We start from the raw sequence: 144,179 nt of genomic DNA, 5'->3' as shown, positions 1-144,179 counted from the left end.
AAAATGAATAACTTAGTGCCTAGATGGTAAGAGGTACCCTGCCTCCAAGTGCCCAACAACAGAGGTAGAAAGAGTCAATGTTTCAAACTCCTATATGGATTAAAAGTGGTAAAAGAGAAGAACAGCCTTTACCCAAAATACACAAGGAAATAAAAGCCAGTGCTAATGTAAAGAGAGTAATGGAGAGAGATTTGTCTCTCGTGAAAGGAGAAAAGGGAGCAAGTGTTGATCAGGACCTCATCATAGCTGAAGTGAAGGAAGGAATGCTAGAACTCAGATCTCTGGGAGTAGCACTATTGGCTGGTACTAGGGTGCACACCCTTGTATGAGTACAGAAGAGAAGAGAAGGCCTGGATGCAACACCTACAGATTAGAGCTATAATAACCAAAAGCAAAGGGAATCCGTAGTGATGATTAGGAAGAATAACAGAGCACTGCCTTCCAGGGAACAAAGACACCATGCCATGCTACATTTAGGACTGTCAAAGCAGCTGACTTAATGCACACCTACAAGGGGAGATAACAGGTTGCAAAACTGAACAAATTGTCATAAAAATGGCTTGGTGGTTAGGGCAATATAAATGCAAAATGGAAAAATAAATTTGCTTGGGCCTCTAAATAATCCTTGCACAGGAGCTGCAAAGATGGCACTAAGAAGTGTGACATTCACCTGCACAAACACTGTCTGGAAGGTACTAAATAATAATGTAGGAATTAGGATGAATGCATGAAAAAGGAGAGACAGAAGTGGAGAGCGATTGTGAGGAAGAGAGGTATCAAAATGAACAAGCATTTGCAATGCAATAGGTCTCGCATTTACGCGAGTTTGTGCTATTGACATTGCAAATGACAATGCCTTTTATTTTTTGTTTTTGTTTTTAAAACATAAATAAAAGGCAATGTCATTTACAATGCCAATAGCTTAAACTTGCGTAAATGCGAGACCTATTGCATTGCAAATGCTTGTTAATACTGCGACCACTGGGTGGAATAGATGTGAAATGGCCTAGTATGACCTAGTTCTCTTTTCAGCCAAGAGTACTTGAGGAGCACGTGCCTTGTGTCAAAAATTGCGCTGTTAAAAGCAAAGCGATCCTCATCATCATCAGGTTTGTATAATGCGCACTAGCCCAGCAGTCATTTAGCCCTACTCAGTGACCTTTTGGCGCCAACCGCAATTTCAGTCCTGATAATGACATGTGTGTATTGACCCTCACACCCGGATGTACTGTACTCAACCCTACGGGGCATAAATAAAAGTGAGAAAGACCGCTCGAGGTCTTCTTCACCCGCACAGAAATTTGTGGTGCTTGGTGTCTGTTATTGTTGTAGGGTCTGGTGGTATTCACGGGGCAGACTGCACAACATTTGGCGATGAAGGAGGGCCACCTCACGGTCCCCAACTTTCCCCTACAGCCCGGATCGGCAAGTCCCTGTAACAGTCCTAGCGAACCCCCACTAACGCAATTGTCGCTAGCCGCATCTGTGCTTCTGCCTCCACGCGTCAGCCAGCTTCAGCCTGCGTGGTGCCGACCACACCTTGCACTGAAGGACTTTGTGTGTGAGCTAAGGTACAGTGACCCAGAGTAAAGTGGGAAGGGGGATGTAGTGAGCCACCCGGCCACTACGTCATGACCCTGACACCCGGATGTACTGCACTCAACCCGCAGGGCCGGGCGCAGCCTAGGGTGTAAATAACAGGGAGTAAACATGCACGTAGTCTTCGCCCACACAACAGTCTGTGGTATTTGATGTCTGTTATTGTTGTGGGGTGTGGTGGTATTCACGGGGCAGCCTGCACAACAATGTGGTCTTAGTCCAAACGCCAGGAACGCCTGAAGGGTCACCTGTGCCCATTTTGTAATTTACCTGATGAAATAAATTTTGGATGAAAAAATCGTTCCAGTGCTGTTCTGTGATCATCCGTTGAGCATGTGGGGCGGTTCTAGTAGGTGACAAATTGTGTGCACAGCATTCCACCTTGCAGATGGGGTGGCTCACCAGTCGTTATTTAAAAAATGCTGCCAACCTTGAATATTGTCAAAGACTATTTTATGGTACGGCGGCTGATCAACCGGTATCAATTTGTCCCAATTCCTCATCCATTAGAGAGGGATGAAGACGATTAGGACTGAGTATAACAATGCCGATTGGCATGCACACTTTCGTAGATGCATGTATTCACAAATCCGCGTGACATTCCTACTTTAAACAAGGAGAGGCTTGTAGCAAGGGGAGTCCAGTCCAGGAGGAGGCGTGGTGCAAATGGGAGCACAGAGGAGGGAAGGCATGGTGCTAAGGGGCAAGCACGGAAATGGCATCTTTGGAGCTTTACTAACCTGCAGGCGGAGGGCGGAAATGGTGGTGCTTGAGTGTCACGCTGAGGTCTGTGGCATCGCCGGATATCTGAGAGGTACCCAGGGTCAGGCAGGCAAAAAAAAAAAATGATCGGTAATGTAAAATTAAAAAAAACACGCCCACGAGTGGTGCGGGTGCACACGCCACTGCGAGCCATATATCTTTTCAATTATTGCGCCCGTGTCTGGGCACGATAATTGAAAACATATGGGTTTTGGTGCGCGTAACAGACACCAATAGGCCATGGGCGGAGGAATGCGCCCGCCTTTGGCCTATTGCATGCTCTGTTTTAAAAAAACACGCACACAAAGCCCAATAGCGGAACCTAAAAGGAAAAGCACACGCACGAGCTTGTGCGATTCCAGGGTCCGTTTTCAAACCCCGGACAAAAGGGCTCTCGCCTGCGCGAGCACTGCTGCGCTGTGCAACGCAGGGCACGAGCCCTAAAAATGGAGAGGTTGGAAGCAAAGACCAGAGAAGTGTAGAGACAGCGAAGTAGACGATTGTGAGGAACATAAACTGCATAACCTTGACAAAAGCAATAGGTCTAACAGGAGTGACGGACAAAGCCATAAGGAAAAAACTAAACAGAGAGTGGTCACCCTTTCAATCAGCGAAGAATACAGGGAGGAGTTGGACTGACTCAGAGGGGCCAAGTAGAAAGACAAGTCCCAGGTTTCCTGGATGTGAGAAGCTGAGCATCAGAAAGAACCTGTGTAGATGTAATGCTTAAAAGAAAAAGGAGACTACAGTGAGCAGCTAGGGTGTGGACGACCATGCTAAAACAGTAGTAAAGCTCTGGAAGGGGCCTATGAGTACCAAAAGTCTTAATAGGGTTTGTGAGACAAGTGAAAGGAGAGCACCACTGAAGAGTAAGAGAAAAAGGGCACCAGTTGGGGGGTGACTGAGGGCAAAAGGGGTGTAAAAGGACAGGGTAAAAGTAAAATGAAAACAGCTAACAGTAGGCACTGCAAGCAACATTCAAGTAGCAAGATCTCTGATGACAGGTGCAACAAGCATTGGCATAGCCAATAGGTCTCGCTTTTGAGACCTTCTAAGTATTTAGCTATGCAGCACAATATCCTTGGTGCAACCACATCAACTGTTGCGTAGCTAAACACTTATAAGGTCCCAAAGACGAGACCTATTGGCTATGCCTATGCTTGGTGTGGTTGTGTGTGTGGTTGTGTGTGTGTATGGTTGCGTGTGTGTGTGCTTGTGTGTGTGCTTGTGTGTGAGGTTGTGTGTGTGGGTGCGGTTACGGGTGTGGTTGTGGGTGTGTGTGTGTGGTTGTGTGTGTGGTTGTGTGTGTGCGTGGTTGTGTGTGTGATTGTGTGTGTGTGGTTGTGTGTGGTTGTGTGGGTGGTTGTGTGGGTGGTTGTGTGTAGTTGTGTGTGGTTGTGTGGGTGGTTGTGTGTGTGGTTGTGTGTGTGGTTGTGTGTATGTGTGTGGTTGTGTGTGTGTGTGTGTGTGGTTGTGTGTGTGTGTGGTTGTGTGTGTGTGGTTGTGTGTGTGTGGTTGTATGTGTGTGGTTGTATGTGTGTGGTTGTATGTGTGGTTGTGTGTGGTTGTGGTTGTGTGTGTGGTTGTGTGCGTGTGGCTGTGTGTGTGCGTGTGTGTGTGTGTGGTTGTGTGTGTGGTTGTGGTTGTGTGTGTGGTTGTGTGTGTGGTTGTGTGTGTGGTTGTGTGTGTTGTGTGTGGTGTTGTGTGTGTGTGGTTGTGGTTGTGTGTGTGTGTGTGTGTGGTTGTGGGTCTGGTTGGGTGTGTGTGTGCTTGTGGGTGTGGGTGTGGTTGTGGTTGTGTGTGTGTGGTTGTGTGTGTGGTTGTGTGTGTGTGGTTGTGTGTGTTTGTGTGTGTGGTTGTGTGTGGTTGTGTGTGGTTGTGTGTGTGGTTGTGTGTGTATGGTTGTGTGTGTGGTTGTGGCTGTCACATAACAGTAATACTAAAAGCATCTCAAAATAAAGGAACACAAACATCGAGTTTGTGGAAAGAGAAAGCACACTGTAAGTCAAACGGGCGCAGCAAAGCATTAACACAACATGTTCTTTGATGTTTGATGTTCTTTGAACGAGAACATCAAAGGGACGCCACTAAAGGGATCGCGGGTGCTTAATGAGCATGACGAGGTTTGCCAGCCTCTGCTCCTAAGCACACGCCCGCGCACATGCACTGTAGCTCTAGGCTGGCCATGGTAGCATTGTTTGAGCCCTCACAAAAAGTCTCGCCAGGCGCTGGGTCAGGTGAGACCTAAAAAGGAGTGGATGTACAATAAAACCTGAGAAGATTACAGGTAAAGGAGGTGAATGAAAGCTAATAGAAATGATCGATCACATTGAAACTAACATAAAATAAGGGACTAGAGAGCAGAGAATTAAGAGATTCCTGTACATGAGAGGTATAAAATCATAATGAGCAGCTGACTATATGCCGATCTTTAAATAATTACAAATGGATGTTAGATGGAAAAGGCTTAAAAACAGAAGACCAAGGTGTAGCATGCAGGCTGTCAGTTTACAATAAAAACAGAATTGGACTATAGTATTCATAATATGTGCACGTTTCAGGGATTGGAATGACTATAATAGGTGAAGGAATTCAAAATCCGATTAAAAATATGATTCATCACTATGTGGGTGGTGATAGCGCAGTAAAAAGTTACAGTCAACTTAATCACAGTTTAGCAGGAAGGAAGAGGGTGAATAAAATGATTGTTGGAAAGAGTACTTAAACAGGTTATGATTAGCAAGTTAGTTCATAGTGGCAAACAAAGACAAAAGGGATAGAGACCTATTAATAATTTATCATGACATGAAGGTCGACCAGGAAATTAACTTCTTGATCAAGTTAACTGTACAATAACCTTGGCAGACACTCACGATGCAACAATATTAGTGAGAAAAGAAGAAGGGTGTGCCAGATGGTCAAGTATGACAGCAAGTCATCCTTTGTGCTTCTCCCACTTCATCCCGACGACTTCTGCTTGCTAAGCATCCAGTTCAGCAGATAGATTAATTTAGTTGTCAAGATTATGCTAATTTGCATGCCCAGACTTTGAAATGTGCAGAGCTCTTCCAGTTGGACTGGGTCTTCCAGTATTGGTAAGCCACCCTTAGCTGGGATACATCCATGTTTCAGTTCCTCTTTTCTGCCTTGGTCCAATGTCCTTTCCCTATCCTTCACTCTTCCTTATTCAGTCCCCCCGTTTGCCCACCCCATTGCCCAGTCCTTTTCTTCTTCATCTTTTCCTGTTCATTCACCTTAACATCTTACTTCCCTTGATTTTCCCACACTGTAAGCTCACAGTCTTGATTTAATCCATCTCTTTTGCTGCCTGCTTCACATATCTGTGTTCCTTTTTCCCCTGCCTCTGTTTCTTTTCTTTTTCTACCACCTGTTTCCAATTTCTCTGTCTCAAAATTATCATAAAGTCATCATACTTTGATAAAAGATATAACAACCCAGAAAATTGAAATAAAAACACAAAACTGGTTTGAGATTGCCTTGACAGTGTATTAATATTCCTCACAGCATTAGGAACACAGGTGTACTCCAAGAAACAGTGTGTCATTATTTGCAGTCAAATTAGTAATGTTCTTTGAGAAATAGCAAAATAGACTGTTCTTAAAATAATGTATGCAAATAAGTAACGCCTTGAATCACAGAGCCTTACTTATTCGAATCATGATCTGTGGATTTTGCAGGTATAGATGTCATATATTTATTTGTAAAAATCCACCAGTTGGCTTTTTTAACTTCAGCTGAAAGCGTCAATTGGGTTTTTAAAATAATCATGTTCCCTTGGGAGTGAAATGATGCATGGCATTGGCAATACAACAAACATCTAAACGGCCACTTTGTGAGACCAACAATGTGTCGTACTGCCTCTCAATTAAACGCCGTCACAGTATGCAGATGAAAGGAGCTTTATTCTCAGCAACCACAACCCCCGGCAGCATCAGGACAACTGTCCTCAATAGAACAGTGGAGCTTAAATACTCGAAACAATCTATGTTCCACATGCAAATGTGCCTGATGTTGAATGCATTGTTGACACCACCACAAAATCCCCCTTCTTCCTATTGACACCAACAAAGTATTTAAAAGGTAAATAACACAATGTAGGTTACGACAAAATGAAACCCCATAGTACATTTTCTCACCCCAGAAAAGCGTGAAACAACATAACTATTATGAAATTAAACATAACCAAAAGTTACAAAAATAATATGAACTAAATTGTCACATATCCATAGTATAAAATATAGAAAATTAAGAGCAATATACAAAGATAGCAAGAAACTACAATCCTATACCACTCTGGATTATACATCATAGAAACCCAAAGGTTTCTTGATGGACCTTCCGCTTTTGCGTCTAACAACATTTAATTTTTTAACAGGAGATTGAGAAATACTGCCAATTATGTATTGATCCATACTTGGCCACCAATAATGTGCCCTAATTTTCCTTTTAGTGATGGTCTGTCCTAAATGCCCCTCATGTGCACATAAAATAATGCTTTCTCTCAACTCAGAATGTGGTACCAATTTTTCTCCTTGCATTAACATGCCCTCATCCTCCAAAGAAAATTCTTCTCCCACCTTGAAAATTATTTATTCCTCATGGACAGAGACTTCTCTCTTGGCCATCCTTCTATGACATATTGAGTTACCTCTCTCTAAACTTCATGTTCAGAAAACGCCACACTCCAATCATCCTGTGTGAAACCACATTTGTTGCGCACATCAACAGTGGCTAGCAAACATTCTTCATCATCTTCAGGATCACCTATTGTATCATCATCATCCAATAAGGGAGATCGAGACAAATAGTCAGCTCTGATGTTCTTACTACTAGCCACATGTTCAACTTGAAGATATTATTGCAACAATTTTGAGCTCAGCCTTGCTATTCTGGGTGTATGATCTTTTATCAGAATTCTATTCAGAAAATTAACTAAAGGCTTGTGATCTGTTTTCAAAAGGAATTTTCTTCCTCGGATAAAACACTTAAAATGTTGGACAGCCCAAACAGAAAGCTAAAATTACTTTTTCAATCACAGAAAAAACGTTTTAATTCTCTCTCAATGTCCTAGATGCAAACCCTATTCTTTTTCCACACCATCTCCCTTTTGAGCAAAAGTGGCACCCAACCACCCATTGTTCACATTCACAGTAATGATGCATTCCTTGGTAGGGTCAAACAGTGCCAAAACTTTAGCAGAGACAATATCTTTCTGCAACAACAAAAATTCATTCTGATTTTTCTGGTCCCACAGGAAATTGTTACCTTTCTTCAATAGCTCACACAAATGGACAGCTTTAGCAGCAAAGTTCTTATTAAATTTGGCACAGAACTCACACGCTACCAGGAAAGAAGAAACCCGGTCCTTTTATTCTGAAGTAGAAACATTGTTTATAGCATCAACCAAACCTGGCTGTGGTTGAACCCCTTTTCTGAAATAACATGACCCAAATATTATATGCAGTCTTTCTGGAACACACATTTGTTCACAATCACTACCACACCTGCCTCCTCTAGCCTTTTCAGAACTGCACCCATGACTTTGTCATGTTCTTCCACATCCTTTCCAACAATCAAAATGCCATCTTGAAAGGTGATTACCCCACTTACACCTTCCAAAATTTTCTCAAGGATGCGCTGACACACTGATGCCGCAGATGCCAATCCAAACAGCATCCTCTTAAATGAGAAGGTGCCTATCTGTGAAAAAAATGTGGTAAGGTGTCTAGAAGAGGGATCTAACTCCACTTGGTGATATACAGATGTGAGATCAATCTCGTTAAACACCTTAGCACTCGCAAAAGTTGTGATTATATCATTGATTCTAGGTAAAGGATGGGAATCCACCCATATTACTTTATTAAAACTCCTGACCCTTAATTAGTCATTCTTCTTGAGGGCTATTGCCAACGGAGACAACCACAAGGAAGACTCGACTGGTTCAATCATTTCACCTTTTCACGTCTGCTTCAAAATGTTCATCAAATCCTCTCTTAAACTAAGCAGTACATTTTGTAACCTGTGCTCTACTGGGTTGACCCCCTCCGGACACAAATCTTATGCTTAAATCCCTTGATTCTGCCCAGTTTGCCACAGAAAACTGATCTGTAAGACTTAACTAAGACATTGTCGTTCTAAGATGGGAAAACAGAGTCGTCCACTTCAGCTACTACAGACACATGTACTTTACTGCCTGGCTGGAGTGTCATCTCAAACAGCCCTTGGTGATATCACCCGGGAATGATAAGACCTTTATTCGCTAACAACACAAATGACAAGGAGCATATAATTATATAATCAATGTTGCTCTATTAACAGCAGTCCATCAAGTTTGGAAAGAATAATCTATCAGTAAATGTTGAGGATTAAATATCCAATCATATTCATCAGAAATCTTGTGCGTGAGTTTTCATTTACATTAATTAAGCTTTATTCATTGTAACAATTACACTTTAGCCCAGCCAACGCGCCTTATTCCCTATATAGGAAGGTGAATCGAATGAACAAGGGGTACTACAATTCCTTACAACTCATTATTTTGAAACATTACAGGATATGGTACCTATCGGACGTTTCTTCATTTGGTGCTATATTAGGACTTCACTAACAAGCCAACACTGGTGAAGTCCGCAAGGATGAAACCCGTTGGCTGGGCTGAGATGTTATTGTTACAATGTATAAAACTTCAAAAAAGTGGATGAAAACTCACGCATAAGACTTCTGATGAATATGATTGGATATCTGATCCTCAACATTAAATGATAGAATATTTTTTCCAAACTTGATGTACTGCTGTTATTAGAGCATCATTGAATATATAATGATATGCTCCTTGTCATTTGTGTTGTTTTTGAATTTTCTGTGACCACAGAGCAGTTGAACTTAGGCAAAATTCATTATAACACTACAATACACTAGTGCTGCATTTGATGGCCTACACTGCTAGTCCTTCTCAACTATGCAACCTTTATTCGCTACATATATTCTCTCATTGATTCTTCTTCCCTTAAACTCCAGCATTGTCTCAAAATACCCTGCTTTTGATTTTCCTTCCATCATACCATCCCGGGTTCCTATCAGATGGACATAACTCCTTATCCGGACAAATTTCCTTATACAGCTCATTCGTAATCATAGTCATTTTTGCCCCAGAATCATTCCATCAACTATGATATTCTCATAAGGATTAAAACACTCATCACCCTCTGGCTCACCTCTCTTGACAACTAAAACAACATCCCTTCCAAACCTTTGCACCTCATCAAATTTTTCACTAACCACTCTCTCAGGAATGGCATTAATTCTATCTTTTCTGGATTGGCACGCTTTGGCAAAATGTCCCAATTTCACACACACTTCGCAATTAACATTTTTCAAAGGACAGGCATGTCCATTCGGGGTATGACTTGGGTAACCACAACGAAAACACATATTCTTCTGCTTAAAAATAGATTTTTCCCATCCTTTCTTTAAGAATTGTTCTTACTTTTAGTACCCTGTCTGTAACTGGAAGACTCTTTCATTAGAGCAATATCACATTGCTGTTTGCATGTCAATTCCTTGCATGACATTTTTGACAACTCAATGCTTTTTACAATATTGTTTCTGAAAGTGTGGGATGTTTTAATGTCGACAATTTTTACTGTACCTTCTTGTTCCAACACCTTACAACAATTTGATCCTGTATCATTTGCATAGTGAAATTTTCAAACTTGCAATCAGCCGCAAGTATGCCAAATGCTGCAAAATAACTATTAATAGATTCATCCTGACACTGCTCTCTCGTGATACATTGATTTTGATTGACTATCAAGCTAGGCTGTACATCAAAATGTATCTCTACCTTCATAACGGCTAATTGAAACTCATCAATGTCTTCTTGATCCTACTCTAACTCAAATGGTGGTAAGTGCTTGTAGATGGATTGACCTTCAAACCCCAGATTATGCTCTAGAAGAAATCTCTTTCTCTCCAGACAGTATCTAGTTCTACCTATGGCCCCAATGTATTTCCTGAAAGCCCTCAACAATGCCTTCCAAGGTATGGGTAGATCCCCAGGTGTTTGAAGAAAAGGAGGTGGATCATTAATGCATATCAAGATGATCAATAGTGAATGGAGAAATATGTGTCTATCACAGCAGAGACAATATACTATGCACAATATACTGTGCACAAAGGTGTACGCTCAAACACAAAATCCCTTTTTAACCAAACAGTAAACGTTCTCGTGGCACACAGTGAATTTGAATTTGCATGTTTCACAATAAATTATTTGATGTATATAAATTGTTAGTGCTTTCGCAGCAAAACCTCCACGCAAACGTTTTCCTAGATATTACATGCAGAATATGAGTGCATATCATAGTACTGATTACTCCAAAGTAATGCTGTAGAATGCGCCATGCAGTATATATGTGTGCGCATCACAGGCAGATACAGTTGTAAATAGTGTGAACGCTGCAATTGTGTGTGTATCACAGACAAACTCACTTGGAAGAAATGCTGTAGAATGCGACACGCAGAATATATGTGTACGTATCATAGGCAAATACTGTATGATAGGCAAATACAGGCAAATCCTTGAAAGAAATGCTGTAGAATGTGATGCGCAGAATTCTTCTTTTGAATCTAACAAACACTTTGTGTGAGTATCACATTAATGCCACTAAATCCAGCCAGCAAACCATTAAAAAAAACACACCCAGTTCCACAAGTTGTAATATATATGTGCACTCCTGTACACAAAGAATGCCCCACAGGTTGTGCACTTTGACTAGTGAATGCACACTTGCTTCCTTTATGATGCGATGCTTAGCAACTCCTAACGTGGCATTGGCTGCTGTTAAGCGTGTCTGCGGTATGAGTCGCGTTGCCCGGTAATCTGGCGTTTGCTCCCAGGAACGACGTCTGCATCACATACACTGCTCACGTCAGTATGACTGACATTGATTCGCCTTCCACCAGGCACAAGAGCTTTACACAGCTCATGCTCAATCTCCGCATGGCACTGAAATGACACCAAACTGGTTATGTGGACACTTGAGGACACCCAAAACACTTAAACCCCCACCAGATGGAGAGCCTGTCTTGCACACACTGGTCGTTGGCCTGAAAGTTGTCGCGCAAAGTTGTGGTTTGTTCCACAGCAATTCCGTCATTTTCTTCTTATGTGAAATGCATCAACACACCATTATGGGTTCGGGGTTGAGGTTACGTCACTCATCGCCAAATCTGTAGTACTGCCTCTCAATAAAACGACCTCACAGTATGCAGATGAAAGGAGCTTTATTGTCAGCAACCACAACCCCCGGAACCATCGACAACCGAACAGTGGGGATCAAACCCCCCCAAACATTCTATGTTCCACATGCAAATGTGCCTGACGTTGAAAGCATTGTTGACATCACCACACAATAGCAATGAGATTTTCCACTGTTGTTGCCTTTCTAAAGTTCCACCTACTTCAAGAAGGTATACGCTGTGCAATTTGTTTTAGAAAGGACAGCAAACACCACCTGTTTACAGGCGGTGCATGAGGAGGGATATATTTTTCCTTTTTTGTCACAAAAACAGAGAAAACAAACACAAAGTCTATAGGTCTGGTATTGTTGTATCTAAAAGTGCTTCTGCATTGAATGCCAAATGACCAATGTGTGTATGGGGTTATGTGGATCCGTGAATATGTTATTGGTAGAATGAGTCAATGTATAGATGAATGGTTGAATAAGTAAGTTCATGGATGGATGAAGGATTGCGTGACTTAGCACTGGATGAATGAATGGATGAGTAACTGGCAACTTTCATAGAAGAATGAGTGCATGGACACATAACTGAACAGTAGTCGTGGAACTGGAGAATAGTCTTTTTCCACAACCGAACACACCAGCATCACCAAACCGACAGCTATCCAGGCACCTAATCACCCATTGATCTATTGACACAGTCATCTATCATTTACACGCTTGACTCTTCATCCAAGCGCACGCGTCAATCCACACCCTCACCCGTTCATCCATCCATCCACTTAGTCACTAATCCATTCATTTTTCATTCATCAATACTTTCACAAACAGGTGCATTCTTTTGTCTCTAATGAACACACACGCATGAATCAAAGAAGCAGAAGGAAAAGAAGAAAGATTGGGTTTGTCAATGGTTGTTTACATTTGCGTTACATGAATAGTAACCCCTTCACACAATTCCATTTCAGCATGTTTATGAAAGTAAAAGTTTGTTCCTCAGCTATCTATCTATCTATCTATCTATCTATCTATCTATCTATCTATCTATCTATCTATCTATCTATCTATCTATCTATCTATCTATCTATCTATCTATCTATCTATCTATCTATCTATCTATCTATCTATCTATCTATCTATCTATCTATCTATCTATCTATCTATCTATCTATCTATCTATCTATATACACACACACGCACATACACGCACACACACACACACATATATATATTCAACTATGCAACAACAAGAATTGCCATTTTTAAAGGAATATGAAAACTGAAGTTAAAGAAATTCCACCTACTGAATAAAAAACCCAAACAAATGACGCACAAAGAGGATACAACCATCGGCCAATCAATCCCGCCTCCCTTCAATCTCACCGGAACTGACATCCCCATCTTAAGAGACCTGGAAGAACTGCTCCAAGAAAACTTGGAAAATGATACAGCTCCTACTTCTACAACAAACAAACAAGATACCAGACTTGACAACAAAGCAGACGAGAGCACACTATTTAAACCTAAATCAACATTTACCCCGATAGCAATTAGAGATTCGATTGACATCTTCCACGAACAGGTCACGGCTGGTATAAAATCACTCAACTACAAAGTAAGAAATACAGCCAAAAACGAAATCAATAAACAAGAAATACAGTACCATCAACTCATGGAGAAACTCAAGAAAAATCCACAGATAATCATAAGAAACGCTGACAAAGGGGGCAACCTCGTAATTTGGGAAAAGGCACAATATGTTGAAGAAGCCATGAAACAGTTATCAGATCACAACTGTTATGGCAGAAGTGACAACCTAACTTTAAAATCAACATATAATACATATTACAGTAAACTTTTGGCTTGGAAGAGTGCGGGTTTAATATCTATGGATGAATATAAATTCCTCAAAAATGATACTCCCACAACTCCAGTCATATATTTCATCCCCAAGTTGCACAAAGATCCCGTCAAACCCGCTGGCAGACCTATAATTTCTGCACGCAACAGTTTGACAGAAAGAACATCGCAATATATTGATTACTTCTTGCAGTAACATGTCCGAGGACTGCCTTCTTATCTTAAAGACACCAGTGATTTTCTTTTAAAAATCAAGGAATTTATCTGGCAAGAAGATTTTTTGTTAATGACAATGGATATCACATCATTGTATACAAGCATCAATCATAAAGATGGGACGAGGGCTATCCAACATTACCTCAACAGGAGACCCACAGCACAAGAACAACACAGTAAAATGTTATTAAATATGATTGAATACTGCTTGAATAACCTTTTTTTTAATTTCAAAGTACTCTGTTTAAACAACCACGCAGAGTAGCTATGGTGGCCAGCTTCTTCCCCAGCTATGCCTGCCTTCACATGGGCTGGTGGGTGGAGCTGGTCCTTCAAAAAGATCATGGAGACATTTTACAAAAAAATGTAAAACTTTGGTTGAGATACATTGACAACTTGTTCGTAATCTGGCATGGAACCGTGGATGAAGCAAAAGAATTTGTAAACAATCTCAATGTAAATTATCTTAATTTGAAGTTCACTGCACATATCAGTCCTGAAGAGTCATATTTTTAGATGTTAAGATATACATCAAAGATGGGGCAATAGAAACCAAAGCACACAGAAAGCCAACAGCGGGAAACTCAGTTTTACACGCTCCCAGAGCCCATCCTCAACACCTTATTCAAAGTATCCCTTATGGTGAAATGAGAAGGTTAAATAGGATTTGCAGTAACTCTCAAGATCTTCAAACAGCGTAGCAAGAAAGCAAAGAAAGGTTCTGACAGCGGGCTTACTCCAAAAAATGTATTTAATTCACCAGGGCAGAACTATTAACAGTTAAGCCTCTATCAGTTGTCACCTCAAATACCAATACAGAGATACTAAACATCAACAAACAAACAGACACTTTCAGGATAATTCTGGGTTACAGCAAACAGGAAAAAGAGATATATCAAATCATTAAAAGAAACTGGCCTATCCTTATTAATGATCCTGTGATAGGCCATCTGCTGCCCAGAAAACCAACTTTAACCTACAGCAGAGCACCTTCAATGAAGGATGAACTCGTGCAGAACAATCCAGTTGAGAAACCACAGGGTAATTGGCTTTCAAGCAAAAAGGGTTTTACAAAATGTAAAACATGTAAGGCATGTCAAGTCGGTATCAGTAAAACCTCGTACACCACTCCCTTCAGCACAGAAGAATCAAGCACTGATAAGACAGACCATGTTGTGTATGTTCTCAAGTGCCCCTGTGGTTTGAGATACGTGGGAAGTACCAAGCGGCAGGGGCACAAGAGAATATTACAACATATCCGGGCCATAAAAAACGCAGATCAAACATATCCAGTGGCCTGCCATTTCAGGGATAAACATCAATCCGATCCTAAACATCTAACATTTTATCTGATTGATGCAATACCCAATACTAAAAGAGGTGGCGACAGGGAGAAAGCTTTACGTAGGCTAGAAACCAAATATATCTTGGAGCTAGACTCCAAGCACCCTGGTGGGCTTAACATGACTGAAGATCTTCATACGTGCCTTTAATATAATAAGAAAAAACAATAATAATGAATCAGGCATCAAAGGGTATTTTACCATTAATGACATTTGAACATCTGCCACATTACTGAACACATAAGCAGCTTACTTTGAGATCACTAAAAAGAAAAACAATTAGGGTTGTTATCTACAATGACCACGTTTTTAATCCCCCTGTTTTTTAATATTTCCACTTACACCATAGGTATAATTTGGCACTTTTTTATTAATGTTGCACTTTGAGAAGAAAAGCCTTACATATTGCAATTGCTCTGATAATATAAGACCTATGTGATGTTCAAAATATGAACACCATATATTTTTCAACCAGCAACATAATGCTCATTTTACACATGTTTGATTATCAAATGTTGTTTTAAAGAAAATTCTGCATAATGAACATGTTTTGGCAATGTATTTATGGAAACCGATTTTTATGATGTTTTTAGAATCAGGTTTTTATCAGGTTCTTATGGGCATTTAAGCCAGGATAAACACTATTAAGTAGATATATTTGCCAATTTTGCACAGTACAATTTAAAGGTATTTATACCGATAAGTGAATTTTGCACTGTCTATTGCTATTTTGCACAGAGCTGGTTGGTCATGGAAATTCCAATCGTTTATGAATTATAAAAGAAACACAAATGGACAATAGTTGGTCAGAGCAACTGGACAGATTATTTATTCTGATCTATGGTTTTATGTTTGGGCATTCGAATGTATAAGCACTGTCACTTTAAATGCAAAAAGAAAAAAGAGAAAAATCCAATTTAAATATCATGTTGTCCACCACGAGCGCGGGGCTGAAACGCGTAATGGCTGCCGCACATTTTTGCTGAGAACAATAAAATTTGAAATCGCTGATTTAGTGGTCCGCACTCCATCTGTTTTAGAGACACAAGATGAATGTGGAGTTACAGTGATATATATATATATATATATATATATATATATATATATTACCTACTGGCGGTCGCCAGTAGGTAGTTATAGTTAGGACCCTGTTTCCATAGGAAATCCGCAACATTCTATTTGGAATAACTTTGGCGCCGGTCGACGAATCCTCGCGAAATTTTCAAAATAGGTGGGGCGCTACGCTCCGCTCCTACCCTGAAAGTCTCGGGGGGATTCGTCAAGCAGGGGCCGAGAAAAAAGGGGGGTCCCAAAACGCGTTTTTCCCATGCATTTTTCCATAGGACCTTTAGACACAGCTACAGCCCGAACGGCTGAACAGAATTACTTGAAATTTGGCAGAGAGGTAGCCATAAGGTCAAGGAAGTGCCTTTTGCAGGTCTGGTGTAAATCTGTTCAGTATTTCCTGAGAAAATAGCATTTAAAAGCATATATATATGTGGGCGGAGCCTAACCACACATCTCATCCTGAGATCTGATTGGCTGTCAGCACTTCATCCAAGAAGTGTTGGCAGCCATCTTGGGACCAATATACATGATAGCACCTCATTAAAAAGCATTGCAGTTAATAGAAGGTTTTAAGACTTTAGTTACATTATAAATCATTTGTTGATGGTACCATACTCATTTTAGGAATTGTGGTATGTTCTAAGGTGATTTCACCATGTGAAAAAGCCTTCTGCTGGGATATCATGATTGAGAGAAAAATATTTTCTCATGCTTTTACCACAGAGGTTTGGAAGGTGATCTATAGGCTAAACTGAGAGCTTATTTTCTGTAAATTCACATTATCTTTCTCAGTCATGTGAGAATGAAGTCTGACATTCTCAGTAAAACATGTACATCCAACAAGGGCAGAGACTGTCAGTTGATTCCTTTGTGTTCTACTGCAGCTTCCCAGAGTGTTCCAAAGAACTACTAGAGCGCTAACAGTCCTACTTATGATAAACGTATGGCACACCTGAAGCCATCTTGCTTGGATTAAAGTGGTAACTCTTAAAACATTTAATTTAAAAAGGAACAAAATGAGGGGGTTCATTTTTCCATAAAAAGTATGATTAGTGCTGCAGAAAGAAAAATTAGGGCACATTTTGAGTGACTTCTCAAATCCTCTTCTATTTCATTAAAAAATTCTGACATGCAGACTGAAACATGCACTTTCAATACCAGCAGCAGTTTTCCCTGGTGAGCAGTAGCTTTACTACAGTGATCTAATGAGCAAAAAGAGTGCTAACATTCTGAATTTATGGCAAATGTGTGACACATCTGAATGCCTTCTTGATGGAATCAAAGTAAAAAACTGAAAGTATTTCCTACTGAGGAGACTGCAGTAAATGAGGAAATTAGGAAACTTCATAACAAATAAGTCTCCCAAGATGGCCACCAGAGACAAAAGAGCCCAAATGTAGCCCAAATATCACCCAGATGTAGCCCAAGTATAGCCCAATGACAGAATGTCCCAGAATGTTCTTAAAAACAACTAGAGCGCTTACTGTCTTCATTATGACAAAAGTATGGCACACCTGAAGCCATCTTGATTGGAATAAACTGGTAACACTTAAAACATTTAATTTAAAAAGGAACACAATGAGGAGGTTCATTTTGCCATAGAAATTATGATTAATGCTGAAGAAAGAAAATGAGGGCACATTTTGAGTGACTTCTCAAATCCTCTTCTATTTCATTAAAAAATTCTGACATGCAGACTGAAACATGCACTTTTAATACCAGGAGCAGACTTCCATGGTGCAGTAGTTTTACTACAGTGATCTAATGAGCAACTAGAGTGCTAACATTCAGAATTTATGGCAAATGTGTGACATATCTGAATACCTTCATGATGGAATCAAAGTAAAAAACTAAAAGCATTTCCTACTGAGGAGACTGCAGTACATGAGGAAATTAGGAAACTTCATAACAAATAAATCTCCCAAGATGGCCACCGGAGACAAAAGAGCCCAAATGTAGCCCAAAATCACCCAGATGTAGCCCAAATATAGCCCAATGACAGAAGTGTGCAAAACACTTATTATTTTGTGTTTATGCAGTGTTATATAGTGCAGACTTGTCAGGTATTGGAGTGCTTTACATGAGCATTGGTTACATCACACAAGAACAAATTCATTTTGGTTGTAGACATGGGGAGACTAAGTGATTTGACCAGAATCACAGAATGTCGAGCTAAAGCAGAAACTTCAACCTGGTTCCCCAGTTGCAAAGTCTGCAGTTCTGGAAGTAACACCACATCCTCTCCCCTAAGTGCAACATTTAATCAAGTGGTCAACTGGATAAAAAAACATAAAGATAACAAATAATTTAAAAGTGCTTTGTCGCTATTTGAAAACTCAGAAAAGATGTCCTTATTTTAGTCTTTTAGAGCACTAACCATAATTTTGATGCCAATAAGACCCTCTCATATATGTAATTTCTAAAGGAAATGCTCTAGGTATTACAGTTTTGATTACATCAAGATGATGTCAGGCGTTCCACACTTTTGTAATAAATATAGAATGTTAGCAATCTAGTTGTTCATTAGGATACTGTTGAGAGGCAGAGGCCAGGGGCACGGACTCTGAAAATTGAAGGCAGGTAGGAGGGTGCAAAGGCAACAATTTAACCACACTGAGCAGGCAGGAAGGGCCGTGGAAGCACAACAGACTATGGAGAGCAGTGGAAAGGGGGGCAGGGGCAACAAACCAACAATACAGGACTTGCAAGAGAGGGAAGATCTATTACGGGTCAAGGAAGCTAGGGGCGGTCCCCAGATCCCCGGGAGCCACCACAGAACTGAGCAGGAGAGTGACTCAGGGACAAAAGGGGCACCTTAATTTGAGCCGGGGTGCCTAGGAACGCTTGCTCCAAAAATGAAGAAAACAGACATATGAGACATGGAATTGGAGGCAGAATACAATGGCAGTTTAATGAGAAGATGCAACTTCAAAGAAACCGCAGAATAGAGACATAAAGTACAAAATACAGAATCCAGATAATCATACAGCTGTCATAATATTCTCTGTATCTCAATTAATGTACTGACAGAGAGAGAGAGAAAACACATCTATAAATGCATCATGAGAAACAAGTTACACCAAGGAAAATGTTACCTAGGAACACTCACGTTTACTCTTAGAGCAAGCATTGCTGCAATTACAATACAAAATCTTTTAAATGCAAAAGTAAAGAGAACAATGGTTAAACATAACATGACATTTCATATAGGTAAAATAGAATAAGATACTTCAAGCAAAGCAGAGCAAGACATTTTAAGCAAAGGAAGACAAGAGCTCCCAGCTCTTGGGGAAAACCTGCACTGCCTGTTAACCTACATACAGACGGCGAGGTAGTCCGTCGATATCTGTGGGTGCTCCCTTTTTATATCATTTTGTGGGCTCCTTTGCACGCTACATCTACCTACGTATGCTACCCAAAAGCTTCGTCTGCAGATTTTACCAGACATTTCGTCATTTACCCACTTAATGCTGACAATGGACTGGGTGAAAAGGTCAGTCTCTCAGGCCAATCGCTTATCGTAAGTTCCATAGAGCAAGCAGAAAATAATGGGTATTGTACGGGAATTCAATATATTCATGTATAAAATCTCCTCAGTTCTCCTAACTTGACGCTCTGCGGTTGCCACTTCCTTAAAAGCGGGAAACCTGACCAGGAAGCAAGTACCAGTCCAGGATGCAGCCTACTGTATGTCGACAGCTTCAGGGGGATGTTGAACTTTGATACCGAGCACGGAGCACTCGGGTAGGGTGGGGGCTACTAGTTTGGATCAGAAGGCCTCGCAGACCTGCCTTCAGACTGCTATACACTGCTATACACTAAAATTGCAGAGCTATGGTCAATTTAACAAAGAGGCCTACATATTGAACAGAAGGGCCTACACAGGGGTTTTATGCTGGCTGAGTGGTAAGGATGTCTCAGGATAATTATATAGCAACACAGGACCCGCTGGTCAATTTAATACGGCCTACAAATGCAGCTGGCAGGGCAAGGACAAGGGTCTCATACTTCAGGTGTGGACAGAACGGGCCAGGGGCCCCCTGTGATACAAAATCTACCCTCCTTCAAGGCTGTGGCAATGTAATAGACCATTGTGGGCAGAAGGAAGAGGCAATGGTAGTACAACCATACATGCCAACAGACCCGATTCAGCCAGGAAACGTCCAATGTTTTTAAGCTCAAATGGGCTTTATTTGATCTGTCTCCTGTCTACAATATCCTCTTTTTCAATGTAACTCAAAGGGGAAAATCAATACCCCAGTTTCTTTTCAAAATCTCCCTCTTACCAAGTTCAAAATGTTCGCAAGTATGGTACATTGGATCATGGAAGGAAATGGGATAGGGACATGGACTTGGATAACAGAGGACAGGAGGGACATGGAGAGGTGCACCAAACTGACCCTGCAGGGCAGGCATCAGGGTTTGCAGCAGCACAATACACCACACAGGGCATGCAGGACGGGAGTGCAGCACAACAATCCATAGAAAGCAAGAGGGAGGGGACAGGACCATGCACATGGACAACAGAGAACAGAGGGGCAAGAGGCAATGGTAGCTAGCTGACCATAATGGACAGACAGGAGAGAAAGCTGCAGCATAACAGACCATAAAGGGCAGGAGGGACGGATCAGGGGCATTACAATGGAACAGACAAGCCAGGAGGGAGGGAGTAGGGCTGGGGGCAAGGGGGCAGGGCAGGAGCAGCAAGATAGCCATGGAGGTCAGGCAGGATGGGCACTAGAAGCAAGACACACCATGAAGAGCAACAGTGAGACTGTGATGGCATACACACAGACCATGGAGGGAAGGTGGGAGGGGGTCAGGGGCAGCTAACTGACCACACAGGGAAGGTGGGAGGGGCCATGGCAGCACAGAAGACCATGCATGGCAAGTGGGAGGGTTAGTGGCAGCACAATGGCTATGATGGGCAAGAAGGAGTGTGGAGGGGCATGCACAAAGGACGATGGAGGATAGAAGGGAGGGTCAGGACCTGTGCACAGACAAGAAAGTTCAGGGGAAGGGACCTCACAACAGACCACACGGGGCAGGCAGGAGGAGCAGTTGCAGCACAACAGACCAGGGAGGGCAGAAGGGTGTGGCAGTACAATGGACCATGTAGGACAGGAGGAAGAGGATAGGGGCATGGCATGTGGACAGGCAGGGTGGAGGTGACAGGGACAGGTTACAGTCATCTGACAATGCTAGGCAGGTGGGAGGGGAGTGGCAGCTCAACAGAACACTCAGAGTAGATAGGAGTGGCAGGTCCATGGGACATGGTGGGCAAAAAGGATGGAGCAGGGGCATGCACAAAGACATCGGAGGGCAGGGGGAAGGAGAATAGGGGCAGCAAGCTAAGCACAGAGTTTAAGCAGGAGGTCAATGATGGGGCATAGAATTGGGCAATGGAGGGCAGGAGGAGTGGACTGGTACATCATACTAAATTGAGGGCAGTGGCAGCACATCAGACCATGCATGGCAGGAGGGAGGAGGCTAGTCCATGGATTCACACAACAGAGGATAGGGAGGAAGGGGATGGGGCAGCAAGCTAACTGTTCAGAGAAGGCGGGTATTAGGAACTTTATTGTTTTTAAAACATTGTGTCTGTGCGAACTACTTAAAATATGAACAAGTATGCAGCATAATCTCACTTTTATTCAGGAAGAAGAGGACGTTTGTGACTGTGACTCCGGGCTCACTTGGCAGAAACACCCCCTGACCCTCCACCCCCTATCGCAAAATGTAATGCCCGTGAAAAGGGTAGGTGAACACAGTGTTATATAGAACATAGTCCTGAGAGCACGATTGAAAATGAAAACTAGATATAGTGTATGGTATAAACTATGCACCAAAAAGTGTGATATAAGATGAACCGGGCGTGAAATATAATATGCAATACATTGTGCGCAATGACAGATTCATTGGAGAGCGCGAGATAGCACAGGCACTAGCGCGTGCTATGCGATATGCGCCTTGGAGTGTAATATGCACAGGGCAGTGTTGTGTAACCTAACTAGTCTCTAAAGTTGTAATATAAAATATGTGCTGGGGAGTGTAACGTTGCATATGCACTGTGACAAAGATATGGATCCCAGATTGTAATATGTATGGCATAGCACTGTGCGTTATAACATAGGCATCGAGAAAGGCACGTTAGATGGGGCAATATAACCCGTGCGAAGACAAGTGTGGCATGACATATTCACGGGGTGGTGTTACAGTGCACATGGGCTAGAGAGTGTCATAGCATATGCACTAGCTAGTGGAATACAACACAGAGGTGTGTGGCACTCGGCAGGCAATGGTGGGTGTAACACAGCATTGGGCTCTGTCAGGAGCACGCTGTGACTCTCAAGTGATGTTCGTCCCCTTTCCAGAGAGTAAAATAAAAAGTATTACACATCCGGCAGTGGATGTGTGTTTTATTAACCGTGAGGGGGGTTTCTTGCATAGTTTTGGTCGAATTTTTGTCGAATCCCCTTTGAATGGCTTGGTGTGCATGTGTATTAAATGTGCCCGTCAATAGCTACCCATGTTTGTATAAATAAACGACAAGGGTGTCTACCAGGATTAGGCACGGTAGGGCATCAGACATGTCAGAGCTTCACTAGTGGTGTAAATACATTACACGTGGATTCATTGCATGCATAGTTGCCTTTTAATGAATATCACGCAAATCGTCATGGTGATAGGTACGTACGGTTTGTCCAGCATGTCCTAGGTGTGTCTATAAATATATATTTTTAAAAAATAATAAAAAACAGTGGCCGGCCCTGGGGATTGGGGTCAAAAAAATATAATTAGGAGACTGGCCCTGGGGGATGGGGTCATCAGGGCCAATAAATTAGAATAAGAAGGGGAACCAAACAGCCCCCCTTCTTAAAAAACTAAAATAAATAAAAGACTGGCATCGTGCCGGAGGCCATGCCCCCTCCGTGCAGCACTCTGCAAACGCGCCCCCAACAGGCATCTCCAGTATGCGCCAGGGAGCTGCGCTGCAGCCAGGTGTTCTGAGGCCAAGCCCCTTTTTACACCTCTCTGCAACGCAGCTCTGTGGCGCTTACTGGAGGTACCTAGTGGTCTAGTTTGACCCTAGGGACCCTTAGGATTCAGGGGGACTTAATCTCTCAACTTAGAACAGCCACAGGGCGCGTTTACACAGTGGTGAAGGGAGGGGACGGGGCCTGAGGTGACGTGTGCAAACACGCACTATGGCACGTTTTAAATTGGGGATATAATTTCCCTTCAATACTGAGGGCCCCTGGGGGCTAACTAGCCCACCAAGTGCTTCCAGTAAGCGCCACTGAGCTGCATTGCAGAGAGGTGGTCCAGGCCGTGCCACTTTTTACACCTCTCTGCAACGCAGCTCTGTGGCACTTACTGGAGGTACCTAGTGGGCTAGTTGGACCCTAGGGACCCTCAGGATTCAAATGAACTTAATCTCCCAACTAAAAATGGACACAGGGCGTGTTTACACAGTGGTGAAGGGAGGGGACGGGGCCTGAGTTAACGTGTGCAAAAACGCCCTGTGGCCTGTTTTAAGAGGTAGTTTTAATCCCCATGCCCTATTATACACTAGGGGCTTACAGAGGAGGTCATGCTAATCACAGGGGGACCCCTACGCATAATGTTCCCTAGTGTATGTAGGTGTTTTCACTGTATTCTAAGTGTCTTTTAACATAGCACTGGCTCTAGGACTGGTTAGTCCAGACTCAGTTACCACCAGTATCCGTCTGAAAAAGTTGAGGGTACAGGATGATTTTGCAACAAGGCTTCTTTCTGCTCTTCTTTTTGTTCTTTCTGCACGTTATCCTTCTTCCTGCACTTATCTTCGTATTTGAGGACTTCTGTTGCTTCTTTCTGCACTTCTTTTTTTTCTTTCTGTGCATTTTTTCTTCTTTCTTCACATGTCCTATCTCTGTAGGCATAGTTAGAAATTAGCATTTAAAAAACCTTTGAAATTCACAGAAAAAACCATAGGTTTCAGGCACGTTATAGTTAGGAATTAGCATTTAAAAAACCTCAGAAATTCACTGAAAAAAACATAGGTTTCAGGGGTGTTATAGTTAGCTGGACTTTTCACTTGTACAAAACCATTGAAATTCCCCCGTTATAGTTAGTTCAGCTAACTATAACTCGCGCGCCCGCAATGCACTGCTGATGACGTCACATATTACATCACTCATGACATGGTCAGTGACATCACTCATGACATCACTCATGACATCTCAAATGACATCACTGATGACATCACTGATGACATCATCCTTGTGATAGAGTGGCAGACCTCCTCTCACCCTAATATAACCTTTGATACACACATTCAAAAATAGAGACTAAAATTTTCAAAACAATGGACATACCAATACAAGTTACAACAACCTCTTCAGTAATTCTAAGATCCACATACACATCCACTCATTCACCAACAGTCTTATACAGTCACTCATACATGTACTCACGCATCATATGTACTCATACACCTATACATCCTGTTACACAATGCCACTCATCCATAGAGTTACTCACACACATAGTCACTCATGCTAATAAAGAATCAAACATACATTTACTTGCATATACAGTTATACACACACCACCATACTTACTTCTACGGAAACTTACACATACTTAGTCTTTTAAACAATCACTTATAGAAACACATACTTATTCATACAGGAACTCTTTCAATCTCTCACTCTCACATATACTCACATATATACACCAATAGTCACATATACTAGTTTAAAACATATGTAGTTACTCATAAAGACACTATTGAGACAGTCATTCACTCACTAACACACCCATACACACACTCATCCACCCATACAGTCCTGCACACATGCTGTGTTCAACACATACAAACAGTGAGTCACTCATTCATGCACCTATGCACTACGTAATACCCCCCACCGAACCATGCAGACACTCAGACTGATACTCAAAAAACCAACTAATAACCTATATAGACACCCATGTAGCTACTCACCAACCCATGCAGCCACTTATACACAAAGTGAGAGACTGATACAGATATTTACATATTTAAACATTACTCACTAAGCCATGTATTCACTATGATACACTTAATCAGTCAGTTACACAATCAATTTTTCAAAAACAAATCATCCATTTAGACACTTATATACCCATTTATTCTTCCATCGACCTTGAGATATACATATATAAAACATATTTAATTTTCAGAAAAACACACATTCGCTGGATGATGTCATCAGTGATGTCATCAGTGATGTCATTTGAGATGTCATCAGTGATGTCATGAGTGATGTCACTGACCATGTCATGAGTGATGTAATATGTGACGTCATCAGCAGTGCATTGCGGGCGCGCGAGTTATAGTTAGCTGAACTAACTATAACGGGGGAATTTCAATGGTTTTGTACAAGTGAAAAGTCCAGCTAACTATAACACCCCTGAAACCTATGTTTTTTTCAGTGAATTTCTGAGGTTTTTTAAATGCTAATTCCTAACTATAACGTGCCTGAAACCTATGGTTTTTTCTGTGAATATATATATATATATATATATATATATATATTCCAATCGCAAACGCTCACACGTGTGAAGACGCCACACCCAACGTCAAGTTTTAACCCTTTTTATTCAGTTGGCAGCAGCAAATCTGGAACCAGCTTACACAGTTGAAAAATAACGCCAATATCTGCCAAACGCGTTTCAGAAGAGTTCCTTGTTCACTGGCTTGGCGTATTCTGGAGGCAGGAACAAGGTGCAATGTTCGTTTCTTGATTTCAGGTGTTTCTAATCCCGCCCCACTGGGCGTGTACTTGCTATGCACGGTGGTACTCGTAGTTCGTGTTACGGTGATATTCAGGATCAGGTAGGTGTTCTTGATTCGAAATGCTGTTCCGCTCTGCCTTCCACTCAATAACATCCGTTGGGCCACTGTGGTCTGCGGGGTCAGATGGCTGCTTTATTTGCGCCTCGCTGAGTGGGTGCGTTGTTCCTTACGGTGCCTCTCCAACGAAGCACACGGACCTGCACTGCTGCAGGGGGGCATCTTCGTGGCCAGAGCGGGCCACATATATTCCAATCGCAAACGCTCACACGTGTGAAGACGCCACACCCAACGTCAAGTTTTAACCCTTTTTATTCAGTTGGCAGCAGCAAATCTGGAACCAGCTTACACAGTTGAAAAATAACGCCAATATCTGCCAAACGCGTTTCAGAAGAGTTCCTTGTTCACTGGCTTGGCGTATTCTGGAGGCAGGAACAAGGTGCAATGTTCGTTTCTTGATTTCAGGTGTTTCTAATCCCGCCCCACTGGGCGTGTACTTGCTATGCACGGTGGTACTCGTAGTTCGTGTTACGGTGATATTCAGGATCAGGTAGGTGTTCTTGATTCGAAATGCTGTTCCGCTCTGCCTTCCACTCAATAACATCCGTTGGGCCACTGTGGTCTGCGGGGTCAGATGGCTGCTTTATTTGCGCCTCGCTGAGTGGGTGCGTTGTTCCTTACGGTGCCTCTCCAACGAAGCACACGGACCTGCACTGCTGCAGGGGGGCATCTTCGTGGCCAGAGCGGGCCACATATATTCCAATCGCAAACGCTCACACGTGTGAAGACGCCACACCCAACGTCAAGTTTTAAGGGCCACGATGATGCCCCCCTGCAGCAGTGCAGGTCCGTGTGCTTCGTTGGAGAGGCACCGTAAGGAACAACGCACCCATTCAGCGAGGCGCAAATAAAGCAGCCATCTGACCCCGCAGACCACAGTGGCCCAACGGATGTTATTGAGTGGAAGGCAGAGCGGAACAGCATTTCGAATCAAGAACACCTACCTGATCCTGAATATCACCGTAACACGAACTACGAGTACCACCGTGCATAGCAAGTACACGCCCAGTGGGGCGGGATTAGAAACACCTGAAATCAAGAAACGAACATTGCACCTTGTTCCTGCCTCCAGAATACGCCAAGCCAGTGAACAAGGAACTCTTCTGAAACGCGTTTGGCAGATATTGGCGTTATTTTTCAACTGTGTAAGCTGGTTCCAGATTTGCTGCTGCCAACTGAATAAAAAGGGTTAAAACTTGACGTTGGGTGTGGCGTCTTCACACGTGTGAGCGTTTGCGATTGGAATATATGTGGCCCGCTCTGGCCACGAAGATGCCCCCCTGCAGCAGTGCAGGTCCGTGTGCTTCGTTGGAGAGGCACCGTAAGGAACAACGCACCCATTCAGCGAGGCGCAAATAAAGCAGCCATCTGACCCCGCAGACCACAGTGGCCCAACGGATGTTATTGAGTGGAAGGCAGAGCGGAACAGCATTTCGAATCAAGAACACCTACCTGATCCTGAATATCACCGTAACACGAACTACGAGTACCACCGTGCATAGCAAGTACACGCCCAGTGGGGCGGGATTAGAAACACCTGAAATCAAGAAACGAACATTGCACCTTGTTCCTGCCTCCAGAATACGCCAAGCCAGTGAACAAGGAACTCTTCTGAAACGCGTTTGGCAGATATTGGCGTTATTTTTCAACTGTGTAAGCTGGTTCCAGATTTGCTGCTGCCAACTGAATAAAAAGGGTTAAAACTTGACGTTGGGTGTGGCGTCTTCACACGTGTGAGTGTTTGCGATTGGAATATATGTGGCCCGCTCTGGCCACGAAGATGCCCCCCTGCAGCAGTGCAGGTCCGTGTGCTTCGTTGGAGAGGCACCGTAAGGAACAACGCACCCATTCAGCGAGGCGCAAATAAAGCAGCCATCTGACCCCGCAGACCACAGTGGCCCAACGGATGTTATTGAGTGGAAGGCAGAGCGGAACAGCATTTCGAATCAAGAACACCTACCTGATCCTGAATATCACCGTAACACGAACTACGAGTACCACCGTGCATAGCAAGTACACGCCCAGTGGGGCGGGATTAGAAACACCTGAAATCAAGAAACGAACATTGCACCTTGTTCCTGCCTCCAGAATACGCCAAGCCAGTGAACAAGGAACTCTTCTGAAACGCGTTTGGCAGATATTGGCGTTATTTTTCAACTGTGTAAGCTGGTTCCAGATTTGCTGCTGCCAACTGAATAAAAAGGGTTAAAACTTGACGTTGGGTGTGGCGTCTTCACACGTGTGAGCGTTTGCGATTGGAATATATGTGGCCCGCTCTGGCCACGAAGATGCCCCCCTGCAGCAGTGCAGGTCCGTGTGCTTCGTTGGAGAGGCACCGTAAGGAACAACGCACCCATTCAGCGAGGCGCAAATAAAGCAGCCATCTGACCCCGCAGACCACAGTGGCCCAACGGATGTTATTGAGTGGAAGGCAGAGCGGAACAGCATTTCGAATCAAGAACACCTACCTGATCCTGAATATCACCGTAACACGAACTACGAGTACCACCGTGCATAGCAAGTACACGCCCAGTGGGGCGGGATTAGAAACACCTGAAATCAAGAAACGAACATTGCACCTTGTTCCTGCCTCCAGAATACGCCAAGCCAGTGAACAAGGAACTCTTCTGAAACGCGTTTGGCAGATATTGGCGTTATTTTTCAACTGTGTAAGCTGGTTCCAGATTTGCTGCTGCCAACTGAATAAAAAGGGTTAAAACTTGACGTTGGGTGTGGCGTCTTCACACGTGTGAGCGTTTGCGATTGGAATATATATATATATATATATATATATATATATATATATATATATGTATATATATATATATATCAACGAGAATTGGAGTCCCAACGCGCTCTCGGAGACATAAAAAATCACCAGGGAAACGGAGGTCACTTAGACACAGGTAGGTTTATTAGCATCATAAACCTGCTGCAACGCGTTTCACCCGCGAACGGGCTTGTTCACACAGCGTGTTCAAAACAATTGCCACAATACATACTGTTTCGTAAAGTATAGGTTGTAATAGAAAGAGGACTTCGAAAAGTCTACTCGTTAGTACATGTATCAACAGAAACGGTTAATACCACACAGCGCCATATTGTACTCTGTTTCGTGCTGATGATCAATATTGGATAATAAACCAAACATGTCCTTTAGTCATCACACATCGTAATTTTTCAGTCGAAAACAAACATGATAATGTAAAAAACGATTGGGCACAGTGATAACATTTAAAGTTTAAGATGGCCACAAAACATGTAAGTTCCCGGCAAAGTGGCGCATAATGGCTCTAGATTGACTGTATCAGTTGGACCTGCGCTCTATCCAGAATGGGATCTCTATTATCTTTATGTAATCGAACAAGTTTGCATGTTTGTACAAATGAAACTTTATGCGATCATGTGATCGCACAACATACGCTGTTACTCTAATCGTGACGGGAAATTGCCTATAATAGAAATGGTTCTATATGTTGTTGCCTATATAAGATCCGTAGTGGCACAGTGTAATCAAAGTGAGACATATATTGACACTTTGTGATCGGGCAAAATCAAAGTGAGCCATATATTAGCACTTTGTGATCGGGCAAGGGTGCTTGCTTTTTGTGCAAATAAAACTTTATGCGATCACATGATCGCACAACGGACATTGTTCGTCTAATAGTGACTGGGAATAGCCTGTAATAGGCTCAGACAATTACACTCATGTGAATGGAGGGACAAAACCGCAGTGAGTAAGTCGATACACGAATCACATGCAGATTGAAGTGAATGTAATATTTGCCCAATAGTGGCACAAAGACTACTCTACTACACTAAGTAATGTGCGTAAAACATGCGGAGATGTTTGTATGTATCTAATTGGTGTATCGACCAGTGTCCGTCTAGAGTGATCACCTTGTGGTAAAGGTGGTCTGGACCTCTGTCTGGGGTCCCACACAGAAATTAACTGAAGTATGTAAGTGGCAAATTGAGTTGCCCTGTTTAATCTCTATTCCTATAAACACCCATATGTGTAAATCACAAATTATATGTGAAAACGGAATCAAATCACAGAGAGAGAGAGACTAGAGTGCAACTTGGTCCTTTTGGTAATCAATAATAAACATAGAAAATAAAGTATAATCATAGCTAATTAGTGCATCGTAATATAAAATTCATGGTTATCTAACCAAAACCTCAACTAATATAAAAGTACTTGATCATAATCAGAATACTTGATAGTTGTCAAAGGCCCAGTGGCTGGAAGTAAAAGCGAAGAAAAGGATAGGGGCCCCCTCGGTCCTCTAGGCCACAGTCCCTTCCCTTCCTCCTGCAGACAGAAGAACAAGATAAAAGAGAGAAAAGAAGCACAATGAGAGAAGGCAAAAAGAAAGTCAGTAGTCATTAAAAACACATGGTTTTGTACAACATAGTTCAGTAAAGGGATTCATGTCAACATGTTGCTAGATAAAATACTCTAGAGTAGGCTATGTTGCTATCCAAAACGTTACCATTTAGCTCCTACCTACTGATCATGGTTAAGCAAATAGAACGATTTAAACCATAACGGGATCTTTTAAAAGAACAGAAGGGAGAAGAATAGTGCACATATCAATATTACTGCATGTCATTCAATCAGATTGTAAATGGATTGACAACTCTTCGTCCAAATTATGCCCATTTGGGAATCTGGTACACATCCCAATGATGTGTCTTGATTCCCTTTGTCTGAGCCGTAGGGTCCGATCCCCCCCACGTTTGTTTGGTAAGATTTGTTCTATCCCATAGTAGGAAAGTTTTTTGCAATCCGAGAAGTGGAAGCTTTCGAAGTGCCGAGCGATAGGATATTGTTTGTCCTTATTCGTAATCGCTCTCATATGTTCCAGGATCCGTTTTTTTGCCATGTGTGTTGTACTTCCCACGTACCTTAGTTTACATGGACATTCTAGTACATAGATTACAAAAGTACTATTGCATGTCAAAAATTGATTGATTTTGACCATCGTGTTAGTACTTGTGTTCCAGAATTCCTTCACCATGCGACTATTGGCACAAGCCTTACAGTGTCCGCAGGGGAAGAAGCCTTGGATATTGATGCCTCTCTGGACAGTACTGGTTGTTAAGTCACTGTGAACAAGTAGGTCTCTAAAAGTGCGGCCCCTCCTGTAGGTAATTTTCGGTCTATCTGGTATACCATCGCCTATTATGGGGTCACTTTTCAAAAGCTTCCAATTCTGTACCAAAATCTTTTTTATTGGTTCAGAGTTACCATTAAAGGTTAGGATCATGCGTGCAGTGTTAGAATCATCTTCTCCTCTGTGTTCTTGCATTTTATCTTTTAAGAGAGTATTCCTCTCAACATTAGAGATTTTGTCCATTGCCCTTTTTAATACCCACTGTGGGTATCCTCTTTCTCTGAATCTTTTCACCATTATTTTTTCTTCGCTTTGGTAATCTGTCAGATTGCTACAGTTTCTTTTGGCTCTAAGCAGCTCTCCGTACGGGATGCTCCATTTCAAGTTGTCTGGATGACTGCTCATAGCGTGGAGCAGTGTGTTGCCTGCCGTACTTTTTCGGTAGAGGATAGTTTGTAATTTATTTTCCACCACCCTAACTTGGGTGTCCAAGTAATTCACTTGCTTGCGACTGATGGTGCTGGTAAAGGTCAGATGTTTGTTATTTTGGTTCAGAGACTGAATGAAGGAACTTAATTCTTCCTCTTCGCCTTGCCAGATGAAAGAAATGTCGTCTATATACCTTAACCAAAGAGCAACTTTGGTTAAGGTATCACAGAAGATGGTGCTCTTGTGAAGGTCCTCCTCCCATGCTCCCATGAAGAGGTTCGCAAAACTCGGGGCAAAACATGTACCCATTGCTGTCCCTAAGGTTTGCTTGTACAAATCATTGTTAAACACAAAAAAGTTATTCTGTAAGCAAAACTTGATCATGTCAAGAATCATGGCTGAATGTCTTAAGAAGCTTATATTCCGCCGTTTAAGAAATCTAGCGCATGCCTCTAGGCCTTGTTCATGATCAATCACTGTGTAAAGGGAATTGACGTCCAATGTAACCAGGATATAGTTACGTTTCCATTCGAATTTCTCAATTTTACCTAAGAAATCCTTGGTGTCTCTGACAAATGATGGTAATGCATGAACAAAGTCTCTGAGGAAATGATCTACGTATCTGGAAACGTTTTCTGATACACAACCTCTTGAAGAGATAATAGGTCTCCCTGGTGGATTGTCCCTATTTTTGTGGATTTTTGGGAGTAGGTACATGACAGGCAGAATGGGATGATCTTTTTTAAGGAAACAATATTCCTCCCATTCAATCAGTCCTTGATCTTTCCATTCAGATAGTTTCTCCCAGATGTCGTTAATACTTGCATTGTACTCTATCCTACTGGTTGGTGAATATGTGGTACTGTCACTAAGTTGTCTCACAGCCTCTGCAATGTACATGGTTTTAGTTAAAATCACCATATTGCCCCCTTTGTCTGCGGGTCTTATGACAATATTGTCATCCTTCGCCAAGTCCTCCATTGCTCTTTTTTGGGAAGGTGACAAGTTGTAACCAAAGTTGCGTAATTTCTTAGGCCAGTTCTTCTGCCTAAATTTAAGGAGATCATTGCCTACTACCTCTTGAAAGGTGTCAATATTATCATGGTTCATTTTAAGTAGGAAGACAGATTTGGGCTTAAATTGGCTACATGCTGCTTTGTCATGTCTGATTTCAAGCTCCTCCAGTATGAGTAACGAATCTGCACTCATTTGTGTGCCATCAGGGTTATTCTGTAGCTCATGTATTGTCACCATAGCATCTATGTCACCGATTGTGAGGTTGGATTCTTGTGAGGATCTTTCTGGTTGTTGGAATTCACGGTTTTTAACAGGTTTGAGTTTATGCCACTTTTGTAATTTCAACTTCCTACAGAATTTAAAAATATCAATCCTACTATTTACATAGCTCATAGGAACAGTAGGACAGAAAGATAATCCTAGGCATAGTGTTTTCTTATCTCTGCTACTAAGGACTTTAGAGGTAAGATTAACAATCGTTTGATTTACCATCTTTTCTTCCATCAGTAGTTCTTCTTGGAGCGAGTTTGCCTTTTTCCCATGTGCTCCACTGTATCTCTCATGTTTCCTCTTCCTGTTCCTCTTCCTCCTCTTCCTCTTGTATTCCTTCCTCTTCCCCTTCCTCTTTCCCTCGGTGCAGAGGAGTCGTCTCTCTGGTCTGGTCTGGACGTTGGTCTTGTGTCTTGCCTGCTCTTCTTCAAGAGACGATACTCGTCTAAAAAAGTTGATTTTGGACGTGTTGCATTGTCTCCCGTGTCTTGGAGACTTTCGGTGGAGGAGGTGGTGGCTGACACATCTGTATTTGTATCACTGGTGTCGGTTATAATATTAGTATTTTGATTGTAGGCTTCAGTTGGTTTCGTAGCAGAGTGCTTCCCATTAGTTTCATATAAATAGTCATATTTTTTACTGTAGGTCAAGATCCGGCCTGTTTCATAATCGCCGCAGTCGCGGTGCAATTTCCTTTGTTTTCTCCTTTTGATATCTTCTTCAAGGATCTTAAGGCGTTTACGCATCTCTTCCAAGAAGGTCTTAATTAATTCTTGTTCTTTATGTTGATTCAGACTTTCTCTCATCTCTTCAATTTCTCTTTTGATGTTGTCTCTGTCTGACCAGGCATTTTTTTTTATGTCTCCGAGAGCGCGTTGGGACTCCAATTCTCGTTGATAGTATTACCGGTCGTCTCTGCCGGTTCGCGCCACCCCTCCAGGGGCTTGAACTTCAGAAAGAGTGACTTTGTGACAAAAAAAAAAAATATATATATATATATATATATATATATATTTTATCTACTGGCGGTTGCCAGTAGATAGTTATAGTTAGGACCTATTTTCCATAGGAAATACGCAACATTCTATTTGGAATAACTTCAGGCCCCCCAGCCCCGGGGACCGCCACCCCCTGGGGCTTATTTCAATTGTGTGGGGGGGGCTCTCAGGACCCCCAGCCCCGGGGACCGCCACCCCCGGGGCTTTATTTAATTATGTGGGGGGGCTCTCAGGCCCCCCAGCCCCGGGGACCGCCACCCCCAGGGCTTATTTCAATTGTGTGGGGGGGCTCTCAGGCCCCCCCAGCCCCGAGGGACCGCCACCCCTGGGGCTTCAAGTTCTTTGTTGGGGGGGCTCTCAGGTCCCCCCCAGCCCCGGGGATCGCCACCCCCCAGGGCTTAAAAAATGAATTGGTGGCGCTCACAGCCCCCGCAGCTCCGGGGACCGCCCCCCCCCGGGCTTTATTTTTTAAAAATATACCCTGTGTGGGGGGCCCAAGTACCCCCACACGCGCCGGGGACCGCCACCTCCCCGGGGCTCAAAATATGTAAATATGTAAATTGGGGGTCCGTGACGGACCCCCAACCCCACGGGGCTTTGAAACAGGTGGGAAGGGGGCCACGCGGCCCCCCTCCTGGAGCCCTTGATGGCCCTGGGGACCGCCACCCCCAGGGCTGGCTCCTGCAGTGTCCCGGGGTGCCCACCCTGGGACACTGCCGTTTGCAATGTCAGGGCGGGAGCCTCGCGGCTCCCACCCTGTCATTGCAAACTGCTTTGCTATTTGGAAGAGAGAGCAGGAAACATGCTCTCTCTTCCAAATAGAAAAGCAGAATGCTTTTCCACATGGGGAGCAGCATGTTAGCTGCTCCCCATGTGGAAAAGCAATGCCGGCTCCCGCAGGATGCGGGGAGCAGGCTGGGACCGTTGGGGGATTGGGGACTCCCCCACGGTCACCAACAGAGTGGGCCAGCCCCGGGGGATGGGATCCCCGGGGCTATTAGTAGCCCGGGAGCGGGGCAACGTGGCCCCCCTCCCCAAAATGTTTTTTTTTTAAATAAAAAATAAAAATGGTCGGCCCTGGGGGATGGGGTCCCCGGGGCCATAAGTGGCCACAGAAGGGGGGCAAGGCAGCCCCCCTCCAAAATAAAACTTTAAAAAATTGGGGGCAGGCCCTGGGGGATGGGGTCCCCAGGGCCAATAAATTTGAAAAAGAAGGGGGGCTACACAGCCCCTCTTCTTTAAAAAAAAACAGGATCGGGCCAGAGGCCACACCCCCTCCTTGCACCACTCTGCAAATGCGCCCCCTGGTGCCTTTGCAGAGGGGGAACAAATTCCCCTTGAATACTGGGAGTCCCTGGGGGCCAACTAGCCCACCAGGTACCTCCAGTATGCACCAGGGAGCTGCGTTGCAGAGAGGTGTTCTGAGGCCATGCCCCTTTTTACACCTCTCTGCAACGCAGCTCTGTGGCACTTACTGGAGGTAGCTGGTGGGTTAGTTGCACGTCAGGGACCCTCAGTATTTAAGGGGAGTTAATCCCCCAACTTAAAATGCGCCACGGGGAGCGTTTGCACAGTGGTAAAGGGAGGGGGCGGGGCCTGAGTTCACATGTGTGCAAACATGCCCTGTGGCCCGGTTTAAGTTGGGGAATTAATTCCTTGTCAATACTGAGGTTCCCTGGGTGCCAACTAGCCCACCAGGTACCTCCAGTAAGTGCCACGGAGCTGCGTTGCAGAGTGTTGTAAAAAGGGGCATGGCCTCTAAGCACCTCTCTGCAACACAGCCTCCTGGCGCATACTGGAGGTACTTGGTGGGCTAGTTGGCCCCCAGGGACCCACAGGATTGAGGAGGAATTAATTCTCTAACTTAAAACGTGCCACAGGGTGTGTTTGCAGACATATCACCTCAGGCCATGCCCCCTTCCTTCACCACTGTGCAAACGCACCCTGTGGCGCGATTTAAGTTGGGGAATTAATTCTCTTTCAATGCTGAGGGTCCCTGAGGTCCAAATAGCCCAACTGGTATCTCCAGTATGCGCCAGGGAGCTTCGTTGGAGACAGGTGTTCAGAGGCCACGCCCCTTTTTACACCTCTCTGCAACGCAGCTCTGTGGCACTTACTGGAGGTACCTAGTGGGCTAGTTTGACCCTAGGGACCCTTAGGATTGAAGGGGACTTAATCTCTCAACTTAGAACGGTGACAGGGCGCGTTTACACAGTGGTGAAGGGAGGGGACGGGGCCTGACGTGATGTGTGCAAACACGCCCTGTGGCGCGTTTTAAGTTGGGGAAAAAATTCCACTTCAAACCTGAGGGACCATGGGGGCCAAGTAGCCCACTAGGTGCTTCCAGGAAGCGCCACTGCGCTGCGTTGCAGAGAGGTGGTGCAGGCCATGCCCCTTTTGACATCTCTCTGCTACGCAGCTCTGTGGCGCCTACTGGATGTACTACGAATTCCGATTTACTCACCTGTTATCAGGAGAGACCTCAGTGCTGCATCTTTGAGCCCAGTACTGATCCTGAAAAGTAATTCTAACCATACTTACCAGTAACTTGAATTTCCTTCCATAGGCTAACATTGACTGGTTTCACATGGAAATTCTGCTAAGTGTGGAGTATTGGAACTTTAAAATATTCACCTAAAGTCATCCGAAGAACTAATTCCGATTTACTCACCTGTTATCAAGAGAGAACCCAGTGCTGCATCTTTTAGCCCAGGACTGACCCTGAAAAGTAATTCTAACCGTACTTACCAGTAACTTGTATTTCCTTCCATAGGAATCCATTGTCTGGTTTGCAGCAGAAAAGTTTCTAAGTGTCTATTTTCACAAACTAAAAATATTCCTTAAAAATCGCCTGTATGACTTAAACGCATTCTTTCAACTGTTTACAGGAGATGCACCAGTGCTGGATCCAGGATCCACCACTGAGTAAGAAAAAGTGACGATCACACAACTTACCTGCTAAGTGAATGTCCTTCCATAGGGTAACATTGACTGGTTTAACTTGAAAATTCTTCTAAGTGTGGAGTTTTGGAACTTTAAAATATTCCTATAAAATCAGCAGAGCTACGAATTCCGATTTACTCACCTCTTATCAGGAGAGACCTCAGTGGTGCATCTTTTAGCCCAGCACTGACCCAGAAAAGTATTTCTAACTGTACTTACCAGTAACTTGTATTTCCTTCCATAGGAATTCATTGTCTGGTTTTCAGCAGAAAAGTTTCTAAGTGTCTATTTTCACAAACTAAAAATATTCCTTAAAAATCGCCTGTATGACTTAAACGCATTCTTTCAACTGTTTAAAGGAGATGCACCAGTGCTGGATGCAGATCCACCACTGAGTAAGAAAAAGTGACGATAACACTACTTACTTGCTAAGTGAATTTCCTGCCATAGGATAACATTGGTGATTCTATGTGAAAAAATGTGTGTCAACTTTTAAAATACAATAATATTCCTTAAAAATCAGTACTGTAACCAAAACGCTTTTACTCAACTGTTTACAGGAGATGTCCAAGGACTGAATCTAGGATCCAGTCCTGTGGTTAGAAAAGTAATCCATAAAGTAACTAATTGCATTTAACTAGCAATTCACATTGAGCTCAATGGTGCATTGTGTTTGAAATTGTGTTGCCCATTGCAACAACTGTAACTACTGTACTTAAAAGTCTATTGCCTATTTGCAAAGTATTTAAACTAAAGTAATTCATTCTGAGAAAGTATATTTTGTAATGTAATGTATAATGTAATTATAATGTAATTTAAAAAATAAAATATCTAAAAATAAACAGTTTAAAAAATATTAGGAAATCAGTATAAAAAAAATCAATATAACAATTAATACATATAAAAATCGTCATTTACAAAACCTTTGAAATTCACTCAAAAAAACATAGGTTTCAGGCACGTTATAGTTAGGAATTAGCATTTAAAAAACCTTACAAATTCACTGAAAAAAACATAGGAACTAACATTTTCAAATTAATGGACATAGCAATACCACTTACAACAGACCAACTCAGTAATTGCAAGATCTACACACATATCCACTCATTAACCAACAGTCCTATACAGTCACTCATACATGTACTCACTCATCGTATGTACTTATACACCTATACATCCTGTTAAACAGTGATACTCGTCCATAGAGTTACTCAGACACATAGTCACACATGCAAACACTTACTGCTACAGAAACTTACACATACTTACTCTCTTAAACAATCACTTATAGAAACACAGACTAATTTATACAGGAACTCTTCAAATCTCTCACTCTCACATATACTCACTTATATACACCAATACTCACAGATACTAGTTTAAAACATATGTAGTTACTCATAAAGACACTATTGAGACAGCCATTCACGCACTAACACACCCATACACACACTCATCCACCCATACAGTGCTGCACACATGCTGTCTTCAACACATACAAACAGTGAGTCACTCATTCATGCATCTATACACTATGTAATACCCCCCACCGAACCATACAGACACTAAGACACTCATACTGATACTCAAAAAACCAACTAATAACCTAGATAGACACTCATGTAGCTACTCAACAACCCATGCAGCCACTTATGCACAAAGTGAGAGACTGATACAGATATTTACATATTTAAAGATTACTTACTAACCCATGTATTCACTAAGATACACTTAATCAGTCAGTTATTGAATCAATTTTCCCCAAAACAATTCATCCATTTAGACACTTATATACCCATTTATTCTTCCATCGACCATGAGATATACATATATAAAACATATTTGATTTTCAGAAACACACATTCAGTAGCTGATGTCATCAGTGATGTCATCAGTGATGTCATTTGAGATGTCATCAGTGATGTCATGAGTGATGTCACTGACCATGTCATGAGTGATGTAATATGTGACGTCATCAGCAGTGCATTGCGGGCGCGCGAGTTATAGTTAGCTGAACTAACTATAACGGGGGAATTTCAATGGTTTTGTATGAGGGAAATGTCCAACTAACTATAACGCACCTGAAACCTATGGTTTTTTCAGTGAATATATATATATATATATATATATATATATATATATATATATATATATACACAACATGTAGCTATACTGTATAGTATTATGGCACTTTTGTCAGTCCTGTTCTACAAATTTCTTCTGTGTCTATGATGATCCACCCATGTGACTCCACCATGTGACGTCAATTGTAATCAGCACTGGCACTTTAAATTTGTGAAATCACGAGTAAAACGTTGTCATGTGAGCAAGGCTCTGAGGAGCCGAAACGTTATGGCCGTCGCTCTGGGCAAATAAATGAAATTTGCACTCGAATTTGGCTCGTGTACTTAATTCGCAAGCAGTTGAAGGAGTTTCAAGGCTTGTGGAAGTGGTATCTTGGATATATTTGGTCGTTGTTTGGTTTCACGTGATCCTGACACGGAGCCCTCTCCACCAAATGGTCGGCGCTGAAAAGTGAAACTGTTTCCAGGCCTCACCCGGATGTTCTTACTCCCGGAAGGAAGAATTGGCGCCTGACCCCCCTTGATACTACTCCCGGCAGAACTGTGGATACGGGCTGCAGCGGATTGCGACGGAGGTGGTTCTCCCCAGCCGTGATCGGACGACACGACACGACAGGAGAAGGACCGGAGACACCGCCAAGCAAATCATAGAGGTATCGGGGGTTTGAGAGTATATGTGCAGCGTTGGGCGGTTGCGGTCAAAAATTTGAGTGAACACATCAACCCCCATACGCGGACTATTTGAGCCCTAATTCGAGCATGACGGCGGACAGCGTTCACGAACGGGAGGCTGCAGCATTGTCAATGTTTTCTGACGGCCTCCCATTGCCTGGAAATATTCGTAATGGTCATACCACTGATGTGGTTACACAGGACAGTTCGTTAAAGGACAAATTCAGAATATTTTTAGAGAAAAAGCTACGGAGCGAGCAAAGTAAATGGTGGGAGTCAAAATCTCTCCAACGTTACATTGAGGTGGATCGCATCCCTCGTGGGTTACGTATCTTGACGGCCCCTAGCTACGAGAACCCGAACCCTGAACTAATGCGTGAATGGGCGGAAACGAATCTGGAATCCTCACGTAAACTGGTATTGATTTTGATCTAGTATGCCGATATCGATAGGGCCCTGCTGCTTAAAGAGATTGATGCAATAAATGAGGAGGTTGATAAAATAGATGATTCCGATGAGAAAACGAGACTGAGAAATGATATGACTGTAAGGCTCAAAAAGGAGGAAACCAAAATCATGGAGAGAAAAACATTTAAATTTCAACGAGATCTCAATGACTACCAATTGGGGCAAATTTTTACTTTTGCAAGGAAGTATGACTCTCTGCGAATCCCAAAATCCAAGACAATTCCTCCCAACAGGGGCCCTAATAAAACTACCTATGAGAAAGACACTTCCCAGTCGGAACTCAGTTCAATTGGTGGTAGCGACTCTGAATCGGAGTTACGTGGTAATCTGGCAGCAGGCTTGATCCCTAAACCGACACCAGCAGAGGAAATGAATTTTTTATGTGTGGAGAGGAGGCAAACCTTACGCCCAAGGCCGGCAACAATGAATTACGTCGTAAACGCTCAAACTTCAAATCCAGGCAGAGGCAGAGGGCGAGGAAGAGGTGCCTCAAATCAAAACAGGAGAAGAGGAAGAGGACACTGAGCGAAGAATCAATAGTTCCTGAAAACGCCAACACTATTATCAATTTGACATTGTTGGAGTTAACAGATGATGACAAGAGGATCCTCTCCTTAGGCCTCTCATTCGCGCCACAGAATAACTTTGATTATGCGGCTACGCGTCTTGATGTTTATAAAGCTGTACGTAAGCTCAAGCTCAAAAAATCCTTTGCATTGCAGGGCAATCGACGCAATACTATCGATAGTGCACTTGAAACATCTCTACAGGAGGCCATACAGGACTTGTGGGACACCAAGGGCACAGGCCAATACAGCGATCCGATATGGCAGGAAGATACCTACCTACAGGGGCCTGTTACACCGTTCAGACCCAAATCCACATACAACCCTATTATGTCCCATGATGCATTGGATATATTTAATGAAAATGTGGTTGCTGAGATAAAGATACTACACAAGGAAACCCAGTTGAAAAGATGTCGATACAACCAGCAAACACAACAATACAATCAGCTCATTTCGAAGCTTAAAAGTGACAGAAAGATCATTATCCGTCAAAGTGACAAGGGTGGCAATATTGTCTTGTTGACTAAGGAATATTATGACCATGAAGCCTTGAATCAACTTAACGATAGAACATGCTACACTCGCACAACTGCAGCAGCCATCCAGATATCTAACAATGAGTTCCAGGGTAAATTGATTAGCTGGAAGAGTCATAAACCCATTTCGGAAGCGGAATTTAATTTTTTGAAGAAAGACAATCCCGTCATCCCCACCCTGTACTTTATCCCTAAGATACATAAGGATCCCAATAGACCCCCGGGCAGACCCATTATTTCGGCCCGAGATGGCATGTATGAAAAAACATCTCAATATATAGACTTTTTTTTGCAGGATTTTGTAAGATCATTAGATTCATTTGTACAAGATACAGGGGATTTCTTGCGTAAGATCAATAAAACCAAATGGAGAGATAAGTACTGGATGATTGCACTTGATGTGACCTCCTTATATACCAGTATTGGTCACAAAGATGGTATCCAGGCCATCAAGTATTTTCTTTCACGTAAACCAACACAGTTTGGGGTCCATAATGAAATGCTGATTGAGATGCTTGAATTTTGCCTGCTCAATAACAATTTTATGTTTAACAGCTTACTGTACCGTCAACTGAGAGGCGTAGCTATGGGGGCTAGTTTTTCCCCTAGCTACGCCTGTCTCCACATGGGCTATTGGGAGGAGATGGTCCTTCAGAAAGATCATGCCCAACACCTTAATGATAAAGTGGTTGTCTGGTTACGGTTCATCGATGATTTATTTCTAGTATGGAATGGTTCTTTGGATGAAGCCAATGATTTTATTGAGATTTTAAATGTAAATAATCTTAACCTCCATTTTACTGCAACATGTAGCCAAACTAGTGTCACTTTCCTTGATACAGAAGTCTACATACAAGCTGGTAAAGTTGAGACTAGGTTATACCGCAAACCAACTGCGGGCAACTCTACCCTGCACGCAACTAGTGCTCATCCGCCCCATCTTATTAAAAGTATACCCTATGGGGAGATGCTGCGTCTTAAGCGAATATGCAGCAATGACACGGATCTCAAAGCAGCACAGACTTTGAGTAAACAAAGATTCAGGGAGAGAGGCTACTCAGAGGGTATTATTGAGGGTGCCATTACAAGATCTAATGCACTTAACTGTGATGAACTGTTGAAACCCACTACTAGTATTACTGGTGTTAATACAATACAAAGTAATCAAGCAGTTAATGACAAAAATTCACCTAATACCTTTAGAATCATCATGGGCTATAGTAAACAACAAGCCGATTTACGCAGAATCATTAACAGGAATTGGCCCATTGTGCGGAGTGATCCAATTATTGGTCCTCTGCTCCCACAGCGAGTCATTATCACCTACAGTAGGGCCCCCACTATGAGGGAAGCCTTGGTTAATACAAATCCAGAAACCATTGATAAAACTTCCTGGCTGCAACTCAATAGTGGGTTTTACAAGTGCAAGACTTGCAAGGCGTGTACCCATGGTATGAATACTAAATCATATATTGATCCATTCAGCAACAGACAACACAAGATCAACAAACTGTTGACGTGTAAAACCGAGTATGTGATCTATGTCCTCACTTGCCCATGCAACCTTAGCTATGTGGGTAGCACAAAATTAGCGGTGCACAAGCGTATATTGCAACATCTACGCGCAATTTCCAACCAAGATAATACCTACCCCGTCGCTCGACACTTTAGAGAAACCCATAAAAGTGAAACTAAGGGACTCAATTACTATGTCATTGATTCCATTGAGCCCAGAAGAAGGGGAGGGGACCGCGAGGCAAACCTACGTAGATTGGAAACACGCTACATCCTACGAATTAATACCAAGGCACCATCAGGGTTGAATATGACAGAGGACCTGCACACGTGTTTGGGTTAAGTTGATCCATATACTCCATATTTTTGAGTTTGATCTTTAAGTGTATAATGATACTATTTGGTGAAGATTGCACAAATCTCTCTTTTTTTATCACTCATTGGAATTTACCTTGTAACTTTTTATTGGCATTGATATCGGATGTGTACTCGGCAATTTTTTAGCATTTTAGTCATTTGTCTTAAATTATTTAACTATGTAAATTTATGGTTATTTATTTAGTATTTTACTATTTATTATTGACAAATTGCACTTTACATGTAAATTTAGCATTTTTGCACATCTGTATATAGCTTCCATTCATGTGAACAAATCCTTGAGGGTTGTCATTCTAATTCCTTATGTTGATGAACCTTATACACTACTATCATTTTATTTTATTGATGATATACCAGCATACCCTACCTAACTGTAACTTTTGAATTTTTCACATATCCGTTTATGTGATGGTAACAACGGTGTCTTTTATGTCACTTTTTGACTTTTACTGATTCTCTTGTGATTATGACCATTTATCAATATGAACTTTCATGATTTATACATCTTTTAATACTTATTTAGCACAGGCACTTACACATTTTATAAATTGCACTATATAGTTTTTCCGTTACATTGGTCCCAGGTGAGATCCAACTATTATATTTTGTTTAGACATAGTGAACAGGCTGTTTCTACTGACATTGATACCAACAACAATGTGGATTATAAGCAACAGGCTGTCTCATTTTTTGTATCATTAATGAGTTGGCATTTAGGAATACATTATTTACAGGACGTATGGGCATTCATGCCGCTATTAAGTAATATGTCTTTATTACATGTTTTTCAGATTGTTTTATACAACATGTAGCTATACTGTACAGTATTATGGCTCTTTTGTCAGTCCTGTTCTACAAATTTTCTTCTGTGTCTATGATGATCCACCCTTGTGACTCCACCATGTGACGTCGATTGTAATCAGCACTGGCACTTTAAATTTGTGAAATCACGAGTAAAACGTTGTCATGTGAGCAAGGCTCTGAGGAGCCGAAACGTTATGGCCGTCGCTCTGGGCAAATAAATGAAATTTGCACTTGAATTTGGCTCGTGTACTTACTTCGCAAGCAGTTGAAGGAGTTTCAAGGCTGGTGGAAGTGGTATCTTGGATATATATATATATATATATATATATATATATATATATATATATATATATATATATATATATATATATATATATATATATATATATATATATATATTACCTACTGGCGGTCGCCAGTAGGTAGTTATAGTTAGGACCACGTTTCCATAGGAAAACCTCAACATTCTATTTTGAATAACTTTGGCGCCGGTCGACGAATCCTCGCGAATTTCTCAAAATAGGTGGGGCGCTACGCTCCGCTCCTACCCTGAAAGTCTCGGGGGGATCCGTCAAGCGGGGGCTGAGATAAAAGGGGGGTCCCAAAACGCGTTTTTCCCATGCATTTTTCCATAGGACCTTTAGAACGACCTACAGCCCGAACGGCTGAACAGAATTACTCAAAATTTGGCAGAGAGGTAGTCCCTAGGTCAAGGAAGTGCCTTTTGTAGGTTTGGTGTAAATCTGTTCAGTAGATTCTGAGAAAATAGCCTTTAAATCAATATATATATCTGAGCCCGCTTACGGTACGCTTACCGTACGCTTACGGTAAGCGTACGGTGGCGTGCGCGAGCGCGATTCTGATTGGCTCTTAGATCTTAGTAAACATTCGAATCGGCCGAAACCAGGAAGCGGCGGCCGCCATTTTGTGTATTTCACTCTGAAAAAAAAGAGTGAAAACAAAGAAAGGGGGCAATGAGGAGAGTTACAGACCCCCTAACAATTGTAAGGGGGTCAAAGAAGGACAGAAAAGTACAAAAAAAACATTTATTGATTTTAAAAAAAATCACGGGGTACGCGTACGGTAAGCTCACGGTAAGCGTACGGTAAAAAAAATAAAAATAAATAAATGAAAATCAGATTTAAGAGTTTAGAAATTAGGGAGCTCTAAAAAGAGCTGCTGTGTTTATGGAGTCATTTTTTTAGTGGTACTTACAAGTAAGTACCGATGCAGAGTCTAAGGTTCAAGAGGAAGACTCTGTTCCCTTCATCATTGAAGTGCACACCATCTCCTCTATAAATGTCTTGCATGTCGTAACGCAAGTTGTTGTGGTAAATGGCACCCATACCATAGTCACGGAGGAAAGCAGAAACAGATTTGTTGACGTGCTTTCTTGCTTTGTCAATCTGTGGACAGAAATGATTGGACCAGTTCCATTTTTGCCTTTGGCATATGTTGGAAAACACAAAGGCAGTTTTAGGGAAAAGTGTAAACAGTTGTGCAAAGGTGTCCTTCATAAGCATTTCCAGACCTACCCCAGTCAAAGTGCCTAGGTCATTGCCACCACAGTGCACTATTATGAGGTCAGGGTGTTGGATTTGCATGAAGGATTTCACCAATGGCATCAATTGGTGCCACTTTAACCCTCTCTGACCAATCCATTTAATGTCTACATTTGGCAAAGCAAGGTCTCTCACCATATCTGTTTTCTCTGCAAACTTTTCACTCCAGAAGACATAGCTGTGCCCTACAATCCACACTGTGAACATCTTCAAAGGAGAACTGGATGCACTCAGGAGGTGTCTTTCAGTAGAATGGCAATATGAAAATAAAGACAGTTTGGAAATGGAGGCATACATATTTTTTACAAAACAAAAAGAACTGATTGGCTGTTTCATACCATTCTAGAATAAAAAATAGGCTGTATGTGAAAATTAATAGAAGCATGTTTTGTATTGGTACAAAAAAATGTGTAACCAAAGAACAGTACTATGGATTTGCAGTTAGGTTTGAAAAGTCAAGCACTCTTGCTCTGTGGAATTGAAACATTGTGTGTCGAACTTCTGACCTAACTGCACACAGCAGTGTTCCATGAGCTGTTGCTATGGTAGCAGGCAGAAGTCAAGTTGGGGGAAGGGTACTAGGCAGAAGTCAAGTTGGGGGCAGGGTACTTTTGGAAAAGGGTTGGTTTTCAACCAATAGAAATGTGTCATTACATTTGAAAAAAAGGGGGAAGCACTGAGATTTGAAACTTACATGTATATGTGTGGAAAAATAGAGGGAAAGTTTGCCATTATCTGGTTCTGCTGAGAGGAGAGAGGTGTACAGAACAGAGATCCTGGCTCTGATAATCTGCTGTTTGAGTGACACATTTCTTTCACAACTAACTAAATTTAAAGGTGAGTTTACAGTTTGAGAGGGGATGTATGTGGTAACTTAAGAAATGAATAATAGAAATGGGAATTGTTTTTGTTGTAGTTACACATGGTGGATTCATAATGTGTCAGTCTGTAAAAGAGATTTTCACTTGGCCCGAAAAAAAAAGAGCAGTAAGTGTGCTTTCAAATTGGCAAAGAAATTTCGTTTTGGCACTTATGTGAAAACATGACTCTGTGTGCATAGAAGAATTATAGGCAGAAATGTATTGCGTCTTGCTCTGGTGATTTCACAGTTGCAGTAGATGGAAAAGAGGAGCGAATTTTTGGGGGAAGAAGCAGAGGCTTAGCACACACCCATGTGCTTGCCATGTATAGTCATGCACAGTAATTAGAAGCGAGTGGGGTTTTCAGGTTTAAGTCTGTAATGCAAATACATTCAGCATCACTAAGGCTGGTTGCCCCTGCTGGAGTGTAGGCAGTCACAGAGAATACACACGGTGGTGGTCTGAAAAAAAAACAGCTTGGACATGTGCATTTAAATAAATTTAAAAAAAAGGTTTCAGAATGTGTCAGTCTGTAAAAGTGATTTCAAAGTGTAAAAAGAGATTTTCACTTGGCCCGAAAAAAAAAAGAGCAGTAAGTGTGCTTTCAAATTGGCAAAGAAATTTCGTTTTGGCACTTATGTGAAAACATGACTCTGTGTGCATAGAAGAATTATAGGCAGAAATGTATTGCGTCTTGCTCTGGTGATTTCACAGTTGCAGTAGATGGAAAAGAGGAGCGAATTTTTGGGGGAAGAAGCAGAGGCTTAGCACACACCCATGTGCTTGCCATGTATAGTCATGCACAGTAATTAGAAGCGAGTGGGGTTTTCAGGTTTAAGTCTGTAATGCAAATACATTCAGCATCACTAAGGCTGGTTGCCCCTGCTGGAGTGTAGGCAGTCACAGAGAATACACACGGTGGTGGTCTGAAAAAAAAACAGCTTGGACATGTGCATTTAAATAAATTTAAAAAAAAGGTTTCAGAATGTGTCAGTCTGTAAAAGTGATTTCAAAGTGTAAAAAGAGATTTTCACTTGGCCCGAAAAAAAAAGAGCAGTAAGTGTGCTTTCAAATTGGCAAAGAAATTTCGTTTTGGCACTTATGTGAAAACATGACTCTGTGTGCATAGAAGAATTATAGGCAGAAATGTATTGCGTCTTGCTCTGGTGATTTCACAGTTGCAGTAGATGGAAAAGAGGAGCGAATTTTTGGGGGAAGAAGCAGAGGCTTAGCACACACCCATGTGCTTGCCATGTATAGTCATGCACAGTAATTAGAAGCGAGTGGGGTTTTCAGGTTTAAGTCTGTAATGCAAATACATTCAGCATCACTAAGGCTGGTTGCCCCTGCTGGAGTGTAGGCAGTCACAGAGAATACACACGGTGGTGGTCTGAAAAAAAAACAGCTTGGACATGTGCATTTAAATAAATTTAAAAAAAAGGTTTCAGAATGTGTCAGTCTGTAAAAGTGATTTCAAAGTGTAAAAAGAGATTTTCACTTGGCCCGAAAAAAAAAGAGCAGTAAGTGTGCTTTCAAATTGGCAAAGAAATTTCGTTTTGGCAATAAAGTGAAAACATGACTCTGTGTGCATAGAAGAATTATAGGCAGAAATTTATTGCGTCTTGCTCTGGTGATTTCACAGTTGCAGTAGATGGAAAAGAGGAGCGAATTTTTGGGGGAAGAAGCAGAGGCTTAGCACACACCCATGTGCTTGCCATGTATAGTCATGCACAGTAATTAGAAGCGAGTGGGGTTTTCAGGTTTAAGTCTGTAATGCAAATACATTCAGCATCACTAAGGCTGGTTGCTCCTGCTGGAGTGTAGGCAGTCACAGAGAATACACACGGTGGTGGTCTGAAAAAAAAACAGCTTGGACATGTGCATTTAAATAAATTTAAAAAAAAGGTTTCAGAATGTGTCAGTCTGTAAAAGTGATTTCAAAGTGTAAAAAGAGATTTTTACTTGGCCCGAAAAAAAAAGAGCAGTAAGTGTGCTTTCAATTTGGCAAAGAAATTTCGTTTTGGCACTAATGTGAAAACATGACTCTGTGTCCATAGAAGAATTATAGGCAGAAATGTATTGCGTCTTGCTCTGGTGATTTCACAGTTGCAGTAGATGGAAAAGAGGAGCGAATTTTTGGGGGAAGAAGCAGAGGCTTAGCACACACCCATGTGCTTGCCATGTATAGTCATGCACAGTAATTAGAAGCGAGTGGGGTTTTCAGGTTTAAGTCTGTAATGCAAATACATTCAGCATCACTAAGGCTGGTTGCCCCTGCTGGAGTGTAGGCAGTCACAGAGAATACACACGGTGGTGGTCTGAAAAAAAAACAGCTTGGACATGTGCATTTAAATAAATTTAAAAAAAAGGTTTCAGAATGTGTTAGTCTGTAAAAGTGATTTCAAAGTGTAAAAAGAGATTTTCACTTGGCCCAAAAAAAAAAGAGCAGTAAGTGTGCTTTCAAATTGGCAAAGAAATTTCGTTTTGGCACTTATGTGAAAACATGACTCTGTGTGCATAGAAGAATTATAGGCAGAAATGTATTGCGTCTTGCTCTGGTGATTTCACAGTTGCAGTAGATGGAAAAGAGGAGCGAATTTTTGGGGGAAGAAGCAGAGGCTTAGCACACACCCATGTGCTTGCCATGTATAGTCATGCACAGTAATTAGAAGCGAGTGGGGTTTTCAGGTTTAAGTCTGTAATGCAAATACATTCAGCATCACTAAGGCTGGTTGCCCCTGCTGGAGTGTAGGCAGTCACAGAGAATACACACGGTGGTGGTCTGAAAAAAAAACAGCTTGGACATGTGCATTTAAATAAATTTAAAAAAAAGGTTTCAGAATGTGTTAGTCTGTAAAAGTGATTTCAAAGTGTAAAAAGAGATTTTCACTTGGCCCGAAAAAAAAAGAGCAGTAAGTGTGCTTTCAAATTGGCAAAGAAATTTCGTTTTGGCACTAATGTGAACACATGACTCTGTGTGCATAGAAGAATTATAGGCAGAAATGTATTGCGTCTTGCTCTGGTGATTTCACAGTTGCAGTAGATGGAAAAGAGGAGCGAATTTTTGGGGGAAGAAGCAGAGGCTTAGCACACACCCATGTGCTTGCCATGTATAGTCATGCACAGTAATTAGAAGCGAGTGGGGTTTTCAGGTTTAAGTCTGTAATGCAAATACATTCAGCATCACTAAGGCTGGTTGCTCCTGCTGGAGTGTAGGCAGTCACAGAGAATACACACGGTGGTGGTCTGAAAAAAAAACAGCTTGGACATGTGCATTTAAATAAATTTAAAAAAAAGGTTTCAGAATGTGTCAGTCTGTAAAAGTGATTTCAAAGTGTAAAAAGAGATTTTTACTTGGCCCGAAAAAAAAAGAGCAGTAAGTGTGCTTTCAATTTGGCAAAGAAATTTCGTTTTGGCACTAATGTGAAAACATGACTCTGTGTCCATAGAAGAATTATAGGCAGAAATGTATTGCGTCTTGCTCTGGTGATTTCACAGTTGCAGTAGATGGAAAAGAGGAGCGAATTTTTGGGGGAAGAAGCAGAGGCTTAGCACACACCCATGTGCTTGCCATGTATAGTCATGCACAGTAATTAGAAGCGAGTGGGGTTTTCAGGTTTAAGTCTGTAATGCAAATACATTCAGCATCACTAAGGCTGGTTGCCCCTGCTGGAGTGTAGGCAGTCACAGAGAATACACACGGTGGTGGTCTGAAAAAAAAACAGCTTGGACATGTGCATTTAAATAAATTTAAAAAAAAGGTTTCAGAATGTGTTAGTCTGTAAAAGTGATTTCAAAGTGTAAAAAGAGATTTTCACTTGGCCCAAAAAAAAAAGAGCAGTAAGTGTGCTTTCAAATTGGCAAAGAAATTTCGTTTTGGCACTTATGTGAAAACATGACTCTGTGTGCATAGAAGAATTATAGGCAGAAATGTATTGCGTCTTGCTCTGGTGATTTCACAGTTGCAGTAGATGGAAAAGAGGAGCGAATTTTTGGGGGAAGAAGCAGAGGCTTAGCACACACCCATGTGCTTGCCATGTATAGTCATGCACAGTAATTAGAAGCGAGTGGGGTTTTCAGGTTTAAGTCTGTAATGCAAATACATTCAGCATCACTAAGGCTGGTTGCCCCTGCTGGAGTGTAGGCAGTCACAGAGAATACACACGGTGGTGGTCTGAAAAAAAAACAGCTTGGACATGTGCATTTAAATAAATTTAAAAAAAAGGTTTCAGAATGTGTTAGTCTGTAAAAGTGATTTCAAAGTGTAAAAAGAGATTTTCACTTGGCCCGAAAAAAAAAGAGCAGTAAGTGTGCTTTCAAATTGGCAAAGAAATTTCGTTTTGGCACTAATGTGAACACATGACTCTGTGTGCATAGAAGAATTATAGGCAGAAATTTATTGCGTCTTGCTCTGGTGATTTCACAGTTGCAGTAGATGGAAAAGAGGAGCGAATTTTTGGGGGAAGAAGCAGAGGCTTAGCACACACCCATGTGCTTGCCATGTATAGTCATGCACAGTAATTAGAAGCGAGTGGGGTTTTCAGGTTTAAGTCTGTAATGCAAATACATTCAGCATCACTAAGGCTGGTTGCCCCTGCTGGAGTGTAGGCAGTCACAGAGAATACACACGGTGGTGGTCTGAAAAAAAAACAGCTTGGACATGTGCATTTAAATAAATTTAAAAAAAAAGGTTTCAGAATGTGTCAGTCTGTAAAAGTGATTTCAAAGTGTAAAAAGAGATTTTCACTTGGCCCGAAAAAAAAAGAGCAGTAAGTGTGCTTTCAAATTGGCAAAGAAATTTCGTTTTGGCACTAATGTGAAAACATGACTCTGTGTGCATAGAAGAATTATAGGCAGAAATGTATTGCGTCTTGCTCTGGTGATTTCACAGTTGCAGTAGATGGAAAAGAGGAGCGAATTTTTGGGGGAAGAAGCAGAGGCTTAGCACACACCCATGTGCTTGCCATGTATAGTCATGCACAGTAATTAGAAGCGAGTGGGGTTTTCAGGTTTAAGTCTGTAATGCAAATATATTCAGCATCACTAAGGCTGGTGGCCCCTGCTGGAGTGTAGGCAGTCACAGAGAATACACACGGTGGTGATCTGAAAAAAAAAAAAAGCTTGGACATGTGCATTTAAATAAATTTTAAAAAAAGAGCAGTTTGTGTGCATTGAAAATGGCAAAGAAATTTCGTTTTGTGACTATTGTGAAAAGAAATGTAGTAATATATTTAAATACAATAAAGGATTTTTTTTTTAGTTTTTTTCAGGTATTGCTGAAGAACAGTGAACAAAATTTAAGATGCCTACAAAATCTCGAGTTCAAAAAACGCTAAAAAAAAAACTATATTTGAGGACAACTGGAGGACCAAAGTTAGTAGAAGATGCTGATGTTGGGAAAAAGAAAAAATCTTCTGGTAAGCAAAAAAGACAATTCCTAAACAAAATATTGAAAACAAACAAAAATGTACAAAATGTCTGTTCTCGGAAAAATGTAACAAAACCTACAGAACAGCAAAAAATTGAGGATTTAGTTAATGCAAATATACCTTCTGCAATTGAAAAGTTTAACATAAACAGAAAAACAGCATTTAAAGAGATACGTAGAAAAATGTTTCAGAGAAGAGTTATGTCCAATTTGATAAAGGATATAAAGAAATATAAGCAGAAGGCTAAATATTATAAGAGAAAAAAAGAAATTGAAGCCATTGCAGCAAAAGCATTAGAATTAAAAAGGAAACTATTCATATTAATTTTGAATAGGATGCGTACATTAGATAAAATGGTTAATGTACTGAAATCACAAAGCAAAAGCAAAAGAGTAGTGAACAGAACAAACTTTTGTAAAGTGTTTTTAGGAAAGTGGATGCATAGTTCAAGTAGTGAACCTTTTTTTAATGAAGAAAGCTATTTTCAAAGCAATAGTTTGCTGCATGCAGTTGACACCAGAGGTCGTTCATACGAAGTAAAAAATGGTTGCATAATGGAGAAGGAGATAATGGTTCCAAGAGATGAGGTACAAGTGATGGCAGATGAGGCAATGGGGAGACGTCCTAAAGCCCCAGTGTACACTTGGAATTGTAGTAGTATTTGCACTGTGCGTCAGGAATCTATTGACAGATTTCGAGAGTTTCTAAGAGAATATAGTAAAAAAAGTGTAAAACAAAAGATTAAGGTGCTTCAAAGTCTGGATCCATGCAGAGTGAGAGAGAATACTGGTTTGCAGGGTCATTCTCTTGCTTGTCTATCTAGAAAAGTGTGCAATAGTGTTTTCCATCATTTTAGGATGCTGGCTGTTCATCATACTGAAATGAGAAAGTTTGTGAGACGGTTGTATTTTGCCAAAAGTCCAGCAATAAAGTTAAATGAATTGAATAGGGCTCTGTTCCGAGGAACGGTATCAGATGTAGAGAAGGTTGTTGATGAAATTCAGTTTTGTTACTTTGGTCCTGAACAAAACAGTGCAGAGAAGGACACAATAAATGAGGCAGAAGTGGAAGAGAATGTAGAACCCTCTGTAAGTAACACATTTAATGATCACATAACAAAATTTGCAATAGTCTCTAATGAAAGACCAAATGTTACTTGTATTTGTTGCCGCAGAACTCATTATAGAAAACAAACTAGGAATGTTGATCTCTACAGAAAGAGTGAAAATGAAGATAATTATAAGTGGATGGATTTTGCCACATATATATTTCTTGAAAATTGTTTTGAATTGGGTGAAGATCAGCGTATTTGCAAATACTGCTACAACAAGTTAGAGGAAAATAGAATGCCGACCAGAGCTGTACATAATAATTTAGAATTGGATGCTATTCCTGCTGAACTTTCTGAATTAAATACATATGAGTCTATACTCATTCAATGTGTTCATCCGTTCCAGACCATAGTACGTATGGAGCCCAAAACTGGTAAATTACCTCCTTCAGATTTACTGAGAGGTTTAAAAGGTAGAGTGGTGTATTTGCCCTTGGATTTGAAAAAAAATATGGAAACTATTGATGCAGATACTTTGGAAACTGAACCATTAATTATTCTGGTTAATGGTGTCCCTACAAAGAATAAGAAGATTTGGCAGGAGCTGGTAGATGTGCGGAAAGTACAAAGAGCAAATTTGTATTTGAAAAAAAATAACAAATGGTATGAATCAATTTATATAGAAGAAGAAGAAGAAGAAGAAGATTTACAAGGAGACACAGAAACACCAACTGGACAAATTGAAAAAGTGGACAAGTCAAAGGAAGAAGAAATTTATGAACATTTTAGCATACATCCTCTCCATTCGAAAGAAGTTATGGGAGACAATATTGATCTCTTTCAGATGAAGAAAGCAAAAGGAAATCCTGTGAGTGTATGGGAGGAGAGCTTGGAAGCTCGATGTTTTCCCCAGCTGTTTCCTAAAGGAAAAGGAGGACGATACGATGAACGTCCGGAACAGATTCCAGCTTCTGAGTATCGGACTACAAGACTATATGCTGAAGATCCCAGATTTCGACAAAGTATCCCTTATTTGTTCCATCTTTTATTTGAAAGCGACTTGTCTGCACTGTCTTATGCAGTAAATCACATTTTAAAAAGTGGAGTACATTTACAAAATGTGTCTGCTAAGGATTTTATGGAGAAAGTGCAGCACCGAGATGATCATTTGGAAACACAACTGATCAATCTGATGGCTTGTCAGCGTGGGACAAATGAATATTGGTACCGACGCCATGGTGAACTAAAATGCATGTTACGCAACTTAGGAACACCAACATGGTTCCTTACCCTAAGCTGCGCCGAGTACGCTTGGGATGATTTACTGGATTTTCTACGAGAGGCCAATTCAAACATTGAAAACATCGAATACAAGACAGCAGGAGAACTGTGCTCATTGGATCCGGTTAATGTTTGCAGATATTTCAATCATAGATTTGAGGCTATGATGTCCTTCATCTGCAATAAAAAAAATCCACCCCTTGGAGAAGTAGTGGATTTCTTTTGGAGAAAAGAGTACCAGGCAAGAGGTGCTCCTCATATTCATATGCTGCTGTGGATCAAGGATGCCCCAAAGTTTGGAACAGATACTGATGAAGCAGTGTTATCTTACATTGAAGAATATGCAACATGTGCTATACCTAAAAACACAGAAGAGAACAAGTTAAAGGAGCAAGTTCTACGTTTCCAAAGTCATCGGTGTGGAAAATACTGTCGACGGAAATACAAGAGCAAAGAAAAATACTACACTAAATGTCGATTTGGATTTCCTAGACCTGTTCTTACAAATGGAAGAGTCAACAGTTTTATGTCAGCTGTGAGACATACTATCACAAGAAAATCACCTAAGAATACCTACAACCTTAAAAGAAAAGAAGAATCAAAAAATATAAATGACTACAACCCAGTCATTTTATCCATGTGGAACGCTAACATGGATATACAGTATGTTGCTGACAATTCCATTGCTGTTGCTCGATATGTAACGTCTTACATTACGAAATCAGAAAAAACAGAATTGAAGGAAATGTGGGAAGAGATTTCTCACGAGAAGACTGTCAGTAAGAAGCTGTACAGTTTTAGTTTGAAGATGTTATCGCATCGAGAAATTGGATCCTACGAATGTTCAGATAGGTTATCTTCTGCAAGTCTCTACTCGAAGTCAAGAAGAATAATTTGGGCAAGTTTAGGCCTTGCAGCAATGAGAAATCGGGTACTGAAATCTGTTGGAGAAATTGAATATTTGGCCGAGAATGACCCAGAAAGTACAGACATATTGAAAACAAACATGTTGGACACATATTATCCCAAGAGAAGTCATCATCTGGAGAACATGTGTCTCTATGAAGTGCTGCAGAACTACATTTATTCACGGAAAGCTGCAGAAGACATCAACAGTGGAAAATATAAAGTTGTTGGTGAAGAAGGATGTTTGGTGAAGCAAACCAAAGGAAGTTTGATAAATCACCGGAAGCTGAGTTGCGACACTACCGACAAGAAAGAATTTTACTACTTGGCTCTTTTACAGTTGTTTAAACCATGGCGTACAGAGGATGAACTACTGGGAGAATTCCAGAGCTATGAAGATTCTTTTAATGCTTGCAAAGACAGCATACAATGCAGTACATTCTCAACTTATCTGCAAATGTTAAATGAAGAAATTGAACAGGAAACTACAATTGCAGCAGAAATAGCTAGAGACAGTTCTCAGGACAGCCAAAGTTCAGGAACACACAGTCAAGATCCCCTAGGACAACCAATCGTTGAAAATGAAGCATCAATAGCCATGAATGAAGTGGAAACGGCTATGAATCAAGCTCAAGAAGAATTTATAGACTTAGAAAATTTGGAAAGACAACTGAATCAAGAGCAGCAACAAATTTATGAAGAGATCAGAAACAAAATTGATCACGGATTTCTACATATCAAAAAAGAGTGCTCATGCACATCATTTCATCCAATCAGGATGTATGTAAGCGGACAAGCTGGCACTGGAAAAAGTTTCCTAATAAAAGTCATCAGAAGCTACCTAAAGCAAAAAACGGATTCTACTTTGTCTTGTGTGGTTACTGCTCCAACTGGGTTAGCAGCATATAACATAAAAGGAATCACCTTACATCGTTTGCTAATGTTACCAGTGGAGCATGAGAACAAAATACAATTCAACAAGCTAACTGGAGAAGCATCCTTGGAAGTTTCACGAGTATTGAAGAAGATGCAAGTTCTCATTATTGATGAGGTGAGCATGGTATCAAACTTAATGCTTGCCTTTGTGCATTTAAGAATGCAGCAAATTTTGAAGACAGACTATGACGTGTTATTTGGTGGAAAACACGTCATAGTTTTTGGGGATCTTTTGCAACTTACTCCAGTTAAAGGACAACCAGTGTTTAATACTGTGACACATGAAGACACGAAGAAGTCATTGGGAAGCATTGGAAATACAAATATTTGGTCCTTCTTTGAGTACAAGGAACTTACAACTAATATGAGGCAAGCAAACGATGAAGAATATGGAAGTATTCTGAAAGATATCAGGATTGGACTACTCACAGATGTTGGGAAAAAAGCATTACAGAGTCGGCTGCTACATAATTTATTTCCAAAGGAAGAAATAGTTGCAGAGAAAATATACAAGAATATTGCAGAAAACAAAAGTGTCATCTGCTTAATGCCAACTCTACGTGAATGCTCAATATTTAATGAGGAGCTTTTGAAATTGGAAAAGGAAGACATCAGGAAATTGGAAGCAGTGGACAAAATTGAGGATGGAAGAATTACAGTCACAGTAACAGGCAAACTGAAAAATAAATTGGACTCACTAGAGAAGAACATCTCCAAAACAGCAGGATTAGAAAAAAATCTTTATGTTTGCATGAACTGTAGAGTGTTTTTAAGGAGAAATTTGGATGTTGAGAAAGGCTTAGTGAATGGAGCGATGGGAAGAGTTGTGGGTTTTATTAATTATCAGAAAAAAGAAGGAATTGAATGTTTACAGATAAAATTTGATCAGATAGAGGAAGTTAAAGACATTTGTCGTTGTTCAGTTCGTTTCATGCTTGTGAAAGACTTATATGTACGTAGGAAGCAGTTTCCGTTTTCACTAGCATATGCTGTAACTATCCACAAGTCTCAAGGATTGACTGTAGATTGTGCATTTGTGAACATTGGTTCAACTGTGTTCAAAGAAGGTATGGCATATGTAGCTTTGTCACGAGTCAAAACATTATCAGGTTTATTCATGATAGACTTTGATGACTCAAAAGTTAGTGCTGATACAAACTGTGTAAAGGAGTATAATAGATTAAGAAGAAGCTATGCTCCTCATTTAGGTCAGTATCCTGTGTTGGAGAAACGTGTAGTTTCTCGTAAAAGGAGAAATGAGAATATCTGTAATGAAGATGTAGAGAAGAGGAAAAAAAAGAGGAGTGATGTAATTGCAAGCAAAAAGAATAAGGAAAATGAAGAACAGGTTGTAGGATGTCATTTTGAAAATAGCTCTGGTGTCAACTGCTACGCTAATGTAGTGCTGAATGTTGCATTTTATCTGGAAAGTTTGCAAGAGCAGATAATAGTAAATCAGGGAAAAAGATTCTGTTCAGAGCTCAGTCTCCTTTTTCAAAAGCTGAGTAAAGATAAAACTCAAATAGAAAGTGCTACTGAAATTAGAAAACTTTTAGATGTATGTTCAGGACGAACACAGTTTTCTCAAAATGAACAGCAAGATGCACACGAATTTTTGATGTATTTTCTTCAGGTAGTGGAAGAAGAAGGAGTTCCCATTGACATTTTTTTTGGTCTCTCTTATAAATGGGAACATAGTTGTGATAATTGTTATAATATATGTGGCTCTATTGTTGATAATGAAAGGTTTATTTATTTGACATTGCCAGAGAGTAAAACAGTCACTTTTGCAAAATTAGTTAAAGATGCTAATCATAGCATGAAATGTGGTGAGTGTAATTCTGACATGTTTTCAACATTAATTTTAAGGGAATACGGACAGTATGTAATTTTAATGATGCAACGATGTAGAGCTGATGGATCAAAATTGGATACTTTAATAAAGAAGTTTACAGGACAGCAATTATCAATTTCAGGAAAAACTTTTGTAACTGTTGCAATAATTTTCCATGATGGACCTACTGTTACTTCTGGACATTACACAGTTTATCTAAAATGTGAAAAAGGCTGGACACTGTGTAATGATTCCAAATTGATTTTCAAACAACGTTTGCCTTTTGATTTAGCAAATTCCTATCTAATCTTCCTGAAACCTAAATTTTAGAGAGATTTGGCAAGATCTGGACAAAATAATTTTACCATTTTACTGGATTACCATTGCAATTTTGTAGAAAAAAGATTTTTAAAATTATCATTTGGCCTAAAGGAAAGATAACCAATTGTAATGTGGACTTTTTTAAATTTTAATGCAATTTTCAAAAACCAATAATTTAGAGATAATCGGTAACTTCTGCACATTTTAATTTATGGAATGCTATTGGACTGCCATTGGAAATTTTTTCAAAAATGATTTAAAAAATTACTATTTGGCCATGTGGAAAAGTAAGCAATTCTATTGTGGACTAAATAAATTATTCAAAAAATTTTCGTGAACCAAAATGTTACAGAGAATTGGTGAGATCTGGACAGATTAAACTTTAGAATTTTAATGGTTTTCCCTTGGAAATTTATTCCAGGAAAAAAAAAAAAATACTATTTGGCCTAAAGGAAATAAAATCAGATGTATTTTGGAGTTATTTGAGATATAATATTGTGATTATACTTCTGAAACAAACATATCAGACGGTATTTTAAAGAAAAAAGTATTGTTTTTAGATGATATTTTTTTAGAATAATATGCATTTCTGTAATGATAAGTTTAAGTGAGAAGACATTCTGGGCTTTTTTAATACAATCTTTGTGATTGTTAATTTTTTTTGCCCGCTGTAAAATGATGAATGCAATTGCTTTCACAATTAATAGTGAAATGCAATATATTCTGAAAACAGCAAAAATAAGGCAAAAATATTTTTTTTAAAAAAATGTAAATATGTGTATTGTATTATAAAATGGATAAAAAATATTAATACTTTTTTCTTTATTTTCAGATCGATATAGAAAATTTTCAGAAACTACAACCATTTTAAAAACTATTTTTAAAAAAAACAAATGAATAAATATTTTTTTGAGTGAGTATGGTAAGTTAAAAATAAAAATTGTAGTCTCTCAAGGACTTTGTAATGAGATAAATGATTTTTAGTGTTTTTTTTAAAAAATAAAAAAAAGGTACGCTTACCGTACGCGTACGGTAAAAAAAAAAAAAAAAAGTTTTTAAAAAAAAAGAAAAAAAAAGATGAAAGATAAGGTTGGCTCTTAAAAGAACCTTTGTGTTCATGCAGGGACAGAGGAAAGAAAGATTGGGAATATTAGACGGTACGACAAGTGTGCTGATCTATTTTACTGTTCACCAGGGAAACACTGGTCTCCCTATAAGTAATTAGATCGTGACAAGTGGCGCACCGTACTTCAACCCTCGCAAACCGAGGGTTAATTTCCAGAGGGCCAGCAAAAGGAGATTCTCCCCCCACAGATGAAGGGCTCACCTGACCTGCAGAAGAAGGAGTCTGCCCTGCAGATGATGGTCCAGGCTGAGCTGCTGTGGATGTACTGGCTCGTCTTTCTGAAGAGTTACCTCCAAAAAGATGACCATGTGTCCTTCTGTGTACTTCCTGGAGGTGTCTCTTCATGGTGTGATTCCCAAAGGAATACTTCTTGTTAGGATTACCTCTAGAAAGTACACGCTTACACAGCTTGCAAGTAACTAAGGGTGCATTCACCTTTTGCTGGCCTTCTGGAAAAGTAAAATACTCCCAAACGTAAGAAGGCTTTACTTTCCTCGCTCTCTGCCTCAAGACAGTGCTGCTGGTGCTAGCCTCACTCTCAGAAGAGCTCTGCTGTTCTGCCATCGTATCCCAAAGACAAACCAGCTCCTTCTCCCAAGGGATCTGTGGTAAATAAAATCTTCTTACCGAACTGAATTTCATACGGAATCTTAAAATAAAGTAAAATAGCTCAAAATAACAAGAGGCAGAATCCGTGGTATAAGAGGTTTTCTAAATGGGCTTTATTCCATTCAAAATGGCCGACTCGAGTCGCGGCCTTCAGGTTCCGTCACCACGAGGGTTCAGGAAGTGAAGTACAATACTTTATTGACAGACATGCATTTTTATAATAAGTACATTACAATGAAACGAATGTAGAAGGCGTAACATTTGATAAGAAAAGTGACATAACAGGTATGTAATCGAAACTAGGCGTAATAAGGAATAAAAGAAACATGATTGGTTAGGATTATCAGACATAGGTGGATCTATAAGATAATACTTGGCATAGATGCGCGCGCAGCAGCATGACGTGTGAGTGACGTGCAACTAGGGGGTGAAGGGGACTTGACATTTAGCTCTACATGTGGAGACGAGAAGTCTGGGGGGTCAAGTCAACCTAATCCCAAATCATATCTAACATCCTATGTTTAGAGAACTATGTTATCCACAAGGAAGGACTCTCGGACGGAATCTAGTCTATACTGACTGTGTGCGTGCACAAACGCCTAAGTGTCTATATGAGATGCGAGGGGCAGAAAACTTTCCATGGCAGCAGGGCTATGAATCACTTGCAGGAGGACGGAAAGGCTGAGTCCTTTGCTTGTGAGCTAAAGGAAATGTTTACCTAAATCACTAGACAGGAATGCATCGGCTGAAGAGCAAAATAGATAATTCGAAGGTGAAATACAGCTTCTTGGCAGGCAGGCGAAAACTGGCCGAGGCAGGCACCGTTAGCTGCACAGGGAGTAGGACAAAGTTCATGGATACAGATGCGAGCTCAAGCTGAAGCTGTCAGAGACAGAGAGCAGGGAAAGGCTTTGAGGACAGAATCGGGCCTACTTGCCTGAACTGTAAAAATGGAGTAACTTAGCCATATAAAGTCGGTGGCCTTTCATACTTAGGAATCGAATATCCAGCCCATTGATGGCGGATCTGACAGAGAACATGTCAACGGTAGACACACATATATTTGCGTCTTAGAAACTGGAACTGGAGGGAACATACATGTACTTGTAACATGCATATAGAACCGTTGGGGTCCAAGATAGGGGACATAACTGATCAGGAAAATCCACATTTCCACATTCCCTCCTTGTCCCCTACTTGCCCTTCAAGAGATATCAATCTTCATCATTCCATCGATTTGCTCATGGAGCATCATTTCTTCTTCCTTCTTCTTCCGGCATTTTGAACGAGAACTGTGATATGGAATGCATGATGTGGCACACAGACCACAAATCGCTGGTCCACATTGCAGGCATAAACAACAACTGAAGAGCATAAGAAGGCCAATACCTAGGAAGGATAGAACTCTCCATCCCCAGGCTGATATCACACTCCAAAACCACCCGGACCACGTCCAAGTGCCTGGATTTTCGTGTATCTGGCTTACAATCTTATGAAGGCGTGTTATAGCTTTATATACAGATGGCGAATTTTCTGGTATGAATATGCAGCAGCTGGATCCGATGACCCTGCAAGCTCCGCCCCTATCGGCCAGGATGACGTCAAGGACAAGACGATTCTGGAGAACAACAATTCTCATCACTGATTGTTCCTCTGTCAGATTGCCTAGGGCGGCTATAGTCTCGTTTACTACAGCTTCAAGAGTCTTGGTGAGTCTGCGTATCAGCTTACTATTTGATATTGTACCTATATAGGGAAAGATACCTTTATTGAAATCTACATACTTGTCCCATGCCGTCTCAGTATAATCGACAACTGGGAGATCTCTTCGCTCTCTATTGTGTACTAAATGAACATTTCGATAATAATCAGGGGGAGCTAGGAAAACAGGTGGCAGAAGGAATGCTATGTAACAGGTACCATCCCAATCTAGAGGCAGACGCATATATGCCGTCTGACCACATATAAAGTAAGAATGGCGAGAAGCTCTAAATGAAGATTTACCTTGATCACTATATTCTACTGTAGTAACGCATTGGCTATGGCCCATGTGTATGGAACCAACTTTTCTTACACATAATTCACCCTTAACTGGAAATACTGACATAGTGGGCAGAATTAGTTCAACTTCGGATTTGACATTCAAAATCATAAGATTAGGCGTAAAATTACCTAATTTATACACTTCATTTTCTAAATCAGTTCCTGTTCTACTGGGGTGACCCTCCTTATTAGGGTGACAGACTTTGAATAAAACTAGATTCAGATTTCCCCATATCCAATGTTGTTGATAAACTGCTGTGTCTGGGTCTATGGAATTTAATAAACTAAACCATGCTCCACAGGAGCCATTGTGTGTGAACGGATGTGGAAAGAAAGGCAGAACTCCTTTGTTATTCTGATAGGGAGGGAGTCGGCCACACACCCAACAATTGGTGGCATTACTAGTCTGATGGGAATGATGTAACATACTAATGAATGTGTTATTGCGCAGCGCAAGTCTATAGGACAACTCATGTGGGGGTAATTCACTAAAAGAATGTTCATCAGTTATATTGAAAGCACGTTTAGAAACAGGATAATACATATGCAACAATATGCTTGCAGTAACTATTAAAAAACTCAAGAAAAACAAAATTAATAAAGTCACAATACAGTGGCTACGCAGTAATTTACAATAAGCATGTCGTTTCATTATGATCCTGGACTCTACATCATTCAGACCTAAGGGATACATGTCGGGACAGATTCAACCGCTTCACCTTGGAGAGGACTTAAACAATCAAATCGTCCGACAGTTTAGATCTGGACCTGAGTTTCTGCTTATAGAGTTCGGTGCTACTGGCCTCAGCCAAGGGTAGCTTTGAGTCAATGGGGGAAGACGCACGGGGAGTACTGTTTGTGTCAGGAGGAAGTCCATGAAATTTCTTGATATGGCTGGAATGCACCCAGCCTTTTCTCCCTTCGATCTTCACAGCTGTTCTGGTCGTCAGCAGGACCAACTTAGGAAGCCTCCACCTTGGCTCCAGTTGGGTTTTCCGATCGAAATTCCTGACGAGAACATAATCGCCGGGAATTACATCATGAGGTTTCACCTCGGTGTTGTCGGGAAAAGCTGCGACTACCTGTGAACGACAAGATTGTAGTGCAGACATCAAGGAAGCCAGGTAATCTGTCAGCATATTACAGTCAACATCAGTTATTTTACGCGGTATAGGCGTCCCCCACATATTCGGTGGTCTACCAAAGATCACCTCATAAGGGGATAGCCCTGTTCGAGAGTGTGCTACCATTCTCATGTAAAATAGCGCAACTGGCAAAGCTACTATCCAGTCCACACCTTTTTCCTGACATATTTTAGACAATCTGATTTTTAAAAGTTGATTATGTCGTTCCACGAGACCTGCTGCCTCGGGGTGTCGGACACAGTGGAATTTCCACTGATATCCCAACAAAAGTGAGACATGTTTCATTAATTCGGATGAGAAAGGCTGACCGTTATCTGAATATACAACACGTGGTAAACCGTACCGTGGGAAGAATTCTCGAACTAGCTGCTTGGCAGTAGTCGGGGCAGTGTAATCTGATACGGGATACGCCTCTGTCCAACGGGAGAGAGCGCAGACAACTACGAGGACATATTTGAATCCTCGACAACGTTCCATCTGAATATAATCCATCTGGAGGACTTCAAAAGGATGGTCAGGAGGCTGAAATCCACCCTGCTCTACGGGAACACTCTTTCCTGGATTAAACTGACAACATATCATACAGGTACGAACTTTTTGTTTAGCTGCTGCTCGTAAATGTTTGTTGAACCAAATGTGCTGAATGCTGTCTAGCATAGCCTTCTCTCCTAAATGTGCTGGACTGTGAACTGTAGCTATAATGGCTTGAACCATGGAATCAGGGAGAAACCATACAGATTTCTCCTTCGTCATCCATCCTTGATCTGTCTGGATCCCTCCTAGTTCAGTCCACTTCTTTATTTCTTCTGCTGTGGCATGTGTCTGTATGTCAATTACGTCAAGTGCGGGATCCTTAATTGTCATACACTGTGTTGGTGTCTGAACTATTGGCTTTGTCATGTCTAATGTGCGATTCTGAGCAGTCTGTTTAGCTGTTCTGTCAGCTAAATCATTGCCTTGAGAAATGGTATCAGTAACCTTCGTGTGTGCTTTACATTTCATAATCGATATAGCAGTGGGTAGATGTATTGCGTCTAACAAAGCATGAATGAGGGGTCCGTGCTGAATGTGGGCACCATGGGAGGTTAAATAACCTCTCTCTCGCCACAGCACGCCGAAGTCGTGTACAACTCCGAATGCATAACGTGAGTCAGTGTATACATTAACTTTCTTATTTGTGGCTTGAATACAGGCTTGTGTTAGAGCAATAAGTTCTGCTGCTTGGGCTGACAAAATATCTATACAATTTGTCTCAATAACTTTAGTGTCTGTTGTGACTGCATACGCGGCCACTAAATCTCCTGTACTTGTTCTCATGCACGATCCGTCTACATACAACGTCAGGTCTGGATCTAACAATGGAACGTCTGTCAAGTCTTGTCTAGGTTTCGTCTTTATTTCAATGATTTCAACACAATCATGAGCTAGTGGGTCTGTTCCAATTACAGGTAATAGTGTAGCAGGATTCAATGTATTACACCGTCGGATCTCTATGTGTGGTTGAAACAATGTCAGTTCATAACCGGTAAGTCTTGCTATGGTCAAGTGTTGTGTTTGTGTTCGGTTCACAAGAACCTCTACTGCATGTGGTACTTGTACTGTCAATGGATGCCCTAACACTATGGCATCGCTTTGTCTGATTGCTAAAGCTGTCGCTGCCACTGATTTCAGGCATGCAGGCAAAGCCTGAGCTACGGGATCTAATGTACTGGAAAAATAAGCACATGGCTTGCGTGATCCTGCTTGATCCTGAGTGAGTACTGACAAAGCAGTACCTTCGCGTTCTGTAACAAAGAGTGTAAAATGTTTGCTATAACATGGTGTTGCTAAAACCGGTGCTTGACATAAAGCTTTCTTTAAGCTTTCAAAAGCTTGTGTATGTTCCTGAGTCCAAGGGAGAACAGTCGATGTGGCTGCCTCCTGTGTGGTTAACTGAATGAGTGGTTTTGCTAGAAATGCGTACTGAGGGATCCACTGCCTACAATATGAAGTGAGGCCTATGAAAGCCCGCACCTCCTTTTGTGTCTGGGGTATTGACATGTTAGCAATTAACTGGATGCGATCTGGTGTAAGCTGCCTTCCCTCCTTGGACAGCGAGTGACCAAGATAAATAACTCGCTGGACACAGAATTGCAGCTTAGAAGGAGACACCTTGTGCCCCTTGTCGGCTAGAAAATGTAAAACTGTCAGAGAAGCTTTTTCACATTCTGGCTCGCTTCTCGCTGTGATCAGCAGATCATCGACATATTGAAGCAGTGCAGTATTGACTGGCATGTGGATACTGTCAAGTTCTCGTTTCAGTGCTTGGCTGTAAATGCTGGGGCTTTCTGTGAATCCTTGGGGAGCGCGTGAGAATTTAAAACTGCGCCCATTTAAACTGAATCCGAACAAATATTGGCTTTCCGGATCTATTGGGACGCTGAAAAAGGCGTTCTTGAGATCGATTACAGTAAAGAATGTTGCTTCGGAATCAATTGCTGTCAACAATGATGATATATCAGGGACCACAGGGAATTGTGGTACAATACACTTGTTTAGTTCACGCAAATCAATAACCAATCGGTACACTAGTGGGGCAGTAGGATCAGTTCGTTTAAGAATCGGAATTATCGGTGAATTACATACATTGGAGTCTGTTTCTACAACTACTCCCTGGGCAATCAGCTCATCAATGATTTTCAGCAAAGCCACTACAGCATCATGCGGTAACTTGTATTGTCGCATTCGTGGTAGTACCACTCCTGCTTTCAGTGTGACTCGATAGGGTGTAATGTTCATGCAGCCAACATCCGTAGGGCCTTGTGCCCATAGATGTACTGGTAAAGTCTGTAGTCGGGGATCCATGTCTCTAGACACATAGTGACCTTTAAAATCACGTAAAAACAACCTTACTCCTTCCGGAGAACAACATATTATGGCTCCTAGTGCTTTCAGAGTTTTAATTCCTAACAGATTTTCTGGGCATGACTTAGTAAGCAATAAATCTGTAGTTCGTGTCAAAGGTCCTATCGTAAGTGGTAGAGGCTGTGATACTTCATTAACAATAGGTTTTCCTGAAAAACCAAGGGAAACATTTTGAGAGCCTGAGAGGGGTGCCCCTGGAACTTCACTACGTTTTATGGTTGTTCGACTTGCCCCTGTATCGAGTAAGAATTTTCTATCTTGACCTAATAATTCACTATGTACATAAGGTCCTTCTTGATCTACAGGAATCTCGATAAGCGGTAGGTCAACTTCCCTCTCTAGGCTGGTTCATGCGTAACGCTGATACTCAGGGTATTCATACTGTGCAGTCTGATACATTTGTCGTGTTGTGGTTTGTGTGGCAGTAGCAGGCAACGGTGGTGCAGCTGGCACAAACTGTATGGGTTGCTGTGAGGCTGGCATGGACTGTTGCTGAACTGGCATGGACTGTCCATGCTGCATAGTTCCTTGTTCATTCTGATCGTGTCTAACTAATCGTGGTCTCTCTTTTGCAATACCTGTAGCTATATTACGTTTCAGGACTGGACAATCGTGTACATAATGGCCCAGTTGTTTACAGTAATTGCAGGTTCCCTTTACAGGAACTGCAGAATCACCAGAATGTGTCACACCCTTTTTGTGACCATCTGCTGGTACTGTCTGAGAAACTAGCATTTTCATTTTTGTATCCTTCATGCGTCTATGCTCGTGTTCTTGTTCATCCCTAATTCTATTGTGATGATACTGTAACATTTGTAGCATTTGCGACGGAGTGTTACTTTGCCAGGTACTCTCGAATTTCAATATTCTATTCTTCACTGGGGGCAATGCATTTTCCACTAATTTTGTCACAAATAAATGTGGATATGAGTCACTACTTGCTTTTATACCACTATTTATACCAAAACATTTTTCAAATCGAGCATAATAATCGCTTGTGTCTTCATCTTGCTTTTGTTTGCAGGCTGTGATTGCACCCCAATCTTCCTTTTTTGTAGTTAATAAACGTGGCAGTACCTGTACTAGTAAACCTGGTAACAGTTTAACTTTATCCCCGAGCCCTGAACCTGCAGTTCGGCCCCTTTCTTCCTCTGCTAATGCTGTCCAGTCTATCTTTTGGTCTCCCACTTCCCACTCTTTTTCTTTCAGTTTTTCATAAATGCCAGCAGGCAAAAGCACCTTTAATATCGTCATAATATCAGGAAAGGTGTACTCTCCCATCAGTAACATGTCTTTAATTTCTCGGTGGAAACCCGCTGGGTCTTTGTCATGACTAGGTACTACTTTTTTCATTTCTAATAATTCCATTTTTGATATGGGTGTGTAAACAAATACACGGTGAAACTCATTGTCTTCGCCTTTTATTGGGTGCACTTCTCGTAGGGGATTTTGTCTATCCATATAGTACGGCGCTCTCTCTCTGCGGGGCAGCGGGAGAGAATCCGGATTTACAAAAAGGACATACTGCTTACGTGACACTAATATCTCTTTAATTAGCTTGTTACTAGAACCTCTCCATCTGTTTGTGAGTAGTTCCGTTAATATATCAGGTAAAGGACCAGGGTCAGCATGTTGGCTCTTATATAATATGAGGAGTTGCTGAATCATATAGATTCCAGCTAAACGTTGTTCATCTGTACTGAGATTAAAAAACGTGTGTGCTACGGTCTCATCACCGTATTTTTCAGGACTGTCAATCCAGTGAACAGCTGATCTGGCTAATTCTTGCTCATCCATGGAATCGAGGAGGTGGTAACCCCTTCGTTCTCGTAGTATTTTATCTGCGGCTTGAAACGAATGTTCAGGAGACTTCAGATTTATTACAGGCGTCGGATACGTTCTGCTATTATTTGGACATACAGAGTGTATGGGATCAGAAAAACATCTAGTATTTTCACAGGATCTTCCTCTGCCTACATAGGCTATGGTCTCTGACTGTCTTGCGGAATTCCCTGATTCGGACACTTCATCTTGCTCAAACTCGTCTGTTCCCAATCTCTCTTCATGAATACGCTCTATTTCTTTACGGATTTTTCGGCACATGGCTATTATACAATTTTGCTTATCGTGTCTCCCTTCTGATATATTCTGACTCCATTTTGTAAGAATAAGCATTGCATTCGGGTCTACCCCCGGACGGTCTTGATTTCTGATCACACAGTTTATGAGGAAACGTAACAGTTCCCCCTGTATCTCTACTTTCTGGAATTCCATAGCTCTGTTAATACATCCTGGATCTCGTCCTGTTTGAACAAAATGATATATGTTATCTAGATGCGTAATCATCCCTGGTAACCTCGCTAAATACTCTGCGGCTCGCCTGATACGTAATGATGCCAGGACCATTTCATCCTCTTTACCAACCACCGGGTCATATCTACAATTTACAAGGAGTTCTTTAAGCGTACGTTCACTTACGAATTTAGGTGTACGTGAATGTGCTGACTCTTGAAAGACAAGTTTATTTATTCTGGGTGGTGTAAAGGTACTGCTAGCACCTCCCGTGGCCCCATCTGGGGCGTCGGGTGTGAATGGGTTCGTTGAACGTGACACAGCAACTATGGGCGTCGACACCCCTGTAGAATCGACTGCGGAGACAGATGCGGAAACAGATGTGCTTGCCGACGCTTGCGTCGGGACTTGCTGTTGCACGGGGACAGATACCTGATCCTGACGTTGAACCCCTACACCAGACGGTCTATGTGGTGCGGTGTTAGCATACTCGGGAGCTGCGTCATCTAGATATGAGGAAAGAAAAACATCTTCTGCGGTTCTGGGATGCCCTTTTTGATGTACCTTAATTGGAAATAATGGGGGTGGCAAGTCTTTTGGCATCTCTGTAACAGCCTTAGGTAGTCCTTCGGCTAGAAGGGGATACATACCATTCATAAGAGCATTTCTTTGTCTATTTACTTGTTCTGATTTCACTCGGATACCTTCCTCAATTAATAGGTTTTCTTGAACTTTATTTGAACTTTCTTTACTCCTCTCTTCTTGTCTACGTGCTTTTTCTGTTCGTCTATGAGATTCTTTACGCCATAACTCAACAGCGTCTTTCTGTGACTGTCTGACCTTTCTTTTCCATAACTCTTCCTCTACTTTCATGATGCACTCTGCATCCCAGGTTCCCGCTACGGGCCACCTTTGACTTTCCGGCAATCCCTTGGTATAATCTACCCATAGATCAAGAAACAATATGGCATCTAAGCCATGCTTATGGTACATGAAATGCCCTGGAGTGTCCCTAGGAGGAATAGGAACTGCTTCTTCAAGCACCCCTTTTCTGGTGGTAATCTGTCTTAACTTCGAGAAGAGCGGCATATTGACAACTGATCTGATACTTACTCTTGAACTTACTTAATACGAAAAAACACAATAATGAACAGTAAACAATAAACAATCATTCATACCACAATATGCAAAATATTTCTGAAAACATTAAACATTAAACATTTAACAATGAGCGACAATGATGACAGTCTGCCTAACTAATCACCACGCTGAATTCTTGACAATAAACTGAATACTTCGGAATACTTGATATACTGCTAAACAGTACATATACACTGCTAAACAGTGCAGACCGGATTTGTGTACCCAAATCCGTCTTGACCGGCACAACCTATGTGCGCGTCAACACGCCTCCCCGGCGATGGTACTCACCGAGTAGCTCCTTGAAACGGAAGGCCTCAGAGAATGGACAGGACTCGATGACTGCGGACAGCGGACCCTCCGGACATCGGGATTTCGAAATAACTGGTGGGCCTCTGTATACCTCGGATCTTGCTCTCTCAGCTAGGCTCTGGTCGGGATACTTCGCACTTCTCACCGCCTCGTCTGGGTTGATCGCAGCCTCAGTCGCCCCCGCTTGACCGGAGGGAGCTTACAGGAAATCCTGCTGGTACGCGTTTATGGTCCGTCCAGCTGTGGCAGGAGACCGGGCCTGCAACGCACCGCCGGCGCGTGAGATGAGAAAGTGTCCCTATTCGGGCGCCATTATGTGGTAAATAAAATCTTCTTACCGAACTGAATTTCATACGGAATCTTAAAATAAAGTAAAATAGCTCAAAATAACAAGAGGCAGAATCCGTGGTATAAGAGGTTTTCTAAATGGGCTTTATTCCATTCAAAATGGCCGACTCGAGTCGCGGCCTTCAGGTTCCGTCACCACGAGGGTTCAGGAAGTGAAGTACAATACTTTATTGACAGACATGCATTTTTATAATAAGTACATTACAATGAAACGAATGTAGAAGGCGTAACATTTGATAAGAAAAGTGACATAACAGGTATGTAATCGAAACTAGGCGTAATAAGGAATAAAAGAAACATGATTGGTTAGGATTATCAGACATAGGTGGATCTATAAGATAATACTTGGCATAGATGCGCGCGCAGCAGCATGACGTGTGAGTGACGTGCAACTAGGGGGTGAAGGGGACTTGACATTTAGCTCTACATGTGGAGACGAGAAGTCTGGGGGGTCAAGTCAACCTAATCCCAAATCATATCTAACATCCTATGTTTAGAGAACTATGTTATCCACAAGGAAGGACTCTCGGACGGAATCTAGTCTATACTGACTGTGTGCGTGCACAAACGCCTAAGTGTCTATATGAGATGCGAGGGGCAGAAAACTTTCCATGGCAGCAGGGCTATGAATCACTTGCAGGAGGACGGAAAGGCTGAGTCCTTTGCTTGTGAGCTAAAGGAAATGTTTACCTAAATCACTAGACAGGAATGCATCGGCTGAAGAGCAAAATAGATAATTCGAAGGTGAAATACAGCTTCTTGGCAGGCAGGCGAAAACTGGCCGAGGCAGGCACCGTTAGCTGCACAGGGAGTAGGACAAAGTTCATGGATACAGATGCGAGCTCAAGCTGAAGCTGTCAGAGACAGAGAGCAGGGAAAGGCTTTGAGGACAGAATCGGGCCTACTTGCCTGAACTGTAAAAATGGAGTAACTTAGCCATATAAAGTCGGTGGCCTTTCATACTTAGGAATCGAATATCCAGCCCATTGATGGCGGATCTGACAGAGAACATGTCAACGGTAGACACACATATATTTGCGTCTTAGAAACTGGAACTGGAGGGAACATACATGTACTTGTAACATGCATATAGAACCGTTGGGGTCCAAGATAGGGGACATAACTGATCAGGAAAATCCACATTTCCACAGATCACAAGCAGAAATGAGGGGAATGGGTGTGGTGTAGGAGAGTTCTAGAACTGAAAGTAGTTTCAACCAATCAAAAGTTGTGTTTCAAGATCACATGACCTACCGTACGCTTACGGTACGCTTACGGTACGCTTACGGCAAAAAGTACGCGTGCGCGTAAAAAAGACACGCGCTTGCGCGCATGCGCATAACAGTCATTTCCCGGCACTTCTGCGTAACGTGCGCGTGTTGCGTAAGCGCGCACGCGTCCCACGCGCAGTACGCGCGGCTACGCAAAGTACGTAACTATACGCAAGCAGCGTAGATAGATTACGGGCGTTGCGTAAACCGTACGCTTACCGTGAGCTTACGGTACGCGTACTATAAAAAAAAACAATAAAAAAAAAAAAAAAAACTGGAAATAAATTTTACATGTTTATTTTAAAAAATATATATAAAAAAATATTTAAGGATTTTAAAAATTTAAGCATAGTCTTTATAAAAGATAAGAAAATTAAATTAAAAATATGTTTGAAAAAAATGAAGAATAAAAAAAAAAATAGCATATAAAAAACCTTGCAAATTCACTGAAAAAACCATGGGTTTCACACACGTTATATTTAGGAATTAGCATTTAAAAAACCTTGCAAATTCACTGAAAAAACCATGGGTTTCACACACGTTATAGTTAGGAATTAGCATTTAAAAAACCTTAGAAATTCACTGAAAAAACCATAGGTTTCACACACGTTATAGTTAGGAATTAGCATTTAAAAAACCTTAGAAATTCAGTGAAAAAACCATAGGTTTCACACATGTTATAGTTAGCTGGACATTTTACTCGTAAAAAACCAATGAAATTGCCCCGTTATAGTTAGTTCAGCTAACTATAACTCGCGCGCCCGCAATGCACTGCTGATGACGTCACATATTACATCACTCATGACATGGTCAGTGACATCACTCATGACATCACTGATGACATCTCAAATGACATCACTGATGACATCATCCTTGTGATAGAGTGGCAGACCTCCTCTCACCTTAATATAAGCTTTGATACACACATTCAAAAATAGAGACTAAAAATTTCAAAACAATGGACATACCAATACCAGTTACAACAACCTCTTCAGTAATTCTAAGATCCACATACACATCCACTCATTCACCAACAGTCCTATACAGTCACTCATACATGTACTCACTCATCATATGTACTCATACATCTATACATCCTGTTACACACTGCCACTCATCCATAGAGTTACTCACACACATAGTCACTCATGCTAATAAAGAATAAAACATACATTTACTTGCATATACAGTAATACACACACCACCATACTTACTTCTACGGAAACTTACACATACTTAGTCTTTTAAACAATCACTTATAGAAACACATACTTATTCATACAGGAACTCTTTCAATCTCTCCCTCTCACATATACTCACATATATACACCAATAGTCACATATACTAGTTAAAAACATATGTAGTTACTCCTGAAGACACTATTGAGACAGTCATTCACTCACTAACACACCCATACACACACTCATCCACCCATACAGTCCTGCACACATGCTGTCTTCAACACATACAAACAGTGAGTCACTCATTCATGCATCTATGCACTACGTAATACCCCCCACCGTACCATACAGACACTCAGACTGATACTCAAAAAAACAACTAATAACCTATATAGACACCCATGTAGCTACTCACCAACCCATGCAGCCACTTATACACAAAGTGAGAGATACACTTAATCAGTCAGTAACACAATCAATTTTTCAAAAACAAATCATCCATTTAGACACTTATATACCCATTTATTCTTCCATCGACCTTGAGATACACATATATAAAACATATTTATTTTTCTGAAAAACACACATTCACTGGATGATGTCATCAGTGATGTCATCAGTGATGTCATTTGAGATGTCATCAGTGATGTCATGAGTGATGTCACTGACCATGTCATGAGTGATGTAATATGTGACGTCATCAGCAGTGCATTGCGGGCGCGCGAGTTATAGTTAGCTGAACTAACTATAACGGGGCAATTTCATTGGTTTTTTACGAGTAAAATGTCCAGCTAACTATAACATGTGTGAAACCTATGGTTTTTTCACTGAATTTCTAAGGTTTTTTAAATGCTAATTCCTAACTATAACGTGTGTGAAACCTATGGTTTTTTCAGTGAATTTCTAAGGTTTTTTAAATGCTAATTCCTAACTATAACGTGTGTGAAACCCATGGTTTTTTCAGTGAATATATATATAAATATATATATATATATATATATATATAGCTATAGATATAAATAACATCTATGAGTGAAATTAGGTATTCGTATAGGGCATCTAAAGAGAAAGTTTTATGCCCATGCCCCCTTTGATCACAAAACGGAACATTGCTGATGGCTGTGCCTATGATACTACTTTCAATGTGAAACCCATTAACTTTTGAAGTAAAGCACGCTGGCGTGAAGTATCAGATCTGCAGATGTTCACAAAGCCTGCTTTGTTTGTGATAGATAGGCATTGAATAGAGTATTCTGTTAAAGGCAGCGCCTGCTGTTGCTTCAAAACTGAAAGCTGAGTCACGAGCTATAAGATGGGTCAAAAGACTAGTTATGTGTATGAACAAGAGATTATAGATGTAAGACATCACTAGGCATACTAAATTCAAGAGGCACTTTCTATTATCAGAAACATAAATTATAGTGTTGAAAGAGTACCTACAAAGGACAGTCACAAATCTAACCTTCAAAGCAATATAGTTTCTAAGTACCGGACACAAGTAATGACACCAGTAAGTATATACCTGCGACCTTCAATCTCAGTCATTGTTAAAGATGGGCCAAGCTGGCGCAAGTCAGAAAGAGAGTGGAGTAGAGGAGGGGGGTGGTGGGTACTTTACTGGTTTTGAGTAGAACAACAATTTCCAATTTTCTCCAATATTGGCAGAAGAGAGCTTTTTCTTGCATTCTCAATAGATTGCAAGGTTTTTGCATGCTGAGTGTAGTGATGTCTGTGCACGACAGCCATCCTGGAAAAGCATTCTAAGGTGGCTACTGTCTAAAAGAAGGCAATGCATATTGCATATGGATGTATTCATCCGGACACCCACGTCAGACGTTGTGGCGGCCATTTTGTTTGTTTTCATTCTGTACTATTCCAACAAAGCAAGTTGCCTTGTTGAAAATCTAAACTAAAAATGAAAAATGTAGTGTGCTGAGCACCTAAAACGGAAGACAGCATCTCAACCCCACTTTGCAATTTTCGGGCCCTTGGGAAAAAATGCTTGGAAAAAAAGATCACATGGACAGTCAGGTGAGCACTGGGAAAAAAGCATATGAGCACACAAAGGGGGTGTGGCAAGAGGGTAGGAAATGACTCGGATACTAAGTAAAGAGTTAATAAATAAGAAAAAAAGAAAAACACGCATTATTGAGAATGTGTGCATGGACTACTTTTTTAAGCAGTCTACATCAGCAAAATGCCATAAACGGATTCCAACCCTGATGGACAACCATTTCAGCCAAAGCGGAAAGCCAGCTGAACATCTTTAGCCCATGGTTGACAGTGGGCGTCCAAAATCCCCAGGGCTTCATTTATGAGGTTCTGTCGTAGCACAGCGCTACAGGCCTTTCTGCTGCTCAGCCATAAGGCAAAAGAAAAGGTCAGGAATACACTGCATCTATCAGATAGGGCGCATTTCTGTCCTTTTCTCCTGCGCCGGCGCACAATGGGCTGCTGTGCGCCAACGCAGGCACCCTTGCACTGTGGTGCAAGTGTGCCTGTTTTGCAGGGCTGATTATTTTTGTGCAGGAAGAGAAACCTTCCTGCACAAAAACAATCACAAGAGGCTTTTTCCTCTTTCTATGTGTGCTTCAGAATGCAGCACACATAGATAAAGGAAAAACGAGGAGAAATAAAGATATTTCTCCTCGTTGTGCCTGCCATCCGCCCCCCCTGGGGAGTCGTATGTTTTTGGCACTGCCTCAGAGTTATGATTTCTCGTAAATCTGGGCCAGTGTCAAAAAGCCATGGATGATGCTGGGAATGCCCCCAGCAACACCCATTGCATGCCCTTTTAATGCAGAAAACTGAGTTAAAGAGAACGATATTTACGAGGCAGCATTAAGTAAAAAAAAAGTGGCTTAGTGCTGCCTCGTAAATATGGAGCAGGCTCCTTTGCTATGGAACGTCGCAAAAAAGAAAATAAAAGTGACGTTCTGGCGGCGCAAGGGGCCTCATAAATGAGGCCCCTTGTCATTGGACCTGAATCACAAAGGTAAACTTACTCTTTTGGGCAAATTCATTCTTTTTTGGTATTCACAAACTATGATTTAACAGTAACTTCATGACTGCTGAGACTACGCAGTGGGGAAGTGGAACCGCACACATCAAATAATAGGCCAGACCTATCTTTTTATGTGTGGAGTGCTCCGCCAGACTGCGGAGTCTCCACAGTCATTAAGTTACTATTAAAATACTTTTGTGAATACCGAAAAAGAGTGAACTTACACAAAAGTGTAAATTGAAGTTTACCTCTGCTAATCTAACCAGAGTGTAATTTTAGTACTAGTACAAGTAGTAGTCAAATGACACTTGTAGTTTGTGAATATCACAACAATAGTAAAGTTACTACAGCAAGTATAAACTTACACCAAAGCGTAAGTTTATCTTCGAGAATCAGATCCTATATCTATATGTAGGAGTCTGTTGTGTTGTGTAGTGTGGTGTCTGTGTGTTGTGGGATGACAGGAACTCTCACAAGGCAAGGAGAACTTCCTGTAGGTGAGACTAAATTACTTAACAAAAACGAATCTTCATCTTGCTTTCCATGGTATATGTCAGTAAAAATGGCAGGGGCAATGAAGCCATTCAGCTCATTTTCTTTTTTTTTTTTACAAAACAGTGGAGGGATTGAAGGCTTGCAATAAGTGTTTCCAGAGACACCACTTCAGTTAACCTTTGCCTCTTTTCCTGGTGGGCCATTTCATGCTTGCTTGATTTCCCTTGTACAGGCTACTTCTGAACATCTGCTTTATCAGAGTCTTTTTTTCTCCCTCCCCATTCATGTTCCCATTATGTCACCCTGAGTGAAAATAGGCTTGGCTGGATCTCATTTCTGATTTTGTAATACACTTCAGATAAATCCGTCTTAATCAGAGACATCCTTCTGCTTGGCAATACCAATTTTTCGTTTTTTGTTCATCCGATCAAAGGATTTGGAGCGGACCATGGGTCCAGCTGCTTCTCTTTGTGCTCTTTTGAAACACAGCTGAATGATGTCTCCATTGCAGTGACCATAATGGAGCATTGAGTGCAGATTGTATACCACTCATCGTGCATTGTGGGTTGCAATTTAATATATATTTATATACATTTAGATCTGCCTTCTCCACACTCAAGAGACATTTTTGAGAGTTATCCAATAGTATTCATTGTGGGCTCCTTTACACTGTGAATACAATTATTCCGTGTAGCTAAGCTAGGCGGCACATCTGCAGCCCGGTGCTATTTCTAGCGGGAATTGTCTTTGCTCTTTTATAATGATCTTGTGCAATCAGGCTTTGGTTATTTGACTCCAGCCAAAACTGTTCCAAACTTAGTAAAAGTTGAAGTGCTCTTTAAATCAGTTAATGGTAAGAGGGAGAGATTTCTTGAAAAACATAGCAAATATTTCAGTTTCTGCTGCATCTTGAAAATGTACATCCTCGCTGGTACAGGCACAAAGTCTAGGTGGATCTGTACCTTGTATGAATACTCTGGTTTGCATTTGAGATTGTAGGGAAATCGGTTTTGGATTGAGGGGAGCGAATACCCTTCTCCAGCAATAACTACAATCCCTATCAGGGTGGATCAGAGAAGTCACTCAATTATCCTGTGCTAACCCTCTGGAAGCTGGTCACAAAAGCAGCCAGGCTTAACTTAGAGCCAATCTATAAATTATTTATGTAGCCCTTAAACAGTAATAAAGTGAATACAGAACACAAGAAAAACCCCACACCAATTTAGAAAAATAGAGACAAAATAAATAAATAAATTGACATGAAAACAAATGATATTCAATACAATAAGTAGAATTAGAGTTATGAATTTGTAAACTTTTTTTGTGAAAAATAGCTCCAAAAAGATCAACGCACCAACTGGGGGTATCTGGTCACAGGAGGGAAAGTCAAAAGTTAAGGCGGACTGTGATGGAGCGTCTACACAAAGTGGATTGGGCCTGGTCTCTGCTTAAAAGAAGCTTAGAAGAAAAATGTCTGAGAAGGCAGAGTTTGGTGGGGTAAGAAAGCCTGGAGGTGTACAAGGAGGAGGCATCATCGTCGGGGAGCCACTGATGAGGCTGTAGTGAAGATTTCTTTGTTCGAACTTAGCCACCTTTTTGTAAGTCGAAAATTTCCAGCAGGACGAAGTTGCAGGCTGTAGCCGACAAGGGCTCTACAAGGTCGGATACCCCTTTCAAGAAGAGTTGATGGGCAAGATTTTCTGAAGCTGAAAAGAACATAGTGGGACTTACCACAAAATCATGCTGACTTGCGATGCTCTTGGGTGGATCAGCGAGTTGTAGGTCCTGATCTCAGGCCACTTTTTAATGGAAAATGTTCCCAAGTTTCAGTTTTGGCTGTTTAGGCAACTTTAGCGCCAAGGGTCCAGGACAGGTGGTGCACCACTTGGAGGGCAGGACTCACTTCAAGCAGGGTCCAGGTTCGGGTTCACGGAGCTTGTTGTGTCCCTGTTGCTCAGAACAGGAGGCCAGCCCACTAGCCCTTGGAGTAACTCTGGTAGTCCTGGGATCAAACCGCAAGGCAGGTCTCAAGCAGCAGAGCCATCCTCCGAAGGGACAAGGCAGACTTCAAGCAGCAGGGCAGTCCTCTGGTAGCATCAGAACAGTCCTCTGAGGGACAAAGCAGGCCTCAAGCAGCATGCCAGTCCTCTGAAACCAAAGCCAGTCCTTCTGGGAGTCCCCCACAGGTCCAAGAGTGAACTGAAGAGTTGGTTTGAGTGTTCAATATGTATACCTGGTGTCAACCTTTGAAGTGAGAGAAACCTCTAGACTTCTCCCCAACATCTAGTTTGGAAATTTCCTTCCTCTTCTGCCCAGGCTCTAAGAGGTCTAGGGTGACAAAAGACTGGTGTCAAGTTCTTTGTGAGTATGCTATCCTCACTCCTGCAAAGCGCTCTGATACGCATGGGTCGAGCCAGCGCTAAATAAAAAACCTTTCAATAAAGAAATAAATATGCTGGAGGTAACCCCCTATGAAATTTACAAGGAACAGCTCCGCCCCTCCATCGTGGCAGGATGACAAATCCTGCCAACACTTATTCCCCCTTTGTCTCAATGTGTGAGAAGAATACAAACAAGGCAACTGCCACTTTATTCAAGACATGTGTCCCAGGACACAGGCCGCAGGCACCAAATGGTTAGGACAAGCAAATGCCAACTTTCTAGAAGTGGAATTTTCAGAACTGTGTCTTAAAATCCGGCTTTATTATTAAACAGAATTTTAAATTACAATTGTTTGGAGACCAAACAGGAAATTTCTACTGGTTCCCAATCAAAGGTTAGCACACGGTAAATGCAATATGGTAACCCAATGCTATCCTATGAGAGAGATAGGCCTCATAGTAGTGAATATCGAATTTGGGTGTTTTTCACAACTAGGACATATTTATTTATTTATTTGAAAAGTTTTATATATAAAACTGTAAAGTACATGTCCAGCTCTTAAATATTAAATACACTGCCCCCTACCCTATGGGCTACTTAGGACCTACCTTCGGGGTATGAATTATATGTATTAAAAAATAACGTTTAGACATGGCAAAAGCGTTATTTTGCCAGGTGAAACTGGCAGTTTAAAACTGCACACAGGCTGCAATGGCAGTCCTAAGACATCTTGTAAGGGGCTACTTAAGTGAATGGCACAACACAGGCTAGTTGCATTTCATTTACAGGCCCTGGGTATATGTGGTATCACTTTACTAGAGACTTAAAAACAAATTGAATGGGCCAATTACATGTGAGCCAATTTTTCAATGTTTAAAGTAGTGAGCACAAGCACTTTAGCACTGGTTAGCAGTGGTAAAGTGCACAGAGTCCTAAAAAATGAATTTTAGTAAACAAGAGGTGATAAGTCAAACAATTTGGGGAAAGACCACACCAAAGGCTGCCAGGTCTTACAGAGGTCCATTACGAAAGGAGCGGAAAACGGCTACCATTCTGCCCTTACCCCACCATGTACCATGGTATTGATAATTTCAAGGGATACAGCAGGATTTTGATTTGGTGCCAGAGGATCCTGATGACTAGGGAATTACTTGATGAAACCAGAATACTGCAATGATTCCTGTGGAAAGCCCCCATTTACATCTACACAAACATTTCACTTGGTTTCATCAAGCAAGGTGCATGTACAAAACACTCCATACCCATAGTGTTCCCTCAGGATTTGTCATCCTATTACCAATCCCATGGGGATTACAGAGCCACTAGTAAAGAGGGTCCTGAGCAAAAGACGTTGGTCTATATTTTGGCAGAGGTTTGGAATGCTAGAGTCTAAGCATCACAAAGTGATTCCATGCTTTACAAAAACAAAATTCCTTAAAAATAAGAATTTAACTAAATCGAGACTGAAAACATAATTTTGTAATTGTAATTGTATTTATACAGCGCTTACAACCCCTGATGAGGCATTGAATCGCTTTTCTGTGTGTCCTGTGTGTACTTTACACAAGGGCCCATTGCTTGGATGCAGGCAAGTTGATATTGGTATTGTTAGCTGGCAATGTAAAGAAAACTATCGACATTGCTATGGCACTGCAGCCCTTCCATGGTTGACTTTTTACATTGTTGTTTTTTTTCCATCACATAGCTGTTAGGGGAATGTGCTAGCTTTAATGAGTTGTGAGTTTCTGACAGGTGAGACCTGAGGACTGTACTAAATTGCTTACATGTCTTTTTGATTAGTACAGTACACATGCTTGTTGCCTGCAGATATACATGCAGTGGGCAACTGGAAGTAACAAGTGCTGTTGGGTGCCTTAACAATCAGCTACTTTGCATATGTGGGGCAGTGTTGGCTATATGTTCAGAGTTTTTACATGTGCTCTGTTCTGTTGTAGGATAGGGTGTGATATGTCTTGGTTAATATCAATGTTGTAAGCAGGGCAATACTGAAGTATACAAGGGGCATATTATCAAGGGGGCGCAATAATTATCGCTGGCCGCTCTTAGCGAGAAATTATTTATCGCTGGCAATTATCGCCATGCTATCGCTGTATCAACAACGCATAGCGCAATGGCGATAATTTTCCAGCGATAGTGGTGTTTTCCATGGAACATCGCTGGTTATTCAGTGATGTTCCATGGAAAACGGTGATAACCTTGCTGATACCACCCTGTGGTGGTTGTTTCAGCATAATCCACCCCCAATGGTAAGTATACCTAAATCAGCATTTTTGCAGACGTTAATTTTTGGCGAAAACCGCGGTTTTCACCAAAAACTAACGTCTGCAAAAATGCGTGGACCTCCTTGTAAATATCGCGATGTGCACATCAGCGATAATTTACAAGGAGTACTGCCCAGTGATGCCCACTTTGCATCTCATTAGAGATGCGAAGTGAAGCGTCGGGAAAACGGGTGCTAACATGCGCTAATGCATTTTAGCATCCCCTTGTAGATAGGGCGATGTCATTTTCGCCGCTTTTTTGGGTTTTAAAGCCAAAAAAGCGGCGAAATGGCCCTTGATAATATGCCCCAAAATTGTATGATGCAGGGGTCCTGAAGTGCAGGTTTTGAACTCAGGAGTCCAGACATTATTTCCGCACCTGCACCATGTAGTAACAAATGTTTTGCTCATAAGGGGACCAACATGGTGGACTCCAAATTTCTGGGCTGTTCTCTGCATGCACAGTGCTAATTCCCTCCTGCTTCTAGATGGAAATTCTTCATGATTTTCCTTGCAGAAACAATGTGATGTTGGTTGCGACTCTGGACATAATGAACACTTAGGGCCTGATTTATGTAGTAATTTACTCGGTCATCATGGTGGAGATGGCGCCTACCCAATTTATAAAAGACCACCAAGCAAGCAGTCATTTCTAAAAACATTGCCAGGAGCCACTATCATGGCAGTTTCTGGCAATGCATATTACTCTGTGCTACCGTGCTATGTCAGCAGGACCCAGCCTCGAGTCCTTTTTGTTTTTTACAAAAACAAAATCCTGAAGCTGTATTTTCTTTTTTTTAATTCTTTTTTTTAAATTAGAAACAATCACATAAACATTACCGATTAAAAATGACTGGTTACTCATATAATTGATACATTTTACAGAGGGCATCAAAACAAATATATAATATATTAATCGTGTATATCACTGTTCAAGTTTCTACGTAATTCCAACTCTACCATTGGGGATCTGCAAATGTCACCACGATAAGTATTCCATTTGGGGTATTTTCTTTTTATAAAGAAAAAATATAATGCTTCCCCCAATTCTCCCATGGTGGGCAGAGCATTATAATGGTTTTATCCCTTAGCACCAGGTTTTTTACCTGGAGGTAAGAAACATTAAAGGAATTACCCTTAATGGAAGAGTAAACCTTGTGATGAAGTTAGAGGGGCAATCATATCGAGGGGCAAGCATTGGTCCTATTTTGATTGTGTGTCGGCCTCACATCAGGCACTATTGCTTTGCCATGTGGAGCCTGGGCATGAGAAAGAGACATATGAATGCAATCCGCATCTAACGGAGTATGCACGACCTCACGTGGATACCAAGTGCATATGACTGATTGTACTGATGATGATGAGAGATAGAACGTGTGGGCGGGCATGAGTGAGCATCTATCTCATATAAACGCAAATTTCCTCAAAGTAAGACAAACATGTATTGCCGTGCTGAGGGTGATGTGCGGTGGTGACATGAATATGGGTCTGAGGATGTTTTTCCTTAAGTTTTTCCTTCCGTTTATGTATGTAAAAATTCTTTATCTACTAAAACAATTGCTATGAGTACCGTTAGCTACGGTTTAGCAAGAGATCTCTGAGGACCTCACGCACCAGGCGCTATAATCCTATTAGAATTATGAATGACTTATGAACCGATCACCAGAGTACGATGCAGACAATTAGATATGATTAGTCTGGTGTAATTTGAAATAAATCTGGTAAATGATTGTCATAACAATTAGTGAATAACGGTTGGAACCAGCACTAGATACTCTAGAATTAATTTTATTGATTGTTGTGAGCCGAGTGTACTATAATGAAGGATTCCTAAAACTACAGACAGGAATCTCGTACGCCGTGTTTGAACCTTTGATTGTCTCCTTCCAGGGCTGCAAATTTGTACTAGGTGTATTTTGTCAGTTTTCCTTTCATTAGTGTGTGACTGAAAAGGACCATGCCCTCTCTGTGTCCATGATGTTGATAACACCTATACTTTAGGGTAAGGGACGTATGTATTTCTAATTAGTGATAATGATCATGATAGTACCCAATATAGTAGTGACACTCAGTCTGGTGGCCTTAGTACTATAGATCATGAAGGACTCTTCCTTTTATATTTTATTGAAATTAAATTCACTCTTCATTTTCAACTTTAGAGATCACAGGCTTCAACAAGACCTTAGACATCCTGAACCAAATTAAATACTATTGCTTATACGTACAACTGTCATATTTGAGTAATTAGTGTACCCCGTATCTTCTTGTACCTTCTCTATTTTAGGTGGCAAGGAGAAATTACCCAACCACAGGCAGGTAATTATGGTAGAACCATAATTTGGAATCCACGGTACAATAGCCTAATCGATTCTAAATTGGAATAGCATCTAGGTTTTTCACATAGGGATCCGTATGCCCTGAAGAATGCCCCAGATTGTTTAGGCTTGCGAAAGTGGGCAGCAACATGTGGGCAAAATTTTGGGTGTGAGGCATTGCACTCCAGTGCCCAAACCTTCTCCGTTTTTAACCTTACCTAGTGTTCCACTAATAAAGGTGAAATTCACCCGGGGACTCTGAGGTATTTTTACGTTTTTCATCTGGATCCCCTGTTATATGGTGTTGTCCTGTAAGACTTATGCAATAAGTCCCTCCTAACTAGTCAGTCTTTGAGGAAGTGGAGTCCGCCCGGATGGCATTGACCTACCAGGGTGGGGAGAGGATTCCTATGATGAAGCATGACACTAGTAATTGTGTAAGGTTTCCTCTTCCATTAAGGATGACTTTCCCATAAGCCAGGAATCTAAGGTTTCAGCTCAGCAAAGTTAGCATCTGCACCAGAGCCTACAGTCTTGTTACTCTGAGTACACTTCTTTGTGTATCGCTGTCACCGTACAATGATAATGTGTTACATGGTATTTGATGGGGTGTACAGTGCCATACCCTTCTCTTCTCTTCATAGTGTTTCCATATTTAAAAATTGCTACATGTACGGTACGTAAACTCAGGCAAATCCCTATTAAACATTAAAAAAGCAACATTCCTAGGTGAATCAATAAATACTTATATGAACTATGGGGATTAATGAGAATAAAACTTAGAATGGAGACTTTCTAAGTTCAACAGTGTTAGTTCAGGAGGCTATTTACTTAATGCGATCACAGATCAATGAATCATGCATTTCAATCAGTTGATGATCATTCAAGTTCTCATTCATAGTTTCCTCACAGTTCTTCCCTAACCTAATAATATTTCCTGGCCTATTTATATTCAATGTAGGCCACATAATCACTTTTTTTGACCATCCACCTTTTCATCACCCCCCATACATTATAAGGTGCTACAGAATTATAAGTGGTTGTACGGATTATGGTCCAAAGAGAGTACTGATCACATATTCCCCATAATCAAGGTTTCAACTCGTACAGTTTTATGTCATACACAACTTGACTCCTGATAAAATCAATAGATAGTTCCATACGATAGATGTTCCTTGCCCCCGCTGTGATCACCTGGATGCTGACCTTCTCCATATGCTGTGGTCATGCCTCTCATTACAGCCTTATTGGCACATCGTGACACATCATTTATTCACATGCACAGGGCGGCCATTTACACACACCTGGGAGACTTGCTTGGTAGGCTTTTATCCCAGAGATAAGAAAACCCAGAGCGACCACACGTTTTCTAGACCTAGGATTATTAGTACCTAACTGGGATGCCATTCTGCAAAACCTCTGATCTTCCCTGCAAAATGCGGAGGTGGCGCAGGCCAGGGGCGTAACAGAGGCCCCCCCAGCTCCCGCGGTGTCGGGGAGCCCCCATGGTTCCTTGTTTTGGAGGTGGCCCCCTCAGCCCTTAAGGCATGCCATTGCATGACTGGTAGAATGCGTGCAGTGGCATGGAAAAGGAAACATTTAAACGCTCTGGAAATCCACGATGCTTTCCCAAGCAGAAAAAACACAGAAAAGCAACACTGTTCATGTGACATCATTGCCAGACAAAGGCCCAGCAAAAGGTACCCTATGTCCTAATGTCCATGACAGAGGCGTAATGCAGGCATAGGGAGGGGAAGCCCTTCAGGTGGGGCCCATTTAAGCCCAAGACAAATGAATATTTGTGGGATCTGTGAGACACCTGGGGCCCCCATGACATTCTGCAGGGGGAGGGCGTAATTTTGCGTTATGTCACTGTGGAAATGCATATGAAGCATTCTTCCATCCCTGGGCTTTGGGATTGCGGGTGCAGTCAGCGATGTTGGGCTTACCTCAGACTGCTGTCCAGGCTGTCCAGGAGGAGCGGCGTCTGGGACAGCACTTAGCACCACCTACCTCCTTGTGATTCTTAATGCAATGCACACGTTATTTGTGGCGAGTTTCTAGGGGCACAGTATGACATAATTAGCACTTACCTGCAGGCAAAGTTGACAAAGTGCAAGCTGCCAAAATTGCATGTGCTGTCTGAAGACTTTGTGAGATGGTGGCAGACAGCGATCCCACAGACCCACTGCATGCTTTTCTCCAAGGCCACAACCACAGAGAGCCACATCCTTGCATGGTGACCACTGTCTCCTTAGGGGTTTGAGGTCACCATTCAGACACTCTGTGAACTGGAATCCTGGGATAGAGGTGTGCTGTCTCCTCCGAGCCTCCAGCCCAGCATTTGCTAGTTTTCACATATAGTCACAATCTGATCCTGCCTCAATATTAGTGAGTTGAGAGACATGCTTTTTTGTGTGAAAAATGCCCTCTGTGGTGCAAGGGGCTCTCTCTGCACAGGGGGAGTCTTGTCTCTGTTCGGTGGAATAAATGTGCTTTGCTGCAAGAAGCCGGTTTTGTGCATCAGGGCCTAAGACTGCTCTAAATTACCTCTCTGATGCACCATATGAGGAATCAGCATTGCATGGAAGTTATACGATGTAATCCTAGAACTTACTTTTAAATTATTTCACATTTTCGAAACATGAAATGTATAAATTGCTTGAGTGATATGAGCTAGGATGATGCAATATAAATGTTTTCAGCTAGAGGTTGTTGCAATTGTTGTGTTGGGAACACTGGTCAATGTGCTCTGCCTTTTAAAGTCCCTATTTGCCAGCATGTTCCTTTGACATTCTTTTAGAACATTTTGTGGTTATGTGCAATTACTATGAGCCACTAAATTCTATTTTTTGTGCAAACACGTTTGTGCATAAAACAAGCTTAATGTCTGTCCTCAGTTTGTGGGAGTTTGAACCCACAATTTGTGACAGAAAAAAACTAATGTCAATAGCAGAAGCAAATTTTGCACGTGTGTTGCCTGAATTTGCAGAAATGATGAATAACAATTTGTGCTATTCTCTATTCCTGTGTAATTGGGCAGAGTTTGCACACCTACTAACTGGTGAACGTTATGCTATTGCATGTCTGTGATGGCACAATTTGCAGCTGCAAAAGTATTTCTAGCACAGAAATGGCCTTGGGGCAGATTTCTAATTTTTAAGTGCAATGCTGCATCACTACGTTGTGTTGCGCATCAAAAGGAAAGGAGCACGGAGCAAATATTTATAAAAAATGACCCGCTGCTGCTCTCTACATACACCATTTCATGGAAAGGCTGGAGTGCAGATGTGATATTTAAGACAATTCTCATGAGGTGAGGTGCTCCTTGAGAGCAGTTTTAACTGCTGCAAGCAGAGTGATTGAGCAAGTTTCGGCTTGAACAGAGTTCCTGTTTAGTGGCTCCAGTAACTGAAAGAACGGGATCCGGATGCTTCATTAGCAGGGTTGGTCGATTCTGTTTGAGTGTTGGTTGCGAGTTGGCATCTACCGACTCAGGATTGCAGAGAGGTGGTTTGGGGTGGAGTCATGTATGGATGTGAATACTATGATGGGACCCTGTTTGTTGGTGACAATCAGCTGGTAGAGGTACTGTGAGGTAGGAGGGTATCTGGGGAGATTCAAGAGTGATCTTGTTATCTATTGAGTGAGGACTTATCGGGGCAGACCCACTGCAGTACTCACTAGTGAGTTTTATAGTAGAGAATTTTACTTAAGTTTACTTAGGAGGTAGCATGTTGAATGTCTTGGCTTTTGGACGGAAATGTTTGTTAGAGCACGTTTTCTTCATATTCAGTATTAGAAATGTATTGGTTATGGTTATGAAGGCACCCATGCTGTATGTAGGTGTCAGTAGTGTAACAATAGCCCCTGCAGCCACGCGGTGTGGGATTGTGCCGAGCTCCAGGGGGCCCATTCCAGCACTGTGCATGGACAGCAGGACCCTGTCTGAGAGCTCCTGAGGATCCGAAGCGTGGGGGGCCCCCTCCATGCACTTTGCAGGAGGGCCCTCTCAAGTTTCATTTCGCCACTGGCGCAGGCGGCTGCTAACCCGCTTTCCATACTGATGGAGTAACACCTGCACACAACCTGATGTTGAGGTCAACTTTAAAATAATATATATTGTATGTTGGGTTAATTGGTGCTTAAAAGTGATTGCAGATTCTGGACTGTGGACTTTTTGTTAATGCAACACACCTACCTTTCTCCCCATGCCTTTTTGTTGCTGGTTATATAAGTTACTATATATTAAATTTGTTTGACACCACTGTGGTGCAATTTTCTGTTCAGGACTACAGTATTATACAAGAGTAGATTGATTAAATTATAGTAATCTAGCTCTTCTGGCTGTGCATGGGCTAACTATGCCATATTTTCCTCAGACACTAATTGATATGCTATCTTACAATTGGTTATATGTTTTATTGCAAAGACGGAGTTCCTCTTTTGGACTCGTTTAGAATTATATTATGATTCATTGTATTCACTTACTGTACTGACTATATAAAAGACTCGAAAAACAGATGAAACAAAAAAAATAGAGGGTACTAATCACTTTCCACCCAATCATTAGTCTAAAATCAGGGCAACCCTTAAAACTTTGGCCACCAGCAAAGGGGAAATATATTGCTGTACTTTTAAACCAGAAGACCATTTAGGCTGTGCCAGGCATCTCCTGAGTGCCTTCAATTAACAGACCTGAAATTGTCCTCCAAAAGACGAACTAGCCTCCTCCCTATCGTTGTCCATGACATAAAATGGGATGTTCCAAGTTCGAATGTAACTCTCGACAGTTACACAATTCACAACCTCTCCTTTATTGTTAGGGTTAAAATCCCCTGAGATAATGCAGAAGTGCACTTTGTAGTACATTCCAAACAATTGCAAAATTTGGATAAGTCATTTGGGCACTCTACATCATATGTTATTTACAATAACAATTTGCAAATGCTTAACACTTGTTTAAGCCATAAATTACAGTGTCTCAGACATTGGAAGTACTGCTCTTAAATGTAAATGATTTTTGACGACTATAGCAAATTCCTATGCCCAGGACTCCCCGTATTTGACTTTTTAGCATATTCTGAGTGTGTGCTAAATTTATGAATCACCAAATCATTCCATGCTCAAGATTCATGCAACAGAAGAAACTGAGCATTATTGAAAGAGATTCTGAAAATAATAATTGTCACAATGTCTATAAAATCTGGAAGAATTCCACAAAATTCCCCCCCCCCCCGCCCCCCATTGGCCTCTATTGACATTACATCAAGATGCACATTTTTCAGTTTATAGCTGAGGCTACCCATTCTCTACGTTTACCTTTGTATTTTTGTCTCGTAGGCGTAGAAAGAGCTGAGTCAGACAGCATTTGCATAATTTCACAACAGTTTTTGAGTTGCCTATATTCCCAGTCACTGCTACCGATATACTATCCCACTAGGATTGCAATTCTTTTTTCCTCTGAGATTAACTCCTTAAAGAACAATGGCATTTACTTCTAAATGGAGCAGTGTCAGTTTTAGCTGGCCTAATTCTACTATGTAATGGACCCTTTTAATCACTAATCTTAGCAGACTTCCTCGCCCTGCTGTTGTCCATACCAAGAGACTTGGTTCTGAGTATATCATACCCCATGGCTTGAAACATTTCACTGTGCTCCAATATCAAATCTCTAACAAATTATTTAATTGCTTCTTTTCTTCATTCAACCCCATGCTCAACAAATGACACCATAATTTGGTAGCTTGCAGGTAGGGGATAGTTTGGAATATTTGTAGAGCCTTTGTTCTATTGAAAAGCATTTTGATTGGACTATTGCTAGAAAAAGCAGTCATTGTAGTCTATAAACTATTTTATCAGATAAGCATATTGCTGTTTACTTTCTTGCCCATAGGTTCTTTACCTTCATGAAAACTGTAATTTACATTACTTTGTATTAGTGGGTCCCTTACATTTTGTTTGGGTACTATATTCTTTTCTGTTATATCTAGTCCTTGACAATGTTAATAGCTTGAGGGTTTAATAGTTTGAGTTATTATAGTCTTCTGCCCACTCATATCTCTTCCTTAACAGTCCTTGACTTGTCCTTTTTTTGCAAACCTTAGCTTACGGGCACATACCTGTGAAGTTGTAGTTACTAAAATATTTATGCACAGTGCTTACTTACTTAATCTTTGACTTTGCATCTAGTAGCACTCTCTTCCTTGTCTTTTTCATTTTGGTAGTCTTCCTTGCCAATTTGTTTTCTATTTGGCCTTTAACTAAGGCGGCTATTGCAGATTCTCCAATATGATTCAATGTTCAATCTTCATTTTCAGCTTCGCAAGCACAAACAATTGGGCTTGACTCTGTGCTTCTCTTTAGCTTTTCGAGTTTGCCTCATTGGATGGCATGAGTTATGCCCCCTCTCTGCCAGGGTTACATTATTGACCTATCAGATTTTCTCATTAAAGTAACACGATTATTCCTGCTATTGATGGTCTTATTCTTCCAGAGTGAATCACTTCTAGAGTTGCTCTCCACTGTTGGCGATAGATCCCTCTCATTCAATCCCTCGAGCCAGCTTATTACATTCAATTAAAAAGTGAAAAAAACATTTTTATTGATAGTTAATAGAAGACATTCAATATATTCAGTCATATTCAATCCATAGCATAAAATGTATCCAATGTTTTAAAACCCGCATTCATAAATTTCACAAACCTACATAATAAAGTTCCTTCAGTATCATTAAAACAATTGGACGTTTCAGTTGTGGACCTTTAAATATTTGCACGTCGAAACATTTTGATTGAAAGCCTTTTCCAGCCAATTAAAAAAAACTGAAAACAACATACGAAGTGAGTGAGTAACTCTTTTTTATTGTCACAAAAATGGCATGCAAGATTTTGTCTTTTTTATCTCCAGGGTTTTGTTACCTCTCCTATATCAAATAGCCTAAAGCAGGGTTCTCTGAAGGACCGGATCCAGGCCAAATTTTTTGCATATCTCCATTTAGATATATGTAGTTGACTTAAAAATCTGGCATGAATACGGCCCTCCAGGACCGACTTTGGAGAACCCTGGTCTAAAGCAAAGGTGCATAAAATGGATGTTTATATCCCATGAAATAGCAAGTTCAAGATATGGGTGGGGCATAGTTCAATTGTTGCTTCCGATACCTAACTTGCTGTGTGCCCTGGCTTTAAAGGATTCCAGATCTTTTTTCCTTGATTAGCTGATTATTTCCTTCCTCAGTATTTGCTTGAGACTTTCAAAGGAGAGGTCATATTACCATGAAGGTGCCATTTTAATTTCCAATAACAGGATATTTATGACATAATGCCCTGGAGTGACATCAGTAAGATCAAATTCTTTACAGATGACGCTTCTAAACAAGTTATCTGCTTTTTTCAGTTTGTAGCACTAGCATAGTAGAGCTGCATTTAGTGCAACTTATGATTGATCAGTTAGGTAAATTCTAGTCGAACCTGGTCTTAACTGGTTGAATTCAGAACACTGATGTATAAAGTTTGCTCTGAGCCTTAATAAGCCAACAATTGAGCTTGCCAGGCAAGGCTTAAAATTCATACGTTAAAGACGGAAGGAATTGTGTCTTTATTAATTTAAGTAGTGGTGTTATTGATGGAGCATGAAGATTTATTGATAATTATGTAAATATAATTATGTAAATGTATATTTTAAAGATGCTGCTTTTTTCTAGTGCCTCAATATACAGTTTGCATTGCCTGGTAAATTGGAGTTGCACTCCTATTTATTTGGAGAATGCAGCAGAGACAATGGGGCTTATTTACAAGCCCCTTACGCCCCAGTGCCTCACATTTCATATGGGAAAAGTAATGTACCGGTGGCGCAAGTGGCTTGTAAATAGGCCCCTATCTGTTTACTGCCCAGTTTCCAAGTGAGTTTGATACTTTGATGCCTTGAATATTTCAACACTTTTGGCTTTTCCTGATTGACCTCTAATTTACTTGTTTCACAATATAAATTCAGTTTATTTAGAGTGTGTAGTAGACCTACAGAAGCATCGACGAACATGACTGTCATCAGTAAACTGAATTATACACATCAGACACCCATTTAGATTTGGCGGGCATCATCTTCTTGATTTAGTTGGGGTCTCCTTCATATCTGCCATATATATTGAATAAGGCTGGGGACAAGACATATCCTTGTTTCAGATGTTTGCTTATGAAAATTGTAGTTGCCAAATTACCATCAACGCCCAATTTCACTTGGATTCAGTTGTTGGAATGCAGTGAAGCTAATACTCTTGGTATTATCTGAAATAATTTTGCTTAGAACAGACCTCTATTAATGCTATCAAAAGCATTTTTAAAATTTATAAACCATATATACAGGTTTCTGCTGTCGTCTTTTGCTTTATAGAGCAGTCGGGATAGTGCCAAAATGTTTCAATAATTCTACTTTCCTTCCTAAAACCAGTATGAAACCAGGGACAATTCTTCAAGTGTCAATGAAATATATAATTTTAAATTTACACCCAGAAGTACTATGAGCCTGTAGTTTGCTGGATCTAGTTTATTTCCTTTTTTATACATTGGATATAAATAGGATCCTTACCACGATGTCGGAATCGGAGAGGTAGAATAACTGTTCTCAAATACCCTTTCAATTAATCCCAGCCATTAAATTGGTGTGGTTTTGAATATTGCTGCCAGCGTCCCATTGGACCCAGGTGCTGTGTCCTTTCTGATTTATTTATCATTGTGTGCAGTCACTCAAGTTTTTTCCAATCCAATGACGATATATTATGATACTTGATTTAGGGGAGTTGTAATTGAAATATTGTCCCATATTGAATCTTGCCTCATGGTGAGATCTTCTGTCATGTATAAAGCTTTTACCCATGTTTCATATTCTAGGGCATTTATGTTATTGCACACTGGCGTACTACCTGAGGTGGTGATTCTTTTTATCCACAACAAACATGTTCTCACATTTGGGGAAAGGCTGACTTTATCGAGAAACACCTACTGTGTACCTACTCTGGGGGTTCTTTTGGCTTCCCAAACATGAAGTTTTGTATTTGTACCATTGTTGCCAAATTTCCATCATCAGCTCCTGCCTTTTGCTGGTTTTTAATGCCTCTTTAACTTTACCAGGGTGTTCCTCGTTTTCCCGTCTCAATTTTGCTGCTAACCATAAATTAGAGTTTATTAAATTATTTAGTGTTTGTTGCTGCACAGATGGTACCAATTATATTAGTCATCTCACTCCAGGTAGTGGGATTGTAGGACTTGTTCTTTTTGCAAATAGTTGTCAGGTACCTGTACAGATCGGTGCAAAATTTGTCATTGGAGGATACTGGGTCCTCGTTGCAATACCTCCCTACCCCCCTTTTTTGCCTGATATCTGATGCAACTTTGACTGAAGGTGTACTAGGTTCCTGCTAGTCAGGTCCCCAGTACCAGTGCTCTTTCCCTAAACTGTTCCTAACTGTGCTAACCAGGTCCCCAGTACTAATATTCTTTCCCTAAAGTGTAGAATTGTTCAACAATTGGCATCACTTTAGACTCTATGTAAGTCCCTTGTAAGTGGTACCCCTGGTACTTAGGGCATTGGGTCTAAAAGGGCCCCCTAAGGGCTGCAGCATGAAGTGTGCCACCCTAAATGAAGAAGAAAATTAGAAGGTGTGCCCACAACAAGCCAGCACGAACCCTAAGCTATCATAGCTGATGTGGACACCACGGGCCCGATTCACAGAACTAACTTAAGACAAAATCCTAAACTTACAACCATTTTGGTATTCACAGAAAGCACTTACTCATTTTGGTATTCACAGAAGGCACTTACTCATTTCGGTATTCACAGAAGTTAGGAGTCCTAACTTTAGGACTCCTAAATGCCTTCTGTGAATACCGAAAGTCTTAAAATGAGGATTTTTCTGAGTTTAGTAGTAGTATAGTTAGGACTCCTAACTTTAGGACTCCTAAATGTCTTCTGTGAATACCGAAATTCTTAAAATTAGGATTTTTCTCAATTTAGTAGTCCTAAATTTAGACTTAGGACTACTAAATTGAGAAAAATCCTAATTTTAAGACTTTCGGTATTCACAGAAGGCATTTAGGAGTCCTAAAGTTAGGAGTCCTAACTATACTACTACTAAACTGAGAAAAATCGGAATTTTAAGGCTTTCGGTAGTCACAGAAGGCATTTAGGAGTCCTAAAGTTAGGAGTCCTAAACTTAGGACTACTAAATTGAGAAAAATCCTAATTTTAAGACTTTCGGTATTCACAGAAGGCATTTAGGAGTCCTAAAGTTAGGAGTCCTAACTATACTACTACTAAACTGAGAAAAATCCAAATTTTAAGGCTTTCGGTATTCACAGAAGGCATTTAGGAGTCCTAAAGTTAGGACTCCTAACTTCTGTGAATACCGAAATGAGTAAGTGCCTTCTGTGAATACCAAAATGAGTAAGTGCCTTCTGTGAATACCAAAATGGTAGTAAGTTTAGGATTTTGTCTTAAGTTAGTTCTGTGAATCGGGCCCCACATTTTATCACTCAAAATGTCTCAGAAATCATTCATGAACTTTAGGCAGAACAAGTCAGAACCAGAGAAAGGCAAACCCTAGTCACTATTTCTGGCTGGTTCTGTTTAAAGTTCCTGCATTAACTTGGAGAAATTCCCAATTATATGTCTGAACTTTAGAAACCTACATGCAGAAAAGCAGGTACCTGGCTCTGTCTGCCCAGAGCCATCATGATACTGCTGCAGGACCCGCAGGCCGAAGGCGCGCCTAAGGCAAGCCCGTCTGCGCCCGTCCGCGACCAGACCGCGACCGGGGCCGGGCACTCTGCCGGTAAGACTGCACACATAGATAAGATTGTTTGGACGCGTGAAAACCTATGGTCCCTAAACACTCTGGCCGACACATGTTCTCACAACATTGACCTTGGGTCCCACAATCCCCCATATGTCTGCAAGACCTGTGGGTTCCAACTGGATAGTCCAGTCGGCAGAAGGGCTGCTCGTTTCATCAACCCACCGATTAGTAAAGACATTAGAGCGGGACTACTGAATTGCAGATCCCTCGCAAAACATGCCGTTGACATCTGGCTGCTTTTGGAAGAGCACCAGTGGGATTTGCTGTTTCTAACAGAAACTTGGCTCAATGATGATAACATGACCGCCATTGCACTGGCTATCCCCCCTGGGTACAAAATGTGTTCCTCTAACAGGCTAGGTGGAAAAAGAGGTGGGGGAGTGGCTGTCATATTTAAGGAACAGCTCACACTCTCCTCTTCTGCCCCCATGGCCATCCAGGGTCTGGAGGGACTACACTTTTGCTTTCAGATTGGAGCTCAGCTATCTCTAGCGGGGTTAGTCATCTACCGCCCCCCGGGGGGGGAAGAGCCCATCCTGACCACTCTGATGGATATTATCATCCAGAGCTCACTCTCTCACCCTCAGTTTCTGGTCGTCGGTGATTTTAATATTCACATGGACAGGACAGACTGTTCTTCAGCGGATTTACTGAGGTCCACTCTGAACTCAGCCAACCTTAAACTTGTTAATGAGGGCCCTACACACAGAGCGGGCCACATGCTCGATTTAATATTCTCCAACATCACTAATATGATGGCTAACACCCCATTACCCCTGATTTGGTCAGATCACTCCCTGATACCATTTCAATTTGTAGTAACGGCGGATAAACCTATGACCAGTAAGTGCTCGTTCATGAAGAGACAATGGAGCAAGCTGGTCCCAGCCACTATGGGTCCACACCTAGCGGAGACCATGCCGACCTTCTCCTCCAATGCGGACACCGATTCTCAGCTTTTTAATGACTGGATCGGGAATATGCTAACATCTATAGCTCCGGCAACAGCCACAATGTCCAAACGAGACTCCCCATCTGCCCCCTGGTTTTCTGAGGAGCTCAGAGTGCAAAAATCGTACTGTAAAAAGTTGGAGCGACTTTGGAGGCTAAATTATGATCCTGCAGAGAAGGCCTACTATAAGGAAGCCTCAAAAAAACTGCATAAAGCCATCAGAAAAGCAAAAAAACAGTACTATGCGAACTCGATTCAGCTAGCTGAACATTCTAGCAAAGAAACCTTTAAAATAGTTCAGTCATTTTTCAAACCCATATGTATTGAGAGGGAAGTTTCCCCATCAATCTCGTTCTGCAACAGCATTTCGGACTTTTTTGACTCTAAAATCAAGAAAGTATATGAGTCTTTTGGGCCAGTGAAGACCACGGTTAAATCCGATTTAGCGGGCTTAACACCGAACTATGCTACCCTGACACAATTTGATTCAATAGACCTAAATACGGTCAAGCAGGAACTAAGTCGTTGCAAATCGGGCTCGCCAGACGACCCTTGCCCTCCTAAACTCTGGAGCCGCATAGCTGATTTTGTGGCCCCCGCTATTCAACGCATTTGGAATTTGTCCATCTCATCGGGGGTGTTCCCGGATATTTGGAAACATGCCACTCTTCTCCCCCTAAAGAAAAAATCTATTGGGGACCCTAAGGATCTCAATAATCTCCGTCCAATCTCCCTCCTTGCAGCACCAGGCAAAATGCTTGAAAAAGTTATCCAGCGGCAATTAAATCAATTCATTGAATACAACAAAACTCTACATGAGACGCAATCAGGCTTCCGACCTGGTTTTAGCACCGAAACAGCTTTAATTGAGGTGGCAGAGTCAGTAAGGTGGTCGATGGACTCGGGAGACTCAGCGATGCTGGTGCTCCTGGATCTGTCGGCCGCCTTTGACACGGTCGACCACGCTATACTACTGTCTCGACTAGCGGAGATAGGCATCCAGGGTCAGGCACTGAAGTGGTTACAGTCCTATCTGACTCAAAGAACTCAGAAGGTGGCATTAAGGGACGTCTTTTCTACACCTAAAGCACTGAACTGTGGCGTCCCACAGGGCTCGGCTTTGAGCCCACTTTTATTTAATGTCTACCTGGCTCCACTCTTTACGCTGATCGCCAATTGGGGGATCAAGGCAATCTCATACGCCGACGATACCCAATTGGTGTTCCCATACTCAGAAGTGTCAGAGGCATCCTTCTCAAATTTTAAGGGGTGCCTACAAGACGTAGCCTGCTGGATGAACACCAACAAATTAAAACTCAACACTAGTAAAACTGAGGTGATCTTCTTTGGCAGAGACCCCCCCCCACCATCTGATTTATGGTGGCCGGCAGAGATGGGTATAGCTCCCTCGCCTAGCCATTCTGCAAGAAATCTAGGTGTGCGGTGGGATGATAAGTTGTCCTTTGTTTCACACATACAGCAAGTTGCTGGCTGCTGTATGAGCAAGTTGAGGAATCTACGTAAGATTCTTCGACTTCTACCAGTCAGCTGCCGAAAAATCGTAGTCCACGCCACAGTCACATCCAGGCTGGATTACGCCAACGGTCTGTATTTGGGCCTACCAAAGTACCTTATACAGCAACTACAACTGGTTCAAAATGCGGCTGCGAGACTTTTAATGAGGATTCCGTTCAAGCACTCAGTCTCTCCGTACCTCCTCTCCCTTCACTGGTTACCAGTTGCTAGTAGAATAAAATTCAAAGCACTCACTCTGGCCTTCAGTTCCTTATATGGAAACTGCCCAAATTACCTGAAAGTTCGACTTCCAAGGTATTCCCAATCTCGTTCGCTCAGATCCAACAACCATGTGCGTCTGACAGCCCCTAGAGTAAAAAGAGCCCGGCTGGGAGGACGAACCTTCTCGGCCAATGTGGCCAATCTATGGAACTCACTACCCATCACCCTCCAACAGGCCCCATCTGAAGCCTGTTTTAAACACCTGCTGAAAACCTGGCTGTTTACCCAGTCTCGCTAAATGCTACCCTCTCCAGCCTCCATGGTCTGATACACTTGTTCTCTCAGCGCCGGGACACCTCCTCGTGAGGTAGCTGTTCGCGCTATACAAAATTCTGTATTATTATTATTATTATTTTCAAATTCCTCCATTTTGTTTTGGACGGGATTAGCCTACTAGTGTCAGGGTTATGCCCACTTCCCACAGGAAGTGGTCATAGGGAGGGTGTGGACTCCCCTGAATGTCCTTAAATTGAGTAGCGTGGCGTGGGCGTGGGCTGTGTAAGGCCGTGGCGTGGGCTGTGTAAGCAGCTCTTCACTCTGGCTCCGTACCCGGTGGAAACGAAGAGCGTTATTTCGGAGCTTTCCTACCTAAGACGCTGCCATGTGGACGGGATGAGTCGGGGAGACTGATTTGCGCCGCTGGGGGGCAGAGGAGCCAGCCGTTTGAGCCCCGTATGGTGCTGTGGAGATTTCGCAGGGAAGGATTGCGGTCTCGAGGCGGGAATCGGACTACGGCTTGAGCACGAACGTTGATTCGGAGGCGGACGCTTCGGGAGACGCCGCCGTTTGGGGTGAGGCTGCGGAGCTGCTCTTTCTTTCGGAGAGAGGCGTGAGTGAGCTGAAACTGTTTGACTGTGTAGGCGGCCCAGCGCGACCTGAGCTCCTCTCTGTTTTGAGATTGAAGTGGACGGCGTCTGTGGGAGCCTCCGGTTCCGCTTTTTGAAAATCGTAGATAAGAATATTGGTACCAACTGCACTGAGACCCTGTGAGTAACAAACTGTGCTTTATTATAAGGAGAGACCCTGTGAGTAACAAACTGTGCTTTATTATTTATCCGGAGCAACGTCGGATAAGGCTGTGGGACTTTGCAGGCTTATACCTTGGTAAACTGGTCATTTGATTCCTGGTGACACCTAGGCATAGTCAAAGCTGAAAATCAACTCCGTTTAATCTACTACAATGTCAGGCACAAAGAAAGACAAGGTGGTTACGGGGGCAGGCTCCATGAACAATTTCCTTGTCAAAATGGTGAATAAAATCAATGATGACAGAAGGGCTTCTTTGGGCAAAGTAGCTTCTCTAGACTATGACTATGACCTCCCTCCAGAAAGAGCAACTACGCCGGAGGCACCTCTAGAGGGCGAAAATAGCACTGACCGTGTGTTAGGAGAACAAAACGCATGTAATCCAGCTAGCGTAGTAGTAGCTTCGATCCACCAGGCCCCTGATACTATTACGCTTGATTCTATAATGCTTGATAAATTATCTTCTGACTCCGAGGAAGAGGTAGAGGTAACGGAAGGAAGGAAGTAAAAGAGAGAGACCTGTTAGAACCTGTAGAAAGCAGCAAAGTAAGAGGGGGGGTAAGATCACCCACAGGAGAAGAGGGGACACTCACTTGCCTGATAGTCACATCTCCCCTAAAGCCAAATCGAACGCAGAGAGTAAAAAGGAAACTAGCATCACCCTGAGCCCTGAGCAGTTTGGTTTGCTAATCAAAACCATAGAGGCCACTTTTGACCTAAAACTTAAGGATTCCATTGACTGCCTTGCAGCCAAATTGGACACCGCGAATGCGGAGTTAAAAAGACTAGGAGGTTTATTGGACCAACAGTTGGCCAATCTATCTAAGGCTAACCCCCCACTCCCTTCAACTAGTTCAGTGAGCTCTGAGGTTGTAGGGAAAAATGCTACAAAAGCCCCCAATCCACCTCCTTTGATCCCTCAGGTCAATTGCACGGTTAACAACCTTACTGTCCCCCCAGCCACCTGTCCCCCACCAGTAGACTCGGATGTAGACCCAGCTAGGAGCCATCAGAGATCAGGTCTCTTATATAACACGAATGCCATACAAAGTAGGCGCAATAATTTTATTAATCTGCCCCCGGATTGCGCCCCCTATGTCGTCGTGTTAGCCAATGTTCCGGTGCATACCCCAGGCTCTTCCGAGCCACAAGAGGAAGTGCATGATTCCCTCAAAAACAAAGTGGTGGCTTGGCTGAGTGCTAAATGTGGTTTCCCTACTAAATTTGCTGGAGACATTATCACGACTAGGAGAGTGAATTGGATTGGTCCCTCGAGGAAAACATGTAGAGGGGATTGTGTGGTCGTGAACTTTAAATACCCACAACATGTGGCCACAGTCCTCCTACGGGCAGCATCTCTGATGGAGGACAGCAATGGTATTCAAGTGCGCCCGTTAGGGTATTTCTACAATCATGTCAACTTAGCCTCCCTGCCCAGACAAAGACTAAGTCCATTTACCCCGGTGGGGCCCAGATCGGCTCCTCAAAGTTTGTTTCAGGGACGCGATAACCTCTTTACCTTTGGTCCCCCTATTACAACTCACAACAGATTCGATGCTTTCTCAGGTCTCGATCTTTGCGATTGACGGGGTGACGGAGAGGGTACAGTGTACGATGTCATATTGGATTCAACACCAACGGTTCATGTACCTTCTTCTGATGTGGATGATAACAGTTTACCAGAGATCACAATTGATAAAGGGGACACGGTCAGACTGTTATCCTGGAACATTGCTGGTTTGCGGTCTAAGAAGGGAGACCCAAACTGGGAAAATGTTGTAAAGCGCCACGATATCATTGCCATTCAAGAGACTTGGGATATGGAGTGTGATTACTGGTTGGACGGTTTTACATCTTATTTTGTACCTGCTTTGCCTTCCCCCGCAGGCCGGAACAAAGGAGGTCTTTTGACGCTGGTATCGGTGAACATCAAGGGCAAAATCACCCCGATAGACTGTGCCTCTCATAGTTTCCTCGTATTGGAGATAATATTAGAGGATGGTTGTAAATTGCTTCTTGTTAACTGCTATAATGCACCGAACGGTCACCCAGAAACTGTGCATTTTACATGGTTATCAGACTTTTTAAGTCTTTACAGAGACAAACAATCCACTTTGTGTCGATTTATTTTAATGGGCGATTTTAATGTTCATTTGTGCTCACATTGTGCCCTAGTGGATGAAGATGGGCCAGATAGCGTGTCCCCCCCTCACCTAGAACATACACAGAAGGGTTTGGTGCTCGAAAATGTATTACGGGAAAATGAGCTGTATGAACCAGAATTCTACGATAAAAGTACACGGGTTGCCACTTATACGGGAAGGGCTAGTGATTCGATAATTGATTTTATCTTTGTTTCAAGAGGTTTTCTGAATTATGTGATTTCATATAATGCAATTGCTATGCCTATGAGTGACCATAATCCTGTGGGGTTGGAGCTAGTGAATAGCTCCTTCTTGTTAAAATCAGCTGTCTTCCATCGGTCTATATTGCCTGTAAAGGATAAGGATCAGGGGAGAAGAATTAAATGGGAGATGGTTGTACCGGACAACTTTTTCTTAACTCTATCCTCCTCAGTTTCTGAAGAGCTAAATGTGTGTGCCAACCCGTTAACTGGGAGCAAGGAGGTTATATCTTCCTTTGAAGGTATTTGCCGGTTTGTGTCCATTTGCCTCACAGCTAAAGGTCAGGGGGGCAAACACAAATCGGTGAAAGGCTGGTTTGACAAAAATTGTAGCAAAGCACACAACCGCCTTAAGAAAGCCCTCAATACTCGCCCAAGGGACAAAGCGTTAGTGGCGCGACTAAGAAAGGATTTTACCACGGCCACTAATTTGCGTAAAAATGAACTAAAGAGTAAAGCCTGGGAAGATTTAATGGATAAAGCCACCCTAAAAAACAGCGCTAAGTTTTGGTCAATTATTAACACCCCCTTACTTTCAGGCGACCAAAACTCAGTGCTGGAACTAAACATATCAGAGGAGGACTGGCTTCGGCATTTTGAAAAAATTTATGATAGTAATAGGGAGCTGGAACCTTTCACAATCCCCACTATTGAGATCCCCCTGGAGCCTGTGAGATTTGATACAATTGAGGTACTTAGAGCTATAGAGGAGACAGCAGGACGCAAGGCCCCGGGCCCCGATGGAGTGCCAGCGGATATGTTCAGGGCAAATCCGCTGTTTTGGGCCAATATTTTAACAAATGTTTTTAATGCCTCTGCCGCAGTGGGATTCCCTCAGACCTGGTCTTTAGCTACAATTGTGCCAATATTTAAAAAAGGGCAGAGAGGAGACCCAAAATGCTACAGACCAATATCGTTGCTGGACTCCTCGGTAAAAATCCTAGGAAAGGTTGTCCTAGCGAGAATATCCGCGTGGGCCAAGGGGAACAACATCCTGTCCGAGGCACAATTCGGATTTAGGTCAGGGAGGAGTACAGAGGATCAATGCCTCAATCTCCACCTCATAATTTCTAAATATACCAGAGCAAAAGGGGGAAGTATATTCCTTGGCTTCATGGACTTGTCCACAGCCTTTGATCTTGTTAATAGATCTAAGCTGTGGGCAATGCTCCTGAAGATGGGCCTCGATAGTTCCTTGGTACACTTTCTGGCGGAGCTCCATAAAGACCTGAGGGCCCGCATCAGAATGACCACTGACGGAAAGTGTACCGAGAGTTTTAGATCAACTAGAGGGGTCCGTCAGGGATGTATACTGGCGCCAATGTTGTTCACGCTATACGTGAACTCTTTGGAGGATGACCTAACGGCTGCCTCAAAGGATATCCCGAGCATGGGGGGTGCACCAATTCCGGTGCTCCTCTATGCCGATGATGCGGTGCTAATAGCCAGGACCCCAGTTGCCCTGCAAAAGTTACTCGACTCCTTCGGCAACTTTATGTCCAGTCTTGACCTGGTGGTTAACAAGAACAAATCACACACTATGTCAGTAGGATGTGGTAAACTTAAAGAAAAAACCTTTTTTTGCGATGGAGAGGTGATTACAAGTGTGAACGTTTTTACATACTTGGGAGTGATCTTTGACCAAAGGGGAACTTGGACACCGCAGTTAACATCTAAAGCGAATGCGGTGAGAAGCTCATATTCTGCAATCCTGGGGTTTACTAAGAGATTGGGGGGGAAACCAATCGAGGCTGTCCTGGCCGTTTACAAAGCCAAGACAGCCGCGATCGCTAGATACGGGGCTGCAGTCTGGGGTTATGTTAATTCTAAATGCATTCAGACAGAGGAAAACAAATTTCTTCGTTCTCTGTTGGGACTACCCCAGTCAACTGCCACTCACTCTTTACATCTTGAGCTGGGTTTGGGTTACATTCTAGATATAATCAATCTAGCTCCACACTTGATGTGGATCAAGCTCTGGCTTAACCCGAACCTCAGCCTTAATCACAGGATAATCAAAGACTGTCTTATATTAGATCACAGGAGGGATATTCAGTGGCTGTCATATATTGAATCTATGGCCGCACATTTGGGACGCCCTGAAATCTTTAATAGCCCAGAATCCCTGTGCAAAGCTGATTTGCTGTGGGTGAAGACCAATTTCATCAGATTACGTATGGCCGAGCGTGAAGCGGATGAGTTATGTAAACCCTCTGTGAGGGCTCATGTATTGATAACCCCATCTTTTGAGTTGGCTCCTTATTTGTCAGTGGTCACTAATTCTTTTCATAGGTGGCTACTGTCCAAATTCCGTTTTAACCAAATTTATATGGTTTTGCGGGACGAGAAAGACTGGTGTAAGCTCGAGGAATCGTCCCCATGCAAATGCGATGGTTTCTCCACTCAGGATAATGCCCATTTTCTGTTCTTCTGTTCTTTTTATCACGAACCTCGTACCCGATATTTAAAATCAATTCTGAAGGAGCTGGGTTTTACGCAGTACAAGCCTGCATTGTTATATTTACAGATGATGCATTCCCCTGTAATTATGTATTGCACTGCTAGCTTTTTGGCTGCATCTGTTAGACGTAAGAGATCAAGGTTAAGATTGGAATCACAGATGAGGACAGATACTTGAATTCATGTTTATTGTAGTGTTGAGTGCAAACTGTAATGAATTTTGTGTAAATAATGCCTTTTTAACTTGCTTTTAAAATCCACCTACTGTTTAATACTGTTTTAACCTGTTTCTTAAGATATATGAATGTATGATATTTGTTGTAGAATACTTTTATGATTTTAATTAATCGAATAAAGTGGACTTTGACTGACTGACTGACTGAGTATTTAAATGGCATGCCTGAACCAGACAACTCAGATTCGATGGAGCTAGAGAAGAAGGACTAAGAAGAGTGTTGAAATGACGGACACTGGATAAATTTGAAGCACTTTATTGATTCATGACAGCACCACCAACAGACACTGCCAGCTCGTCGGTACCCACCCTCCAACTGTCTCCACAGAGACATCACCATGGAGACCTAGAACATGCAGCACGAGCTAGAACACAGAGCAAAACAGAGCATAGCAATACAAGCTATCACAACACATCCCCCTTACTAATAATACAAAAATGGAAAGAAAAGAATCAAGAGAAGAGGCAGAAAAGTAAAGTGTAGAAACATAAGAAAGAAACTAAGGAGAAGGAAATAAAGAACAAAAGGGAAGACCAGAGAAACAAAGAAGAGAGTAATACCACAAAGTATCAGTACATTTCATAATCCATGAACCATCTAGGAGGACAGTGGGACCTAGAAGGGAAGGTCCTAGCATGAGCACCAAAAGAAGAATTCATTTTCGACAAATCAGTTTCTTGCAAATTTGTATCTGAACAAGAAGGGTACAGTGACTTGTCACCATTGAACTTCACAATTCGCGACATGCTCCACTTACCACCATTGTGCACTGTCACAATATTCCTCTGGATAGAAGTTATGACAAAAGGACCCATAAACTCAGTGACACCCTTCCTTTGCCACCTGGGTTTTTTGCCCATCACCCATTCACCCACACTCCATGATCTTTCCCTCACTGATTTTTTTAAATCATATCTCTCCTTATATCTCCTTTGATAGGATTTAATCCTCGCATCCACCTCCTCCTTATCCAAAGAAATAGCATCCCTCGAAGGCAACCACCCAGGATTCAACTTAGTGTGAGCTGGCGTGCCACGCAACAACTGGAATGGAAAACACAGCATAACATAATTAACTGTGTCTCAAAAAACTTCCTTAAGTGGGACTCTTGATTCTAAAGCTCTTTGAACACAAGCCTTAACCACCCTGTTCATGCGTTCCTCAAGACCATTGGCCTGCGGAGCATAAAGAGCTGTTCTAAGATGGGTTATACCAAAATCTTTCAAGAAATCTTCCATATCTTAGGAAGTAAATTGTACACCGTTGTCAGTGATGAAGAACTCGGGAATACCTTCACAGGCAAATTCATCTTTGAGGAAGTTCAGAAATACTTTAGTGCTGGCAGTGCTCACACACCTAGTGGAAACCCACTTTGAAGAGTAATCTACCAAAAGAATAACAAATCTCTCAGAAGGCCGCAACAACTCAAATGGACCCATAAGGTCTAAACCCAGCTTAGTCCAAGGTTCACGTGGGACCTCCACTGGAGATAGAGGAGCAGAACTGGCGACCCGAGTCTTGTCATTTGTGGCTCATTGGTAACACTATTTGACTACTTCCTCTACCTGATGGTCCATTCCTGGCCACCAATACCTCTCACGGAGCCGGGCCTTAGTGAGACTCCTTCCTAAGTGCCCCTCATGTGCAAGATTGCCAGGTTTGGGTCTCAAGTTACAAGGGGGTACTAGTCTTTCATTTTGAAGTAACGTTACTTCATCTCTAATGGACCAGAAAGGTACCAAATCAGCGCCAACACTCTTGCTCCCAGGCCACCATTTGACCACAAAGTCAGCAACAACAGGCAGGAGTACATCTTGAGATTTGACTTCTGCCCACTGATCTTCTGTGATAGCAGGTTCCTTGACCCAACAAATTTTCATGGATTCAGTATCACAAATGTCATCACTGTCCTCAATAGGTAACCTGGACAGACAGTCTGCAGCTTTATTATCAGAACCAGGAAGATATTGCACCTGGAAATTGAACTCCTCCCGGCCTTCACTCCATCGCTTCAACCTGGAGGTCAATCTCTCACTCTCCGTGCAAGAGAACACTTACACTAAAGGACGGTGGTCAGACCTTACAACAAAAGGTAGTCCCCACAAATAAAATTTTAAATGCCTAATGGCCCAAGCAATGGCAAACGCCTCTCTCTCAATGCATGATTATTGTTGTTCAGCTTTTTTTAGTGCCCTGGATGCAAATGCAACAACTTTCTCAACCCTATCATCCAATTGTGTAACAATCACACCCAGTCCAGACAGACTAGCATCAGTAGTGAGCACTGTCTTCTTCCTTGTATCAAAATGACCAATGGTGGGAATTTCACGAATGGTTCGTTTAACAGAGCAGAAAGCTGCATTACAACCATCTGTCCAAGCAAATTGGGTTCCCTTCTTGAGCAAAGCTCTAATTGGCTCCACGATGGTCGCAAAACCCTTGACAAACTTAGAGTAGAACTCAGCAAGCCCAAGAAAGGACCTCACTCGTTCCTTATCAGTGGGAGCAGGAGCTTTGACAATGCTCTTGGTCAATTCTAATTTAGGTTGGATACCCTCCCCAGAGATAACATGGCCTAAATAAGTGACAGAGGACACACCAATTCTACATTTCTGTCTGTTGACAGTGAGTCCTTTGTCCAAAAACCTCATGAGAACTTCCCTCAACATGGTGTCATGTTCAATGTCATCTTTTCCATAAATCAAAATATCATCTTGGAAGAACAAGATGTTGGACATATCATCGAGAACCATCTTCATGACACGCTAGAAGCATGCAGCTGCCAAGGCTAATCCAAACGGCATCCTGACAAAACGAAAAGGTCCCAGCGGCGTCACAAAGGATGTAAGATGTTTGGGGTCCTGGTGGAGAGGTACTTTATGATACGCAGACGACAGATCTAATACACTAAAAACGTTGGCCCCATTGAGCATGGTAATGGACTCAGCGATGTTAGGGAGAGGCTGACGATCCATCCATATCCACTTGTTCAAGCTTCTTAAGTCCTCACACATTCTGATATTCTTCCCACCATCCTTGGGGGCCAAAACCACTGGTGCCAACCATTCTGAGGACTCAGTTTCCTCAATGACATTCAAAGCCACCAGCCTATTCTGTTCAACCTTCAGGGGTCCTAACATCATATTTGGAACCTTCCTGACTTTATGTACACAAGGCACAGCATTCTTTTTGAGGATAATGCGATGCTCAAAGTCCTTCAATAGACCAACTCTGTCAGTAAATACTTGAACCTTCTTGAGGGAATTTATCAAAGAACTTGTTGGTGTCAGAACCATCATTTACTACCATGACTTGGTCCGAGGGATTTCGTGCATTAGGATTGAGAATTATTCCTAAATCTCTTTGGTGTCTCCAACCTAAGAGATTATCTCCATGCTTGGTCACATATATCTTGCTAATAGTTTCCCTCCCCTTGAAATGTATTCTCATAACTGTATAACCAAAAACATCAATACATGCACCACCATAACTGACGGGGTTAATATCAGGGAGAAGCAGATGAATATCAGGAAATAGCTTGTTCCACAATTCATTACCCACCATCGTGAAGGGAGAACCAGGATCTGCCAAGACTACAAGCAATTTGCCACCAATCTCAACCTCACACTCAGGTATGTTTATGGAGTCAGCATCAACCATTCCATCACTCCTCACATTCGACACTACCATCCTAGGATTGTCTTTTATGGTTTCTACACTTTCTACCGTGTGCACTTTCCCACCAGACCTACAAACTCTGGCGCAATGACTCTTAATCCCACACTTAGGACAAGTTGAATTTCTCGAATAACAATTAGGGTTCTTGGAAGTATGATTGAGACTCACACAACAATAGCATTTGATCTTAGATGAGTCATTGTGGGATTTGACCCTAGGTGTTTGAACCACTTTGCAAACATTGTCAATGGGATCTGGTGGAACATCTTTGAGCAGTACTTCATGAATACTACTAGGGATTGGAACATCCTCCGATACAGGTTTTTGAGCTTTCATTATTTTTTACCCTACCAGAGGTGTTCTCCACACCCTCCACGAGAGCAATAGCTTCCTTAAGTGAGGGATTCCTTGACAGAAGCTTTTCCTGTACCCTGGAGCTATTAGTACATCTGACCAACAGGTTACGAATTAAAGAGTCAGTCTAATCACCAAATTTGCAAGTACGGGCAAGAGTTTTCAAGGAAGCAATGTACTTCCCAACTTTTTCATTAGGCTCTTGGACTCTCATGAAGAATTTATGGCGTTCAAGTACGACATTAATTCGTGGACCAAAATAAGTTTCAAGCATTTTCACAGACATTTCAAAGACATCTCTGGGTTCACCATCACCTTCACCAATAGGTGCTTCATCAATGTTTTCATAAATGTTGTGTCCCTCAATTCACAGGTTGTGAAGTAAAATAGCCTGTTTCCTATGAGCTGAGAATTTTTCACCACCTATAGCCACAAGGTAGGAATCAAACAACTTCTTCCATCTTTTCCAGGGAAGTAATGGCTCACCTTTCTCACAAAGAAATGCTGGGGGTTGACTCATGGAGGTTGTAGACATGCTGGCAGAGTAATTCAGTTAATAATGAAAGGAAAAACAAATATACTTGTAAATATGTAACGTTGTGCCCAAAAGTTGAAGAAGATTCAAGAAAATTCAATCGCACGAAAATGCGATGAAAAACGGGGCATTTGTTTCCTTATGCGTACATCCATTGCCAAGGAAACTCCAAGCAAAGGAAACAAAGATAGCGGCGTGCGCATAGCGCGATAATGTAGTGGCAGCATGAAGACGCTGATGACAATGCGCAAGGATGATACATGAGGACGCTGATGACACTCGGCAACGATGTCATGAGCCGCTGCGCGAGCACCAGCACAGGTCAAGAAGGAGCCATTTCAGCGCACCAAGCAAAGCAATGGAGAAATAAGGTAAAAACTTCACCAATGGTATTGATCTGTGCAGTCAGGTCAGGCGTCAGCATGTGTTGAAACAAATAAACTGAATAGGCGGTGAGATGAGGTTGCAGCAAAGAGATTCAGCCGAAATCCATCAGCAGAAATCCGTGGGTTCACGGGGGAGTTGGTGGTGAGCGCTTGTCCCCCACAAGCATTACCCATCGCCACTGTCAAAATGCCGAACACTGGATAAATTTGAATCACTTTATTGATTCATGACAGCATCACCAACAGACACTGCCAGCTCGTCAGTCCCCAGCCTCCAACTGTCTCCACAGAGACATCACCATGGAGACCTAGAACATGCAGCATGAGCTAGAACACAGAGCAAAACAGAGCATAGCAATACAAGCTATTACAACAAAAAGTCACTGCCTGGTGAGAACAGCAGAACAGCTATCGTCTTTTTGGCGTGAAACCCTGCCTGCTTGCAACTCTCTTGATAATCGTGAAAAAGCGACTCGTCTTGCAAGCTGGAGAACTACCACAGCCTTGGGTAGCCTGCCAGCACAGGGGAAATTGCCTACAGGCCCCCTTGGAGTAGAGGAGCTACACCCCTGCAGTCTGCAGGCATCGAACAGGCAGAGCCCAGTCCACTGCATTGCAGCTTCCTGGCCCGACTGACGCCGCAGATAACCAGAAGAAGGTGCCCATGCTCTGGAAAGTCAGCTCTGTCTCCCCACCAAGTGTGAAGACACCAGGGCCAACTGAAGTTGTGCAGCACCAACCCCTGGGGTACCGGATACACTGCGCCAAACACCGACAGTGAGAGTCCAGTTTGGAGTCTCACTGCACCATGACTGAGCCACTGTCGAGGGACATCAGCATGACTCAGACCCGATTTGTGAGTGGTCCAGCTCACCTGATTTTACCCCTGCCAGATGTTTGTCTCTAGCAGTGAGGGCACCTTTTGCTCCCAGCCCAGCTGACCCAACCACTCTGCAAACGAGCTAGCTGGATACCGGATACTTTTGAACGAAGTTCATGGTTTCACAAAATATATAAAAATAAGTGTTATTTTTCTAATTTGGTCTCGAATTTATTTGTTGAGTGCATGTTTCATTTATTGCTTGTGTAAATACAACAAATGAGTAGCAATACCCTTTGATAAGCCTAACTACTCGCCCACACTACCACAAAAGAGAGTGTTAGTATTATCTACTTTAGCCTCTGTAAGCCAATTGTGGACCCACTGGACTCTCTACATAGTGTACTTTTTTTAGTGCACAATATAGAGAGCCAGCTTCCTACAGTCATCCAATCCTCTTACCTTGCTTCAATATTTGTGGACCATTATACTATTTTAGGCTTTTATATTGCAACTTCCATCCCTATATTTTTAATTGGTGATATTGTAAATTCTTCTATGCTTAAGCTTGTTTGCAGGAGATGGGCACTCACTAGACAATGTTAGATTTAAAGATTTGAAACAAATTTACTAGTTAGATCGATACAATGGTATAATCCCACTCAGCCTTTTGTCTCTTGGCAATGTGCGTAAAATATGTTGGTCTGCCTGCTGAAAAGCATCCATTTAGTTACTTGCCACAAGATTTAGTGAATCAATCAAATAAGTGCCCAATATATTTGTTAATTGTGCAAGGTATACTGGATCTGGAATATTCAATAATTTGTTCTCCTTTTGTATCGATTCATTGATTGAACTGAAGTACATTACATTTAAAATAAAATCCCCATTTGTTTTAATATTAACGGTGGTATTTAGTGCCTACAACCTTGAGAGATAATTTATGAGTGGAATGGTGTTTTACTTTCTTTCAGCTGATCTGGAATGGAAATATATGTTTCATATTCGCAAATCTAAACTGTCTAATCATTTCTTCAGATGTTGCAGCTTCACACCTAATAGCCAAGCAATTATGGTTTGGATTCTTTCAGTTTTAATTTTAATTCAGTTGTCACAAGAGTCCCTGCTGGCCTACTCATTACTGAGAGTTTATCTTCTGAGCTGTGAACAATTTCATATCCTTAGGGCATCAACTCTCCAGGTCTCTTGCAAACATATACATGTTAATGTCAAAGTTGGAAATAAATGTCACTGCGTTACCTTGGCCATATAATTGAATCCATCCTGCTACAATCCACAAGCAATTTTCAACATGTTGATATTACAGAGGTGGTGAGACTGATGTTTCTCATTATATTGATTTTGGCTTACATATTGGCATAACCTCATTTTTCCCTAACATTGCAGGCAGCCAGGACTCATTTTGATTCAGGATTTTTGCATTGTTCATCTTGAATAAACGAATATTCAAGTCAGTAAGATTTTGTAATTTCTAAACTTACATGGTTTGGGACCAATAACTGCTTTGAAACCTTGCGTTCTCCAGCCTTCCCCTGTATATCTACTTTCACTTGTGTTCTACCTCTAGGTCCATTTGTTTGGGTCACTTATGACTTTTATTCTGTCCTTAGTATAGCCTCTTTATGATATACCAGTGGGTGGTTGAAATGTGATTAAGGGATCTTGAATTTGTATCATAATTGTAGGATATCGCTCAGGTTGGGTAGCTGAAATCATATTTCCCTATTGACCGATGTTTCTTGCTGGGTCAATATATATTCCAGTTCTTCTTAGGGCCTTCAAGTAATTTTAGTTGTTTCTTGTTTCTCAGCAGGCCGGATCTCAAGAAAGGTTATCTTAATTATTGATAACTCAGAGAACATATCATAGTTGGGGAGTGCTTTTAATAATTTCAAAATGTTGCCCCGATTTCGACTGTCTTGTGGAGCCTTTGAAGTGTATGGAGGAGTTAATAGAATAGCAAGATTTGCATTTTCTCCACCTTTTGTCAAAAGGTTGAGTTTGACTACTGGGTTCATCTCTTTCGTAATGTTGCTAAGAGCTCTCTGGTTCCATACATCAAGGGATTTCTTACCTTTTACTTCTTATGATCTTATTTCACTTATATTGTCTATTTTGTTCTCTTTCATAGCTACTTTTTTAGGGGGCCATTTACATTTTTTAATTTTTATTTTGTTCTCCATTTGTATCTGAGTAACTTTCTCTTGGTATGGTGAAATCAGATTTTTTCTCCACTGGCATTAAGTTCATGCACTGTTTTGTTGTACAAATTTGATTCAACAAAATATAACTATGCTGAGCTGACTGGTCTAATTCACCTTGAGCAGAGCTGGGTATAACTTCATCATTATTTAAGTTTGAACTCATTTGAGAAGATGGTAGGTCTGCCTGGAGGTTAGTTGGAGATAATTCCGTTTAGTTCTTGGTTTTACTTCTACATTGTACAGAATATGTTTGATTTGGTACATTTGCGATTCATTGGCTGGTTCTAATTCACCTTGAGCTGGGGATAACTTCATCGTTATTTAAGTTTGAACTCATTTAACAAAATGGTAGGTCTGCCTGAAGGTTAGTTGGAGATAATTCCATTTCGTTTTTGGTTTTACTTCTACATTGTACACAATATGGTTGATTTGGCACATTTGCGATTCATTGGCTGGTTTCCTGAAGTTAACTTATATCAGTTGCCCCTCATAGCTTGCCATGTTGGGTTGAGTTATTGGTATTGCAACTCTGGTTATTTTCTACTTTATTGTTGCTTTTAACTTGATTGGCGTTGCTGTTTCAATTGGTTGGTAGATTGAAGATTGCTGTTGTAGGGGACAAATATCGGAGAATAGCCTTTGGAGCTGATCACCTTTCGCCACCATCGCTTCACCTTCTGTTGCTCTTTGGTCTTCTTATTAATTTTCTTTGACTTTTTTTTGTTCTTTTTAACATATACTGAGTGAAGTTTAACTGCTCCTCGTTCCTCTCTTCTCTTGTCCCCACTGTTGCTGGTCACTATGTCGGGAGCAAGTATGTTTAAATCTTCAGCTTTTACGAGTTCAGGTGATTGCAGATTTTCATTCATATTAGCATCTTTTTTTCTATGAAAAGATTTACAAAGATTTGGGGTCCTGCTTCAGCCGCTGATAAACTTCTGCATCTGATACAAATTCATTGGTTTGAATTGTTTTTGATGCAATTCATTAAACCAATTAAAAAATCCAGTATTTGTAAAGCGTAAACAATTGTCCGAGGGGGTCAAGGCGCTGGGTGCCGTTGGGAAGAATAATCGAGCTATTGCCCAGAGTCACATGGTGCTGAGCTGACCTGCCACCGGTGATCGAACCGTGAGCCCCCATGTTCGGTAATCAGACGCCTGGGACGCTGCGCCACACCTCTTCTGCAAAATGTGTTGTTGGGTATGTATGTAGCCACGTCTGGATTTTTTTTTTTTAAACCGTCGAACATTTACTGTAAAATATTTGGTACATTTGCACGCTGGTCTGGACCGGACTGAAAACCAAAAATAGGCCCTGTCCAAAAAAAGGTCAGACCAGCCCTACACTGTAGGAGGCAGTGACTAGAATGTGGCTATGGACGCATGTATATTCCACGGCAGCCCCACCCTGCTCTGAGAGCAGCCCACTTGGAACATGCCAGAATGACCAGTCCGGCCATTCAGTACTGCTCAAGACGTTTATGCTTTTCCCACAAGCAAGACAAATGGGTTTCAGACAGTAAGAGGTGCGAGTAAAAGGTTCCCTTTGATTCCAGTTTGGTTGGCGGAAGTTCAATGTAGGAAAACCCCACTGCCAAACTAGCAGGAATCTTGGCACAAGAGTGGGGACCAGCGGCTGTAAACCGAAGTAACCATGGCAAGAGAAGAGGGCATTGCTGCGATTTTATTGAGGACTGATGTCACACGGAGCTGCGATTGTTCACGAGGGTCATTCACGTGGGAAAATGGCGGCCGCCGACGTGCATTCTCACAGTCAAGAGAGAACAGTTTCAGATGCTGTATTCTGTCCGGAATTAATCAGTGTGTTGTTGGCATCAATAAAATAGTAATGAAGGCCCAGAAGTTTCTAAAAAATAGACCTTTGTTTGAAAATAGCTATATTACATCTGTTGTTGACTGAGCCTCGAAGATCAATTTGTAATAATAATAATTTGGTTTGTATGTAGCATTTAACATAGTTATGCCGTTTCTAAGCGCTGTAAACAACAGATGTCACTGTTGTCCATTTGGGGGCGGTGCTTCACTGAGGGAAGGCACGGCATCTTCCTGCTGCGGAAATTAAGACCGCACGCCGAATGAAAGATAAGAGCAATCCGTATAAAAGGTAATAATTAACAAAATGGATTCACCAAACTCCAGAAAGGAAAGAATTGTGCAGCTGTTGATGCAGCTCCATGAAAAAGAGAAATATTATCTCCCATTCTTTCTTTTTTTAATGAAAGATTTTTATCTCCACAGCCACACCGAAGAAAGGATATTAGCAGTCAGAAGAGACGAATGCAACTGTTCTGTAATTGTCTTTTCTTTCACATTAGGGACAGCGTTTGACGGGCCGGGAGGCTTTTTGAGGTAACTGATTGTATCTACACTGATACCTCAAGAGCAGAGAGTCCGAGTGAATTAAGACTGCGGTTTTCTAAAGTCGGGTATGTAAAAATAAATTGCACCACAACTCATATTCAGCATCAGGTCGACGAAGGCAACTGCAGATGAGCGTCATCTTGGGCGCAATAAACATCCGCCATTAAGAGTTTATGGACCATCCCTGCTCTTCATACTCTTCTTAGCGTGCACCAAGCAGTATTAGTCCTAAATGCCTAGCCCGCCTTTAAGGTGCCCTGCTCTCCATGCCACTGGATTCAAGCTAGCCTGGCTGATGAGGGGTGGAACCCCAGAACATGTCCCAGGATACTTGTTTCTGGTCCAGGGAGGACCTGGTCTGGCAGTTCGGGCTGGACTGTTCCCATTGGGTGCAGGGTCAAGGCTGATTTGCATATGGCTTGGTTCAAACTGGAATGGCATGGGGAGCAAAAAAATGAAGGATTTAGACCCAAATCTCTGTACTGGGGTGCATGTATAACATCGTTTTGCATTCTGTCCATCAATTGTTCTTTTTGCACTATGCGGCTAGACACTGTGAGCTCTGTAAATAGGAGGGCTTTGGGTGTAACACAGGCTCTACAGACCCTGCAACGCAGGTGTTTCCCAACTCTTCAGAGGCTCCGCAAACCGCCCCTCATGCAGCTGAAGGCCAATGGACGTTTGTGAGCTATGGGAGAGTCAGGGGCCCTTCTTCACATTCTGGTGGGGGGGGGGGCGGGATTATTTTGTGTTACGCCACTGCTTCCTACCATATTGTGATATTCATTTGAGTCCCTGGCAAGAACATATCAGATGCGCCACCCACAAAAGGCATGTCTGATGTGGCGTTGGCATATCTGACTGAGCCTGCTGTGAAGCGCATGACAGATAGATTTAAATACTTACTTTTGCTCTGAAATAAACAATAGGACAGAGATTACATCATTTCTACTTGGAGGCGCTAATGTGTTTGCCACAATAATTGAAATGCAAACACGGAAATGGAGGTACCTACTTTCATTGGGTACATGTTTGCTACTCCTAAATGACGGTTCTCTCTTATTAAATTATTGCACTAGTGCTGAGAAGTGCTGGTACTCTCTTTCTTTAAAATATAAGAAGTGCAGGTTCTCAGTACATGCTCATTTAAAGCACTGGTTTGCCGGCACTAAATGCTGTAGGTTGTGCTGTGTTGTTCCAGGTACATACATCGAGAGTGCTACTTACAATACAGAAGTTATGCGCACTTACGCACTCTTTTAAAGGTACCTTAAAAACACAGGGCCCAGTTTACAAAGGTAAAAGCAGATTTGGAAAAATATGCATAGATAATAGTTTGTCCCCAGCACGTCATACTTCCATATTAGTTCGTCATCGGCTGGCCATAATTTTCCAAACAATCACCATTCAGAAAAAATAGATGTAGATTAATAAAATGTTTTTTGTAGCGTGAGAGGGAGGCTGATACCCAGAAAACTACAGAAGTATGTCAAGAAGGCCAAAGTACAGAAGTATGTAAATACATACACTTACAATTTGTAAGTTACAACTATGCAAATCAGAACAGTGTGAATAATGAACACCTGAAGCTCCGAACAGAACATTATATTTGTAGATGGTGTGTACCATCACGTACGCCATGTAGACAAAATATTATCACTATCGTTCTTAACCTTCTGAATGGGGAAGTTGGACATCTGTGGTCCCTGACCACAATTACACATAACAGGCAGCAATGACAGACTGAAGCACAAAAATGCCAGAAATGTCCAGAGCCTCCCCCTTGTGCCACATGTCATTTTTGAGCTAGAGTGCCACAACAACCAGCAAGATGCAGACCATCTCACTCAATAAGAAGAGTAACTTCCCTGAGGAGAAGGCAGAACCTTGTGCCAACTTTATAGTTGGCTGCTAAGGAAATTAAATGGCCTGACTCCACACATCATCAGTAAAGCAGAACACAGGAATGTAGCAGGACCTCACCATTAGTCTGAATACATTGGGGCTGCATGATATGTGCGGTGGGTGATCTGAATGAGAAATGGTAAAGGGAGAGGAGGTGGGTTAAGGACAAGTATTCCAAGATATAAGTGGCAGCTGTATTCACAGGAAGAGGGCCTGGAACTGGTTTATCATTCTGGGGAGAATTAAATCATGGAGCTGCATATAGGGGTGGGCGGAATTTGCGAAATTCACTTTCGCAAATTATCGCGAAAATGTTAAAAATCTCCGCAAACATGGGGAAATATCGTGAAGATGCGGAAGTTTTTTTCCCGCCCGTTCGCGGTATTTTCTGCGTGGTCACGGCTCGCCAACTTACCCATGCGGTTGCTCGCGGGCGCGGCCATCTTGTTTTCACTTGTCTCGCGGTGCATGATCGCGAGAAGAAAGAAGTGATCGCGCGACGCATGACGTTACTGTGGGCACGAACTGTCGCGAGACAGCGCAAATGGCTACCAACAATCCAACATCTCGTGGAGAACGCGACCGGATCGGGAAAACTTGTCGGCGAACGCGGGGATTCAGGTAAGGCGATCGCGCGCACGCGAGAATGTATTATTTTACAGCGCGAGCAAGAAACAAATTATCGCTAAGCTGCGGAATGCGGAAATTTTGACATTTTCGTGCTTTCCGCGGAACGCGAAAATGCCAAATTATCGCAATTTCCGCTAACGGAACGGAATTTTGGCCCAGGCCTAGCTGCATATCCACACCATAGCAGACCCTAGCAGTTCCCGAAACCACAATTGTTAGGCCAAAGTGTAAATGATGAGTACACCTTTTGTTTACATGTAAATTTTTATTCCAAATGATCTGTCTGTTTTGCTTTGTAACGAGGATAGTCGACCGTCTGATGACATTTTACTGTGATTATCTCTGCAACTGCTATGTATTGTTAACTCTGATGTTATGTGATGAGCATGTTCAATAAAAAGAATGTTAAAAAGAAAATGTTAAGCCAGGTATGAAGCATACATAATCACCCTAGTGTGACAGGGGCACAACCAGGACCTGAATAACAGCTCATCGCTTGCACTTGGCTAGATCTGTGTCACACTAATGTCAGTTCTATCTGCATACTAGAGATGGCTGCCAAAGATAAGTCGAAAATGCTTCACTTGTAAATAAATATGCACCAGTCCCCAAACCTCTTCTTGTGAATTTGAGCAAGAGGTTGGTTTGGGATTTACCCTGTATTCAACTTGGTAAGACAGCAGCTTGCCCATGGTTAGGAAAAGCGCACAACAGTTTTTTGGGGGATTTTTTTGTGGAAATAGAAGTAGGGCTTCTAATGAACTGAATAGTCAAGGATCCCTGTATTGGTTGTCCTTCTTCTATCTTTATGAACCGTTATGCAATTAACTGAATGAGTGATCTGCTGTCTCTTGCTGCTTGAAAATTAAGACAGCTTTAGACCAGGACAGGGATGTTATGGGATGGCATGGCTTGTCCCAGGTGCTTGCCCCCACTACCATCCAATTTGGTCCTGGGAATTTTAGGCCACATCGTCCTGTTTGCTCAGGGCATTGCCACTCAGAATGTCATCCGCACTGCATGAGAGGAGTCGTGCCACCCATGATAGTGGCTGTCACATGTCAATTATTTCCCAATGCAGACACCCCAAGAGCTGTTACGGATGCCCCAGCAGATTAGCAGACTACTGTGGGATTGAATGATCTACTGCAGGATTCAAAGATCCCTGGGACTCAAGGATCCACAGAAAGATTTGAGGATCCTGCAATGTATAAAGGCCACACACAGGCCATGGCCAGATGCTTGGCTTTCCTCCCTATCGATAACAGGGAGCCTCTGCTTGGGCTCTGCTGTTCACCTGTGTTTCTCTGTTTGGTCTCAGTTCTTCACCTGAGTTTCCTGCTCTCCAGCCGATATTAGCTTCAAGTCAGACATCAATACCATCTTTCAAGAAGTTTTCTGTGACCAGCACTTCTTGAAATTCCTTCTGAAGTGACTCCTTTAAAACTTTCATTGACTCCTTGGAATTATTCAATCTTTCTCAGCACTGTCTTTACAGGTCTCAAATTAGTGAAAGCTAGTTAAAGAGTTAGATATCATTTGTTTGGATTGTAAGACTCCTGTTGCCCCCCAGTACAGTTGTTATGTAACAACTGTATCTCGGGCCTCTGCAGTATTATATGCAAGTCCTGATGTTTCAGGCTGTGGAGCATTAACAACTGCTATAGGATATCCAAACAAGACCCATCTCATAAGGAATTTTTTGGCTCTAACGAGATAAAGGTACTGTTCCATTGATGTATTGAATGTTTACTACAGTGCTTCAGTTACTAAAGTAAATCTTGCGTATGTCTAATTTCCTGTAGAATGTTAAGATTTATTCCAAATCAATATACATGAAAATACCATGTGTATTTTAATTTTAAGTAAGAGCAGATAGTAATAATGGACTTGTAATTAAATAAATTTGTAAAGTGCATTATGCCCACAGGCTTCAAAGTGCTATCAATGGTTGAGAAAACAGCAGTGGAAAAAAGCCCAAAGTGCTATAATCACAGGAGGGAGAAGAGCCAGGTTTTCAGTTGCTTGCGGAAAACTATATAGGAGTTCAAACTCGCAATGTGTGTGGGCAAGGTATTCCAAAGTTTGGCTTTTGCTACCAAAAAGGAGCGACTGCCCCACCTGGCTTTCCGGAATCTAGGAATAGTCACCTTCCTAAGAGAAGGTGATCTGAGCTGTCTTTTAGGGGTATACCATTAAAATGCTGTTCTTGGGGGCATCAGCCTTTGATGGCGAACAGCCAAATGGACCATGCAGAATGCTTTAAAAATCACACCGTTCCTAACTGGCAGCCATTGAGGGGAGCAGATGCCTTACCTGACTGAGAGATGTTTAGGTACATCCAATACCAGGCGGGCTGCCGCATTTTGTATGACCTGCAGTTTGTAAGCAAAGACTTATTGATGTTTAAGTATAAAGCATTGCAATAGTCAAGGCACAATGTAATTAACACATTAACCACTGCTACTCTGAGTTCAGCAGGTATGAGAGGGAGAATCTTATTCAAGATTTTGATAATGAAAAAGAAAGAACTCCCAGTCCCATTGACCTGAGTGTCAAAGGTAAGGCTGTTATCCAAGAAAACCCCTAGATTTTTCACAGAGACAAATGGTATAGTTAAAGAACCACACATCTCTGGCCTCCCAAGTTCTGACCACACCAAATGCTGTGCCCCAAAAACCAAGATCCCTGTCGTTTCTACATTTACTTTCAAGCAATTCTCCTTCATCCAGATGCTGATATCAATCATACAGAGTATGAACTTCTCTACAACCAGCAATATATCATCAAATATAGAGACAATAATCTGTGTGTCATCATCGTAGGACAACATCTGAAAGTCGAATGAGCGCACCAGTTTGGCCAGGGGGACAACATATAGGTTAAACAGATTTGGACTGAGGGAAGAGCCCTGCGGAAGCCCACAAGGGAGGAACAGTTCTGCCCTGAAATTCCTACAACTGACTGTTTGGGTCCTATTTGTCAAAAAGGAGCCCAGGAGGTCCAAAGCGGTATCTCTCAACCCTGCTTGACACAATCCTTGCATCAAGCGGGATGGGAATATCATATCAAATGCAGCTGACAGATCCAGCATTACCAAGATGGCAGCACCTCCTTGATCCACCTGGCAACGAAAGGAATCTACTGCGACAACCAGTGCCAATTTAGTACTATGACCACTCTGTATCCCATTCTGTGCGGGGTCCAGAAGGCCCTAGGGAGAAATAAACTCAGACAATTCATGGTTGATATAATTTACCAAGGATTTTACCCAGTGCAAGCAGAAGAAATATTCAGTAAAGGTTTTGAGGTCCCCTGGGTTCCCATTGGGTTTCTTTTTAAGGGTAACAACTACTGCCTTCTTCCAAAGTTGGGTAAGCAATCCCATTCTTAATAGCTGATTGTAGACCTTTCCCATTAAGGTTGCAATCTGATCAGGCACAGGTTTTAAGACACTGGGAGGACAGGAGTGATTCGGCTAACCTGATGTCATGTGCATAAGAAGACTTTTTACTTTCAAAATTGAGATGGGGAAGCGGACATAGTTGTGGAAAAGTAACGATCAACAGAGTCCCCTGCGGCATTAGTGAGGAGAGGCCTATTCTCATCGATGTTAAAGCCAAAGAAGATATTTGAGGTCTTATCTCTAAAGAAAAGTGCTACGTTGTTGCAAAAACTTTGAGAGCTCTCCAAGGACTGCTGGACAGGGGAAGTAGAGAGCTCTTTCACCAGTTTGAGGAGTTCATTAGGAGTGTTACTGCCAGATCTTATTTTGTACACATAGTAAGAGCCGCATTGGAGCCACAATGGCAACACTTGTACATAAGTATCAGCTCTTTATGTTTACATTTCTCGCCTGAAGTAATATTTGCCCACCACTCCAGTTCTTGATTCAGACATTGCCTTCTGAGGTCTTTTAGTGAGTCCGAGATCCAATGTGTGGTCACTTTAGTTTCAGTGCAAATCTTGGAGCAACCTGTTTGATTGTGACCATCACCCAAACATTAAAATGATCAGCTGTCGGTTACTGTGCGCAATTATTTTTCACCAGTGCCTCACTGAGTACTTTGGAGGAGATTTTACTCCATATCCTGTAAGATATGGGTTTACACTGCACTTGTTCTACTCCCTCCTGCAGTGTAATTTTGAAAGTGACCGCTATGTGGTCTGTCAAACTTAATGGGAGAATATCTCCCACCACCAAGGTCAAATGGTTGGCAAAAATCTCATCCAACTTATGAAATGCTGTATGGGTTGGCGATTTGACCAGTTGGGAAACACCAAAAACAGTCATAAGTTCTAGAAAAGTGACAAAGCAATTACACCCCTTATCTTCCAAGTAGAAGTTAAAATCACCCAATATAGTAAAATTGGGGTTTGCAATGTAGGGTTCTAGGATTTGACCCCATGTCTTGAAAAACTGAGTCCGAGAGCCAGGGGGGGGGGGGGGTTAACAAGGAGCCCAAAGAGAGCGAATTTATTATTAAGTTTAAGTCTAAACTGCACCACCTCGCAGGTGTCTTGTGAGTCCGAGTTAATGGGCTTTAACGTGCAGTTGATCTGGTTTTTGGAGATAATGGCCATTTCCCTGCCTTTGTGAAGGGACCTGTCAAGCCTGACAATAGTATACCCCAGAGGGGTGGCAGCTACTAAGGTACTCAGGTCCTGAGTCTTCCTTTGCCCAGGTTTCAGTGATAAACATTCTAGGCCCAGGATTTGGATCAATATACATACTTCCACACTATGTTTGACCACAGAGCGTGCATTAATCAAAGCAGGTGAAATCTCCTCCAGGGGGTAACCTCCCCTTTCCCTGACCTCACATCTATCCTTGCTATTAGAAGTAGGCACTCCATGATCCAAGGTTAACACGGGGAGCCTGTTACAGTGAACACAACTGCGCATCAATGTATTGGCAGGGTTTACTGTGTCACAAACCTCCCTCCCACCTTTAGGACTCCAATTCATGAATTCAGACCAAGAATATTGAAAGTGTTTACCCTAAGTATTGAAACAGGCAGCCTTCCAGCCCCTGGCACTGTCCAGGCGAGGCTTAGTCGCAGACGAGCTTGCTTTTGGCGTGCAAGCAACTTGTTTGCGCATCAACCTGATTTTTATTTGCACTTGGGCAATAGCAGAGTCAGCACTAGAATGACCTGATCTTCTCTGTGGCATAGCAAAATGGCCTTCGGGAAAGGAAAACGGTGTGATCCCCCTACCTCTAATGAGGTGAGAAATTGGTTTTAGTACGAGCTCCAATAGACTCCGCGTGAAGTGCCTCAAAGTAGGTGCAAAAATACGCTTTGATTTTTAAAAATAGCAGCATTTAATTTCAATTCCTTAAATTAAAAGATCTCCCCATACAAATGTAAAGATTACACTTTTCAATCAATGTTCAGGCAAAGGAATCATATTTATATTAAAACAAACTTTGAAACAAAGATCAGTGTAATAATGAGTGCAACAAATGCTTTGATATCAGCAGGAGCCTCTTGCGTTCTCTATAGTATAAAAAAGCCATCAGTTGTGAGAAACTGCAAAAAATCTGAAAGATCCTCCAGCTGAAGAGAAAAGCTTAGCAGAATCGCCAAATGGGGAACAAGCAAGGGGACGTTGTGTCCTAGATGTTCGGAGTTTAGTGTAGACTCAGTACACATGTTTGCCACCTGTCCGAAACTTGCTCCACTCCTTGTCAAAATACAGGATTTACTTGGGAGGGTTACCTCTCAGGACATTGAGCTGACCCCCACGACTATCCTGTTAGGGACCCAAGACGAGGTTAGCAGAAAGAACGGTGGGGCACTTATTTTTGTAGCAATGACGGTTTGGAGGATTTGTATAGCCTCTGCATGGGTAGATGCAGATCTCCTTTGTTTTCCCAGTTGCTGGCTCGATTAGTTGCGACTTGTCATCTTGAGAAGGCTATCTATGCCAAAAAAGGTCACAAGGCACAAAGGAAGGGTCTAGCTATTTGGGAACCTTTAATTATTTGGCTTGATCAGACAAGGCCACAGGGCTAATTCAAGTTAGGCTCTCTTCTTTCTTTCCAATATACATTAATGTGGTTAGCACCATAGGCAGGACCCACAAGCTGCCATCCGACTTGAGGGTCCTTTTTCCTAGATTACTCTTATTCCATTATGGCTGCTAAAGAATTTATTACCTTGAATGAGTTTTTTGTCTTATGTAATTCTCACTGGTCCATCTAATGTTTAATCTGTTTATTTTCTCTGTTTGAACAAGGGGGTGGGGTGGGGGGTGGGTCCAGGGTGGTTTGATATTGTCTATTTTGCCTCTTTGGTGTGTAAAGAAATAAATAAAAGAATTGTACAGCAACACCTACGTATTACCTATCTTTACACCGGTGGATGTAACGCACACCACATTGTAACAGAGGTTCTAGACTCTAAAGGACAATGGGCCTACTGTGGAAAAGTAACACCTAGGTCAAAAATGAGATGTCTTCACATACCTCAGTGAAGTATCAGTGAGATATTCTCGTTTTACTACACATAAATGCTTGCTTAACTGCTAAGATAATATAAATGATTGCGATATGCGTAACTAAGTGTACGGCATATAACACAGGACAATGCAAATATGTTCAAGCTTCAAGACATTACATTACTTCACAGTGCATGACATGTACATTATTATACCTGGCCCTGAAGTAAATATACTTACAGCCATTCTGCTGGTCATGGTCCTCCAGCTGTCTAAATTCTAACATTTTGCCAAATTTACTGTAATTCCCTTCAGCTGTTTTTCTGTATCGCTTCCCAAATTTCCTAAGGGAATTAACATGTGAAATGACTTTTTGGGACTGCGTTCTTCTCAGTCTCTGTGTTACAAGAAGGAGCTGCGGTGGATACATAGATCACCCCATCACAAAGGCCCACATCGCATCACAGCCTGCAGCCTCATTGGAACCTCCACTGCGTAATGCATCCTTGGCACAGGCCCCCACATCCCTCATCGACAGCAGCCTCGATGATGACGCTAGACTCCACAGCGCAGCCTTCCTGCTCCTGCAGAACCAACACATTGCCCTGACTGGGCAACGCATCCTTAACACCTGACCTTGCATCACAAGCCCTCGTCAGTGTGTCCTGCATGGCAATGCAGGACCTCGAATCACAGCCTCCCCACATATCAGAACTGACACATTGCTTTGACTGTGCGACGGATCTTTGATGCGGACCCTCGCAATGCCCCGAAAACCAGGATTTAATGTACTTTGTTGAGTTGACCTAACTGGGCCCTTATAGCCATCCAATGCTCCATCTCAACTGGCCTGAACAAGTGACCTTGTCCCTGTGCGACCAGTTATCTATAGTTGGAATTTCGTGCTTTATAGCACTATTTTTCATTGAAATCTTTAAAATTGCATATCTCTAGTTCTACTGATTGGATTTTTGTCATTTTGGTCTTGCTTTATTTATTAAAAAAACTCTGAGCATGATAAATAGAGTTAAGCATGACTCTTCTGTGCCATGCTACCAAAGGGTTAAGCATTGGTTAGGTTCCGGTTGGCTTGTGCCTCAACCTGACAAGGATTGTGGCTGCTGCTTACTCAGGTTTCCCATCCCAGTCAACCAACAACTCAATTTCTTACAGGATGCGTTTTGTTATTTATTTGAAAGCGGTACAACTGTTTAGGAGAAATTAGTGTTTACAGAGGTGCTCGGGTGTTCATGAAGAGTATAAAATTAAACATATATCTGGATGATTGTTTATGTGGGATGCCCGCAAGAGTCCCTCAGTACTGTAAATTTAAACAAGCATTGGCAAAGCCAATAGGTCTCACTTATGCAAGAGCTACTGGCTTTGCCAATGAGTTTTAGCCATGTTGTACACCAGTGTAGCTATTATTAAGCATGGCTAACAGTTAATGGCAGGGAGGAGAATGGCATGTCATAGAGTGCCATTGATTGGTGTGGCATAGAGTGTCGTGGAGTGAGTAGAGTATCATAGAGTGCAGAGGTGTAAAGAAGAGTAGAGTGGAGTGATATAACGTGGAGTGGAGTGGAGTAGACAGAGATGAATAGAGTGTTGTTGAGCTTAATACATTGTCATATAATGGAGTGGAGTATATTGTTGTAAAGTGGTGTGGTGTAGGGTATTATAGATTGAAGTGGCATAGAGTGTTGTGGAGTGGCATAGAGTGGGGTAGTGTATTGTAGAATAGAGTGGAATAAAGTGGCATGGAGTGCCATAGAGGGCATTGCGTAGAGAGTCACAGAGAGGAGTAAAGTGTCATAGGGTGGCACAGAGTGGAGTGGAGTGTTTTAGTGGTGTATCATGGAGTGTAATGTCGTAGAGTGAAGTGTTGTAGAGTGGCCTAGAGTGATGTGGTGTGGAGTACAGTGGTCAAGAGTAGATTGACATAGAGTGCAGTGATGTAAAGCGCATTGGTTTTGAGTAAAGTGGTGTAGTGTGCAGTAGCGTAGAGTAGAGCAGTGAAGAATAGAAATGGCGCAAAGTAGAGTGGCAGAGCACAGATTGCAGTTATGCAGAGTGAAGTGGTGCAGAGTGCTGTGTCATAGAGTGATGTGGTGCAGGGTAGAGTGGAGTGGTGCAAGGAAGAGAAGAGTGGTGTAGAGTGCAGTGGTGAAGAGTGCAGTGATGCAGAGTAGAGTGGTGTGGAGAGTAGTGGCATAGAGTGTATTGGTGTAGAGCACAGTAGAGAGCCATAGAGATGAGTGGTGAAGAGTGCAGTGTTGCAGAGTATAGTCGCATAGAGGGCAGTGGCATAGAGTAGAGTGGCATAGAGTGCATTGCCTAGAGGGGTGCAGAGTAGATTGCTGTAGATGACAGTGGTGAAGAGTACAATAGAAGTGCGTAGAGGGTCGTAGAGTACATTGGTGTAGAGCGATGCAGAGAGCAGTGGCACAGAGTGCAGTGGTGCAGTGTAGAATAGAGTGGCATTGAGTGCAGTGATGTAGAACTGAGTGCTGCATAGTAGAGTATACTGGTGAAGACTAGAGTGTTGCAGAGTAGATATATTGATGTAGATTGCAGTGGTATTGAATGGTACAGAGTAGAGTGACACAGAGTAGATTGGAGTGGTGCCGGTAGATTGGAGTGGCGTAGTTTAGAGTGGAGTTGCATAGAGTACAGCGGCGTAGAGTAGAGGGTTTCAGAATAGAGTGAAATGCCCTAAAGAGGAATGTTATAGAGTAGAGTAGAGTGGAATAGAGTGCAGTGGTGCAGAGTATAGTATGGTGGGCAGAGTACAGATTGCATTGAGTGCAGTGGTGCAGAGTAGAGTGACATAGAGTTCAGTGGCGGTAAGTGCAGTGTTGCAGATTAGAGGGTCCTAGAGTACAGTGGTGTATAGTACAGTGGAGTAGAGTGAAGTGGTGCAGATTAGAGTGACATTGAAGGCAGTGGTGTAGAGTACGCTAGTATGGTGTACAGTTGCGTACAGTGCATTGGTTTTGAGTAAAGTGGTTAAGAGTGCATAGGTTTAGAGTGCAGTTGTGTAGTGTGCATTAGTTAAAGTAGAATAGTGTAGAGTGTAATGGCCTAGTGTAGAGTGGTGCAGAGTTGGTACAGCATAGAGTGCAGTGGTGTACAGTGCAGTGGTGTACAGTACAATGGCGTACAGTGCAGAGGTATAGAATAGAGTCTTAAGTATACCCCAGTACCAGTCTACTAGTATACTCCCTACCGGTTCTAGCTCATTTGACTCTATATTGCTAGACGGTAGTGCACTCAACACAATTAGTTTAACGGTCCTGATGAAGTGCCATTGACCCTTTAGGGGCAGTCTGGGCACGAAACATGTTGACCACTTACACCACATAAGCCCTTTAGGAACATTACTCCCAAATAAGGGCTCCTACACAGCTTTTAAACTAGGCTAGAGCTACCTAAATAATAAATACTTGACCTAAGTAGGACTGCTCCATACCTATTTTAACCCACCTTACGCCTCGTACACTACCCGGCCCCAACACTCACACACACCTTACGGCTTCTTCAAAAGATCCCCGACAAAGAGCCCTGGCTTCGGGAGCCCGTCAGGCATTGCAGCGCCGGCCAGGCGAGGGGCAAATGCCCAAATGATGAAGCATGACATCCCTTGGGGTGTGTGAGGGCATCACGAAGAAAGACCTGTCTTCCCTTCCCCCCCTTACCTTAATCCAACTAGGAACTGCTCATCCTCCTTACACTAATCTCCTTTGGGAGCCTTTGAGCAGGACCTCATAAACTCGGCTCCGTGTCTCTCCTTTGTTTATAAAGTTTAGCGCGGCGGCTCAGCCGTGGGACTTTTGCTCTACCAAGCTACCATTCCACTGTTCAGCCGTAACCATGGAAAATAACCAAGGCCTTTCCTTCGATGAGGACTGTGTCTCAGAAATACTGAACCCTCAAAACTGGACCCAGATGGAGGAGCATCGACTAGCAGCTCTTCTGGCGATTGGACAACCATTACCAATATGAAATGACAACTTATGAAAATAATCATGCACGGTGCCATTATGACAGAATACTTGCGTGCTAATATAGCACCCAATAGATTGATCGTCACCAACACCCCTAGGATCTTCCTTGAGGACAAACAATTCAAGGAAGAATGGTCATTAAGACCGCCAAAAGATTGGCTGATGAACTTATTCTAAAAATCACCATAGCAGAGGGTGCCATGAAGGCAAACATCGCCAACGCCGCTTTCAAAGCCAAATTGACAGAAATCACCAAAGAAATTAATGATAACAAAGATTATTTGATGAGACAAAAAGTAACTAAGCTCCAGAAGGATATCGCGCGATTCAGCAAAGAAAAAATATATCCCTATCTCAAAGATGACTACGTACCTTCAGGAGATAACTACTCCTCAGATTACAGCACTAACTCACGCCGGAGAACTAACTCTTCAGGAAGCAATTCCAGTTCTGATATGCAAGGAACTTATCAATACAACCAGCAACATACAAGACCAGCGAACGCTATGTATGGTTATGGCCAACCACCCTAACAAGGATCCATACCTTTCCAGGGACCCGCTCCATTCCAAGGACCAGTCCCGTTCCATGGACCACCATTATGGCAATACCCACATGGACCACCACCACTCTTCTCCCCCTTTCAACCACAACCTTTTTTAGGCAGAGGCTGGGGCTAAGGGCGAGGCAGAAGAAGAAGAGGCATGCAGAACCAACCCAAACTAGTACATTGGCAGGATCGGTCGCAACAACAACCATTACACATGGAACTGCGGAGTCACCAGGAGAAGAAAAACTGATCGTAAACCTATAGGATCGACCCCTGACGATCACAGAAACCAATATCCTTAAAAAAGGCCTGGGGTTTGTCCCTACCCCAAAAGTGGATCACTTCCGAAACAACTGTGAAATCCAAAACCTTTTCAGGAAGATAAGCCTGAAGGCTTACTTTGGCAATCGACCGGATTTACCTTTAACAGATACCGGCTTACGAAAACCCTCCAAATTTACACCGACGACTAGCATGGTACCACCGGAAGTACTTACCTTCGAAAAAGCTGTTCTCAAAGAAATAACTGAGAAGCGCTCCGTAACCAAGCTCTCTAAAATTACCAATACTGAAACCACAGCCATAAAAACATTATCAAACGACTCTTCCATAACTATCAAGGAGGCAGACAAAGGCGGAGCCATTGTAATAATGGCCAGCACTGACTACCGGACGGAATGCCTACGCCAGCTACAGAACACCAACTACTACACGTCACTCACCCTAGATCCAACCCCACACCTGCTGAACAAAATAGGCACAATGGTCACAGCAGCACTCAACCAAGGGTGGATCACCAAAAACGAAGCATAGTTTCTTATAACTCATAATCCAAGACTATCCTATTTTTACACGCTGCCCAAAATTCATATAGGGGTCACCCCCCACCTGGGAGACCCATCGTCTCGGGCATAGGGTCCCTCTTGGAACCATTATCCAAATTCTGTGACCACTTCCTACGCCCACTAGTCTGGGTTACCCCCACCTTCCTCCAAGATACCAGAGATGTCTTGAGACTCATCGAAACCACCAACACAGAGGGCCCGCTACCAGATGTACTCTTTACACTGGACGTGGAGGCCCTTTATACTAACATTCCCCACTAAACACTCTTGAGGTAGTGAAGACAATATTGCTCAACACCAACTGGGACTCACCCACTCCCGTTAGCTTCATCATGGAATGTGCCAACATCGCTCTCACAGAAAACTTCTTTCAGTTTGAGGATCAGTTGTTCCATCAGACACAGGGTACTTCGATGGGCAGTACCTTCGCCCCGAGTCTGGCATGTCTCTAGATGTCAGACTTTGAGGCGAGGTATGTGCTCACGAATACCAATCCCTTCTCGAATAACGTTCTCCTTTGGAGACGTTAAATCGACGACATTCTAATCTTCTGGAAAGGCAACATAGACGTGATCCCAAACTTCGTAACATGGATCAATGACCTTAACCTTAACTCAAATTCACTGCAAATTGCTCTGAACATGATCTCCCATTTCTTGATCTGACGATCATCAAAAAAACGGACAGATTGGAAACTATCACCTACAAAAAACCAACCGACAGCCATTGTCCCTTGCAGTACCAAAGTTTCCACCCAAAGGCCCTTAGGGAGAACCTTCCATATGGCCAATTCTTACGTATTCGTTGAAACTGTAGTAACGTAGAAGACTACAAAAGACAAGCATCGGAGCTCAGTGTCCACTTGGCTTAGAGAAAATACCCCGCTCGCATTATCACCAATGCACAAAAACAAGCACGTAACACTAACAGATCTAGCCTCCTTGAAACACAGACAAAACCCGTAACAGACCTTATAACATTTGTGACCACCTACACCTCCGAGTCAAACATGTTAAAATGGGTCATTAATAAACATTGGAAAATACTTGATGCAGGCGACCTAGCCCTTGACAAGCCGAGGTTCGCCTTCAAACGAATGGCTAACATCAAGGACCTACTTATCAACACCAGACCAAAAAAATCAGCCCCCACAGCTCCCACTACCTTATGGAATCTGCCTCCGGTTACCGGACATTACCCCTGCGGCCAATGTATAGTCTGTCCGCTAACACGAGCAGCAAAAACAATTCAACTCACTCACAATTGGATCTGGACCCAGAAAAAACACACAAATTGCAATACACGCAACTGTATCTATCTCATTACGTGTCCATGTCACCACCAATACATAGGGATGACCACTCGCACAGTGAAGACAAGAATTACTGAACATAGGAGTAATTTGCGTTGCAAAAAAACCAATACCAAAATGTGCTCACACTATGTAGAACACAATCACACTCCAAACGATCTAGAGTGGATGATCCTAGAAGCCTTCCCCACCATCACTAAGGAAGCCTTATTCAGGAAAGAACAATGTTGGGTGTTCAAATTGGGAGGATACACAAGGGGGCTGAACGATGACATACCTTGGGCTGAATTGCACCATTAACATTCCCTGCCTTTATACTGTCCCACTATGGGACTCACCTCCAACTTGGTGGCCTGAAAATGCCACTCACAGTCCATAATGAGCTCATTATAGCTGAAGTCAAACTTGGATTGCTCGATTCCGGTACACACCCCTCAAACCTAATGTTGACACCATCGAGCATCCCCCCGCGTCAACACCTCCAATAACCCACTATGGACATTGACTATACCTTTACAATTTTTACCTCATCCCTGAAAAGACACCCTCGACGTCATTTTCATTATTCATAGCCATGAATAGGAATATTTGGACTCCACGAATACGTCACCTCTATCGTATTCCCTCGTAGGGTTCCAACATTTGGCTATACTCTTCATTTATTTCTGCTTAGACACCCTCGAGGGCATTTACATTAGCGAATAAAGGCCCTTTTTCTCACAGCCTTGATGAGGAATATATCGGCTCCACGATTTCGTCACCTTAACCACACCCCCTCGAGTGACTGTGATATTTGGTAACACACTTCCCCTTCTTCCATTATTAGTTCCCCCAACATACCCTTACATGGAAGCCACTTGTCTAGGTTAACAGCCCTACACCTTGACGATTTTCAGTTAATACCTTGTTCCTTCAATAAAGTTTTGAAAATATCCTCACCCAATATGGCCACCACGCTCACCCCACGTTTCAGACACTGCTACTTATAGTGGCCCACCAGAAGTCTTCCTCACGGGGCCCTGACCAAGGGTAGGACGACCGCTAGTTGCCCGCCTACACTTGTGAGTATACACATGTACCTCCTGCCTCAACGGTAAGCCCTAACCGCTTTTTACGAGTGTTGATCTTGGTTGCAGTTTCTAAGTGTATCGTCGGCGTGTCTGTTTTTGTTTCCACAGCGATCGGAGCAACAAAGTGCTCTGGTCTATCCCTGTCTGCTTGCACTGGTTTACTAGGGGTGAGTGTTCTCTCCTTCATAGAAAGGCTTCCTCAATTGTAATTATCTTGTTCCAACCGTGCATGTATATCTCGCGCCAGCCTCCAGTGAGACCGGGTCACTTCCCCTTTAACATCAATCGACCAAAACTATGCCTCTTCTTGACTGCCGGTTTCACACACCCCTCCTCGCACCTATTTTCCTTTCAGTTCACGCTAGCAGCCTTTAGTACTTATTTTATAATAAGCAAAATTCCCGTAGCCATCATCCCAACAGAGTCCTTAGAGCTGGACTACCGCACAGGTCGTCTTCCACTTTTTGCGACGTTGACACTCGATCCTTAGTGTTGTCTCCGCCCTCCATCCACACTTTTGCAATATCGACGAAACCAATGTTCTCTATCTCCTTTTTACCTTAGTGCCCTCACTTGTGTTAATTTCACCACGACTATATTCTGTAGTCACAGACTTAAGCGCGACCACCTGTGGTAAATAAAATAAATATTACCGGACTGAATTTCATGCGGAATCTTAAATTAAAGTAAATAGCTCAAAATAACAAGAGGCAGAATCCGTGGTATAAGAGGTTTTCTAATGGGCTTTATTCCATTCAAAATGGCCGACTCGAGTCGCGGCCCTCAGGTTCCGTCACCACGAAGGTTCAGGAAGTGAAGTACAATAATTTATTAACAGACATGTATTTTTATAATAAGTTCATTACAATGAAACGAATGTAGAAGGCGTGACATTTGATAAGAAAAGTGACGTGACAGTGACATAATCGAAACTAGGCGTAATAAGGAATAAAAGAAACATGATTGGTTTGCATTATCAGACATAGGTGGATCTATAAGATAATACTTGGCATAGATGCGCGCGCGGCAGCATGACGTGTAATTGACGTGCAACTAGGGGGTGAAGGGGACTTGACATTTAGCTCTACATGTGGAGACGAGAAGTCTGGGGTCAAGTCAACCTAATCCCAAATCATATCTAACATCCTATGTTTAAAGAACTATGTTATCCACAAGGAAGAGACTCTCGGACAGAATCTATTCTATACTGACTGTGTGCGTGTACAAGCGTCTAAGTGTCTATATGAGATGCGAGGGGCAGAAAACTTTCCATGGCAACAGGGCTATGAATCACTTGCAGGAGGACGGAAAGGCTGAGTCCTTTGCTTGTGAGCTAAAGGAAATGTTTACCTAAATCACTGGACAGGAATGCATCGGCTGAAGAGCAAAATAGATAATTCGAAGGTGAAATACAACTTCTTGGCAGACAGGCGAAAACTGGCCGAGGCAGGCACCGTTAGCTGCACAGGGAGTAGGACAAAGTTCATGGATACAGATGCGAGCTCAAGCTGAAGCTGTCAGAGACAGAGAGCAGGGAAAGGCTTTGAGGACAGAATCGGGCCTACTCGCCTGAACTGTAAAAATGGAGTAACTTAGCCATATAAAGTCGGTGGCCTTTCATACTTAGGAATCGAATATCCAGCCCATTGATGGCGGATCTGACAGAGAACATGTTAACGGTAGACACACATATGTTTGCGTCTTAGAAACTGGAACTGGAGGGAACATACATGTACTTGTAACATGCATATAGAACCGTTGGGGTCCAAGATAGGGGACATAACTGATCAGGAAAATCCACATTTCCACATTCCCTCCTTGTCCCCTTCTTGCCCTTCACGAGACATCAATCTTCATCATTCCATTGATTTGCTCATGGAGCATCATTTCTTCTTCTTTCTTCTTCCGGGATCTTGAACGAAAACCTTGATGTGGAATACACGATGTGGCACACATACCACAAATCGCTGGTCCACATTGCAGGCATAGACAACAACTGAAGAGCATAAGAAGGCCAATACCTAGGAAGGATAGAACTCTCCATCCCCAGGCTGATATCACACTCCAAAACCACCCGGACCACGTCCAAGTGCCTGGATTCTCGTGTATCTGGCTTACAATCTTATGAAGGCGTGTTATAGCTTTATATACAGATGGCGAATTTTCTGGTATGAATATGCAGCAGCTGGATCCGATGACCCTGCAAGCTCCGCCCCTATCTGCCAGGATGACGTCAAGGACAAGACGATTTTGGAGAACAACAATTCTCATCACTGATTGTTCCTCTGTCAGATTGCCTAGGGCGGCTATAGTCTCGTTTACTACAGCTTCAAGAGTCTTGGTGAGTCTGCGTATCAGCTTACTATTTGATATTGTACCTATATAGGGAAAGATACCTTTATTGAAATCTACATACTTGTCCCATGCCGTCTCAGTATAATCGACAACTGGGAGATCTCTTTGCTCTCTATTGTGTACTAAATGAACATCTCGATAATAATCAGGGGGAGCTAGGAAAACAGGTGGCAAAAAGGAATGCGATGTAACAGGTACCATCCCAATCTAGAGGCAGACGCATATATGCCGTCTGACCACATATGAAGTAAGAATGGCGAGAAGCTCTAAATGAAGATTTACCTTGATCACTATATTCTACTGTAGTAACGCATTGGCTATGGCCCATATGTATGGAACCAACTTTTCTTACACATAATTCACCCTTAACTGGAAATACTGACATAGTGGGCAGAATTAGTTCGACTTCGGATTTGACATTCAAAATCATAAGATTAGGCGTAAAATTACCTAATTTATACACTTCATTTTCTAAATCAGTTCCTGTTCTACTGGGGTGACCCTCCTTATTAGGGTGACAGACTTTGAATAAAACTAGATTCAGATTTCCCCATATCCAATGTTGTTGATAAACTGCTGTGTCTGGGTCTATGGAATTTAATAAACTAAACCATGCTCCACAGGAGCCATTGTGTGTGAATGGATGTGGAAAGAAAGGCAGAACTCCTTTGTTATTCTGATAGGGAGGAAGTCGGCCACACACCCAACAATTGGTCGCATTACTAGTCTGATGCGAATGATGTAACATACTAATGAATGTGTTATTGCGCAGCGCAAGTCTATAAGATAATTCATGTGGCGGTAGGTCACTAAAAGAATGTTCATCAGTTATATTGAAAACACGTTTAGAGATAGGATGATATATGTGCAAAATCATACTCGTAATAATTACTAAAATACTCAATAAAAACAAAATTAATAATGTCACAATACAGTGGTTACGCAGTAATTTACAATAAGCATGTCGTTTCATTATGATTCTGGACTCTACGTGATTCAGACCTAAGGGGTACATGTCGGGACAGATTCAACCGCTTCACCTTGGAGAGGACTTAAACAATCAAATCGTCCGACAGTTTAGATCTGGACCTGAGTTTCTGTTTATAGCACTGAGAGTCATTCTGTTCAACAAAAGGAAGTTTTGAATCAGTCTGTGAGGGAGTGCAGGGCACAGTGTCTATATCTGAAGGTAGTCCATGAAATTTTTTGACGTGACTCGAATGAATCCACCCTTTTCGTCCCTCGATCTTCACGGCTGTTCTTGTGGTCAACAGGACCAACTTGGGTGCTTTCCACCTGGGCTCCAATTGACTTTTCCTGTCGAAATTTCTCACAAAGACAAGATTACCCGGAACAACGTCATGGGGTTTCGCCTCAGTGTTGTCGGGAAAGGCTGCAGCTACCTGTGAACGAGAAGATTGTAGTGCAGACATCAAGGAAGCCAGGTAATCTGTCAGCATATTACAGTCGACATCAGTTATTTTACGTGGTATAGGCGTCCCCCACATATTCGGCGGTCTACCGAAGATCACCTCATACGGGGATAGCCCTGTTCTAGAGTGTGCTACCATTCTCATGTAAAAGAGTGCAACTGGTAATGCTACTATCCAGTCGACACCTTTCACTCTACATATTTTGGACAGTCTGATTTTCAGTGTCTGGTTATGTCTTTCTACGAGACCTGCTGCCTCGGGATGTCGGACACAGTGGAATTTCCACTGATATCCCAACAAGAGTGAGACATGTTTCATTAATTCGGATGAGAAAGGCTGACCGTTATCTGAATATACAACACGTGGTAAACCGTACCGTGGGAAGAATTCTCGAACTAGCTGCTTGGCAGTAGTCGGGGCAGTGTAATCTGATACGGGATACGCCTCTGTCCAACGGGAGAGAGCGCAGACAACTACGAGGACATATTTGAATCCTCGACAACGTTCCATCTGAATATAATCCATCTGGAGGACTTCAAAAGGATGGTCAGGAGGCTGAAATCCACCCTGCTCTACGGGAACACTCTTTCCTGGATTAAACTGACAACATATCATACAGGTACAAACTTTTTGTTTAGCTGCTGCTCGTAAATGTTTGTTGAACCAAATGTGTTGAATGCTGTCTAGCATAGCCTTCTCTCCTAAATGTGCTGGACTGTGAACTGTAGCTATAATGGCTTGAACCATGGAATCAGGGAGAAACCATACAGATTTCTCCTTCGTCATCCATCCTTGATCTGTCTGGATCCCTCCTAGTTCAGTCCACTTCTTTATTTCTTCTGCTGTGGCATGTGTCTGTATGTCAATTACGTCAAGTGTGGGATCCTTAATTGTCATACACTGTGTTGGTGTCTGAACTATTGGCTTTGTCATGTCTAATGTGCGATTCTGAGCAGTCTGTTTAGCTGTTCTGTCAGCTAAATCATTGCCTTGAGAAATGGTATCAGTAACCTTCGTGTGTGCTTTACATTTCATAATTGATGTAGCAGTGGGTAGATGTATTGCGTCTAACAAAGCATGAATGAGGGGTCCGTGCTGAATGTGGGCACCATGGGACGTTAAATAACCTCTCTCTCGCCACAGCACGCCGAAGTCGTGTACAACTCCGAATGCATAACGTGAGTCAGTGTATATATTAACTTTCTTATTTGTGGCTTGAATACAGGCTTGCGTTAGAGCAATAAGTTCTGCTGCTTGGGCTGACAGAGTATCTATACAATGTGTCTCAATAACTTCAGTGTCTGTTGTGACTGCATACGCGGCCACTAAATCTCCTGTACTTGCTCTCATGCATGATCCGTCTACATACAACGTCAGGTCTGGATCTAACAATGGAACGTCTGTCAAGTCTTGTCTAGGTTTCGTCTTTATTTCAATGATTTCAACACAATCGTGAGCTAGTGGGTCTGTTCCAATTACAGGTAATAATGTAGCAGGATTCAATGTATTACACCGTCGGATCTCTATGTGTGGTTGAAACAATGTTAGTTCATAACCGGTAAGTCTTGCTATGGTCAAGTGTTGCGTTTGTGTTCGGTTCACAAGAACCTCTACTGCATGTGGTACTTGAACTGTCAATGGGTGTCCTAATACTATGGCATCGCTTTGTCTGATTGCTAAAGCTGTCGCTGCCACTGATTTCAGGCATGCAGGCAAAGCCTGAGCTACGGGATCTAATGTACTGGAAAAATAAGCACATGGCTTGCGTGATCCTGCTTGATCCTGAGTGAGTACTGACAAGGCAGTACCTTCGCGTTCTGTAACAAAGAGTGTAAAAGGTTTGCTATAACATGGTGTTGCTAAAACAGGTGCTTGACATAAAGCTTCCTTTAGGCTTTCAAAAGCTTGTGTATGTTCCTGAGTCCAAGGGAGAACAGTCGATGTGGCTGCCTCCTGTGTGGTTAACTGAATGAGTGGTTTTGCTAGAAATGCGTACTGAGGGATCCACTGCCTACAATATGAAGTGAGGCCTATGAAAGCCCGCACCTCCTTTTGTGTCTGGGGTATTGACATGTTAGCAATTAACTGGATGCGATCTGGTGTAAGCTGCCTTCCCTCCTTGGACAGCGAGTGACCAAGATAAATAACTCGCTGAACACAGAATTGCAGCTTAGAAGGGGACACCTTGTGCCCCTTGTCGGCTAGGAAATGTAAAACTGTCAGAGAAGCTTTTTCACATTCTGGCTCGCTTCTCGCGGTGATCAGCAGATCATCGACATATTGAAGCAGTGCAGTATTGACTGGCATGTGTATACTGTCAAGTTCTCGTTTCAGTGCTTGGCTGTAGATGCTGGGGCTTTCTGTAAATCCTTGGGGAGCGCGTGAGAATTTAAAGCTGCGCCCATTTAAACTGAATCCGAACAAGTATTGGCTTTCCGGATCTATTGGGACGCTGAAAAAGGCATTCTTGAGATCAATTACAGTAAAAAATGTTGCTTCGGAATCAATTGTTGTCAACAATGATGATATATCAGGGACCACGGGGAATTGTGGTACAATACACTTGTTTAGTTCACGCAAATCAATAACCAATCGGTACACTGGTGGAGCAGTAGGATCAGTTCGTTTAAGAATCGGAATTATCGGTGAATTACATACATTGGAGTCTGTTTCTACAACTACTCCCTGGGCAATTAGCTCATCAATGATTTTCAACAAAGCCACTACAGCATCATGCGGTAACTTGTATTGTCGCATTCGTGGTAGTACCACTCCTGCTTTCAATGTAACTCGATAGGGTGTAATGTTCATACAGCCAACATCCGTAGGGCCTTGTGCCCATAGATGTACTGGTAAAATCTGTAGTCGGGGATCCATGTCTCTAGACACATAGTGACCTTTAAAATCACGCAAAAACAACCTTACTCCTTCCGGAGAACAACATATTATGGCTCCTAGTGCTTTCAGAGTTTTAATTCCTAACAGATTTTCTGGGCATGATTTAGTAAGCAATAAATCTGTAGTTCGTGTCAAAGGTCCTATCGTAAGTGGTAGAGGCTGTGATACTTCATTAACAATAGGTTTTCCTGAAAAACCAAGGGAAACATTTTGAGAGCCTGAGAGGGGTGCCCCTGGAACTTCACTACGTTTTATGGTTGTTCGACTTGCCCCTGTATCGAGTAAGAATTTTCTATCTTGACCTAATAATTCACTATGTACATAAGGTCCTTCTTGATCTACCGGAATCTCGATAAGCGGTAAGTCAACTTCCCTCTCTAGGCTGGTTCATGCGTAACGCTGATACTCAGGGTATTCATACTGTGCAGTCTGATACATTTGTTGTGTTGTGGTTTGTGTGGCAGTAGCAGGCAACGGTGGTGCAGCTGGCACAAACTGTATGGGTTGCTGTGAGGCTGGCATAGGCTGTTGCTGAACTGGCATGGACTGTCCATGCTGCATAGCTCCTTGTTCATTCTGATCTTGTCTTACTAATCGTGGTCTCTCTTTTGCAATACCTGTAGCTATATTACGTTTCAGGACTTGACAATCATGTACATAATGGCCTAGTTGTTTACAGTAATTGCAGGTTCCTTTTACAGGAACTGCAGAATCACCAGAATGTGTCACACCCTTTTTGTGACCATCTGCTGGTACTGTCTGAGAAACTAGCATTTTCATTTTTGTATCCTTCATGCGTTTATGCTCGTGTTCTTGTTCATCCCTAATTCTATTGTGATGATACTGTAACATTTGTAGCATTTGCGACGGAGTGTTACTTTGCCAGGTACTCTCGAATTTCAATATTCTATTCTTCACTGGAGGCAATGCATTTTCCACTAATTTTGTCACAAATAAATGTGGATATGAATCACTACTTGCTTTTATACCACTATTTATACCAAAACATTTTTCAAATCGAGCATAATAATCGCTTGTGTCTTCATCTTGCTTTTGTTTACAGGCTGTGATTGCACCCCAATCTTCCTTTTTTGTAGTTAATAAACGTGGCAGTACCTGTACTAGTAAACCTGGTAATAGTTTAACTTTATCCCCGAGCCCTGAACCTGCAGCTCGGCTTCTTTCTTCCTCTGCTAATGCTGTCCAGTCTATCTTTTGGTCTCCCACTTCCCACTCTTTTTCTTTCAGTTTTTTCATATATGCCAGCAGGCAAAAGCACTTTTAATATCGTCATAATATCAGGAAAGGTGTACTCTCCCATCAGTAACATGTCTTTAATTTCTCGGTGGAAACCCGCTGGGTCTTTGTCATGACTAGGTACTACTTTCTTCATTTCTAATAATTCCATTTTTGATATGGGTGTGTAAACAAATACACGGTGAAACTCATTGTCTTCGCCTTTTATTGGGTGCACTTCTCGTAGGGGATTTTGTCTATCCATGTAGTACGGTGCTCTTTCTCTGGGGGGCAGGGAGAGCGAATCTGGATTTACAAAAAGGACGTACTGTTTACGTGACACTAATATCTCTTTAATTAGCTTGTTACTAGAACCTCTCCATCTGTACGTGAGTAGTTCCGTTAATATATCAGGTAAAGGACCAGGGTCAGCATGTTGGCTCTTATATAATATGAGGAGTTGCTGAATCATATAGATTCCAGCTAAACGTTGTTCATCTGTACTGAGGTTGAGAAACGTGTGTGCTACGGTCTCATCACCGTATTTTTCAGGACTAACAATCCAGTGAACGGCTGATCTGGCTAATTCTTGCTCATCCATGGAATCGAGGAGGTGGTAACCTCTTCGTTCTCGTAGTATTTTATCTGCGGCTTGAAACGAATGTTCAGGAGATTTCAGATTTATTACAGGCGTCGGATACGTTCTGCTATTATTTGGACATACAGAGTGTATTGGATCAGAAAAACATCTAGTATTTTCACAAGATCTTCCTCTGCCTACATAGGCTATGGTCTCTGACTGTCTTGCGGAATTCCCTGATTCGGACACTTCATCTTGCTCAAACTCGTCTGTTCCCAATCTCTCTTCATGAATACGCTCTATTTCTTTACGTATTTTTCGGCACATGGCTATTATACAATTTTGCTTATCGTGTCTCCCTTCTGATATATTCTGACTCCATCTTGTAAGAGTAAGCATTGCATTCGGGTCTACCCCCGGACGATCTTGATTTCTGATTACACAGTTTATGAGGAAACGTAGCAGTTCCCCCTGTATCTCTACTTTCTGGAATTCCATAGCTCTGTTAATACATCCTGGATCTCGTCCTGTTTGAACAAAATGATATATGTTATCTAGATGCGTAGTCATTCCTGGTAACCTTGCTAAATACTCTGCGGCTCGTCTGATACGTAATGATGCCAGGACCATTTCGTCCTCTTTACCAACCACTGGGTCATATCTACAATTTACAAGGAGTTCCTTAAGCGTACGTTCACTTACGAACTTAGGTGTACGTGAATGTGCTGACTCTTGAAAGACAAGTTTATTTATTCTAGGTGGTGTGAAAGTACTGCTAGCACCTCCCGTGGCCCCATCTGGGGCGTCGGGTGTGAATGGATTCGTTGAACGTGATACAGCAACTATGGGTGTCGATACCCCTGTAGAGTCGACTGCGGAGACAGATGCGGAAACAGATGTGCTTGCCGAAGCTTGTATCGGGACTTGCTGTTGCACGGGGACAGATACCTGATCCTGACGTTGAATCCCTCCGCCAGACGGTCTATGTGGTGTGGCGTTAGCATACTCGGGGGCTGCATCGTCTAGATATGAGGAAAGAAAAACATCTTCTGCGGTTCTGGGATGCCCCTTTGGATGTACCTTAATTGGAAATAATGGGGGTGGCAAGTCTTTTGGCACCTCCGTAACAGCCTTAGGTAGTCCTTCGGCTAGAAGGGGATACATACCATTCATAAGAGCATTTCTTTGTCTATTTACTTGTTCTGATTTCACTCGGATACCTTCCTCAATTAATAGATTTTCTTGAACTTTATTTGAACTTTCTTTACTCCTCTCTTCTTGTCTACGTGCTTTTTCTGTTCGTCTATGAGATTCTTTACGCCATAACTCAACAGCGTCTTTCTGTGACTGTCTGACCTTTCTTTTCCATAACTCTTCCTCCACTTTCATGATGCACTCTGCATCCCAGGTTCCCGCTATGGGCCACCTTTGACTTTCCGGTAATCCTTTGGTATAATCTACCCATAGATCAAGAAACAATATGGCATCTAAGCCATGTTTATGGTACATGAAATGTCCTGGAGTGTCTCTAGGAGGAATAGGAACTGCTTCTTCAAGCACCCCTTTTCTGGTAGTAATCTGTCTTAACTTCGAGAAGAGCGGCATATTGACAACTGATCTGATACTTACTCTTGAACTTGCTTAATACGAGAAACACAATAATGAACAGTGAACAATGAACAGTCATTCATACCACAATATGCAAGACATTTTCTGAATACTTTAAACATTAAACATTAAACATTATAACAATGATCGACAATGATGACAGTCTGCTTAACTAATCACCACGCTGAATTCTTGACAATAACTGAATACTTCGGAATACTTGATATACTGCTAAACAGTACATATACACTGCTAAACAGTGCAGACCGGATTTGTGTACCCAAATCCGTCTTGACCGGCACAACCTATGTGCGCGTCAACATGCCTCCTCGGCGATGGTACTCACCGAGTAGCTCCTTGAAACGGAAGGCCTCAGAGAATGGACAGGACTCGATAACTGCGGACATCGGACCCTCTGGACGTCGGAATTTCGGAAAACCTGGTGGGCCTCTGTATACCTCGGATCTTGCTCTCTCAGCTAGGCTCTGGTCGGGATACTTCGCACTTCTCACCGCCTCGTCTGGGTTGATCGCAGCCTCAGTCGCCCCCGCTTGACCGGAGGGAGCTTACAGGAAATCCTGCTGGTACGCGTTTATGGTCCGTCCAGCTGTGGCAGGAGACCGGGCCTGCAACGCACCGCCGGCGCGTGAGATGAGAAAGTGTCCCTGTTCGGGCGCCATTATGTGGTAAATAAAATAAATATTACCGGACTGAATTTCATGCGGAATCTTAAATTAAAGTAAATAGCTCAAAATAACAAGAGGCAGAATCCGTGGTATAAGAGGTTTTCTAATGGGCTTTATTCCATTCAAAATGGCCGACTCGAGTCGCGGCCCTCAGGTTCCGTCACCACGAAGGTTCAGGAAGTGAAGTACAATAATTTATTAACAGACATGTATTTTTATAATAAGTTCATTACAATGAAACGAATGTAGAAGGCGTGACATTTGATAAGAAAAGTGACGTGACAGTGACATAATCGAAACTAGGCGTAATAAGGAATAAAAGAAACATGATTGGTTTGCATTATCAGACATAGGTGGATCTATAAGATAATACTTGGCATAGATGCGCGCGCGGCAGCATGACGTGTAATTGACGTGCAACTAGGGGGTGAAGGGGACTTGACATTTAGCTCTACATGTGGAGACGAGAAGTCTGGGGTCAAGTCAACCTAATCCCAAATCATATCTAACATCCTATGTTTAAAGAACTATGTTATCCACAAGGAAGAGACTCTCGGACAGAATCTATTCTATACTGACTGTGTGCGTGTACAAGCGTCTAAGTGTCTATATGAGATGCGAGGGGCAGAAAACTTTCCATGGCAACAGGGCTATGAATCACTTGCAGGAGGACGGAAAGGCTGAGTCCTTTGCTTGTGAGCTAAAGGAAATGTTTACCTAAATCACTGGACAGGAATGCATCGGCTGAAGAGCAAAATAGATAATTCGAAGGTGAAATACAACTTCTTGGCAGACAGGCGAAAACTGGCCGAGGCAGGCACCGTTAGCTGCACAGGGAGTAGGACAAAGTTCATGGATACAGATGCGAGCTCAAGCTGAAGCTGTCAGAGACAGAGAGCAGGGAAAGGCTTTGAGGACAGAATCGGGCCTACTCGCCTGAACTGTAAAAATGGAGTAACTTAGCCATATAAAGTCGGTGGCCTTTCATACTTAGGAATCGAATATCCAGCCCATTGATGGCGGATCTGACAGAGAACATGTTAACGGTAGACACACATATGTTTGCGTCTTAGAAACTGGAACTGGAGGGAACATACATGTACTTGTAACATGCATATAGAACCGTTGGGGTCCAAGATAGGGGACATAACTGATCAGGAAAATCCACATTTCCACACACCAGCAATTCTCCTACACGTTTTTCCGTAACAACACAATCCTCGAGGCACTCCCACGATTAGCATTCTTTGTTCACCGAGCATCACCTCAAAAGCGTGCTTTACATGTAAAACTACTGATCTTTTTGGCTTGTTTACATTGTAATAGATACAACCATCGCCGCCAATCGCCTGTATGAGAATACCACTTTATTAATTTTCACTTTCCAACTCAAACAATGAGGGCTAGTTGAGCACCTTCAGTGAAGGTACTACACACAATACTGCTGTTCTCATGACTTGTACTTATAAAGCTGAGTGCATTTTCAAACGTCTATTCGTTGTTTTAATCCTTGGTTGTCTGTCCCCTGTTTTTATCTCTCCCCTTCTCCCACAGGTCCTATGTATACCCCAGTACCAGTCTGCTAGAATACTCCCTACCGGTTCTAGTTCATTTGACTCTATATTGCTAGACGGTAGTGCACTCAACACAATTAGTTTAACGGTCCTGATGAAGTGCCATTAACCCTTTAGGGGCAGTCTGGGCACGAAACATGTTGACCACTTAAACAACATAAGCCCTTTAGGAACATTACTCTCAAATAAGGGCTCCTGCATAGCTTTTAAACTAGGATAGAGCTACCTAAATAATAAAAACTTGACCTAAGTAGGACTGCTCCATACCTATTTTAACCCACCTTACGCCTCGTGCACTACCTAGCCCCCACACCCGCACACACCTTACGACTTCTTCAAAAGATCCCCGACAAAGAGCCCTGGCTTCGGGAGCCCGTCAGGCATTGCAGCGCCGGCCTGACGAGGGGCAAATGCCCAAATGATGAAGCATGACATCCCTTGGGGTGTGTGAGGGCATCACGAAGAAAGACCTGTCTTCCCTTTCCCCCTTACCTTAATCCAACTAGGAACTGCTCATCCTCCTTACACTAATAGAATAGAGTAGCACAGGGAGCAGAAGGGTGGCATAGAGTGCAGTGGCTTAGAGCGGTGGTGCAAGGTAGAGTGTAGTGGCACAGAGTAAAGCGGTGTTGAATAAAGTGGTGTAGAGTGCAGTGGTGCAGATTGCAGTGGCTCAGAGTAGATTAGAGTGGTGTAGAGTGGATTGGCATGGAGTGCACTGGCACAGAGTGGAGTGGTACAGAGTAGAGCGCATTAATGCAGAACAGCTGGTAGATAGTGCAGTTTTGTAGAGTAAAGTGGCCTAGAGTGGAGTGGTGTAGAGTCATTGGCAATGGGCAGAGTGATTAAGAGTGAAGTAGAAAGGTGTGGAATGGAGTGGTGCAGAGTAGAGTGCAGTGGCATGGATCAATACAGAGCAAAGTGGAGTGGAGTGGAATAGAGTGTAGTGGCGTAAGTTGAGCTACCATAACAGGAATGCCTGTGAAAGTGGTTTAGCCTACACAAATAAAGTGAAAATTATTTCTAAATATTACTACAGATAAATAAACTGTTTGAGGGAAGCCACTAAATAAAGGGAAGTAGAAATGGTCTCTTCAGCAAACCAATTAGCCATTGAAGGAACATGGAATCTGGGAACAAGCTGTTATCTGGCTAATTCTTATTTATCTGTTCACTTCTTCTCGGAGCATGAAAGACAGACAGGAATTAACGAACTTAAGATTTTTATAGATGCATGCTGCTGCTCTTGTTTCATGACAATCTAGATCTGTTGGGTTCCTAGATTTGCATCCTACTTTTTGAGGGCATGTTGGTTTTCTTGCTTTAGTGAAGTATATTAACAGAACATCTCAGGGCAGAGCAAATAAACCGCAATAATAATAATAATCATGAAATGAAAAAGCCCTGGCAAAGCCAATAGGGCTCGACTTTGGGACCTTTTGGATTTACCAATGAAGAAAATCAAATAAAATATATCATGACACTACTGGTGTCTGCATTCAGTATGCTAGTACATGAATGATGGCACAGGATGCATGACATATGCAAGTGCATATGTCACCACTCATGCATGCACCTACTGAATGATGAGGGTGCTATTTTATTTAGTATATTATTTACCCATTTCAGATGGCAAACACCACTTGGGGCAGCAAATTAATCAGTCAATTGCATTTCAGCATGAAACACAGTCCAGCAGCCAATGGGAGGTGTTGGGCCCTTATAAAATGTTTAAAAAAATATTTTAAAGGACTGGTAGAGGTAGGCGACCACCGGCAAAGTGGGTGGGGGTAAGCAACAGGGAGTGTCTGGGTTGAGGGTAAATCAAATAAAAATAAAGTCAAGTGTAAGTAGAGGTGGAAAAGAAGGGTAAAATCAACACACAAGGGAGAGAGCAAAAGTGAGCACAATTGATGTTTAGCAGGATTAGAAGCACATGAAGAGAGATCAATACTAAGCGCGTGTGGCGCAAGTATTTGGCCGATGTAGAAGCCTGATAGAGGTGGAAAACAAATTCACTCTCTTAAAAAACTAAAAAGTCATGCTTAAGAAGAAAAAAGTGACTTCCTAAAATGAGCAGTGTAAGGGTACAAGTCAGCCAATCGAAAGGAAG

At 42.2% G+C, this 144,179-nt stretch overlaps 1 protein-coding gene across 1 annotated transcript; it reads left to right on the top strand.

Moving 5' to 3' along the window:
• The first annotated feature begins 45,381 nt into the window (after positions 1 to 45,381).
• Positions 45,382 to 103,574, top strand: LOC146822898 (uncharacterized). Its single transcript, XM_085606328.1, has 6 exons — positions 45,382 to 46,193; positions 51,477 to 54,756; positions 93,953 to 95,511; positions 96,109 to 96,232; positions 100,029 to 100,546; positions 103,491 to 103,574. The coding sequence occupies exons 2-6, from the start codon at positions 51,519 to 51,521 to the stop codon at positions 103,572 to 103,574; spliced, it is 5,523 nt and encodes a 1,840-aa protein (XP_085462454.1). The 5' UTR covers positions 45,382 to 46,193; positions 51,477 to 51,518.
• The last annotated feature ends 40,605 nt before the right edge of the window (positions 103,575 to 144,179 follow it).

This window comes from Triturus cristatus, chromosome 5_2 (genome assembly GCF_964204655.1).
Source record: "Triturus cristatus chromosome 5_2, aTriCri1.1, whole genome shotgun sequence".
Lineage (NCBI taxonomy): Eukaryota > Metazoa > Chordata > Amphibia > Caudata > Salamandridae > Triturus > Triturus cristatus.
This window is presented reverse-complemented; position numbering and strand designations above follow the sequence as displayed.

Bases quoted from the DNA above. Each gene is read 5' to 3' on its own strand.
- LOC146822898 (XM_085606328.1), top strand. From the start codon at position 51,519: ATGCCTACAAAATCTCGAGTTCAAAAAACGCTAAAAAAAAAACTATAT. The intron at 54,757-93,952 runs GTAAGAAGCTGT...TGTTTCTAACAG, and splicing joins TTCTCACGAGAAGACTGTCA to AAACTTGGCTCAATGATGAT. The intron at 100,547-103,490 runs GTACTTAGAGCT...CTCCTTTGATAG, and splicing joins TGAGATTTGATACAATTGAG to GATTTAATCCTCGCATCCAC.